The sequence below is a fragment of the Molothrus aeneus genome, chromosome 4 (assembly GCF_037042795.1).
Source record: "Molothrus aeneus isolate 106 chromosome 4, BPBGC_Maene_1.0, whole genome shotgun sequence".
NCBI classification, from domain to species: Eukaryota; Metazoa; Chordata; class Aves; order Passeriformes; family Icteridae; genus Molothrus; species Molothrus aeneus.
The window spans coordinates 5,421,387-5,543,083 of record NC_089649.1 but is presented as its reverse complement, the minus strand read 5'-3'; the positions used below and the strand labels follow the sequence as shown (position 1 = coordinate 5,543,083).

The 121,697-nt window shown below is 39.9% G+C and overlaps 1 protein-coding gene across 5 annotated transcripts; it reads right to left on the bottom strand.

Moving 5' to 3' along the window:
* Nucleotides 1–9,276: 9,276 nt before the first annotated feature.
* Nucleotides 9,277–101,487, bottom strand: GAB1 (GRB2 associated binding protein 1). Of its 5 annotated transcripts, XM_066549483.1 has the most exons (11): nt 100,890–101,485; nt 46,245–46,539; nt 37,741–37,954; nt 30,669–31,270; nt 28,755–28,840; nt 28,245–28,548; nt 16,784–16,873; nt 14,918–15,011; nt 14,454–14,577; nt 11,373–11,495; nt 9,277–11,165 (listed from the first exon to the last, which is right to left on the bottom strand). In XM_066549483.1, exons 1-11 carry the CDS (start codon nt 100,959–100,961, stop codon nt 11,007–11,009), a joined length of 2,163 nt encoding a protein of 720 aa, XP_066405580.1. In that variant the 5' UTR covers nt 100,962–101,485; the 3' UTR covers nt 9,277–11,006. The 5 variants fall into 5 exon arrangements, with proteins under 5 accessions (XP_066405580.1, XP_066405576.1, XP_066405575.1 ...); XM_066549479.1 differs by lacking the exons at nt 14,454–14,577; nt 16,784–16,873 and adding an exon at nt 12,113–12,188 and having other exon boundaries at nt 100,890–101,486; XM_066549478.1 differs by lacking the exon at nt 16,784–16,873 and having other exon boundaries at nt 100,890–101,484.
* Between the last annotated feature and the right edge of the window lie 20,210 nt (nt 101,488–121,697).

Genomic DNA, 121,697 nt, shown 5'->3' with positions numbered 1-121,697 from the left:
AATTGTTTGAAAGGAATGTTCCTAGTTTGAAAGGAATGTTTGCATCATGTATGAGATATAGGAATATGCAACAGGCTCTTGCTTTTAAGGATTAATCCTTTGTTAGCAGACACGGGTTTTTTAGGAAAGCATCTGAATGTTCATAATTTTTTGCTTTTTTATTGTCCTTTATTGTTCTAACTCTGATTGTCCGAATTCTTATTGCTGTAATTTGCATTATTTTTATAACCATTTTATTACTATCAAACTTTTAAAAATTTTAAACCAAGTGATTGGCGTTTTTCCCAAACCTAAACTTCCCCAACACAGCTTGAGGCCGTTCCCTCGGGATCCTGCCACTGTCACCACAGAGAGGAGCCCAGTGCCTGCCCCTCCTCTTCCCCTCAATCTATGCCTGCAATGGGGTCTCCCCTCAGTCTCCTACAGGCTGAACAGACCAAGCGAACCTCGGTCCTCCTCTCAAGGCCCTTCACCATCTTCACAGCCCTCCAGGAAAGGCTCAGCAAGCACCTGAGGAGGTTGATGGAGCCAGACCAACGTTGTAGGTACAGAAGTACAGTTTTACAACCACCTGAATACAACAACAGCGTCTGCTCCCATCTTGAAGCATTGTGGGCTGCAGCCCCCTGCTTTAGGATGTGATTGAGCAGATCTACATCTGCTCTGTCTCTTGCTCATGGGAGGAGTGCACCTCCTCACTGGTCACCTGCCAGGTGCCACCTACCAAAGCGTGCATCCCAGAACCCCGGAGTGCATGGAACAGGATGAAACTGAACAGGAAAATCTGCCTAAGAGCACTACTATTGCACGCCAGGTGCTAACAGAGGCTGTCCAAAGGGCTAGAGCTGACCTAGTCAGAAGCAAAAGTCCCCTGACCGGTTCACAGCGTGGACAGCCACGTTCTCCACATCATCTGAATTGCTCTATACACCTTCTCCTGCAGATTTGTCACACCTGTAGGCATTCCAGCAATATTCACAAGTGTTTCCAGTGCAGATGCAGCCACTGAGTGCACTCCACAGATTTGTGAAGCTGCATCTTCCACATCCTGAGAAACCACTGTAACCTGGAATGTAGCAGCCAAACAGACCATCTTCATGACAATTATTACAACCTTCATTCCATCGTCTTCGATTACAGACATTCTTTAATATTTTTTTAAAGTTAAAATTATTAACTTTAACATTTCCAAAAGATGGTGTCACCTTGTTTCTGCCAGAACTACTCAGAAGAATAAATTCCCAGAAAATCTCAATTTTCCTAGAATAGGATTTCTCAGCTAATCACCAATTCACTGACATATTTTCCCACTCCTCGTTGTCATCTCTCATCACAGATGAAAACTTAATCCCTGAGCTTTGCTAAATGCTTTTCTCTCCATTCAGGGACACATCTTGAACTTTGTAAATACACGCGGCAGCAAATTACAAATTAAAATAACTGTGTCATTTTAGCCAGCTCTACTCTTCCAGCATAGCCTTGTGTCCACCTGCTGTGCCTCAGCTCCTGCCCCCTCTCCCAGAGCTGCTCCAGATAATGCAGTGCTCTCTATGTGGTGAGGAGTGTAGGTCATGGTGGGAACTCCCCCTTTGCCATTTTTCATTCTTTTGCCTCCCCTGCAAAGCACACAAAACCAAACCACACTACTGGAGAATCAGTGGTGAGGGAAAATGGGGTAGAAGGCCCTTGGGAAGAAGTGAGGTGTTTGGGAAGAGCAGTGAGGATATTTCAGCACCCATGACACCATCTCTTAGACTAAAACTGACAGGTAGGACCTGGTTTGATGGGGAAGAGAGAAAAGCACAACCTCCATCCAAATCTCATTGATCCTTGGCCATCCAGCAAAATAAAACAGCACCATGCCAGGGTGTGGGGGTGTTGAGATATTTGTGTGCTTGGTATCAGAAAAGGTGAACATTCACCTCTACTTCAACAGGCAAAATAATTGAAAAAAAAGGAAATCTTCCCAAAAGTTAAAAGATAAAAGGTTCTAAATTTCTTTTTGAATTTTCTGAAGTCCTGAAAGCAGAGCAGAAGACTATGCAAAAAAAACCCCCATAAAACCAAAACTGAAACAAAACCCCACCCAACAACAAGAACCAAACCAGACCAAACCACTCCCCTCCAAAGAAACACCCCAAACAAAGCAGGAAAAAGGACTTTGCAAGTTAACATGAAAATCTTCATGAACCATACAGAGCCCAAATATGAAGACCTTAAATTGAAAACAACCAATGGCATAAAGAAGTTCATGACAGAGGGTTACTGATGTGTTGAACACCTACATTATGGTCAAATACACAATAAAGCAAGAAATCCTCCCTCAGCCAGTACCCAACAGTAGAGACAACTAATTACTAACATGCTTATGAAGTTAGTAAAGAGCTGTTTAATTACAGATTTTTGTCAAATCTCTCAGGCAACACATCTTGCAATTTTGTTGCTTAGTTGAGCAATCATAACTTTAATTAATGTTCTTTAGATGACTTCTTGTAAAACAAGAAATTGAAACACCACAAGTAAAACCAACTCTGATACTATTAGCTGTGTAGCAATTATGCTAATAGGCATTGCTGAACATGTATCAAAAATTTAAATTTTCCCAAAATTTGGGAAACAAAAGGAGTGAAATAGAGTTGTTTGTGGTTGCTCCATGAGACATTCATTTGGGTTCAAGAAGGTAAGAGAGGGGTGAGAACCTGGTTTCTGTTCAGATCTAATTTTTTTTAGTTTACAATGCCAAAGCAAGTTACTACCCATGTGAGATGAGATACTGCCAGTTTTTCTACTTCCTCACAAGGCTGATGTTGAGCTGGACTATCCCACCAAGAGTAAATACAATCAGACTTATTTCAAAGCCATCACTTCTGTCACTGTCACTTTTCTTCTAGCCTCAGATTAACAGTCCTGCAGGCAAGAGGTGGTGCACACACACACACACACATTCAACAGTCAAAGAAGCCATTAAACTCATGCTACATCTGTCAAACAAACAGACAGACAAACCCCTCAAAACAAAACAAAAACCCCAAACCCTGTGCCCATCAGCAAAGGTCACTGGCATCAGCTTCATCATAACTGTCAACACACTGATTTCCAGTATTAAAAAAACCCCAACACATGCAAACGATACCATCTATTAATTTCAGTAGATTCCTTAATGCAATGGAAACTTTTTAGAGTTTAACATATGAAGGTGTATAAATTTCATCCATGTGGCTCTTTAAATTTTGAATACCATGAAGATGACATTGAGATTGTTTAAATTACAGTGTAGCCATCCTGGTAAAATTAAACTTCCACAGAAAATAAACAGCCCAGACTTTATCTGGTGTGCTTAAACAAACTGTAAGCCTGCTCTGTGTGTATCTTCAAAAAGAAGACTACAAAAATAGTGACATGTGAAGACCAAAAGTCTTTCAAATTGTGCCCAACCACAAACCAGTGAATATTTGGTAACAGCAACATGGCATGCAGGTAGCATATCAGTCTCTGCTTGTGTCCAGTTTAAAACAAGCCCTTTGATCAATAAAATTTACCCATGCCAAAAAAAAAATGACCCCAGATGGAGTCAACTGCTGATACTCATTACAGAAATCCTCGAAGAATGGAGATTCTGTAACAAGCAGCACTTTCACAGAAAAAACCCCAGAATTAATAAAATGCTTTTAGATTTTATTTCTTGGCTGCTATGACTGAAAAGGCTCCACCAAAAGGCAAACATATACATATTTTCAGTATGCAAAATACATTTTAGTATAAAAAGTAATGCACAAACACTTTATTACACACACAGATTCTTCCCTCTTCAAAACTCCGGGTTCTCCTCCCTCTCAGCAACCAGGTTCTGCCCTGGCCCTGTTTCCTTTCATGAACCTCACTCCTCACCTCACAGTGCTGCAACCAGAGTGAGACAGGGCAAGCAAAGACTCTTTGGAAAACTTACCTCCATGTATTGGCACAGCAGTTAAGCCTTCTGACTTACAGAATCACAGAATTAACTAGGTTGGAGAAGACCTTTGAGATCATCAAGATTTCCTCCTGCAGCTGTTATTCTTAGAGCAAAAAGGGACTTGAGGAAGTTGGATACAGACCTTCAGTGAAAGATGGGGATAAATCTGAAGAAGAGGTTTTTTAAGCAGGACATAATACTTTAATTTTTCTATTTTAACTACATGGGCTTTTTCGATTTTAACTACATTATCCCTTCAGTAATAGTTCTAGTTGGATTCCACATATACACAAGTATCTATCTGCCTCTACACCCAAATTTCATACATTGATGCCTCTGCCATCATAAGATGCCTCTGGCATCTTAATCTGATTTTCATGGTTATCTTGCTTTTCTTATGCTGCTGTGTTTCTCCTCAGTTGTCATCTGGGCCAGTTTTCCCCACAGTGTTTAGATACTTAAATAGTCATGAAAGACTTTGAAAAATACTTTGACACTTAACATTGATAAATATCTACTTACCTGTAACTATAGTATCAGATTAGATAGGACATACAGGGGCTTCCAACACAGCTTTTATTGGAAAAACGATGGACCCTCACGTGTGCTGTGGATTATGGTTCTTTTCTGCCACATTTATTTCCTGAGCCTTTGGTTTTAGACATGAATATGCTTTTTGTAGTAGCCTATAATCAATGCTTTGGAGTTACTGCTTTGTATACATCATCTGAATTCCTTTCTGCAGCAGTGACTATTCTGAATCATAACAGATATTTGCTACATTAAAAAAACCTTCTGCTCTCTCACAAAAAACAGAGCAGCTTTTATAAAAGGAATTGGTTTTCAACCCTCCTTTAATTAAAGAGAATAGTTGGGGAGAAATTCATGTCAGAAATACACAGGAAATCAAAGTACGACTTCACCAAAGAACTACACGTCCTGGAGAAAATGTAACAGCATTTTTTCAGATCATTATGATGCAGGGGAGGTAAAAACTACTAAGAGAAAAGTCTGACACTGTGTGTGCAGAACGGATAATTTTAAATAATTTTTTTTTTTAAATGTTTTGTTTGGGTTTTTTAAAAAGCAGAATAACATCCTAATTACAGAATAATAACTGCTTGCCTAATTTCAAGTTTCCATCCTTATACACAATGCACCTAACTAAAGGAAAATCTCAAGATCTTAGAACTATCCATTGGAAATTTATCCTTAAACATAAAACATTGTTGGGAAGCCAGTGTTTCATGATTCTTGATCCCAGACTTTAAAGACAGCCCTTCTCCTGGTATACCAAATGCTGTGCAAAAAATACAGACCACAGATACCCAAAAAATGGGGTGAACAATAGTATTCATATTGAGATACAGCATAGCTCCCAAAGCATGCTTGCATCACAATTCTAAATATTATCCTACTCATTTTACACAGAGGAAACAAACCCACCAGGTCCTCTCCAAAACTAAATTTTTGCTTGAACTCTTGATACTGTTTTTAAGCAAACCACTTTTTCAGAGCCTGTTGGTGCTTCCCTGATACTGGCCACAGGATCTGTGTCCCAACTTCTCAACTGAGCACTGGAATTGGGGGCACCTGCACCATATGGTGTACGAGGAGATCAGAGGCTAAATCCTGGTCCTGGGTGGCTCCTTCACTTTTTTCCTTCTTTTTAAGAAGTTCAAGGGCCAAGTCTATTTTGTGCTTCCTCATATTGGGCTGTCAGTGAGTAGAACTAAAGGCAAAAATATCTTAGGAATCATCACTTCTTTCATTTATGGAGGAAAAAACCCATAGTTATAACACAAGGTGTGTTTTTCAAATTCAATTCCTAAACTTACATTTAAATAATTGAGTAGAAATTAGATTTTGGAAAAGTTCTTGGAACTTTCGCTTACTTAAAGAGGACAGCGGTGCCTTGAATATGAAATTCTGCTCCTCAAAAGATCCTAAATGGATTTGTGTGCCTGGGGAATTTGAACCTTGTTACACATAATGCCTTTTCAAATGCTGCTCTATGCCTAACTGGAGATTAGGGACCTTAACTCTGAACATTATTTGTTGCCAACATTTAGGTTTTGATTATGATTAATTAAAAAAAAATTAAATATACACACCATGAATAGGTATGACTATGGAGATCACATCAGCAGAGGGTTGAATCACTGTTTTGATGCAATTAACTCCAGACTTTGAGGTACACCAGCAGGGCAGTCTGAGGCATCCCCAAACTCACAGGTCTGCATCCTTCACCTCTAACACAAAATAGAAAGAAAAAACCCTTAAACCTTCAGCTAGTCTGCATAGTTTATAATTGCACAAAACCCAGCACAAGTGCACGGAAGCAAGTAGTGATTCCTTCCTCTGAAGTATATTCCCTAAAAAGCACATAAAAATATGAAAACTTTGAAAACTTACGTATTTTCAAGTCTGGTAGGAATTCAGGGAAAATAAGGCATATTTGTATTTTCCTCCTCTTCTGGCCTTCTGATTAAAACAATCAAACTGTCTGGGTACCTTGTGCAAGCCCCCCCACTCCCCCCCACATTAAACCCAGGACCTCAAAGAGCATTTATTAAAATCTTATTAAGATTGGCCTTTCTGAAAATATGACACACATTTTTATTTCACTGCAGATACAACTCACTAGGAAAAGGCTTGGCAATGATGAGAGATCCTAGGAGAATTTTCAAGAGCTAATCATGATGATTACTACAAGTGCTGGCTTTACAATTGCAGGAAAACTTGGAGAGTCTCCATTTTTCCAACTTGGTGCTTTATGTTCTAAACTGCACAGGATTTTATTCTATTCCATTTTAGCATATTATAGCTAAACATTTTGTGTGTGTGCACAGCAGATTACACAACTGTACACTTCAGCTACCCTGCTTATAAAAAAGCTGAAGCAAACAGATAATCCCTTCCTAATGAAACATGGAAATCTTCTTTTCTAGACCATCTAGAAAGAAAACCACTGGCACCAGAACAGTCTAGTTCTGTTTACTTAAGGATATGGCAAAAACCTTTCAACTGGTCATGCATCCAATACCTGTTCTCCTCCCGTTTTTGCTACTGAAAATTAACATCAGGGCTGTGGAACCATAAACATATTCTGGAAAACTTAAAATGTCAAAGATATTGTTCATAACCCTCTCAACATCTTTTCTTGCATCCTACTCTGCACCTTGTCAGGCTGAGAGCTGAACTCAAAATGTTTGTTCAGTGAAGGCAAAATCCAGAAACCTCATTGCTTGGGATTTGGTTCATCTACACCCAATCAACACAATGTTTTTGTGGAACATCTATTACACTAATTGCTAGACAAGCACCTTTTTTTGTGGTCACGGCCATATTAGTATTCCCAAGAAATAAAACAACAAGAAATTAACATTTAAGAAGCAGTTTGGTGCAATACACAGAGATCAAGAGCAGATCTAGGAAATATGGAGAATAATCTCGAAATATAGGTTCACCTGTGGATAGTGCTGAGCTTCTTAAGAACTACAGGTACAAAATATTTCAACAGATGAAGTGGCACTACTGCTGTCCAAATTGCACACTGATATTGTATGGCAGTGCTTTCTCCTTGAGCAAATAAATATCCATTCACTTTTCATGACACAAACCTCTATAGGCTAAGGAGGGAATGGAACTTCTCTCCGGGGCTGCCAAGTTTCTAAAGTACTTTTGCAAGAGTACTACATATATATATATATATATATTTATAAATATATATATATATATGTGTGTGTGTGTGTATACACACGCACACACACACACACTGCTGCAGTAATAGCTAAACTTAAATTTCACTGTGATAAAAATTTTGCTCGGCTCATAGTGCACTGTAAAAGCTAGAGAGGTGCCGGTCACTCCCTAATTAGTTACAAGAAGCAATAAATTCTAAATTACTTAATCAAAACTGCCATATTGTAATTTGTCTGTACTCCCTAGGTGTGGCACTACGTCTCAACTGTCATACATGAATGGTTTGTTATTATTTTTTTACATAAATAAAAATATCAGTAAAGAAAAAAAAGACTAATGACCACATTTTCACCTTTTCCCATGTCACATTATGAAGTTCTAGTGCAACAGAACAGCTGTGTTTGCACCTGCACTTCGTGAGGTAATAGTGATTATATCACAGTGTGTAAAAGTGTGGCTATTGGTACTTAGCAGATAAAGAAATGTTCAGATCACACCATGGAATGATACCAAATCACCTCTCAAGTCAATCTCAGTGTACCAAGTTTTCTTTCTATTTTTGTACCAAGGCACCAAGTTTTTTTTTTTTTTGCTTTTTTGTACCAAGGCACCAAGTTTTCTTTCTATTTTTAAGAGCAAGATCTTGTATACTTGTAAAAGACATATTGCATATATATGTATTTGCAATTTATAATGACACATACAGCAATTAAAACTGCATCTGCAACTGGTAACACGGGGTTTGAGTGAAACAAGAGAAAACTTACCTGTTTGACAAGAGAACACTTGACAAGCAACATTGACAAGCTACTTCTGCACCAGTATCTACTTGAGTTTCCACCAACTTGCCTCCAACTGAAGGGTCCTCACAAAGCTAGTAACTGAAAGTGACACAGGGCTGATATCAGTTTCACTTGCTTTCTATCATCTACAACTTTAGGAGTCACATTTCCCATTTTATATTCATATCCTTAGACCATCCAAGAGCTCAGACAGATCTGCACTGTGAAGCCCCTGTAGCTTCACTGGTGAAAATGAGATATATCATCAAAAGTTAATATCACACCTCTGATTCTGAACATACCATGGACAGTAGGTAAGTATGGAAGATGTAACACTGGAATGTGGGGGGAAAACTGCTTAGAAATCTAATTAAAGAGAAATTGTAGACTGATACTTAGAAAATGTTACACTGTCTGTACAGTGTGGAAGCTCCTGTTTTCCTTAACGAAAGAAAGGGGAAAAGCCTAGAAATTAAGAGTGGATTCTCAATCATAATAACAAATAATGCTGTGAATCCTGCCAAATTTTAAATGAAGAAAGAGTAAGTGTAATCTGTAAATCAAGGACTGATATCAGCAAACTTAGAGCAAACCCATCTCCTATCACTGGCTCAGCAAGAGAGGCTGGCTTAGGAGACTGATTTTTTCCTGGCTCCCAGAGGAGTGGGAATTGACATTATTTGGCTTCTTGGCGCAGGGTTTTAAATCAGAGATCCAAGTTAAAAATTGTTCCAGCTGCACATCTACAATTCTGAAAAAATGTGCTTGGTATCCAGGCACCTTCCCAGACACACTGACATGAGTTTGCTGCTTTGCAAGACAGAGTTTACACACCAAAACAGAACAACTTGATTTATTTAAAATTCACCTCAAAATGCATTGTGTTCAGTTTCTTTTTTCTAAATGAACATTCAAAGCATCAAAATATTGCTAATTTAAAAAGAACATTTGTTAGGAAGAAGATAATTTACATACTGTAAATTGTGGCTGTGAGGGAGAGAAACAACTGATGGTAGATTAGGCACAGTACGAAGGCCAACACGCCAGAAAACAATGCAGCTTTAAGCTCAACTTTTAAATGATCTGGCCAAAAAACCCCAACTGGGCAGGAAAATTAAACCAACCACTTAAGTGAGGGTATTTGTATAAAACAAAAGTGTTAGTAAGTTCTCTATCTAGACCTAACTCATTCATGTATTTAAAGAATTCTATCTTCTTCCAAATAACAAAAAATGTTTCTAAACCAAGGCAGATTATTATTTGGAACTGGCATAGTAAAATAAAGGATCACAGTATACAGAGTTTAAAATCCTGTACCAGGAAAGAGCAACAAGTGGTGTACAAGGGGATAATTTAGGTACATTATCTAATTTTTAAAAACAGAGATATAAAATATCAATTGCATAGGGATTTAAATATAAGGCCAAGCAGGAGATTAAAGTAAAATAGAGCTCATAAGAAGGGCACTATGGTGTTAAAACATAGTATTTCCATTTGAGTTAATGTCTAATTCAAAATCACAGTATTTTGCTAGTACTACAAAAAGTGAATGTCAAACTGTCCCATTAATCTTGAACTGAAAACTGACATTAGAACTTCTAAACAGTACAAAACTAAAGCTCATTGTCTAAACCTGATCAGTGTATTAGCACAACAGTGCTTGGTACGTACCTGATTTATATACTCTACCTTCTGTAAATAATATAAAGGTTATTTCTTGTTAATAAGTGTGAGATCACAATATTACTGCATGCCATCAGTGGTTTGCAGGCTTACTTGACATTTAATTATTCAGTCTTTGAAAGTGTAAGATCCCACCCTGCAGAATCTTCACTGATTGAACACAGAACACTGTCATTAATAAAATACAATAGAAGTTCCACCACTAACAACTAACATATAAGCCAGGATTTTAGGTCTAAACCCAGTACAGTTCATTATTATTAACTCACAGCTATTTTTTGTTAGGAAGGTAAACCTGTAGACTTCCAAATAATCTCGTATGTATTAAATATAAACAAATATGTAACTAACGGTCGTCTCTTGGCATTTCAAGTAGATTATTCAATTGTGAAAGTGTTTCTGCAAAATCAATTTTGAGTTGTTAAAATGAAGTTCAAATATTAATTTCCGTTTCTACATGTAGCTTAATTAACCTAAAATTGTGAGGAATAGTAGTGTAAGGAAAAAAGAATTCTCCAGATTAATTAGACATTAAGGTACACTAACTGTGAATACCTGAACCAACATTGTAACTGAAAAAGTGCATAAACACAGTAATACTACAAATGTGTTAACTACAGAACAAAAGGTTTTCTGAAACCTAAGTAATATTATTTTACAGGTTATTTACAGGCTGTGATTTTTCCAGACACCACAGAGCCAATTCATGATCTTAAAGTTCCTTTGATATATTCAAAGCGTCTTTTGGCTTCCAACCTATTTGGTGAGGAACTGATTCCCACCCCAGGGAATCGGGTACTGTGCAGCTGAACAACACTGCCATTGTGGTTCTGTGATTCTTCAAAATTCACTTCTTTCCATTCTTCAAAGACCAAGCAGTGTTTTCACTTCACGCTTTTCGTGGGTGTCTCAGACTCCGTAGACTGTCTGCCATCAGTCCATGCCTCCCGCGTGCTCTTCAGGGCCAGCGTTTTCTGCTGGTCCACCACAACATAATCGACTCTCTCGTCTGCCACGCTGCTGCCTGAGCCACTGTTCTTCTTCTGGGAACAGTCAGAAACAAGTTCAAGTAAATTAACAACAAAAAGCAAGTAGGTGTCCCAAACAGACAGAGAACAAGCACTGGGTTCTCTGAAAGGTTCAACACTGTCTCTCCACTAAATCATTGGAGAAATTACCATTAAGAGATCTCACTGAAGGCAATTTTGAACTCCTGATGGCAGAAAAGCAAGAGCTGAACATCTGCTTACCTTACGAGGTGGGGTAGACTTTCCCGAATCTAGGTCCAGATCTAAATATTCCACTTGTTTATCTCCTTTAGGTTTTACCATAGGGCTGCTTCCTCCATCAAGGCTGTTGCTTCCAAACAAATTCTGAAATCATAATATAAACAACCTCAGCTACAAATGTACAAACCTCATGTGGTCCACATAATCAAATATGCTTACTATAAACTGCCAAAATGTAAAAGCTTAAGGAAACAATTGCAATCATTTCAATCATGGAAATTTCATTGACCCTGTATGGCAAGGGCATACATTCTATTTCAAAAATGGGACAGAGTCAAAACCCAATGGGAGGAAAGAACCCAAAAACCACCCCCCCAAATTTAAGGTTGCCACCAAACCCCTCTGTGCTTTCCACTTAATGTCCCCTTCAAATAATGAAATAAGAACAGATCATGCTTTGTTCTTTTTAAATGTAGCTATTATATCTCAAATTTAACATTACTTAAGCACAAACTTTTCTATTTCCCTCCATTTTTGTTCAATACCTACAATAATTTCTGCTCGACAATAGTGGCAAATCTAAAAATGAAACTTTTACATCTCATTCAAAAGTTATCACGATTAAGGTGAAAATCAAAGAGTATTGTTCAATTGACAAGATTAAAATATTAAAACTTTGGAAAACATGTGTAGGGCTGCCTGAACTGAAGTTGCATTGTATATACCTAAATTTCAATTAGCCCAGACTTTTACAACCTCACCTCCTCTGTCCTCTCCCAGCCTGATCCCTCCCTCTTAACAGGTGTTATAGGAACAGTACAATAGAAGGACTCTTCTCTAAAAGATAAAGAAAAAACAGGAAGACAGAGGGCAGCAGTCAGCAAAAAATGAAGAAGGCAGAAGGAAAGACAGAAGGGTAAGGCTGAGAGCAACTTGAAAGAAAAAGCAGAATATTGCTGAATTTATTAACTAAAACATAAGCATGACATCAAAGAAGATGCTTCAAAGCTGATGGCAGAAAAAGTTTAAGAAATACAGATTGCTTGCTAAGATAGAGTTGGAACAAGTAAAAATTCTCAAAAAGTCAAATTTTAAAACAAAGGCCATGAGATATGCAGAAATCTTCTGGTTCTTTAGGAAGTAAAATATTTTATGGGCTAAAGCCAAATGGGCTGGGCTTTTTAAATGGAAGTAATCCATTATATCTCTACTGTCCAGCTCATTTAACATTAAGTGGCAACAAGGACAAACACAAACAACTAATGTGAAGTTCATTTTCCTTGCTCAAATTCTCAGAACAAATTTCTGTGTATTAAAGATACAAAAATCAGATTCTGTATCAATGTTTCCAGGATAAATTTAAAAAGCTGTTACTCATTAAACAAAAAATAATCTGTTATTTCAAACAAACTAAGCAGGTAGAACATACGCATTAGGAAACAGAAATTTTAAATACACGCAAATGAAACAATGAAACAGAAAGGAAATCTGTTGAATAACCTTTAAACAGGACTGGTGCAAGCAAACAGAAGATATTAATGAGCTGGAGCATTAATTGTACCATCTTAGTATGGAAGTTAAGCCCCTGGAACAGCCTTCAGAATCAACAGGAACACGCGGGTTGAACTGTGATTCTGAGCAGGGAGAACTGCGGGCACGGGTGGGGCCAATCTCTGGTGTAATTATGGGATGTTTCTTGCACGTGTCAAACAGGACATCACCCATTACTTACCAAGGGCCCTGGCAAGAGAGGAGCTAAGAATTAACACCAGCAGGTCGCCCGAGCTTGGTGCTTTTCCCCTGGGAAGCACAAGGCCCAGCTTGGGGCGCTCCACGGGCTCTGGAGCCTGCGCCCCAGCAGCTCCCACAGGGAACAGCACGAGGGGAACCTGGGATGCAGCACCCAGAGGTGGCAGTGGTCAGCGGGGGGCAGGGACACTGGAGGAGGCTGGGAGGGACCCAGAGCAGCAGGGGACAGCAAAGTGAACAGCATTGCAAGAGGAGAGCCCAGGGGCAGTGAGATGGGCCAGCACATGCCATATAAGAAGGCAGACACACAAACAGAACAAAAAAGGTGCTAGACAGGCCCTCCCCAAAGAAGGTCATACATAAATGATTTCAAGATGAAAAATACTGCTGTATCCCCGACTAAGAACCCAAACATATGAGTACACTGAACTGACTGGATCGGACTTGGAACAGCCTGGTCTAATAGACTGTCCCCGACCATGGCATGGGAGGTTGGAACAAGATGATCTTTAATGAACCTTTCAATCCATGATTTAAGGTCCCTATCAAACCATTCCATGATTCTAGACTAGACAAAAAGCTGAGCTCAAGATACAGGTTTCCTCCAGTGTTTTATGCATATTCTAAACTATATTTTAGTTTAGGCCTAGGTCTACTGCTATTGTCTCTTCCTTAAAACTACTGCTATTGAGTCTTTTTCTCTCTCTCCTTTCCCTCACCAAAGAAAACCCACAGTGTGCATCATGAACTTTTCCTAACTAGCTGCACTCCATGCTGAGGATCTGAAGCTTCATTATCTGAGAAAATTCCCCCCAAAGGGGAAAAAAATGCAGACATTTAATACACAAAGACTCCTTCTATCTTCTTCTTTGAAAGACGCCTAATAAAATACACATGGTTCAATTTTCATAGAATGTATACCACAAGTATCAAGTGGTTTTTTCCCCTGTTCCTTCTACATTTCCTGGAAGATGTCCTTTTAATGCAGCTTTTTTAAGCATGTCTCAGAGGTCCTAGGACAGTTTATTTCCCTTCATGTCATAATACTGGACTCACGCATAGCCCAAGGATAAACAATTGCAAAGAGGGGACAAATTCTAGAAAAGAGGTAGAAAAAAAGTCATGTTGTATACTGCTTTATATAATAGACATGTATATCAACCATTTTCTTTATGCTCTTAACTTCTGCAGTGAAATCCTACCAAAATTACAGCTTTGCTATGGAGATTTTTTTATCATTCTGTTGGTCTAGAAGCATAAAGGGAGTGATGTTGAATGAAGGATCTGTGTTTGCATGATTTAAAAGTAAGGACTGCACAGGAAGAGAGTAGTTAAGATGTAGATGTTACATACTGGGTCTTCAGAGGACTGATTTGGGTTCATGGATACATAATTCTCTTCACTGTCGTGCGAGTCACTGCTGGAAGTTGTGCTATGAACTGAATCCGGTCTGGGAGACACGGGAAACCTGGAGGAGCTAATTACCAGGAATTATTTTACAAACAATACATCTGCAATACCTTAAACCTCCTGGTAAACAACAAAAAGAAGCATATTAGAGCTGAAATTTTCATTCAAGCTTACTAGAGTGTCACATTTTTTCGTTATACACAGTCCCTTATGTTTAGTATCACAAAACAAAATTTCACACAGACACACTTTATTTCAATGCACAGACACACACGCAGACTCACACTCTTCCAAGGGAAACTTCAAGCTACAAACAAGCTAAAAATATGATACAGATGTACACACATTTATTAGCACTCCAGTCACCAAAATGATTACTCTGAATGAGGAAAAGCCAAGGAACTTACTCTCGTGCAAAGCTTCTGGTGATGGGAGATCTAACTGGAGCTTGTAATTCTTCCCATTCAGGCAGAGGTTTTATTTCTAGTGGAGCTGGTTTTGCTATGTAAGAAACAGACAACTGTAAAGCACAGAACTTTCCTAAACAAACTTAAATTTAATAGCTTTGCACAGACTAAATACAGAAAAAACCTTTATCTTTCAAATAGTAAATACTAGTAAGGAAAGGGAGACACTTCCATTTTCAGAAAGACACGATATATTAACTTACATTTTTCATCTTTTCAGGTAACGAGAGGAAACATCAATTAAAAAATTAAAATATAAAATTAAAAAAAACCCACTGCAACGTCAGAATTTTGCAGCATATACTTGTAGGCAGTAATTCTGTTTTGAAAAGAGATTTTGAAAGTGGCAGCATCGTGTTCTGCGCTCATTGTGTCTTGATGACTTGTGGAGCTGGCAAGCCCAGGGCAGGGCTGATGGGCTGTTTCAGCAGAACCAACTCTGGGGACTTGTCTTGGCTCAGAGCCAGCTGTTAATATGCAAGCTCTGCCCTCACTGTGCACATGTGCCCTTACTGGTGAGGTTTCATAGCTCCATGAGTGGGCAGAACCCGCAGCTAAGACTAAGTCTGCAAAAGTGAGAAATGAAGCAACAGCAGGAGGAGCCTGGCTCACTTCAGAGATCATCCACAGTCGAGCAATGTGCCACTCATGACAGCTTGTGCCACTCATGACAGATAACATTGTTCTCAAAAAAATCGCCATTTTAAAATTTCATTTTCAGAACAGAACCATGAGTAGGCTATTAGCAAGAAGCACATTATCCCTCCCTGCAGCTTGTATGTCTCACACGTCCTAAACATTAGCAAAAAAGAAAAGTATAAAAAGGCTTGTGGAAAAAAAAAATATCACAGAGTCAAACTGCTGTCAACTTTATCCTCCCTAAAACTGTTCTTAGAAAACAAAATGCAGTGTCATCATAAAAACTGCCCTTTCTGTCCTTGTGCCCCCTCCCACCATGAGTTTTCTGCCTCTTGGCAGGTTCACTGAGATCAAGTGTCAGGCATGTAGTAACAGAACTGAACATGACATAGGCAACATGATACTAAAGCACAACTGACACAAAAAATGATCAGCTTGGCTCAAGTTTTCTGTAAAGGTTTTCTGTAAAGTTTTCTGAGACTACCTGGCAGGAATAAACAGTGGGCAAGGTGCTGCTGCTGCAGCAGACAGAGACAGGATTTCGTCCAAAGCCCACCAAGAACAGCAGAAGTATTTCATCCTGTTGCAATGGACTTCAAAACCCAAAGGTAATCAGTGATACTTCTCTGAGATTTTTAATGTTGTTCATTATTTTCTCTACTTCTTGTGACTGTGTTAGGCACCAACTCAGCATCTTCAATAAAGCCTATCATATTAATTACAATCCTCCTTAAGGTGCATAAATAGATGTCTGTACTAGTGTGTGATCAGAGGATCAATATTGTGCTTCATTTCAAGACTTAAAGTGAACTGTGACTTCAGGTTATTGCCTAACAAAAGTTTCAAGTAACTTACAAGTTACTGTGTACAATTTACAAGTTGTTATATATTTGCTTCTAAATGAACAGACAAAATATAAGCAGCCACAACTTAAGAGATCAGAACATTCATGTTAATATCAAAGAAAAATTTCCATGCACTGTTCAAGCCAGCAAATCTTTAATTCCTTATACAGGAAACTGGTTGCTTGGCATGGAAAATGCATCCATAACCGTAGCCTATAGCAGAATAGAATATGCCAGAGTTATTCTAGAATAACAATTTTTTAAATTTTTGCTTCACTTATTTTTATAAAGCTCCATATACATACAGTGCTAAAGTACATACCCTTTCTTCTTGTAGTAAAGTCACCTATGGTTTGTGAATCAGTTCGCTCTAAACCATGTGGTTTAGGTCTTAAAATTTTAGGACTTTGACCTAATTGGCAAAAAGAAGACTCTCTTAATAATATTCTATTTGCAAGTGGAAAACTGGAATTTTATAAATAAACATCACAACCCCCTGCAGAAAAGTTAATCCCACAAGCATAAGCAAGCTGCTGAAGGAGATTTTACACTCTAGCTGGGAATCACACTAAGGGTTTAAACACCAAACCAGAAACAAAGTAAAGACTGCATGCAAGTAACAAATATATTGGAGGCAAATGTAAAAGCTGTACAAAAAGGCTAAAAAGTGCATCAACAAATATTGCAAGTGACCATTACTACTAACTGGTTTGATTAAAAAAACCTAAAAGTACATATTTGAGGTATATTTAGTATCAAAAGAGAACAGTCATGTTTCAGATACAAGCTGAAGTACCCTCAGAGAAATTAAATCCTCCTTAGTCACAAAATTTCTTTGGAAATAATGACTCCTGGGAGTCTCCATTCCTGTGGAACTCTTGGGTGGTGTTCTACCCGATGTGTACCTCCCACTTGAGATGCCCCAAGGATCTTTTTTTACCAGTGTATTTCTTAAACTTGTTCCCCAGGGGTCTCCATCTGTCTGTACCAAACCCCACCACCCCGACCCTGCAGACACAGTGGGATTTTCTTCCCAAGTTTCCAGCCTGCATATGGCCCCTCCACCAAGGCACAGCCCAACCTCCACCAGAAATGACCCTGGCATGAAAATACTAATCATCTCCCTGCAGAGATCAATGCAAATCACCTCCCAAAACAAGGATTTTCTTTAGCCAACTTGACCAACTCTGCAAGTGTTCCAGGTCATGCCATCTATTTTAAATAAACATGATCAAGAATGTGTAATAGCCCTAAGCTTTCATTAAAGTCTATCTGACAAAGTATAATATTAATATTTATAAATAATACTAATAATATAATACTAATGATATAATATAATATAATATAATATAATATAATATAATATAATATAATATAATATAATATAATATAATATAATTAATATAATTAATATAATATAATATAACATAACATAATATAATATAATATAATATTATATTATATTTATATATTTAATATTAAAAAAGGCAAGTGCCTTCAAGTGGTACACCAAGAAGCCATATGAATAAACCAAATGAAAAGTTTAAGTCTGGTTATGTCAGAAAGCTGCCCTAAAGCACAAAATGGAGAAGGACTGGTACAGACTAAGGTGTGGTACTCCCAGCAATGGGTGAGAATGCTTCACAAAGAATCAACTTGGCAACAAACACCACAAGTTTGCAAATCACTACCCCAAGGGTTTTGCATATGAAGTGCTCTATTAGTGTTATCACTGAAGTATTGGGAATAATCAAGTAACAACAAGAAAGGTAAATACGGGTTTTGTACTGTATCTTAACTTCTACACAGTGCTTCTGAGAGAGCATGCAGCTAAGATAAAATTTATTTATTCATTAGTAGTGCTGCATAGCAACTTCCTTAAAAAGAAAAGGACATGAAGGCATTTTTACACAGACAGTTCTTTTCCAATTTCAAAATCAGATGCTCCCTTAAATGGCTCAATGTGCTGATGAAACGGGTGAGCAGTTGGGCAATGCTGACCAAAGACACAGACTGTGAAGCAGAACATGAAGTATTCCTGACTAGAGCCAAGTCAAAAGCATGAGCCAACATGCTGATGTACTCAATTCTGAGCTGATCCAATATTCTTAAGTCCTTGCCTATAACTCTCTGATAAAAGCCTGCCTATTTAAAAAGACCAGGATCTTCAAACTGATGGAACAATTTAAGAAGTTGAAATCCAAACACTTTTTGATGTGATCATAATAATTTTGCATTTCAGTTTTATAATCTGCTGATCATAATGATTTTGTATTTCACAGTTTTATAATCTGATTGAAAAGAAATCTGGCCCAATACAACTCAAGTTAATCTGCACTGACATAGAAGCACAGATTGTAAGCACAGTGAGAAAACTAGCAGAGGTAACAGAGTTAATTAAATTATTTAAGCAGTGTGCATTTAATAACCTCTGCTCTTATAACCAAACAGACTAAAGTGCCTGAAACCCATAATACAGAGAATAAGCTCAAGGAACTCAAGGCTGTAACTCATTATTTCTCCTTCTGTTAATGATGCTGCATGGTCTAGCATAGCCAACCTTTCTGAACTGGGATTAGTCCCTTTCCTAAAATGTGGCTATTTTGTAACTGCCTGATTCCCACTTCATTTAGCACTTAGACCAACCACTCAGATTTCCAGAAGAGCTATATAAATAAGTACAGGTCCCTGTAATACTTCTACATCAGAAAAGAACATACAAAACTCACTGAGCTTTCATCTCTTGCTGCTGGAAGACTGTTTAATCTCAATAAATTTGGTGGCAAACCAGCTTGCTGCTTCCAACCAGCCAAGATAATGCAATTCTTCACATTCAATGTGTGATAGAGAATTAAAATATTTGTGCAGAGTGTTTTCTTTTTCCTCCCTACAAAACAAAAAACCCAAAGGCCTAAACTCTGTTAAGGAGCTTATACTGTGCAACAGGAAAGACCTGACACCAGGGAAAGGAAAAGAGGAAAGGGGGATCAAAATCACAAATCTGAGGTTACCTATTTGTGTAACTGCAGAATTCTTTCACCCTGGTTTTGCCCATTTAAGACGATAAAGTGACATGAGCCAGGGCACTGAAAGCCCTTCATAGCATCCCTTACTGCTTTCAAATGACAATTTTCCCCAGGAGCACATCCCTGTATCTCTGAAAAGCAACAAACTGATTAAAATATGGAGGGGAAACTGCTTCCCCCCTATACAGGAGGCTGGTCTCCCACATCTGTTCTATCCACAAATCCTCACTCAAGTGTCACAGGGCTGCTCCTCAAATCAGTGTAGTGACAGTAGGGCTCTATGGAGAGCCTGGCTCCATTAGGCATTCCAACACCAGCAATATTGAGGAACACATTTCCTGTGGTTCCCACAGGCCCAGATTTACCTCATCTCAGGAAAGATAATACTTTTAACTTACACACCTATTCTGGGAAAGATAAATCTGGGTAAAGGAAAGAAAAGTTTCATTTATGCAATTTAATTTTTTTTCAAACTGGATGCAAACCTACACGGGGGAAAAAACCCAAAAAACAAATAAATTATGACAAGTGAAACCAACCAAACAAGAAGTGAAAATTAGATGTTTTTACTGTTCTATCAAGTCACCACCTGTGAAATGCAAAATGCTACAGCCAGGAGAGAGAAGCTCAGCTTCTGCATGTTCAGGCTGTAGAAGGGCACTCTGAGCTGAAAAATCATTAATGAAGTCTATTTTTTGCAACAAATGGCTGCTTGTACCAAGTGCCAGGCACAGCAGACGATTATGGCTGTGGCACTGGAGCACACTCAGATGCATGAATTCTGCTCCTGGTATTTGGGGCATGTCAATGCTGCCTTTGTCTGTCAAGTCACCAGGAGAAGAGTCCATTTGACATGTTGGAGTTAATTTCAAAAAATGGTTTAAACTGGAAACTCCTTTTTGGTTTTTGCATTGGCTCTTGTTGTTTTCCATAGAACACTTGGAATATAATATTGAGGCAGGTTAGGAAGTTGTCCCACTGCAGTAAGTTCCTGCATCAGTGTAGGTGGTCCTAATGGTTTTGTTTTTGAGGACATAATGCTGAAGAGATGAATTTGTTCTCAGACTATTGCCTTGAAACACCAGAACGAAACATGATTTCTGTTAAGGACACTTCTTTCCTGACTGGATGCGTGCTCCATGGCTTGCTGGCAAGGGATTTCATGTCAGGAAATTGCAAACATCCTCACAAAAGAGGCCAACACTTCTATTTAAATACTAGCTATTTAGGGCTTGAAATTTTTAGGTAAATATACTAATGTAACATAAAATTTGAGAAATGCATTATCTGTTTCTTGGACAACAGGAGATGAGACTAGGAGATCCCATGTAGGAATGCTAGAGCAGTGCTGTGCTTGGGATAGGAGGGGGAGAGAAAATGGAGAAATCAGCCACATAATCAGCACTGCATCCACACAAAAGTACCTTCAGAGAGAAAGAACTAACCACAGTTCCTTGTTTCCATCAACAAAACACATAGCTTGACCCCTTTCCTTTGTAATTAGATTAAACTGAAATTTGCACTGAGCTCCAAGAATTCCCATACTTAGAATCACTGTAGATTTTTCCTCAAAAAACAAGGCTGAAATTCACTGTCTTGTTCCCAAAGAATTTATTATTTGGTTTTCAATTCTGCAGAGTAAACTCCTGCTTTTCTTCTCTTCCTCACCCAAGTGAACCCTGATTCCCAAGTACATGGTCTTCCACACAGAGCTCTACAAATATCCTGAATTTGCTTTTTCATCTCTGTTTTTGTAAGACTGTCTCCTGCCAAGGTACTTGTAATTAGAAACATGTATTTAGTTATGTAACATTCCAATACATTTCCATACTAGTATCCACCAACAAATAGGAGCATCAATAATGTGCTTTGTGCTGGTTGGGGATAAGATATGGATGCTGATAACTGTGGTCTCTTTAGGACAATAAAAACAAATTGAAATCAACTTATTCTTCAATGTTATGAAATACAAAAAGCAGTCACATAAAGAGTTGTTCTTCAGTCTTCTCAGACATCTTTATCCCTTCAAAACAACTTTTTACAGTGAACTGGTAATTTGAATGCTACAGAAATTGAGAATGAATTGGAAAAAATAAATCCAACTGGATCTGACAGCTAACGTTCACTGTTATTTCTAAAATATTTGGCAAATGCTATAAAACTACTCAAAGAATGGCAAATGCCATAAAATTACTCAGTGAATACCAAAGCTATTAATCACCAAGATACTATTTGACTATTCTAATTTGTGAGTAACTCTACATGTCTGGATTTTATAAGCCCCCAAAGCACAATGAACTAAGAACATTCAATAACAAAGACTGTTTTAAAACCTAAGTACAGTGTTCTGGAGCATTTATTGATTAGCTGTTTAATGGTGCACTAAGATTTGCAAAGTCCAAAAGACTTCAAAAACAAAACAGAAAAAAAATCCCAAATTTAAATTATTCAGTGGAAAACTAAAGATTAACATTAAGCCTATTACAAACAAAGTAATGGAATAGCATGAAAATATGTGCATTAAAAACTATGTTTTCTTGAAAAAAGTGATAAGGGCACAGCAAGGAAGAGAAAAAATTTATGAAGATAATTAAAAATAGCACATTATTACTCATGTTCTCTTGTTCCTGCTCTACCTCATATCTTTGGAGTTTAAAATTACCTGCAAAAAAAACCCCTAGCCCTAATCCCAAGCACTAGTATCAGAGTAAGTACTGCAGTTTATCTTTAGAAAACTGGCATGTTTCATTTTTTTACAACCATTATGTCCAGCAAATCGCAATCCTCTGCAGCTGTGATGCAGCCATCCAAATGAAATCATTATTGAAATCATTTGCTTTTTCGAAGTTTTAAAAGACAAATCACAGCTGCAAGTTAAGGACTGGTACATCACAGCAAGGAGTTATTTAAAGCCATTAAGTGAAAAACTAGACTTGTACAAGTAATTCAAGTACAGGCATGGAGGAAGTATAATTTTCAGCTAAATGGGAACTTGTGGAAGACGAAAGAAGAAAAAAAAATCAATAAATTTGTACTCCACTTGCTTTACGAACTCTGAGGAAGCACCAAAACATCCCCCAAGTGCTTCATTTTTTTAAATTCATAACTGGAATGAACAAGGGGTGTATTCTCTCTCCAAGAGAGAAGAGAAGATAAAATGCATGGATTTCTCAAAAGCAAAATGAACAATACTTCTGTTCAGAAAAGTCATCACAAAAGTTACAGTTTCTTTTTCAACAGATCTTTAGTTCAGTTCTTGCTGCAGACAGCAATCACCATTCTCATATTTTCAATGCCTACTTGTTCTAAACCCTCAGAACATAACTGAACCTTTATTAAAGAACATGCAAGACAATGATGATAGTGTAGAACACTGAAATGTTGCCAGTTCCTAATTATTATTATTATTTTTAAAGAGTTGTCAGTTCTCATCGTCACAAATGCTGTCAGTGTTGCTCTGAAGTTTTATTTAAGGATGGTGTGGTACTCCTGCTGTATCAGGACATGGAATATGTTCACAGTGTCCAACTTAAATATTTACATGTTTGAATGTCTAACAAGGAAGCTGTTCATCAGGCTATTTATAGCTACCTTCATGATTAATGAGGGTTCTTAATTTCCTTAATAATTACCTCCTTTGCCTGGGATTTGTAGAGCACCATGCTACATTGAAACAATGGATCATTATTCCAGTCATCCAGAAGCATCACAGTGGATCCTATGGGGACCAGAACGTGGCAGGTGCTTCCTGCCACAGGAACGCTCTGTACACAATTACCTTTTCAAAGGGGGCCTCAGCTCCTTTATAAAGAAAACTGGAATTCTCTGTGAAGTTATTCCATCTGGGAGATGCTTAGGAGGAGTGGTGGCAAAGATACAGCCACATTTTTAGAAGCAATCCATGCATATTTGTGGTTTAACCACACAGATTATGTTTTTTAAGATTTTACATGAGAAAAAAAACTATGACAGAAGCAACCAGATAATTTTTTAAACATTCTCAAAAACGATTAAACAATTAAACATTTTTAATCATGATTTCCAATTCCATGAGAATTTTCCAGCTCTCTCTTGGTTTCTTTTGTTTGTTTTCTTGTTTTCAAGCTGCAACTGGGTATTTTCTTGGCATAAAAATAAATGTGTGCATCATTTACTGTCTCTAAATCCAAGTTTACCACATGATGGGCTGAAAATTACCAGGGCCAAGCAGCAGTCTCTTTTAAAGGCAATCATGCAGACTTAAGTTGTAGGATGCCTCTCAGATTAAATGCTGATATATTTTTGTTGAAATATAAGTCATCAAAAAAAACAACAGAAACAAACAAACAAATAAAAAACCCCACAAAAAACCCAAACCCCAACCCCCCCCCCAAAACAACCGAAGCACCACATTAACTCTTGGTTATTTTTGCTATCAGCGAAATCATCTGTGCCACTCAATCCAAAACTAGGACTGAAAATATTGCTCAAAACAATCTTGAATGCAATTAAACCCTAACAATATTTTGACAAACAAGGTATCTATTCAGGACAAATGAAAGAAAGCCCAGTACCATGTCATAAGGTGGGAATCCTAAATTCTGTACTGTCTCTGTCGGCAATTTGCTGAGTGATCCTGAGGGCATTGTTCTATCTCAGCTCCCCATGACCTGGAATTAGGACCTGAGCTAAATGAAGCTCCCTCAGAAAGTGCTTTTAAGTATTATTGATCAAAAACTTTTAAAAAATGACATTTATATTAATTCATGCATGCATTACAATCATATACTATATTCAAATGAATAAGATTTAACTTTTGACTTTCATTTTATCATGGCCATTATTAGTTCAGCCATATGCTCACTGTTCAAATATTTTTTTTTTCAGAATCTTAAAAAGCCCACTTTGGTATAAATGTGCATTAACACAGAAAACAGAAGCTCACAATTAAATGTAAGCTGGGTATCAAGCTGAGATTTTGAGGAGGTAAACTCCACCATCTCCAATTCCATTGTTGCCTTTCACTTGGATTCAGATATTGAAAAACTGCATTTTATCAGTCAAGATGTCAAGCACATATTTCTTATGAGATTTCAACCTTTCAGATAGGACAATATTACATAGCTATAAGGAATTTCTCTGGACAGCTCCTAAACTGTTAATTAAAAAAAAAAAAAGTCTGTTTTTGTAGTTGTTTGCTGTTAAAGTCTTGTTTTAAGATCAGATACACCTCTGCCCAAGCCATGGAAACAAATCCCACGGCAGGAGAGGGTCACTGTCACGCCCAGAGACCGCCATCTCTCAAATGCTGCACCACTCAAATGCTTCCTCCTGACCCATAAAAAACAACTAACATCTTTTCACTTTTATTTTTGACCACAAAGTTTTCACTTGAAAAGAGAACCTGGTTGTTCTTTGCTGCCTGATCGGTCTAGGGAGTCCTCCTCCATCTCACAGTATTTGGGCACCTTTAATTCTACTGCTCCTTCTTGGACAAACAATATTTTGAAGAAGGCATGTCACCATCACAACAAATGTCACTTTTGCTCTGTGGCAGAACCAGTCACTGTCTTTGAATAATTCAGAGAGCAAGACCCATTTGCATGGGTGGATGCAGTGTTTTTTCTGCTTGACATCTTTTACCAGCAAACACACTTCCAATTTAGCATCAGGACTACATGCAATTGTGGAAAGCTAAAGCAGCCAAAAAGCAGAAATACAAAAATAAATATAGCAAATGGTCCTCCATAACTAAAGAGACAGCACTCTGAAAAAAAAAAAAAAACAAACTAAAAAATAGATTATTTTTGTCATTCAGTTAGAGGTGAATGCAGAAAAGCACCTGCCAAACAGTCTCCACTTTGTCCCAAGCAATACATCACTTACCTTTTGGTATTCTTCTCTAAAGAACAAGTAAAAGTGTTTTGATTCAAGTTATTGGGGCAGAGAGACAACACCATGCTCTGAAATTCCTTTCAAGATTTCCAGAAAATACTGGAAGCTCCCCGTAATTACAGAAGCAGCTGTGAGCTAGAGAAATGAAACTACACGAATCTGTATTGTAATCTCAAGGCTATAGATGCTTTTATTCATTATTATTTTTTAGCCCACTTTCTGAAACAAAGGTCTCCTAGAGATCAGTGGAAAAAGAAACAGACTGGGGAGATCAAAGACTCTAAGGCTGTATGTAAGCAGCAAGCCTTAAAATAGAGTAAAAGAGATGCTAAACACATATATTTGACAACAAAAAGCAGTGTATCCTTCCTTTATGCGCTGGTTTCACTGCATTATCCCTTTGTCAAATGCATTTTTAGCACTGAATATAACAAACCTCCCTGGCCCACAGAAACATGACCTGAACACGACCTAAAGCTAAAGCTCATGTGAAAGGTGTTGATGGTATTTCTGATAGCTTCCAAAAAGCTCAGAGGCAGTGCAAACACTGCTTTTGCAGCAATCTGTAACCAATAAAAAAAAAGACAAGAGCACCTTCTTCTGACAGAACAGGAAATGTGCCCTCATAACACCTTACCCCCAACACACCTCATCTCTGAAGTATTTTAGGGACCATCTTTTGGAGAAGCACCAGCTGTCTTCAACAGACATTCTTGAACCAATGGCATATCAAATCCCCTCAACATTTATAGGAGCAATAGCCTGTAGGTAAATATTTTATGTTCTGTGTCCTCCCCTTCTGTGTCTGCCAAAGATTTATTGAACACACAGACCTACTTGACACTTCCTTTGCACTAATGTGTAGCAGAAGAGCACTGCAGTACATTTACATAAACAGAAACAACCTGATAACAGAAGCTGCTACAAGAACTTGAAAGCTGAAAAAGCAACACAGAAGAACATAAAGCACACGATTGTTTTAGTTAGGTAAAGGTCCATTTAAACAAGGGCTTTACATAATTTAATTCAAAGGAACCTACAGTTTTATTTTCCCAAAGGTATATCTCGAAGGAGTTATTTGTGTAGAGATCTCAATTACTGAAATGGGATTATATCACCATTCCAATGTCATCAGATCTGTTCTTCACAACAATGGAAAACTTGCAGTGGTGCATTTGATAAAATTAGAGTGAGGCAGTCTCTGTGTGTGTGCTACTAAGATAAAACCCTTAGTGGTAAATCAGAAGCATTACCATGCTTGGGCAGCTCAAGATACTCACAAAACTTTTTTCAGCCCCTAAGCACTATATCATATTTACTTTTAAGGATAGTTTTACTTTAAAATCACTTTCGTTTCTAAATTACATCAAACAATCCTATTATTTTACAGTGATAACGTTTTCCACAAGTATACAGGCAAAAATTTCATCCAGTAACTCTACATTCATTAAGAGGTATGTTAACACATCTTAAAGTCCTTCCCCTGGTGGTAGCTACATCTTTCTAGCTATAAGGCATTTGAGAATGGGAGCAAAGCAGGAGCCTTACATGCCACTCTAAATGTCAAACATTAATTCTGTTCCAAAAAGAGATATCCAAGAGCAATGATGCTGCCCCAGCAAACATCTGTGTGGCAGCTTCGTGCTGCCAACAGCAAAACTGAGATGTTTTTCAACACATACTTTTATTACTTTTGAAGGTCAAACATTTTATCAATAAAATACACAAACTGGCCAGTCTGGAAAAATATTTTAAATTGGTTCAGTTCAATTTATTCTGAGAATGTTTTCCAGTATCAACTTTCATCAATCTCTTCCTGTCCAGTATTTCTTAAGAACAAAACAAAACTGCTGTCTGTAACACAGAAACAATTAGACACAAGCAGAGGGCCCAAAGTCTTAAAAAAAAAAAAAGGTGGAATGGTGCTTTCCATTGCACATACCTCATCTATCAGAGTGACACCCTCTACTCCCTTAATTACAGACGGTTTTCACTTAGTGGTAAAAATACTAATTTAAAGGTTTAATTAGTGAATATTTTGGATCATCTGAATATTAGCCATTATACTTTCCCACAATGAAGTCAGCCATTGCCAATGTAAATACTAATATTTTCAAGTACATAAGATTAAAAATAGGATTTAGTCAAATGCAAAATAGGGCAGACATTTGACCTGATGTTCTTTAGTTCCCCCTTCTACAAGAAAGCCAGTTATCTTGTCTCAAAAACTTAGTAGGGAAACAAGTTTTTTACGTATTTGCCTGTATTTTTAGTAAGATGGTTGATAAAACATTTTAGATAAACTGGAAAATCCAAGCTATTTATTAGGGATTCTCTATATGAGTATCACTTATAGACACATTGCAACCCAATCATCTTGGTTCGTTAAGAGCTCTGGTCACCCAAATAACTCTTATTTCAAGGAAAAGTAAACATGTTATGTGCCAGATTTTAGAGATGAATGTTTTAGGATAGATTCAAAGTGGCCAGATAAAATGAATATGTGTGCTGATCCTGTACCGAGCATTGCTATGGCTATAAATTTGTGTTCTATTCAATGCCTGGTGTTCTCACTCTGCATCACAAGTGTCTTCTATAAACAAGGACACACTTCTGAATCTTAGGAATTCAGTGTTATTTTTTCATTAGTAAGTATGGCAATAAAATCTAAACCTATGCTTTTATTTGGCATTGTTATTGTGGTGCTTTAATAATGTTAAAAATAATGCCAGGGCTCCTCTGTGATTTAGTTATCTCATAGGACAAACAAGATTTCTAAAATAATTTCTAAAAACATGATCATTTTCCTCTAAGCAGAAGTTGAGAGAGCGATGTTATTTTCTTAGATGATAAAAATGAGGTTTTCTTAGAGGTTTTCCTCACCTTTTCTGTCTGGTTTGAGGTTCCGATCTACTGGCGGTGGCTCACATTCTGCAGCAGGCACCGACCGTCTGGGAGGGGTCTTTGGGCTGGACCTGAAACCCATGTGAGCAGGAGGAGGGACTTGCTTTCCAAACAATGGAAAATCAAACGTGCCAGGTATCATTGGTACATAGTTTGTTTCCTGGATGGGTTCAGTGAAGCTGCTGGAATGCTGTCGTGGAGGAGAGTTGGGATTCATTGGGACATAATTTTCATCTAGTTCTTCACTTGAAACACTTCCCACTGTCAACATGCTTCTGTTTTTCTAGAATTAACATATATTTCCTTTAACAAAATACGTTATGCAATCAGCTGTGAATCATATGAGTCTTTTAACCTAATCTACTCAGATTAATGAATTCTATTGAAAGTGAAAAATGACAAACACTGCACAGCTTGCTTTCTTACACCGGAACAAAGAGCATTCAAACACTGTCACTGTTGCCTCTCATCAGATCAAGTCATACTTACAAAGTGGTTATGGAAGCCCTCCAATGAATTAGATCTGTCATTCAGAAACGTTCGTGGAATATCATAACAGTCTTGAGAACTAATTTCTAAGGAAACAAGAAGAGAAAGTAGCTATTTATCACCCCTGTTCCTGTCACTTGGCACAGGCATCCAGAGTCTATTGTTATTTACTGTCTGCTTCTGAGAGTACACAAACACACTCTTGAAGCTGTGGCCCCTAGATACATCTATGTTTGAAAAGACTGTGTTCACAAACAATCTTAGCACTCATCAGTTACAACTTGAAGCACTCACAGTGGCATTTTTCCATGGAAAGAAAAGAGAAATGAATTTTTGCTTTTAAAGAAGCAGCAGAGTCTATCTTTTAATTGAGCATGTGTAGGAACTTAGTGCAACGAGTGAGAATCTGGGCCCTCATGAAAAACCTAATCTAAAATAAACAAACAACAGATGTAGTTTAACATCTGGAAAAAGGTTTTCTGACTGATGCCCTTTGCTTGGAAAGTGCTGATTCAACAGGATCCCATCTGTTACATGAACAGGTGAATGAATCCCTTCTCTCAGCTCCCCAGTGTGGTCTCTAGGGGCTTTCAGCTGGAGTGGACTGCTGCAAAACCAAAGATTTCTCCCTTTTTGGAGTCCTGGCTCTTGGCAGGCCCTCAGCTCTGTGGCTGGTTCTTTGCTGGACAGGGGTCCTTGTTAGACTCCTGGCTCCCAAGTGCTGCTCATCCATGCATGCAGCAGGCTGCTTTACCCTGTGGCACGGATGCCCCTTCTCATGATGCCAGCACAGAAACTGGGTAAACTCTGGGATTTATCCCCACCTTGCCCTGAAAAAAAAACCTTTGACCTTTTTTTTAAGATTTTCACACAGAGGAAAAATAAACAATTCTGCTCTTAAGTACCAAATTTAACCAATGTTTTCAGAAAGACTAATTTCCTTGAGGCAGACAATCTGAGATTCAGTATAGGAATACTCACCTATAAACTGAGCAAAATGAGTGTGATGGTTTTACTTGGGAGAAAATACTACATGAGAGAAAATAAGCAAAGCAAACAAGGATCTTTCATAACAACACTAACAACCACCAATATTTTATGCTCAGTCTAAAAAATGAATGACAAATAGGACAATAGTATCTGAGCATCTGTATGATCACATCCATTCTGCATATTGCCTCCTCTAAAAGCCTTGTATTCATCCCTCATTTCGAACAATTCTCCTTTAAAATCACCTGTAACATAAATATTGACTTACATAAATAAAAAAATTCATTTTAAAAACAACACTGTAATACCCACCTGCTTCAGAAATCTGAAAGAAAGTGAAACCCTTAGCCCAAAAGTGGTTAACAAGAAAATACACATGGCAGCACACCTGGAGGAGCAACATTTAGGTGGCCACAAGAAACAACTTTAATTTTACTAAAAGACTGTAGTAAGCATATCTATCACATGGACAGAAAGAAAGGCTGGTGGCAATGATCATCAAATCAGGGTTGATCTCAAAGCTCTGGGTATACACCATATCCCACTGATCTTCATGAAACAATTTCAGCTTCTGCAGATTGCACCACACTTCACTAAACTCACTTTGGTCATTCTGAAAGACTGAAAATGGTAGTATTGAATTCAGATATATGAGCTTATTTCCAAATAAATATGTCTAGATCTTCAACTATTTTTAGCCGAGGCTGAATGCCACAGTGCAATATGCATCCCTTATGGATGTTCTGTGCTTTGCTGTTTTGATAGTTTCCTTCAAAAATCTCTGAACATCAAGCACTTTGTGAGGGGCTGAACACTTGCTCCTACAGGCTAGAAACGCCCCTCACACTATTCAGCCTGTTGGTATCATTCAGATCACAGAGCTCAAGCCCAAAGGTTCTGCAGGATAACCCAGGGAATGCTGACCTTTGCGGAAGACATGGAGATCTCCGGTTGAAATGGTGTTACTGCGCGAGGGCGGCGCTCCTCCGGCGGGGACGCAGTAACTGCTGTCAGGGTCGGAGGCAGTGCGGCTGATGCCGCAGGTTTCCACGGGAGATCGATCCGCTGCCTGGTGAGGTTTGGGTGGCCGAGGTGGAGGGATGTCTGGAATAGTCTCCAGTTTTGAAGTCTGAGACAACGTTCCCTCTGGAAAAGTTCGTGGGATCTGATAAGTACCTCCGGGCGTGGGGGGAATGTCATAGCTAATGGAGATGTGCCTCATCTGCGTGTCTAACGATGCTGCTGATGGCGCATTGAAAACATGTTGCTCTCCTTCGGCATCGGTTCCAGATGGAGACGCTGCCTTGGGCAAAACATCCTGGGAGTAACTCCTAGGCAGGTTGTAGAGGCTGGAGTCTGCCAGCGTCAGCGCGGAGCGGGAAGGCGGGGAATCGTAGACACCTGGCTGCGGGAAGAAGCCGTTCACAGCATGCTTGCTCCCTGATGCAACAGGGGTTTTGTGGGAGGGCAGGTTATCATTGCAGTCTGTTTCTGAAGAGCTGGATTTTGCAGAGTCAGCCTGAGATCTACATGTGAGATTGTGAGATTAGAACGTTGATGAACACACAGAGAAAAACCAACATTGCAAATCATAAAGACAACCTTTCTCATGTGACCCCAACTGAAAAGTCTAACAGTGTCTTCCAATTTTTTTACTTTCGTTTCTTTAAAATGAGATGCAGGAACTCTATTATTAAACTAACAGGAGTACCTAAGCATCCTAAGTGACTACATTCATACAAATTCATTCATGTGAAATATAAAGCACAAATGTGGAGCTTTACCAACGGCTTCACAACAGGCTGATGTTTCATAAATCAAGTGATTTTTAGTATGCCTGTTTGAAGCCAAGTTTGGGGGCTGGAGGTTTTTTAATCAATTTTTTTAACCCATGCTGCAAACCAGCAACACTTTACTGGCACTGTTAAAGGAAAAGATAAGATGCTCAGTTCTTAGACTTACAGTACTTGCTCATTATAATCATTTAGAAAAAAATGTTAAGAGAAAAAATATGACTGCTTGCAACTCCCCTAAAGTGCCTGAAGTTATACTGACCATATAAAACCCATTTGAAATATATAAGGAAAAGAGAATTAAGAGCTAAAATCATAAATAGGAGGAAAATTGTATGTTCTCTGAGGGAAAAAAAATCCATAGGTTGCATGTGCAACAGAGACCTTTTGTCTTGAATGCAAATGAAGGTGGTATTGTTAGATGAGGAAATTCTTTTATGAGAACAGCACTCATTAGTACTAATACTAACCACTACCAGTAAACTTACATGGAAAGTAACCACATTACAATAATTTGATTTCCTTTCTAAACCTCTCCATTTACTGTGCTCCAGGCAGAGAAATTCTGTTATCAGTCTGGCTTCCTTGCTTAAATGAAAGTCCAAACAGTGGCAAAATACTAGCACTGGAGATGTTAGTGGTGTAGTTAAGGAAGTCCATACACTTTTTGATCAAACATAACATATTTCCTATTTTCATTACCTCAATAGCACACCATTGTGTTAATTTATACATGCACATGTAAATATTTCAGCATGCTGGGTATCAATGAATACCTGCAACACAACTCTTAGTAAGCTCTGTTAAGCAATTGGACCACACCAGTTCCAAAAGTTTTGAGGAATAAAATACATAAACTACACCCACTACCATAAGAATCATTTTCCCCCTTATTTAACAGGCTCTGCACCTAATTTCCATTAGAAAAAATAGAGTAATTTTGCTCTGATTACTACCTTAAACATAGATTTCAGTTCTGTCACTGGTCAGAACAGGTTTCTAGGTAACTCTGAACTTTAATCTGCATTTAGTTTAGTCGACCCCCCCCAAAAAAGAAGATACTTTTCTTATTATTTGTTCTTCGCATAACCAAGGAAGTAAAACTTCCTAAATTCCTTGTGATGCTGACCATGAATATATATTTCTCTTGTTTCTTAACAGTTGCCTCAAAGCTTCAAAAACTCATGTATGAACCACTAGAAGTTTGAAACACTTGCAAAATATAGAGCACATAGGACTGAAGGAAGCACATGAGCTTACAGAGTGCATAATAGATTGTGAACACTAAGCTCAGGCTCTGCTGCAGCCCTTACTCTTTATTCAAAGGATTGATTCAGGAGTTCCTCACTTTCTAAAGGTACTCTCCTAGTTCTATGATATCCATTTAGACCAAAATCCCAGAAAAATTCAAGCATTTTTCAAATATGGCAAGGATTAGGATCTTTAAATTTTATACTATAAAAATAAAGTGGGCAGTCTACACCTACTGAAAATCAATTGTGGAACCAAAGTTGTTAGTTTCAGTTCACTGGGATAGACTTTAAAAGGAAAAAAAATCTAAAACTACAGGAATAAAACATAAACACTACATTTATCTTACAAAAACATGCAGGAGTATATAACCAAAGCTCAAAAAGAAACAACAGCATATTTACAATGCCAGAGCCTAACGATTATCCATGAAATGCAAGAAACAAATGCTATCCTTCTAAATATAGGAGTTTTTCTGGGTCTAAGTGAATGATGCTTCTTCTTTCTGGACCACAAGCACTTGTGCAAACAGAAGGCTTTCAAAAACCATGAGACAGCTAGGTCTGTCATTTGCTTAGCTGATGGCAACAGCTTACATTTCTTATTACAAGAGAGAATTTCTGATTTAATTCACAATTTTGAAAGCGATCTTTTGGAATCAACATCTTAGTCTACTGAAACAGTTTTCAAAATACGAATGGGTTGTAAGCAATCTGATTTTGCCCAACTGAAAGCCTGAAGACACTGTGAAACAAAGAAAACAGTTTATGCCAAAATGAAGCCAGAGAATCCAGCCTTAGAATTCTAACTATCTTTAGAAGTCAGCATTAACCATTGATCATGATAAGAACACCATATATAATTCTGAAAATGTACAGTGCATAGTTGACAGGAGCAGACCATACTCCTGGTTTGTTTTTTTGGGTTTTTTTTTATGACGTCTATACTTCAGGAATTTTATATTTTCTCTTTAGTACAGCTCAATAAAAATTGTTTTAAATATTCCATTAACAAATGGTTATTATGATAAGTATTAAAGGGTTTTTACACCTCCATTTAAAATAATGGCAGGGCTGGATGTAACACAATGATAACTCCTCGCTTTATTGGCAGAGAGTGACTATGACATGAATTCAGTGTTATCACATGTGTGATATTATTATCACATGTGTGCATCACATACGTGCAAATTAGGGTGAGTGGCCAAACTACCCCTTACTCAGTGCTAGGACTGGCCATTTCCTTCCACACACCAAGAAAAGAACTGTCCAGCCAGTTGAGCTACAAGGACTGGGCATTAAGATGCACTGAGAGGAGGTGGGGCAGTGAGGAAGGGGAGCCCAGTAACAAGCCAGGACCCATGTACTAAAAACCACTTGTTGACAGAGACCCAGGAAAAAGGTTTATCAAGCGTTTTAGTCTAAGGGGTAATAATCTTATTTTTGCAAATTAAGTATTTGGGCTGGCTTGACCACTCATCCTTTTCAGCTGAGTCTTTTCCCATCCACAGGAATCAATATGACTAATTAAACAGAATATTATAAACAAAAAGGCAGCAAAACTGCTCTTGTGTGCCAGCAATGTGGGACAGCAATAGCAAGCATAGAAAAAACAGCATAGACATAAAAATAAATAACATCCAGACCTCTTTTCAGAAAATGGAAGCAAAAGTTATACAGTTTTTCTGTTAAAACTCATGGAACACCATGCAAGATGAGTCTCAGACAAACAGTATTTTCAGGCAAGTTAATGGCTCTGTGATTAATTTCTCACACATGTTCCAAGAATGGCTACTGTTCACTCACTGAGGTGGAATCTTTTTACTTTCAAAGTCTTCTAATAGCAGGTATTCCTGCCCTTCTTCTGAGAGAAAAGGTGACCCTTGGCTGGTTCATATACAATAGGAAAGATGAGGAAGACAGCATTTAGTATTTCAATACACCTACTGAATGAGCCAGAACAATAAGGGATTTGGAAGCAATGTTTGGCTGCATTTTCTTATCTAGGATCCAAATACAACCTTAAAATCTCCCTAAATGCTACAGTGAAACAATGCTCTTTCTTAAGTCAGCAGTGATCAGAGCATGAAACTATTTTAGACAAAGTACTGCACATGATAGTTACAGCTGCAATTGCTGCATACAAGAAATTCTCACAACTATGACACTTTAATGGAACATTTAATAATTATTTTCTAGGTCTGAAACACCACAATTCTCAAAAATCCCAAAGAGGTGACTCAGATCCATCTATGTTTCACAGTGACCCATCTCACCCAGAAAAGAACATCAAAGCCTTGAAATAAAATTCAGGGGTTCTCAGGTTACCTGTAAAGTAACATGCAGAATCAAAATAGAAAATGTTCCCTCTGCATATTGGTAATTTTTAAGTCTAAAGGGAAAACATTTAAGTAACAGTACCTGCCTGTTTAATTACAGCTATTAAGCCTTGCACTTTACACTAAGTCTGTATGAAATACCCAGATAAATTGTTCCAAGCCTGGAAAATAGGAAAATGATGCAGCCATTTATTTTTTATTCTTTGTCTGTAAGGATATGGATTGGGGTAAAGTGCACTCTTACTCATCATCTCAGCAATGTGCTACTGAGATACAAAAAGCTCTCACTCCATAGGAAAACGTCTATATGCTCTATACTCTGTCCCAAATCCAGCAGCTTACCTCTATTACCAGACCTAAAACCTAGGCAGTCCTTTTAGGTGGAACTGAAAGTCCAGCACAACTGTTATTCTGAATTTTCATGATCACAGCCTTTTTAATTTAAGGACACAGCTTTTTACTTACAGAAAATAAACTAAACTCATATAATCTCCAAGTGATCATAATGACAATGTCTTCAGATTTTCCTATAAAACCATCATTTATTTAAACCATCTCTACACTCCCAAATATTTTGTTCTGTTCTTTCAGTTCACTAGGTATTTTATCACCACTGGACCTTTTGCCTTCCCCAGCAGTACTTTCTGTGTCACCAGTGACTCCTTGAGAAATTTTGCAGGCTAATCATGGACTCTAGACCACATTTTGTGGCCCCTTCTATGGTCTCCTCATCCTCTACTTAACCCACACATCACATAACTGTGGAAGTCAGGTCACAAAGTCAATTACACATCCCAACCTTCATCATTCCAAAAACCACCTTCACGTTGTGGCGGTAAAACTCTGCTCTGAGCCCGTCCCTCGCAGAAGCAAATGGACCCTCAGACACATTTCTGATAGGCCAGGATTGCTGAAATCCAAGCCAATTCCTCTGCCAAGCTGTTCAGGAAGTGATACCAAACTTAAAAGCTTTTGGCAGGAACACTGACATTCCTCTTCAGCACTATCAGCTTCTAAACATCACTAAACGCTGAAATCTTCAACACTGGGTTTCCCCTTCCCCTGCAGGAGGTTCTGGGACATTCCAACCCTGCCTGTAACACGCACGTTCCATACTCTGTATGGGGGAACTGTAGGCTCCTTCCCTTGGTTTATAAGGAAGACTGTAAAGGGTGGATACTTTTCTACATAATCATCAGTAAATGGAGCAGGGAACTCGAGCACAACAGAGCAAGATAAAAATGCCAAGGGAGCGCAGAGCACATGGCACAGGTAAAACTGGCAGAGCATCAGGGTGTGGATGCAGAGGGCACTGCCACTAAAAGGTATGGCCCTAAGGAAGCATATGAAATAGTCATGAAAACACTCTCAAAGGAAGCTTTCCTCAGCCTTCCATGTACTTGTCTGTAATTACAAAAATAATATGATATTTTGTTAATTTTTCTGTAAACGTCTCAGCAGATTTTATTTGAAATTACTGCAGAAAAGAAGCTTCTCAGAGGGATTTATAAGGTTCTCCTACAGAATGTTTAAGGTTGGAAGGGACCTCTGGACATTATCTGCTCAGATTTTCCAATACCTCTTAGCAAACCCTTCAAAATCAGGAAAGGCTCCTCAGGAGCTTGTCCAGTCAAGTTCATTTTTGGTTCTTTTAAATACTTTTTCTAAAAGAGGACAGAGACTCCAGTATGTCCCTAGGCAGCCTGCTCTATGATCCATTCTGGCAAAACACAGTGATATTTCCCAGGTAGCTAATATAAATATCATATCCTCCTATGCAGGAGGTGCTGTGGATTTATTTAAGTTAGAAGTAGCAGCTGGAGAAATAAATAGAAATTTAATTCTGTAGAAGTTCTAAAATTTTCCTTCAAATTTCCTATTGCACACTTCTCTAGAGAACTGAGTGTGTAGGCACTCTTGATTCAGTAAAAAATAAAGCTTGTTTGAGTTTCCTTTTAAGTATCTGTTATTAGGAAAAAGTTGAAATTCAGGATATGGAAACTGAGCGCTTTCAGCCACTGCATTCTTCGTTATCATAAAAAAGTTGGGTTTTCTTCTTGTCTGAGAGTCTGAACCATGCTAGTAATAGTAAACAAATGCCACTTGAAGATCACTGTACTCAGTGATGTGGTAACCTGGCAGGTGATGATAAAATCAGCATGTTTTCTTAACCCCTTCCATGAAAGCTTTAACTGGCAAAACTGGGGAACCAAATGCCAGGAGGGAGAAAGGCTAAATTCCTCCAGTTTTTTCTAGTACTAAACTGGACTAAGCACACCAGATTGTGGCTGAAGAAAGCGTACTTTGTGTCATGCATCACTCCAAGTTCCAATGGAATGCTTGGATTGATGCATCACTGTGATATTTCATGTTGGCAATTGCTGTCAACACTTTTGGAGAATGCAATATAACACTGATCAAACAACTTACTATTGCAGCAAAAGGTTTATTGCATGGAACAAAAGGAAAAAAAAAAGAAAAGTTACAGGCAGCTTTCCTGTGTAGATATGTGCATCCAAATGCTCAGTATCTCAGTAGTAAAAAAATGCATTTAGCACAAACATTCTTGGCCTGTAACATAAAAAAGTGTTATTAAGAAACAAAAGCCACTTACCTCATAGGTTCAGGTTTTTTACTTTGACAGTTTATTAGCAGTAAGTAGTCTTGAGGATCTTCTTGACCAGAGGAAGACTCCAGAGGGGGGACGTTAATAAGCCGATAAGGAGAAGGAAGGGAAGACTCTGCTTGCATGGAAGGCGGTGAAGTGCTGATGGGCAAGGGTAACTCAGTAGATGGTTGTAAAGAACTAACTGGTGGCTTCACAGCATCTGCAAACACAGAAGCAAAGATTTCTGTATATAGTGAAGAAATAGTTCTTCAACAATAAGAAAATTACCAGAGGATGGAAAAAATCTCAGGTTTTAGTTCAAATCTGTTAAATTGGACATGATAACATCTGAGTGTTAACGTTTGTTTCAGGGAATTTACATTTATATATCAATCTTTTATCTTTTCAAACTGCAACCAGTTTCTTAAGTAAGCCTTGGAAACAGAGGTTCTGCCTTATTTAAAGACTTATTTAACCTGCTTTCTGGCCACAAAAAGAACAAACATGTTGACAGCTGTGGTAGTACAGCTAAAAACACAAATGTGTTGTTTTAATCAAGGGCAGGCAAAAGCCCAGAAGTTATTACTTGAACATGGCAACCTAAGTCAGCACTTGGAGGGATTCATTCTTTTTTGACCAAGGTCACTTGAGCGTTTGAGATTAGTTACCAGGCAGGACCTGGCCACCCTCCATATCTCAAAACAGACAGGAAAACTGCTGCTTTGGCAATGGAAGATTCTTTACAACTAGAAAAATAATGCAAAGGTACAACAGGTAACATGTCCCACTAAGCCCCCTGATTACATACCCTAATTTTTTATTGTTGTGCAATAAATGAAGGGGTTGGGTTTGGATTTGGTTTCCTTTCCTTGTTTTGTTTTGGCTTAGTTTGGATTTCTTTTGGGGTGGAGGGATAGAAGGTGGTTTTCTCTTTTTTTAAATAACCTTATAATTCTTATAAATAACCTCATAATTCTTATCCACTTCCTATCCATGCAACTTCTTTTTGCCTTCCAAATACATATATCCAGACTACTAAATTATCTGGGAGACTAGAAAACATCGACATCATCAAATACTAAACAATCATTTGGCTTTTTCATTGTTTTAATGACATTGACTAAGAACAACATAATTAAGCAAACTATTTCCTAATTATCAAGGCTTACTTGCAACTCATTGTACCTTCCAATTTGCACATCCCAAGAATGGATGCTCATTATTAGCATTGTTTAAATGAACATGTTATTATCCAATGCTCCTGCTCCTGTCAGCCTTGCAGGCCAGCTATGCACTACAAAGTAGCTTCATTCAGCTGATTTAATTCAGAAATTAAATCCCACCACACCCATGTGGTTGGAAGAAGTCTAGGTGTATGAAAATTCCTCAACTCAACCTACCTGAAAAGGTAGGATAGCCTAAAAAAGGTTATTATGAAGGGTCGTGGCTGTCCTATTTATCAAACTAGTGAGCAGAAGAAAGAAAAGAAACAGACTGTATCAAGGGATCACACACATAAAAATAAATTGATGCACCCAGATCAGATAAATAATAGTATAGAGATGTTTATAATTCATAAAATCTTTATACATGACATTTCTTGAAACACATATTCCTAAACCACGTCCTGTGGTTTAGGAAAATGTGGGTAAAAAAAGGTAAAATTCATTACATTAATTGTTATCTAAAAGCTGTTACTTAAAATAGCCGATGTTTACTTAAACACCCTTGTCTTTATAATTACTATGCACATCCTATTTATTTGTATTCTAGAGTCACCTCATTTTTTCCTTTCAAATACAGCAGTACTTGGATGTAAAAGCTACTAAAAAAGTAGCTTATTTTCTACATGCTTAAATATAAAATATGAACAATTTTCTATCATTTAGGAAATTGAACAGCTTGAAGGAGCCTCTTTGAGGCACCTACTAATGTACCTTGATTCCCCTAATGCAGCAGCAAGAACAGCGAAGTGCCTGAATGGACCTACCAGGAACGTACTTTTTGTACTTTCTGCAAAAGTGGCAGTGGGAGAAAGGACAAGCAGCTGTCTGCCCTGTCCCCTGCAGAACTGAAGAATAGAAGTAAATTTATGCACCAGTAAGGGAGGGGAAGAAACATTTCCTGCCAAATACATCATTTTTTGACCACACTTAAGAGATGAGATCCTTAAGAGCTTCCCTGTGCCTCAGTGCCCACCCCATTCCTGGGCCTGGTGATGCACAACCTTCATGCCATTGGAACTGCTCGGTGCCAAGTTGACGGGAGGAGAAAAAAAAGCAATCAAACAGGAAATCCTTGGGGCTTCCAGGGAAGATGGGTGCGTCATGAGTGAGCCCTCATGGAGAGTCAGGAGAGCCCAACATGTGCACAGGAAGATGCCTATGTGATCTGACACAATTAAACAGATCATGCACTAGCATTCCCAGGAAGAGCAGCAAAACTCAAGGGTCACTTTCCAGGGAAAAATAAAATCACGAAGTTTTAAAGAGGGCCCATGTATCCACAAAGTCTGACGTACTGCTCCAGCTTCTGGGGCATCCCAAGACATAGGCTGCTTCCAGAGCCTCTGCTGACCTACCCTCTGACACACTGTTCTCTGAATTCCTCCTATTTCTTTGGGTGCCTTTATATTTTTGAACTTGACTACCATCCTGTGGCAGTGAGGTCCACACCGTACTACACATGACATGAAAACCCACTTCCTTTCAAACCTGATATATTCACTTGATATATTTCAGCTCCCATCTTCAAAGAAACTGTGAACAATTACCTCCTACTCATAATTCCCATTCCCAACTTCACACAACTTTGTCATAGTTTTTACTGAGTTGGTACTGCTTAATTTTTCCTGGTGCAGAAGCCATTTCATTGTACATCTGGTTTCCCTTATCCTCACCTTTCCTAGCTCTGCTACATTTTCTTTGCTGAGAAGAGAAACTAACTATTGCACACAAAGCACACACACACAAAAAAAGGTCTAGGACACACTGGTTTATGAAGATGTAACAACGATTCATTCCATTCCTTTCCTAATGTTTCCCTTTCAATTGTTACTGAATTTTCAAGGTGATGCTGCCCAGCTGTCTGGAAGCTTTATGATCTGTTCTCTGAGCAAGGATTTGGAGCTCATTAATGTTAATGGATCATTGGGGACACTTTGCTTCTGCTGAGTTGTCTCTTTCTTTTGACACAGATAATACTTGATAAAATCCCTGATCCTCTCACAGATCTGTGTGGGGCTTGTTTGAGATAGGTGTTTGTGTGGTTTGGTTGAGGTTTGTTTGGTTTGGTTTTTCCAGCATATAGAGCATTAACTATTAAAATATCAACTTTCTGATCTGAAATCCATCCTCATAGAGGCATTTTCTATGTGTTAAATAGTGTGGGCTAATGCCAGATTGAAAGATCTACTGAATTTGGTCTAAAGCACTTCAGATTTGCTTTATGCATTGATGCTATTTCAAATTTGACTACAAGGGAAGAAGTAATGCTAAAACTTTCATCACTGAGCAAATGAAAGCTCTTTGCCTATCTGCAGCCTCTCAAATATTCTCTTCAGCCAAGTACTCCTGAAGCTGATATGAAGGAAAGTTGCTCTTCCAGCAGCCATTTATGATTTCAAAGAGTACATCATCAACTTGCTCCACTTTGGACTAGCAGATTTTTAGGGAAGGGGTCATCTGCACACCAAAGAGCATTATAAGTCATTTGGTTTGTTCCCAGAGCTCAGACACTCAGACTGCTTTGAAATAACTGGGAGCTGGAAAAACAGCCAGAAAATTTAACATGCAAATTAGTCTAACAAGAATTCTATTTTGTTTTTATAATTCCTGGATTCAGTACAGCTAGAATAATCAGCTTTCTCAAAACAGGGCAAGAGTTTTATCTTTTCTCAGTTAGTTTGTTATGAGTAGTTACAGGCTTCATTTTCACTAGAATTTATACTTTTTTCTTCATAACCATTTTGATATCTTCTAAAATTTATGATGTAAAAACAGCATTTTCTGAACAAGAATAACAAAAGGCTCCACTTTCTTCCCCCTTAAATATATAAAGCTGCTTTATCCCACAAGTTCCTACATATCTTGCTTTGTGTCCAACCTAGAAAATCTGAGTGTGGGAGTTTCTATTTAGGATTGGGTTTATATTTCGGTGTTTGTTTTTTAATGAAAGCAAAAATGAAATTGTTTTCTATACTATGATGTACAGTCTCTTACTATTCTAATTATGCAAAAACTTGAAATGTTCTCATAGTAAAAAAACCACAGAGGCCTCATTACAGCACGCATTTCTTTAAATGTCAAAATTATAATCAAAGTAAGAAAATGCATTCTTTGCACACTGTAGGTAGAAATATGAAACCAGAAATGGGATTTTTTCCATTGCAACAGTGAATCAGCAACAGATGTGCAATGGCATGATTCTTCCATTCTTCTGAGACGTTCCATTCCATCCACTTACTATAATGCATGTGTTATTAAAATAACCAGTGGCAAACAAAATATCAGAGCAATAACCTTGTCCAAAAATTCACAGATAAAATAATAAGAGCCGTAATTTTAAAAATCCCATCAAATAAAAACTTCATAACTACACCTGAAGCCTTAAAAGAACTTCTTTGTTTGAGACATCCTGGAATCCAAGGGCCACAAATGCACACACAGAGCACAAGCACATGTATGCTGGTGGGCACTTGCATTGTTCACACATTAATTCAATAGATGAGAGCCAGATCCAGCCCAAAAGAGGCATAGACACATGAGCATGGATTTGGGATTTGGCATTAAGTGATCAGCTTGGCATCAAGCTGAAATCTATGCAGTAAAGCTCCGTACCGAACCGTTCTTAGCCAGACAAAGTCCTTTAAAATGCCCTAAGAAAAACTTCTTATGCATTTCACATGTTTATTTTCTTAGTTTAATATAATCTCACAGTATCTCTCTCTCCCTGAAGATAAACATGATCCCTTTTTTAAGGAATGAAGAATTCAGCTTCACACCTTATGTCCAGGACAACCCTGCCTCCTGCATCCGAACCAGAAACACGACTGACTGCTCCAGGTTCCATCACACATGGAAGCTTCCAGCTTTCAGAGCTAACACCTAAAATTTAGTTCTTGCTATCTGCAGTTCATGTGTAATTCTAAGCTGTAGTTCTGGTTACCCATTTAAAATTTGCAAATACCAAAGCCATTTGCACTTGGAATTGACACCCCCTCTCCACCTGCAATTTTGTTTTGAAGACTATTCATTTAAAAGGAGAAATAAGGAAACATCTGTAGCCTGTTCTCCCCATCTTCAGATGGCACACAGGCTGGGCGACGCAGGAAAAATAATCAAGGAGTCGTGTTATAGACTAACTTCTGTAGGTGCTTGTGAAGAAAAAATAGTTCAGCCCCCCACACTAAAAAGCTTGGAAATTTTTCTTCACCAAAACGCCCTGTGAGCTTTCCTTGGTAGAGCATGCTGCTCTGAGCACATGGTGGCTTCTCCCAGCTGGGGCTGCAGCTCGGTGCCTGGACTGCAGGTATCGATCTCTGTGCTCCAGAGAGGCTTCCAGCATTCCACGTGCTGCCTCTCAGCACCTCACGGGAACCTGCAAAACCCTTTGCCAACCCTTCTCCCAGCGCCTCATCAGTAATGTTAACAGCACAAGGAGTGTCCAGCAGAAACAAGAGAAAATTACATTAATTACCTAGGCATAATAGATTCAGTTTATTTTTCCTCAAGGAAGAGCAGAATCACCTTCCATGTGAACTTCTGTTACATGCAGCTGTCAGCTTAAGATAATGACCTCAAACACTCAAGATTAACATCCTGATCATACCCCGATAGTAAATAATTTTTTAAATATATGTATTTTTGCCTCACATCTTGAAAGGGAAGATCTACCGCTGCAGATTTTTTACTCCATTCTTCATCATCATCATCATCTCACTTAACCACCAGTTCTTTTACTACAGTACAAGTCATCTTAATCCTGTCTGCTGTCTTCTCTTTTCCTTTGGATAACAGGCAGTGATCATCTCAGCTTGAGCCACCAGCTACCAGTTCTATCAAACCCTTGATTATTCCTATGCAATTTTGCTAGAAAGCTCTACCACCATTCTTCACAGTCTATCATCACCTTCCTCTCAGTTATTCCACTCTTAAAAAAAATCATATTTGTATGTCTCAGTGGCCATTATCCCCCCAACTTTTTTTACTCAAAGTAAGCAACCCAAAAAGCCTTCAAAAAACAGCTGCCTTTCTGCCACTATTCCTTCTAAACCTACTGCCTCACTTCTGTGACAACAGAATCATGACCCTGCTCTGGAGAGCTTCTCTCCTAATGCTTAACTCAGTCCTTTTGTTCCTTTTCACTGCACTGCAGGTCATCAATCACCCATCCTTCTGGCACGTCCCTGGACAGTTGTGAGCAACTCTTTCTCCCTCATTCGTCCCACCACCAAAACATCAACTCCCTAATTGTTTTCTAATAGCACTAGCCACTGCTGTCTTGCACATTTTTTCTTTATAAATCCAAGAGGGCAATGTTCCTGGATTTCCAAATGAACCCCAGAAGGAACAACAGGGCAGTGGTGCTCCTAGTTCTCGATTGAGCAATGGATGCCAATGACAGGACACACAACACAACCCTTAATCAGTCTGGCAAGAGACATTCTTTCCAGCTTCAAAGAAAACTATCTTCTGCTTCCACAGGTAACAGAAAGACTTGTTATGCTACACACTCCTTTTGTTTAGCTCCAGACTAAAATAATAATGTGTTTTTACTATCTGAACTTCACCTGTTCTTTAACTTCCCAAAATAAGCTGCAGGTGAACACAGATTTTTAAAGTACATTTACAACCTGTTCTTCCACTGGCAGGAAGATTCATCTTGGTAAAATAAGAACTTGGCAATAAGCACTCAGCAACTGATTTTCCCATTTTCCATTTTTTAAATTCTTGCTCAATGCATTGCAAGGCATCACTAAACCAATAAAACAGACAGTGCTGTCAACTCTCAGTTGTGTGAAGTAAAGGTGTTGGAATAATTCACTGTAGTAGCCACCTGTCTTTTCAAACAAAAACATTCAGCCAAAGAAAAAATGCCAAAAATTAAACATGCAATGAGAGTACAATGGGGAGAAGTTATTGATACAATTGACTGAAACAAAAACTCAGTTTATGAGGGCATAGTTACATCTCTCCACATCCATAGCAGGTTTCATCTTCAGTTCAATGACAGAGAGCTAAGGGCTAACAACACACCAGCTCTCAGAGGAAAGGTCTGATGGCTTTGAGGGGACCCCACCTCTCTGTTCCATGCAATGGCAAACATGTTTCCTCCTTAGATCCAAGATTTCCAGTTTGTCCCCAGAACCGAGGACTCCTGCCCACAGCTGCACTGGTGCACTGCCCCCTGCCCACGCCTCTCTGGAACACAGGGATGCTGGCAGGCTAAGCACTGAATCCCATGGCAGCTGCTCTCTGAGACGTGCTGCAGGTCCTGTGTGTGCTCAGGGTGCCACAAAAACCTAATGGAACTGTCAAAAGAAGCAACCTTCCTTGAATTTGCTATTAGACTGGCAATTCATGGATGAGGTTTTCATGACAAAGTTGTAGTTCAAAACTGTAATAAGGAGAAAGAAAAGGGCCCCTTCTTCATAACACAACAGTATTTTCCAGTCACTTTTAAAGATTTGGCTGGAGCAAAGTGATGCAAGCCCCTTTTTCTCCTTCACCTCCCTCAATCCACAATCCTACAAAAAGCAGGGATTTAATTCTAGCCCCTTCAGTCATGCCTTATGGATAACCCTCTTATGCCTTATGCATAACCCTCTTACCACTCCTATTTAATGTTTTCTTGGAACTTGTGCACAGAACTACAGCCAGTCCTGTAACCCACTAATCTCCAAAAGGAATGCAGGAATAATAAGTAAATAAAAAAGAACGGATTCAGGACAAGCAATGGCCACGAGGCATTTGCAAGGAATTAAACACACCATCGTGTTTCCTACAAGCTGCCTTCACACAGAATCTATTTTGGTAGGATTTGAGTTGGACAGTGCAAAACTACAGGTTATTTTTTGTTTGTTTTAGCTAATGGGGGTGGATTTCTTTTCCCCCAAGTTTCAAAGCAGATGGGGAAATGATAATATTAGAAACCTGACATTTTGCACTCGTTCCTGCTTGTATAACCATATGTTTTTATACCAAATGGGACTCTTTTGATGATTATGAAGATCTACTGCCACACATGATTTTACTTGAGATTTTTCCTGTACTTCCAAGAACTAACATCACACAGAAGAGCGTCATCCAAGTTCTATGGCATACTTAATTTGTAACAAATTCTGAGCGTCTCCCTCTGTTCTGCATACTTTTTTTGAGGATAACAAGGAAGTTTCAATGCCAACACACACAAGTTTTAAAACATACGCCAGCTAAAGACAGTCATCTGATCTCTGGAATATTCTTCACACATAGGCACTGCACTTTCTCAGGAAAAGCAACAGAACTTACCCTCATCTGTAGGGTTGAACCCACAGATATCACAGATACATCGAACCCACTTATTCATCTCCTCCTCGCTGTCTGCTACCAAGTAGAAAACTCGATCTATAGTGTTGATATCAAAAATATAGCTGTTCTCAAACTCCTTTTTGTTGAATGTTAATCCAGCATCCACTTGTTGACACAAATTAAGGTCAATAATACGGATAGGCTTCTTGGCGTGGTCATTTTTGTAGTATTCCAATACATCTGGATCCCCCGTTAAGCGGCCGCTCCGAAGCACAAACCACCTTCTCTTCCATGCCTGAAAATTGGGGAGAGAGAAAAGGAAGAAAAATTAGAAGGAAGAATCACACTTTAAGACCTTGTATGTGGGGTTCCAACCTGGGTTGAACCAAGTACTAATAAGTAGTTCAATTAGTATACTAAGAGATTACACATCAAATACCCACATTTAACACTATTTAGGTATTGTTACAGCAGTGGACTTAAGGATTAGTGAATTTGTATTTTAAATTTTATATCTTGACTTTGTTTGTAACAAGTGGACATATAAATTAAATCACTGTTTACAAAATGAGAAAGCATGAATACACTTAAGAAAAAAGTGGGGTGGGGATCAGGAGAGGGGCAAAGAAACACACAAAAAGGGCTTCTGAAGGAAGCTGTCACAGGCATGAGAAAGACAAAATAAAATACATCTTTAAGTGTTCCATGGTGTTTTGTTTCCAATATATGTTGTTTCAGGCTGATGCATTTTAACTGAATTTTTCACTGATAATCAACGATATGACCTGCATTTAAGGAACAGACAATACTCACACTGTACATGCACCTCAATTCCAGGGGAACTCTGCATTTAGAACCCCATAATATTTCTACAATAGTACTTCTTACGGAGAAAGAGCAACATTATTATTTTTTGAAACTGTTAGAGAGAGATGGGGATGGAGAGAATGACCAAATGTTGCAGTTTTACCAGATAAATGCAGTTTTTCTGGAAAGATACAGAATAAATTAATTTGATAGTCTGACACTATGCCTATTATACGAGCCCTCCTGATGCTGCAGAAAGAAGCTGGTCTAAGAGAGGAGCAAAAGCAAAATGTTGTATTCTCTAACAAATCCTTAGCTGCCTTTCATCCCATGGGCCTCCATCACCTGCCATAATCCTCATCAAAGACCTTAACTGAAACCACACAACCAAGCTCAGCATACAGCTGTCCTGCTGCTTCCAACAGCATCTTTATTGCCCCACTTGGCTGCACTTTTGTTCCTCAGCTCTACCAGCAATACTATGACAGCAGCTTCTTTTTATATACCCCAGTGCCAGGATAACGGGCACAGCAGAAGAAACCAGACACACTGCCATTGCTCACGAGGAGAGCTGCACGTCTTTCACACTGAGAAACTTGAAAGCAGAGCCCAGACACAGTGGGGAGCCACCCCTGTGTCATCCACTTTCTCTTATACTTTTCAGCAAAGCTGGAGACCAAGGTAAATCAGTGCAGTAGCCAAGACACTGTGCATTACACCACAGACTCACATCATGCCCCAAGTCACCCTACTTTAAACTTCCTTAGGATATTCAAACAAGGCTGTCAGCAAGTCCTTTGAAAGATTAAAAAACAAAACAAAACAAAACAAAAAAAACAGCAGAAGAAATGCATAAATAAGATGGGTGAGGGTGAGGGAATTTTCCTTTTGGCCATCCCTGGCTGTATGGTAACCAAGGAAAGGAACAGAATCAGCAAGGACGGTCCGGGAAGGGGTCAAGTTGTGTGATGTCCTTTAAACACTGGGACAGCAGCTCTGAAAACAAGAGTTTGTTGCTGTGTATTAGGGAAAGATTCAGAGCCATTTCTGTGAGGCACAAGAGTGCATTAATTTAATTCTTGTGGGTGCTACCTGCAAACAAACTAGTGGAAGGGGGACATAATGGCCAAGGAGCAAATGCTGCACTGCTGTCTCCCCACTCTGAACAAGTGCTGTCAGTTTTGCCCCAGTGTTGCAATAGGACACAAAATGAACGACATGCATGCTGAAACTTCCAAGGTAAAAAGAAGAACGTTTATTTCTTGATTTTGATATATTTGGAATTTTGAAAATGACTCTGGATCGGAGGATGAAATTGCCACTTCTCCAATGACACTGGTCAAACCAACAGTTTATCAAATTTCTCCTCCTCCAGAAAGGAATGCAAAAACAATCATTATTTACATAAAACTGCGTGAGAAACTCCATTACAAAAATGTAAACATCAGAAGGCTTAGAAGAACTCAGAAGAACAGGGCTACACCCCAGAGACTCATAAAACCCCCAGTGTGCATGTCTGGTTGGGGTATCAAGCTACAGAAGCTATTATGAAAAGATAATACAGAAAACAGGAGAAAGGGAAAAAGGACAGACAGCATAATTAAGGCTTGTGATCCATTCTCCAACTAGCAAAGCTCTACAAGTTTTTTAAGATAATGTCTATACTTTACAAAACAATTGTATTCACTGCAGTTCTGAATAACAGCATCTGTTTTTAAATGATGAATGGTGTGAATCAAGTCAAAGTCTCAAGCAACTATTTCCATAGTAGCAGTAAATTTAACTGGTGAACAGTTAAAATGTAGAAGATGTAATAGATTAAACCCCTCCAATTTAGATTTCAAATGTGAGTAGATCCTAGCAGCACAGCTAGATAAACAGCATTTAACATCGCCCCAAAAACATTAGCAGAGTTTTGTTTCCTGCTTCCAAACCAAGTGACAACTTAGATGCTGGGATAACACAAAACTTCAGTAGATGAGCCTCTCTGCAGGCAAGGCTGATCACAGATAACTGCTACAAACTGCTTCAGAAACAAGCTTTATCTTGAACTTCAGCCTTCAGTCACTCAGATGAAATTTTCAAAGCAGAAATCAAGAGGAAAGAGATTAGAGATAGGAGAGGAACAAGAGCAATTGAGAAGCATGGTGTCTCACAGTTTGTGCAACAACAAAATGCCAGGCAAAAAAACCTCTATCATCTCTGCATCAACCAGGTGTGCCTCTTCTAAAAATTTATTTCTAGTACTGTGTCAGGGAATGAGAGGTTCTTAGCAATCCTGACAATTTCTTTTGAGTATTAATGGGTAAATAGGACTCTAAAACGGAGAAAAATCACTGAGTGAAAAAGAATTTCCTTTCAGCCCTTCAGGCTACAAAACAGCAAGTCTTCAATATTTAAAATATTGACTTTAGTCTGCTGGCACCTGCTACTATTTTTGAAGGGTTTTCACATAGTGCACATGCGAACATTTATTTCAGTCCTATAGTGAGTCACACTCTGAAACTGGCACAGATTATATTCAAAACCAAAAGCAATTCCATCAACTACACACTCATAAGGCAGATGCAAAGGTTGTCTGGACTACAGTACAAAGCACAATTTAGCAGTAGAATAAAGCTTAAAGCTAGACAAGCAAATTGACATCAGCGCCCTTGCTAATCATAGTACAAAAGCGCCTCTATACTTTGTCCAAGTGCAAAATGAGCTCACATAAATCACCCTTTGTTATTTGAAAATATCTGGGATTCTTAAAGCTTGATCTATTTTTAACATTTCAGTATTTGTCGCTGCAAAGAAAGCTGTGCACTGCCCCACTGAAGTACAGAATATTGTGCTATTTGTGTTATATGTGGAAGGAAGAGCTTTTACATTAACAGCTTTCCAAAGAGCAATCTCCAAAAGTGAGAGTGCACATGTGCAAATATGTACTTATGCAAGTTTTATCTTTTTTTTACCCATTTGGGCATTTTTGTTCGAAAATTTTTTGTTTTCCTTTACACAAGTGCATGCTACAAACTATTTCTCATAATCACTCAAAAAGATGCAACCAATTTACATCACAGGAAAACTAAAGGTACCAATTATTTATATGTCACATAACTCATGTAATTACCAGCCATACATTATCAAACACTGGTTTTCTGTGCCAGAAGTCAACTGCTTTAAATTTGACAAGTCGAAAAAATACCCAGAATATGATTTAAGTATTTTGTAGTTATTTAATTCTGGAAAGAAATTTGAGCAAATATTTTTTAAATGAAAGATTCACTCAAATATATAAAATATCTTATTAATATAAATATGGTTTAGTAATATATTTTATAAATAAAATTTAGTCACTAAATAAAACAGTCACTAAAGCAAATACCTAATTCAGAAGAAAAATGGCTCCTGTTGTAAGTGTTGTAAGGCAAAAATCATGGTTATCAAGTTCACCAAAAGGCTGCGTAGGCTTTGCAAATTATTACAAAACAGAGTTGAACAAGGTCTGCTGCTTTTCCTTCAGTCTAAGCAAGGCCCTGTGTGCCTCTCAGCTTGTTTTCCCTTCTGGGCTGCAGAGCACATCAGCTGGCCTAACACAGGACACCACCATGCCGGCCAAACATTGTCCTGCTCCTGTCATGAGACCGTGGCTTCATGGCACCATCATAACTACAGAAACCAGTTTGTTTACTTGCTTTTGAGAGAGGCTGAAATGTGACAAGCTGCTCACCCACAGAGCACCAAGTGAGCAAGGCAACAGCGGAATTCTGTATTTTTTACACAGCAATTTGAGTAGGTTACAAAGTAAAAACCAAGACATATCAACGATTAGGGTTGATTTTTCTTTCTCCTAAGGTACATGCAAACTGCTGATTTCAATGTGAATGTAGGAGCTAAGAAATGGATAGAAAGCAGCATGCAGCAGTGTTAGGGTTTAGTTGGTTTTTGGCTTTTTTTTTTTAACTACTCCATACTGCTGTGTGCAGTACACAGAATTTACAATATATTCTACTTGCAAGAGGTGTACCTGTTGAAGAAGTTGTAGCTATGCTTCCCTTAATCTTTACATTTATGGATTATTTTCCCCTCCTCTCTCCTCATACACACTCAAGATGTACTTCATTCAGCTGCTGTCTGTAGTTCAAAGATGTAGGAAATAGGAATGCATACGTAAATGGAAAGGGAAAGGGAGGAGGAAGGGGCAGGAAAGAGCAGATAATTTAGATTTTTCAAAGGACTTAACCTTCCATTTAGATCCCCTTAAGCGGTTTCTCAAGAGGCCAAAACGATTACATGACATGTTAAAATAAAAGCTTAGAGATGTTAAATCAAAGACAGCTTTTTGTGGTCCATTTTTTACAGATTTAGCTCTCACATGGCCAAGTGACTGCTTACTGATAAACTGATCAATTATCCTTCTGTAGTTTCCTACTGTTATTACCCACCATTCTAAGGCTGCTTAAAACTGATTTTCCTCTTCTAGCACATTTGCTGCCATTTTTCTTCTGGGTAGCATCCAGTCAAAAAAACCCATCAAAACTTCTGAGAACTGGCTACGTCAAAGACAGCTCCTTACACTCCACCCCAGTAACACTGCTAATAAATATTTGCCTATATATGACCAGGAAACCCAGGAATAAAATTACAAATCTCAGGCCTTCCTTCTCATCTCCCAAGTGTGTGGATGTTTGTGCTTAGGTTTTCATCTCTGTACTCACAGAGTACTTTAAAAGGGCACTATTTGGCATCCTTCTTTCTCAGAGACATCAACTAAGACCTGGCAGAAAGAAATTACTTGCCCAGGGGCACAAGGAAGGCTTCAAAAAATACCTGGTGTTTCATAAATGCACAGCAAGACATTTCCTTACTCCAAAAGAACTTATGAAGTAAACAGAAGACAGCAGGCAGAACATGAACCAGAGAGATGTCAAAAGAGCAAAAGACACAGCCTGAGGTGACTTTCTAATGGTCTTATGGACATTTTAGTCCTGTGGCTACAATTGAGCACTTTTCAATTGTCTGCTGGGATCAAGATTTAATTTTCTTTTGCTTTTTGCTCCCACCTATTTAATCTATTCCTCTCTTTCTACTTACTTCTCAGGGCAAAGGTTAAATAACAGTGAAATTGGTAACATGTCTCTGACAAACAACCAGAAAAAGGATCCCAAACAGCAGCTGAGTGTTTCTGCTCCTTTTTGCCTCCACATATCCAGTATGCAGGTATTCCAGCCATCGCAGAAGACAAATACACCTCTGGCACAGCTTCACTGACTTGTGGATTAGACCTGTGCTCTGCATCCCAGTAGAAGCTCAAATGAAACAAAAATAAAAGTGTTCTTTGACACTGTGCTTCTTTTTAAATCCTGTTTGTGGTCAGCCCAGACCAATGACAACTATAACTGATGAGTTGCATCCCACAGGGCACATACCTGGGAGGACTGCTGGGAAGTAGCACAAAGAGGTCACGTTAGGTAACAATACTTCAAGTACAGGACTTGAATTTTTCCACTTGCTGCTCTTCCAGCTTGCAGAACTAACTCCAACATGGTGAAAATGCAAAATATCAACTGTTTTCCCTAAGAAATTAACACATGCAGATTTCCATATGGATTTCTATATAGATTTCTTATTTTGGGGTGTTTTAAGGAAAGCATTTTCTGTAATTCTTTTTACATCTTTTAGGTTCGGTGGTTTTGTGGGGTTTTTTAATCTGGCTTCTTTTTGAAAGGCCATATCATGAGCATCAGGAACTGAAGAGTATGTATTTACTAGTTATTTCTGAAACCCTTGTCATAACACCAACTGGCAACAGACATCCTCTTATCTGCTTCCCTAAAAATGATGTCCTTTATCTTTTGAAATCTAAGACAGAACAATTAAACCAAGAACAAAAAAAAAAAAAAAAAAAAAAACAAAAAACAAAAAAAACACCCAAAGCATATTTAGTGTCCTAATTCTATACAGCAGAATCTACAATTCCATGATTTGACAATAGTCCAAATATTCTACTCGAAGTAGTACCAGATACTAAGAAGTGTAAACAGATTTCTGGGAAACAAACAAATGGGATATGAGGCAAATAGTGAATATGTTATGACTTTCTTTAAATACTTAAGACTTGTTTTCCAGGAAGCACCATCTTTTCTCACTGAGCAAAATAAGGAAAAAACAGTCTCAGTGGAAGTTTCCACTCTCCTGGCCATCATCCTGATCATCTGTTCCGAATACACACAAGGCCAAAATTTCCTGTTTTCAAACTATTGTCACCATTTTCTAGTCTTGTGCTGTCAATTCCAACTTTAGCTTGTTAAACAAACAAAACACTGTTCCGTACAGCAGAATAATACTTCCACACACATTTACTGTGAGCTGTTTCATAACCAATGTTTCAGCATGTGAATTAGTCTCCCAGCATTAATAAAGCTCCAAAAAAGGTACAAAATAAAATGCAGACAGTGTAGCATGAACTGCTGCTTTATTTTGTGAATCTGAAACTAACTGAATATCTTCATTTTTCTCTTGATTTTGCATAGGAATTCTTAATTTTTTCTTGCCTTTTACATCTTTTTTTTCTACATACTTATCCCTATTTCCAATGTGCAATAGTGCAGCCAGGTCTGTATAATCTAATTCACATTAAACTGATCTTTATTACAAGTGGTTTCAGTAAATACTTTTCTGCAACATGCCAGAAATTTTCCAATGGCAAGCACAAACTTACTCCTGCACACCTGGGAATTGTCACCAAAGGGGATAATCATCTCTTGACCAAAGAAGAACCTATTCACAGCTGTACAGAGCAATGAAGCAGGAGCCCTGCAGCAGAGCCAGAACCTGAGCCCCCATTTCACTGTCTCCAAGCCAGGACCAGTGACCAGATCCTCTCTCTCTATTCCTACATTCTCTAATCCAACTGAAATGCCTGTAAATAGCTCCAGTGGCTCTGATCTCCTGCAAAGCCACCTTTTCACTTCTCCTCCGCCACCCATCCTGTGTACCCAAGACATAACTCCCAGGAACTCGCTGGGAACGTGTCCCCCACCACTGATACGAGCTTTGCCATCTCCTTTCACCACTCCATCTCGCTCCTTTGTCAGCAATGCAGACACAATACTCACAACATAGGGTCTGCCTTGGCACAAGGAGAAATACAGCTCCTGCAGGTCCCTTAGTCACACATCTACATGGCCTCTAGCTTGCTGCCCTGTTTCCCAGAATATTTCTAAAATTTGGGTATTTCCTCTCTGACCATGAGCATACTCTGATCATCCCCCTCTATAGTCTTTCCCATGCTGCCAGAGGAATCTCCCTTCTCTCATTCTGATTACATCATCTTCTATTTTAAAGTTCTCCATTTATTGACTTGCCATATTGTACTCCTTTCCTATTTTGATGCTTTTTCTATTTAGTAAGGTCTGTGTTTTCTTACTTGACTCTCTCCCTCTTGCAAGTCTCCCCCTATTGCATTTTGCTTTACCACTGACACCAGATTTGGATAATTTTTCCTTCTCTCTGCCATCTCTCTTTTGAAGGCTTTCTGAACAAATAAGCAAGGACAAGACATTGCCTTCCTCCAGATTCCTCCTAAAGATCAGCCTCTTGGTCAGCGCTTGTGATCACCCAACCAAATTACAATATGGCTTTGCATCACATGGATTTATTTAAGAAATCATGGTTTTGTGTATTCACCAGACAAAGGTTTTTTTGTTGAGGGTTTTTTTTAAGTTGCTTCAGTATTTTTATCAGCTTTTAATTAGAATTCACTTCTCCCCACAGCTCTTAATTTAAGAAAGCAAATAATTTGGGGTTTGCTCTGCCCTGCTTTTAGAAGTCTCTGCACATTGCTTATCACAAGGATTGCCACTGTGCTCACAGGACCCCCCTTAACAAGACAAGGCAGAGAAGACAGCAGCCATGCCATTTGACTTGGATTCCAACTGAGCTCATGGGTGTAGGTTGCATGAATGAACACCCAGAATAAAAAACCAGCATTTATAAAGACGTGAAAAATTCGAAGCTGAGAAGTCAAGCCTACACTCTACTGATACCAACAGCTGCTTGCCTTCTAATGGCTGGGGATTAACTATTTCACCATGTGTTTTTATCCATTCATTCCTCATTTCCTAGGAGGACAGGAGTTTTGAAGCAGTGTTTGTAACATGTTAGGGAAAAATTCCCATTCCTCCAGATCACAAGCCCAGTGCTTCCTGTAATATTTTGTACAAACTGAGTTTTATCTTTTTTCCTTCTTACTCTCCTGTGTAGATATCTATCTTCATCATCTGTGAAAGACTTATACACAAGGAAAAGAAAGATGAGAGACTAGAATTTTGTAAAAACATGCCATTTCTAACATGGGTTTAGATCCTGGGACACTGCAGTTGCATTGACCATACAACACATGCTTGTGTCACTGCTTCATGCTTGGATCACTCAAGCATGCTCATTTGCAAACAATACAAGAGTTTTCTACAGATGGCAAGAGGCCGAGCATTCTGTGTATCATTTCTTCAACAAAATATTCATAAACTTAAGTCCTGCACTTTGTACACCCTACAAAAGAAAGGGGATTTGAGCTGCAGAAGCATCAGTTTCTCCAGCTACAATAGGGAATAATGAATTAAGAGGGATTTAGCAATGAATTAAGAATGATGGTACAAAGATATCCCATAATTTCTACAATTTGTCTCCCAAGTAACTAATCTGGTTTAACCTACCAGTTGCATTAAAGAAGCTCCTAGCCATCCATTAACTCAGTCTCCAATGGAAATTCAGACTATGTTTTAAACAGTGCCTACAAATTAAACTTAGGACATGTTGACACTCCATCCTTATCCATTCCTCACGAGAGCAAGGAGGTACAGCCACTAACATCTTTGCCAATCAAGTATGTGCAGACCAAAGCATCTCTTGCAAATGAGTCAGCCACTGCTACAGCAACCAAAGGACTGACACTCACTCAAGCCCTTGTCCTCAGACACAGTGAGGGGAAAGCTGAAGGAAACCTATTGTCCTGCCAAAGCTTCACAGCTTTGGCACAGTAGTTTTTATATACTGTGAGGCATTGCAAGGAATTCCCTGTCCGTATCTAAGGAACATGCAATTTTTCCCGTCTGTAAGAAATGGGAAGAATTAGGAATGGCGATTTACATTTTAACACTGAAACTATAAACTCTCCCATTGCAAATCACCAGACCTGAAATGTACATATGCAGAGATGGCAGACAGAGTTGCTAAGAAAAGTAAAAGCTAAGATAAAATAAAAATCAGTATTCTGTCTGATAAATACATTCTCACTTTACACAGCCAAAAATATTTACCAATTAGGCTCCAGCAGGTTTTTTCTGAGCAGAACTGACCTGAAGAACTTCAGAGAAAAATTAATTTCCAAGTAAACAAGCATAAAGTCCAAATTTTTTTCAAGACATTATGATATATAGATTCCGTTCACTATGCTCCTTAACCCCGAGCTCCTGTTGTAGCAAAAATATTCTTTTTCCAGCAATGCAAACAATACTTTTAGATACAAATAACTCACTGGCAGTAACAAAATAGTTAAGAAATTCAGGAACCAGCAACCTCACATACCAATAGCTAATTCAACTACATACCATTGAATATTAAGATGCTTCAATATAATTACTTGGATTAGCTTACAAAACACTCCTCTAGCTCTCATGAGCTCACATAAAATGTTTTCTACTGCTTCCTGGACTGTGACAGTACCCTCGTGCCATACATTATTAGGATGAACAGCTTTGCAGAATGTAACCACCACAAGCGATTCACAGACGTGTGGACTGACAAGGAATCACAGACAGCTCTTCAGTAACAGCACAAATATTAAGATAAACTGTATTTTTAGAGGGCTGTGTCAACACACCTAACACACACCCACCATGTACTGAAGCAATACACCAGAGCTTCTGTTTGTACTCCGTGGCACAACACCTTTCTCTTGTTTTTCTTTTTTAGAGCTAGTAGATATGAGGCAATCAGGTAGAGAGGTTCAGGCTCTTGCTTCAGCAACAGCATTCACCAAGTTAACTTGTAAATCAAAACGAAAGCTCTTTTTGAACAAAAAAAAATATCAAGCACAAAGATAACATTCTTTAAGAAAGCCCCCTCACTCCAATTCATTCTCCCCATACCTAAGTTACAAAGCAGAAAATAAACAACACCAAGAACACAGTTTTTGACTAGTTTACCTCTTTAACTCTTCAGAAAACGTAAGCAATGTCGTGGCCATTTCTGTAGTTTTGTCCACCCCAAAATAAGCAAAGCTTTCTTTTTCCTGCCAGCTTCCCACCTCACTCTACACCACCCTATCCTCATAACCTTTGACCAACAGGAAGCAGACACAATGGACTGAAAATAACAGCAATTGTAAGATTTCAAATGATTTAATACATGAGGGGTGGGCTTAAGATTTGAAAAACTTCTCTTGCTTTGGTTTTTCAACAGCTACTTAAAACACGTTACCTACACAGACTTAAAATGTTACTCAAAATCCTAGGTTGAATTGGGCTAAAAACTGTGCAACTTTTACTAGGGACTATTAAGAGCACAGAGGCACAGATGCTTGCATATGTTGAGATGTTGTGTTTAAGCCATTAGGTTGTTATATACAACAAAATTAATTTACCAGCAGTGTAAGCAAGAGTAGTAGAAGTTCCTTAGATCATTTTGTCTTTCTTTAAAAAAACTTTTATTTACCTGAGCTTTTAGATCAGAAATAGGTGTATGTCCCATAGAATTAGAAGACATTCTTGTAAGAAATGCAAGCGGCCATTTAAACACTGCAGTTAATCCATGGTGATGGAAAGTCACAGATCAGTTTGCTAAGGGACTTTTGCACTTTGCAGTGAAGAAGGAAAGATCTTTAGTCCTCACATAAAAGCCCAAGCAATGCTCCCATATATATCTTCATTAACAGTAAAAAATTCATCTACTTTAAACTGTACCAATAGCTTGACATAAACACTGGAGGGTTAGAGATTCCAAAGTCCAAACAGGCAATTAAAGCATTTCTTTTCATTAGTTTTACCTGCTGATTATTACTTTGCAAAGCCACAATCACGTCCCAGGTTCCTCCTCTGCTGTTACACCGCAACACACAGAGGCCACAGTCAGAACAACAGAAGCACCAAGTCAGAGAGGGACTCATCTCTTGTAGCACAGCTACACTGTGTTTTCTGTACCAAGGAAGGGGGGGTGGATGGCATAAAGAGTCAGTGTCATTTTCACACAGACTCCTGGTCCTGAGCACAGGAAGACCAAACCCAAGGTTCTCCGACAATCAGAGAGGTTGGTAACGTCCTCTGCCTTGCAAACACCAAGGAAAATCTCAAGCTATGAGTATTACATGGAATAGTTACAAGCATGCTGAAATGCCAGGTCATAATAATTTTCCAACATTGTAAATGCTCCAACATAATTCTGAGCATGTTTGCTACCCCATGCACACACTTCATCAAGCACTCTCTGCACCTCTATTGCACATTAGGCACCGCTCCATTTCAGAGGCATTTTAATAATGGAATTACAACAGAAACATTCTTTTCTTGGCAGGGTAAGCCCAGGCACTGCATTTCTGCAGGATAACACTTGGATGTACCTTCTCAATGAAGCATTTCATTAAGGTCTGCTAGAGCTCAAAATAACCACAGAGAAGCCCCTCACCGACCCCGGTATCCAACAACAACTTCCAAACACAGAACACTCAAACAGCACACAAGCAAGCTCCTGGGCACAGCAGCACAAGCCACCACTAGCATGGTAGAGGAGCAGCTTGAAGCACAAAGAGTCCAACAAGGAAAGCAAATACGGGGTCCTCAGCCAGCCCGCAGTTTAAGAGTCCCTTGATACCACTCTGTCTGCTAATAGGAGCCTCCTCTTCCCTTCCCCCATTTTAAGACACAACCTGATGCCATTACACCAAGGAATAACAGAGAAAGGATATCCTGCCTAGATTTTCCATTATACAGATCAAATCGTCAATCCAGAGAAGTCTTTGCTTACACATGGGATAAAAAGAAGATGCTTCCAACTGATAAACCCTGAGAGGAAGCAAGGTTGACTCCATGACTATTTTTAAGTAGTTAGCATTCACAAAATGGCCTAAAATTAATGGCCAACCCCCACGGTTCATCAAACCTTCATTAAAAATAAAATTAAAATTAAAAAATAGGGAGTTAGCATGTTTGAGAGAGGAAAAAGAAAACCAAAAGAACTGGAAGGGACAGATACAATTATGCTTCTTCCCAGACTCACCTTGAATTCAATTTGGATGCTAAGTTTAAGTAAGTGAAAAGACAGAAAGCTTTATGTAATTTTTTCTAAAAATGAAGCATTTCCTTCAACAATTGCTGGGAGAAATCTTTCTTCAACAGCTCTTGTCATTTTGACTAATACTCTTTTGCTGTAAATATCATATGACAAAAAGGAAGTAAAGAGAGAAAAATAAAAATATCTCTATGTAGCTGTATTATGAAAGGAGGAACTTGTTTCTTTGCCCTCATTTTCAAAGCCAGATACCACAGCTGTGCTGCAGCTCCAGCTGAACAGCTCCTTGCATCTAACCACCTACCAGACAAAGGGCATTTAGTTTAGCAAATGTCCAGTGTTTCACTTTTAGATCAGTTAAAAGCATCCCACATCTAAGGCTTCATCTAAGCATGAGTGAAGTCATGCTTTGTGCATCTGGACAGATGATGAATACAAACATCTTCAGTATAGTCGAAGGATAAATAATTTAAGTGGCATCATTTCAACGTTAAATTCACTAAAAATGCATTCTTCTGCCAGGCATTTCTCTGGATAAAGAACAAGATGAAGCAAAAGGCCCGATAAGATCATTCCTGTAATCTAGGAAATGCCCACAAACTCAAGACATTTTAAATATCACCATTTCTCTCCACTTTCTACTGCTAAGAAGGATTTCTTCTTTTAAGCACTTATCCTTGTGGAGGTTGTTGTTCTCATTCTTTTTAATAACAGCATCCTTCTAATGAGTAAGTAAGAGATTCATGGAAATCAAAAATTTCTGATCTCACCACAAACTCTTCTCTCCTCCTCTGTGCACTCAATAAAAAGTGAACAACTAGCCTGCTGTTTGCTCAGTACAGTGAGATTGTTAATTTCTTCATTTGTATCAGGTCACATCATGGAATAGAGAAAAACATTAAAAATACTTTAAAGAAATAAAATCTACCATTAAATTACTAACACTGCTCTGAGAATTTAAGCCCTACCAGATTATTATTTCTTTTCTGGTTTTGAGCAGATTCAAGTGTTACACTTTACCCTATCTGGTCTGCAAAGTACTACACATTTTTACATTTTGCTCTTTGACATGAAAAGCAAGCACTGCATTATCCAACTTTTTGTTGTTGTTGTTATTAGTTTCATAACTGGTTTCATTCGCTATAAAAATGTTTAATTTTTAACTTACAGGCAGGAAAGAAACTCTAAAATTGGATGCTTGTTAATTTACTTGTTGTCCTTCTTATATACCTAAATGGCACCTACTTTGTTTACTGACTGGAAGCTCTTACCACTGCCAGCACTTCAGGAACAATGCGACTGTGGAAAGGGAAAAACGTGTTTTTTTACATTTTGTTTGTCATCTAACAGAATTATAAGGTACACATGTAGAAGTTCCAAAATATTTTTAATAGCGGATAACCTCAAATGGACAAAACAACTTAGGTCAGTAGGTACTTGATCTCAACTCTTAACCCTTTTCATTTTTCTGGAGCTGCTTGTAACTCACAGTAATGTAATAGGTAGGAATGATTTGCAACAGCACTGGCTGTTTTTCAACATCTGTATCATGACATTGAAAAAGTGTAGTCTATTTCTAACAATGACCATTTTGAGTCCTTAAAATGGAGCTTCGAGACAAGAGCAAGAGGCATGAAATCAGAAGCAAGATTTAATTTTGTACAGTATCTTGTACAAAATTTTCCATCTCTTAAACCTACATATAACATTATTATTATTATGAATCCAGTTAGAGACACAACTGATTTGATGATATAAATTTGAGCATGTTGTTTTGCCTCTGATGGAAGCCTCTTCCTCCCAGAAAGCCACAGAGCTGAAGCTGCTTGTTCACAACTTGAATCATGAGAGACGAACTAAGACCAATAAAATAACAATGTCAAACCAGAATTTTGGAAACCACTGATGCAGAGTGTCTGTATCTTCACTATCACCAACTGTGCAGGCAAGACACTACTAATGTCACTTTGTACTGCTGCTGGCAGCTCCAGCCCCCAGCCAGGCAGTGGAGCTACTACATGATTTGAGAGCATTTGTTATGCTCGAGAGGCAGAGAGGCCAAAGGCTGACTGATGTGGAAACAAAGGAATTCTCACTTTTGCTAACAAGTTGATGTGCCAGAGTGGCCAGAACATCCACTCTTCCACTCCCATTTAAAAATTTCTCACAGAAAATAAGACATATTCCAGCAGATTGGGCAAGTCAACTCAGATTTTACTAAAGCAAAATTACACTACCACCTAGTAAAGATGAGAAGATTGTGAGGATGGGACAATGGGATGATATAGCCAGAGTGTTTAGGTTCAAAAACATGAACTCAACAACATGAGGCCCCATGGCATGTGAATAGTATAAATACTGCTAGAAGTGCTCACATCAGCTACTGATGGACACAGTCCAAACTGCTCCAATCCAGAGGAAAATTATTTTGCTGATGAAAGTCGCTGAAACAAAGTAACAATAAAAAGCACTTATTTTAATGTCTTGGCACCTTAACCGAAATATGCTGATGAATCAATTTTGCTCGTCACTTCATGACTAATAAATAAGCATAACCAGTATTTATTGTATGTTTTCTACCTCTTACAACTCTGCTTAAACACTGTAATAAAAGCATAGTTGAATGGTTCACAGTTCAATGGTTTGCTACACCATGAATTCCTGCCCACAGTGGCAGGCATAGATGATTTTCTGCAATACCATGTGCCTGAACTAGACATACAAATTAATCACCTTCTGCCCAGCTGCATCAGATGCAGCTTGGGGGAGAAGCTGAACTTTTCTTAGCATTTAAAAGAGGTATCACAATCATACCAACAGAACTGACAAAATTCCCACAGAACATAAGAAAAGTTTCAGTGACTTGATCACACTCAAGAGAAATGAGCTGACAGGGTAGAGAGGCATATACAAATGACTGCTTTCTCTTTGATTCACAATACTTGTATTTTTATTTCCAGCCCAGGTAAAACAAATTGGTGTTATGATACTATTATTAGGCTGCACATATTAACACAGGCTGCATGTATGAACAGGCCACTCAGCTCAGCAAACACATTACAAAAGAAACAGCAAAGAGGTACAGCATGAGGTGCTGCTCAGATTCACCCACTAGGCTGTTATGGGAGGTGGGAAGGAAGAAAAACAGCACAAAACAGTGGAGCAAATATGTTGTGAACACACTATTTTAAGAAATGTGGAAAATATCTTGGAAAAAAAAAAAAGAGACAGCTCAAGAGCTGGTTCATGCTTAGCAAAATAACTCCTGAACATTTCATACACACAGACAATCAAGTAGTTTAAATCACCTGGCTTAACCCCAGGCAAAAGAAACAAGGAAACAGTGGATATTGATTTCTAGCAGTGAAAGGAAATTAGTGGGCAAAGCACAAATTACCATCATGAAAATTTTAGCCAGTGGAAAAAACCTATTTGTTTTCTTAAAGAACAAAGAATAAGGACACAACACACGTCCTGGATAACCTCGATCTTCCACTGCATTTTGTACAGAGAAGGGCTCAGTCTAACCTTCCTCTCAGGCACCTGACCCCAGTTCTCCACTCTACCCAACATTTATCTAAGAAATGACATTAAAAATCGTTTTTTCCTCACTTCAGCCAGGAGAGGAGCTTGGAGTCAGGTTTTTTTACAGTTGTTTTCCAGGGGACTCAGTTTACAGACACAGAGTTGAAACAAGTAGATCTGAACCAAGAGAGATGATGGAATTTTCAGCCCTTTCACAACCAGCCTCTATAAGCAGAAAAAGAGTTATAAGTTTTAAATAAGAAAGACAGACTAACAAATACAATCATGGGTTTATCTCCCTAGCTTACATTCTGCCTTGGTGATCCTGAAGTCACTTATCTGTTCCAACAGCCCAACAGGGCTGAGATATCACCCCTGGAGTTCATTTTCTAAGCACATGCAGCATGCAGAAAGAAGAAAGCTGCATGAAGAAGTAAAGCCAGTAACTCAGTCCCTTTGGAAAGGGTCTTGTGAGGTCCCTCATTTGTGATTTTCTCTCCTTCGTTCACAGCAGACGCTCTGGAAAGAGTAAGCTGGGTGCACTCATACCAACAAAGGAGGTTTTCTATTCTCATAATCAAAACGCTTGCCTTGTTTCATGGAAACACTTCTTAATTTTATATTCTGTTCAGAAGAACAGGTCCTTCACTGGCAAAGTACAGGTGGCCAACATTTGTTCTTACAGTAAGAAGTACCTGCAAAGTAGTGCCATTAAGAGAGTAGCTCTAAACATTTCAGGAAGCATCATGACTTGACCAAAGCCTCCAAAAAGGAGATTTTGAGATAATTCATACTTGAGAGCAATCTAAAGTTGAAATGGAAAATATTTGCCTAACTATACATACCAGATATTATAAGAGTCAATTCACTTCAGTCTACAGCACAGAAAGATAACTACACTAAAATAACACTTTGTGAACAGTTCAAAAGTTTTCTTCAAAATGCAAAAATTAGAACACTTCTCAATTCATTTATTTTCTTAAATACTTGGTATTTGAAGAAATTCTATTTGATTTTGCATATAAATAATTGGCCTGTCTCTAATGTGCCATCACTAATAGCCAGTATAACCCTGGATTTTAAAATCAATTGCATGATGATGTCTCCTATCATCAAGCTATGCCATTTTTAGTAAGCTGATAAAATTAAACCTAAAAAATTGATGTGTAAGATTTGCTCTGCAGATCAAATCCAGACAACACTGGTGGTCTGTAACCTGTTATTAATTTGTACAAGTTTGTGATTTTATTTTTTGTCAAATATACATGAAAGAATATTTTCTTCACAGTGTGTATATTGCCCTACTTCTTCACATACTGGAATAGTCTGTAGTGGTGGCTTCTTTTATTTTTATTTTTTTTCTGACACCAGATCCCAAATAGTTCCTAGACAAAGGTCACTTCCTTACAGAATTGCTAAATAAATAAACCACATTTGATGACAGAATTCAGAAGATAACACATTGCTGCAGTTCCCTTGCCAAAAAACAGAATATGTGTGCTTTTGTCTCACTAGACGTGCTTATTAGTGTCATACTGTATTTTCTGGAAGCAAAAGAAATGGACAAACTGCTCAGGACACACAATGCAAGTTACAAATCTTTCTTCTGTTTGTACCCAAGCTCCCAACAGATTAACTGGACTATTTTTTAAGTGGTTATACAGCAAGAGTGGTCATTACCAGTCTTACAATAGCAGTCCTGACTTGCCAAAATTCTGTTCTAGTAACCCTTGCGTTACACATACTGTAACACTGGAGATCCAGAATTAGAAATTTTGTAGCTTGCTAACAAGAGCAAAGCTCAAGTATAGGAATAATCAAGCATACTACTTTTAATTTGAAATTCAGTGTTTTCAATGAGCTCCTTAAAACAAGTAGCATGAGAAGAAGTTAGGTGGGGTTTCTGTATACCACCAGCTCTGGTATGAACATGTGGTGCCTACCACACTGCTTGTAAATAGGACAGGCAAGAGGATAAGGAGCGACACACTAAACCTCATCACAAAGGCAGAGCCAACCTGCAGGAAAAACACAGACACTACAAAAACACAACAGTGATACATACACTGCAATATTCCATAGGAAGTTACACAAAGCATATCCTCCCAACAGAAACAGTACAGAATTTCACAAAAAAACCAGCAAAGTATGATAAGGCTGACAATGATTTTAAGAGAAAATGACATTATCATGCAGAATCTTACTTTTAAACACAGAAAGATGGCAAACTCTTCATCAGCTTCCAGATGCTGCAACTATTATCCTACTCCATTTCAGCATCACTCCAAGGAGAGCACTTCACTTATTCAGCATCAGTTCCCAACAGCAATACAACTGAAAGCTCTGCAATCTGGTAGACTCAACGAAGGTTTTAATCATCTAATGAGATTACCTCATCCATGTGTGGTTTCACGATGCAGTCTCAATGGTAGCCCATTATGCCAGACCCCTGACACGCAGTATCAATCACACTAATCAGCTTACTCTCCTATCACTCCTACAGACACAGACTGCCATGCACAGAAACCAAACCTGGGCACCGTTCCTACGCCACAGGTTGGAACTGTGGAGAGAAAACACTGCTAGGTCCAAGCCTAAAATTAATGTCACTTATAGCCAGCAGGTTATGAGCCATGTTCCATTGTTAAATGTTACAAACATATCCTATGCATTCTATACAGTAGCTCTCATGGAAAACATGAAATTTACATATAAGAATTTACATGTTTACAGTTAATAGATATCACAGTGGAAAAACCTTAAACCTTCACAGAACATCAGTAGCTGCCTTTTGTGAAGCAAAAGCTCCTTCCCAAGGTACCATCAAGTGAAGCTCACAAAGCACAGCCCCCTCTGTATTTTACTGTTACCAATACAAAAATGCTACAGTAATTAATACCCTTCATTCACCAAACCAGGAGCATCCAACCTCAAAGTAATATACAGCATGTACAAATAAAACTTATTCTGCTTGACAGATGAGGGTAACAAGAAAGTCCAAATATTAAACACACACAACTGACACAACTAATATGAAGCAGCTTTTACACATTTACAACCCTGATTATCAGCCCGTTTTGCTGGGCCAAGCATCCAATACTGCTCTCAATGCATCTCACTCCACTGCAGGAATACTCACTCAAAATGGAAATGCAAAATGGGAAAACCAGCAATGTCAGGGAAAGAAGGCTTTGGACCTTGTTATCCCAAATTAACTGCCTAGTTAATTTGGCCCGGATCTCACTTGGGACTCTTGCTTTGCTGAGCAGTATTTTTTTAGACACTAAGATACCAAAAAGTGACTTTGTGTAATTTGACATTCAAGACAAAACACACATCTTTAAAAATATCTAGATTTCTAGATATCCTACTTTTCAACAAGCACATGCAATTCAAGCAGTTGTATTTTTAGGATACCATCTTTGGACATCCCAAAGTGAAGGCAGACAGCTCTAGTTCAAATAATTAAAGACTTACAAATAATTTGCTACCCAAATACATACTAGCCCTTCAGAATAGAATGTAAAATTGTAATATAATTTTAAAAATGCACAAAATCAAAACTGCAGATACAAATCAACAATGCTTCTTCCACTATTTCAACAAAATAACTGAGCTGATAGAAAGCAGACAAGACAGAGGAGACGAGGGAAAATGCATGTGACTTGGCTACAAAGAGAAGGAAAAATAGCTTGCTAATAATGTTTCATTTCACCTAAAGTATCCAATATTGGTATTAAAAGGGGCATTATTATTCTGCCACTAGCATAACACTGAAACCTACCTAGAACTGGCAACTGTTAGCTGGTCTCTGCAAGCATGGGACACTCACAGTGCAAAGTGTCTGTCTTCACACTGCTGAGCTGTTAATAGACTTAAATATTGAATTCTGTCCTATCCACAAACTTGCTATTGTTTTTAACTTTGAACAATATTCCAAAAATTTCTTCCTTCTAAGACCGATATTTCCCTTCCCATCTCCCCCAAAAAAGCTCTTGTTGAAAAACACTGAAATGCCTTCCAGGTCTCTCAGCCTTGCTACTGAAACAATTTAAGAGGGGTAGAGGACAAAGAAGGACATCTTGCTTAAACCAACCAGTAGTTATCTCATTTTTACTCCTTTTCTCACACACAGCTTACAACAGATATCCAGGACCAAAAGTGGTCATGACACAAGTCATTAGCATAACCAGTTCAAACATGATTTAGCTAAGACAATACTGTAATGGGAGATGTTAGGCAACCTAAAACTTTGCAATTCATTGGATGATCAACCTGTAATAAGATCCCTGATGTTATTATGTTAGTTTTCATAGGGATCCAAAATGTTACTAAATGAAAAATCAAAAAATGTGTGAGTTGCACTCTCAAAAAAAACCCCAAACAAAACAGCAAGAGATCAACTTTATATGAAGTCTGTTTTACAATGCATCCCAAGTTTGCTTAATGCCTCTGTGTGATGCTCTATAAAATTGTCATTTAGATTAAAGTAACTATAAAGTCAGGTAGGAGAGTCATATAAAGCCCAGAAGAGATGCATTAGGATGAGACAACTCATTTCTAACATCATTTTTCTAATATAATTTCTAATAGCAGAGCAGAGAATTTACTGCCTTTCTGTCACTCATTTATCAGTGGGACCATTTTTCTCCCACAAGCATTTTTGTTATTCACAACAGGAAGGCACAACGTGGCCAGAAAGAAGCACACTGTGCTGCTGACTAGACCCAGTGTGAGCATCACAGAGATACCCAGGTACTAGCTCATTATGGTGAAAGAGCAGTCAATCACCTAATCAGAGGATTAAAAAGGAGGAAAAGAAGTTGCCCTGAAAAAAAAAAAAAATCAAACATATCAAATCACTGTTCACCTTTCTGTTAATTTTTCTGGAGGAACTGGAATGGGGAGGAGGGATAGGAGAGAGCAGAAGATAAGAATTTATGCAGGCAGGTGAACCTATCATTCAGAATAGACTGAGACCAAATTAAGAAACTGCCTTCTTTTTGATAGAAACCAAGTGACAGATTCATCCAATTGCTGCATTTGCTTATTCTTGTTGATCTCCAAGGTTCTAAAATACTTCTCCTAGTGCAGGATAAGCATCTTAAAATTGCATGAACAGGCAAGCAAACAGTGAATAGAAAAGAGTGAAAGACAGTAAGAAACTGATTTTCAGTGCAGGATAAGGGGAAAATAGGGATTTGTTTTGGAATAGAAACAGCAATTATAAAAATAATTTTTAAAAAATTCCAATTCCTGCCACATATCAAGAAATTATCATCTCAAACTTGGTATGCAAGACAAGACATTTTGGGTTATAAAAACAAGCTATTTCTGGCACATTTCTTGTTGGTCAGAACCTATAGATTGCTACACACTTCTAACCAGGGCATTGCAATAGGTGCAAATATTGAAAGAAGGCTTTAAGAAATATCTTCCCACCTGACAGTAATTTCTTTCTGACTTCATTATGATGAAGCAGAGCGTGAAGCTGCACTGGAACTTACGCCCACAGAAAACTTTAAAGATGAGAAAATGCTTCTGGAGGTGGACATTTGACCACATTCCATATAGGATTGGGGTTGTTTGGGTGTTTCTGTAATTCTGAGTATTTAAGAGTCTATCCTGGGAAAGTGCAGGTGCTCCTCAGGCCAGCATGCTTTCAAACCTCGCCTACAGGATTTGCAATGGATGCAGTTCAGAACCACAAACCTCAGCGTATTTGCTGCACGGCACCGCCAAGACCTCGGCTAGAGCAAGGCATATCTCAGCCTGCCCAGCACACGGAACAACTCCCTGAACAGCACCAGAGGAGGGACACGCACACATTTACACACAGGCTGACAAAGCCAGCGTATCCCAGCTTCTCAGAGCAGGGAGCCCTGACCCCTTCTACTGATCTTATCCTCTGGCCAGCGCTCTCAGACAGCTGGGCAAGGAACAACCACTACCAGGGGACACACCAGCTGAAGAGTAAGGAGCTCCAGGGCACTGTCTTACTAATGGGCAAAGTAAAAAGCTGGCCTAGACAAGTCTTCAGAGGCAGCAGAGCTCTAGCAGAGTGAGCTCCAGACCCAAGATGCTGCTAATGAGCAACCTGTGATATCTTCTAATCTCTGTAGTGAAGATTCAGGGATGAAAATAAAGGATAAGATCTTTTTTTTTGGAATCTGCCTCCTCTGTTGTACATTATTACACGCAGAGATATGGCATGCATACACCAGAAACAACATGATTTCACAATTATAAATTACCAACATTTGCTAAGACAGTGATTTCAACTACTGTTCCAAGAGTACCAAGTAGTCATTTGCTAACATATGAATTGAAACCACTAAAATGAGATTTTATGGTATAAATTTATGATCAAAAAGAAAAACAGATCAGTCTCATTAATTTTACTTACTAAAAGCACACTTGAAATGTTTCACAAAGTACAGTGAGTTTTATGGAAGAGGGGGAAGCACCAAAGTACACTCATGAAACCAGACACAAGACATATGTATAGGGTAAGCTGTTCCAGGTGCAAAATATCAGGGAAGAAAGACACCTGCAAGAAGAGGGAAAACTGATTAATGAGCCCCAAGACCTGAGGAGTTAAAGGAGCATTAGCTAGCAGTAATACAGCATGCCTGTTGCAGCAAAGCCCTGCCCACACAGGGCCAGCTCTGTGCCCTGTCCTGCTCTGGGGGGATGTGTGGGGTGGCACACAGCTCCCCACCCACTGAACCTCCTCCTGGGGCCACAGTCAGCCAAGGCCATCTGCAGGAGGCATCTCTGTACAGACTGCACGTGGCTGCTGCTCCGATGCTTTGGCTTCAAGATTCCAACTTAAAAGGGAAAGCTGCTTCTATTTATTTATACTTGATCAGAGGTGTCTCTTAAGATCATAAAGAAAACAACTCTTGCTCATCCCCCAACCATCTCCCTGCAGCTGTGCAAGGGTGCACACACACTTGTACACACGTGTATTGGGAGGACAGGGAGAACAACAACTGATTTCCTGCAAGTGTGACGTCCTGCTGTATTTCCAATCTAGAGAATTATCACAATCCCAGATGTTTACAGAGGGAAAGACAAACTGCAGTACCTCTGCACAGGATGAGACAAGTGACTGCCTAAGCACGTGATTTTAAGTGCAAATTCAGAGTTTTACTGCTTTTTCTATAGAGGCTCTCATTTCCGAACTCTGGACCTGCAAGGTGAGGGATAATAACAAGCATGCATGAGTTTCAAGTCACTTCAAGTGTGTCTGAGGCAATGAACTTAAACAAAGTATTTTTAGACTTCTTGCAATCAACTGTCCTCCCAGCACTGCTCAATATGACACACAGTTGTCTGAAGGATGCAGTTGTGCTACATACAGTTTCATTTTAAAGTTTCATTTCTGTCTTTTCCATAAAATAAATACTGGCAAATTTTCTCATCCAACAAGTTGAATCACAAGTGATTAAGGGTCATCTAAGCCATGCCATATTGTGTAAATGCTTGTTAAATTATACCTATAAAAAGTAACTCATTTTATCTACATAAGATAATTGTGTAAACTAAACAAAACACTAGTAATGACTGGGTGTGTGTAGCAACAAGAGATGGCTAAATCCTTTAGAATTTAGATGGCACAGGAGAGTTTTGCCATTACAGCCTCTCACAAGCCTAAGATTATTCTTGCCTGGAGATAACCTACATTATCTGGGAAGAAAAACAAAGAAGAAAATGTTGTCTCTACTTTACACATCCTGCAAGACAGAACAACTGATATCTAAGAGCTGTTCTATTTCCTGGTGTGGGGCAGAAAATAATGAACAGTTGAATTATTTTGAGGAGGAGCTAGGAAAGAGGGTGACAGCTTGTATCATCTGGGAACCTTATGTGTCCAAGAAAGAATCAAGATATATCAGTGCAACCATGGCAAGCCAGTCAGAATATCCCAATACAATATGTTCTGGCAAGAAAATAACCATGGACAGGGTAATTACTGGAACAACCTAATTATTCAGCAGCATTGAGTAATAAATCACTATTTGATGCAACTCCAGACTATCCACTATTATAATAAATACTGTCACTAACCATGATCAGGCATTATCTTTAATGAAGATGCTTCAAATCAAGGAGCTTGCTAATTAGCTGTGTCCTACATCTCAGAGCAAACAAAGCAATCTCAGAAGTCTTCTGCAACCAATTCGTAAAAATGGGTGACTAGAATTAGAACTAGACTGCCCAATAACACGTTGACAATACTTCTTCCATTATGAAAACAAAAGATGCCATCAAGAAATGGTGCTATGATTTTGAACTGTTACTGATATGTTTCTTTTAGACTGTGACTGCTCTTGGTGTACTTTAGCACTGTGACTCTCATTTAGAGAAAAAACTGACTGCTACTTTTGGCAACTGTGTCAATTCACCATCTCTTCACTGCTGCCATTACTATTTGAATACTAAGTCACAGAAATATTGATCACACTGCCAACTATTCAGAAAAAAATTATAGTAAGTTTCACAGACTAAAGCTGATGTAGAGACTTAACTGAATTGCCTTTGATTAAAGGCCCAGCTGAAATTACAATGCAAATAAAGCAGTTCATTTTGAACAGTCAGTTTTCACAGTAGTGTCCTGTTGAGAAGAAATTCAAATTCTTTCTGAAGAATGACATCAAAATGACCTCAGTTTCATGTTAATAAGGATGACTGTTTTCCTCAGACTAAATGATAACAGACAAAGAATTTAAATGAAGGAAATAGTTATGAGGCAGGGGGAATCCTCTAAAACTGGTGAAGAACTGAGCAAAACAATCAGAATTACAGTGGATGATTCAATGCTGCTGAGACTTACTACAGTATGTACAAGTGACAGTGGAGCATTGTATTCCTTTTTTCCAGTTCTCATCTTGGTCTTGATAAGAATAATTTAAGGAGTCAAAAATTTAGCCACATACAAAGCAAGGGTCCTTCTTAGTAAGCATACAAAGCATTTCTTATTATGATAAGAATGGGTTGGATTAACTGTATTGGCAAAAAGAAAAAAAAAAGGCTCTTTTGCCATTTGAGTTTTTAGAACTCCTCTCCCCTTCTGTGCAGCACGACCAGCAGCTCTACAAATGGACTATCAAAAAAGAAGGTTTATTAATTTGAACAAATTTACATTTGGTAAACTGCAGAGCGTCCTTCACTGGCCAACACATATGCAAAAGGATTCGAGCATCTGTTTTACGCAACTGTTAGCTCTCTTTTGTGTCACATGCAAGAATTTTTCTGCAATACCATCTAAATGCAAGACTATTTTTGCTATCACCTGCAGGTTCAAAAGTACCACAGCAATATCAAAGAAACCTTGCCCACACCTGCAAATTCCAAAAATTTTGGTTATATGCTACTGTTTTCGCCACAACTTCAGTTCACGTTTAGACATTTAGCAGAGCAGCACAAAAAGCAGTAGCTCCAAGAGCAAACCACATCTCAGCTTTTCAGAAGTTAAAAAGAAGAAAAAATAAAAAAAAAAACAAACACCAGGCAAAACTCCAGTTGCCCCACTGAGTTCAGGTTTACAGGTGCAAAATATCACCAGTGACAACAAAAGGCAATGCACGGGGTCCAAACCAACAGCTCCTGCATTCGACATCTCATTGACTCACGTCAATCACTAGGAAATACAAATCTCTCTTATTTACAAGGATATGTTAGGCAAGACAAAACCCATGTTGTCACTGTAATCCTGTTCATGTGGAATAAAACCGAGTTTGTACACAACCGAAAGCACCAACTCCTTCAGTCAACACATTTCTTTTGTCTTATATTATGAAAGACTAAGAAATACTTCCATGGCAATTATGTAAATGTTTTAACTGTAAAGTTTAATCTGAGAGCTACAAATAATGACTTCAATAGCTATGGGTTAGAGCAGAATCTCTGTTATATTGAGGTGAAGCAAAGAGGTTGGTATTTGTGCCATGAGTACACAAACAATTTGTAATAAAGCACAAGTGATACTCTTGATACTCTTAAGAAGTTATTACAAAAAAATACATACAGCAGGAGAAGCATGCACACACACAAAAAAATTAAAACCACAAGAGATCTCAAACTCAGTTTTATGCCTATGTCACCTAGTTTTTCAGACTGGAAAGGTGGAAAACCTTGCCATCTCCCCAGTACTCTCTGGGACACTTAAAATTCTGTTTTTTTTTTTTTTTTTAAATTAAGCATACAGAAAGTCATACTGAAATAAGTGACTGGAAACTATTTCACTTCTCTCTACAGATATTCTCATTTTGTATTACCATCAGATCTTGACACCTAAGTAAGAAATCCTGGTTGTATTTTATATGGGCTGTTATAGAGATTTGCCATTCAGAACATAGTTTGCAAATTATTCTCCAGTGCTTTTAACTGCATAGTTAAATGCAGCCAGAGCAAAGTGCTTGAGCAAGCCTTATAAAACAAAAGGCAGTTACAGCTAAAACTGCATGTATAAGACACAAGAATTTAGAAAAATCAAGACATATCTCAGATCCCAGTCTTATAAGCATCTATCCCAAAGTTTACAATTAAAGAAAAAAAAAAACCAAACAGAAAACCAAAACAAAAACACAGAATAAAGACCTTCACGTGAGTATTTACTACTGTTGGGTGAACTTGAAAACACTGTCATAGTTCCTCCCTTAAAATGAAGTCAGTACAACAACTCATAAAAGCAGAAATAGAGCAAGAGTTAAGTTTATTTTCAGTATGAGAACATCAGTACCTGCAACATAATAACAGCCAAGGTTAGTTTTACATTTTCTCACTTGGTGTGTCCAGTTATCTCTGGACAATACATTATCTCACAGAAGCTTCTTTAACACAGGTGATGCATGAGGGGGGAAAAGTCTGTTCTTCACATGGAGACAGACAAAGTGGGCAGGGCATGTCCAAAACACAGTTTCTCTTTTCTCTTTACCTTTCACAGTTTTTCTTAAAAGCATGGACTGAGGCACTTGCCAGATCTACTGCACTAAGAAGAAACACCATGTTTTGCAACAGCCTTGGTAAACTAGAAGTCACAGCTTTAAACCTAAGCACCCATCATTTCAGTCGCACAGAAGTTTGAAAAAGCTACCGGAATGGCAAAGATTGAATTTCAACAGTTTATTAGGTTTTTTCAGGCAGTTATGAGAATCTAGATAGTTAGCAAAGCCCCAGCAGGATTTTTTTTTCTCCTTCAAGCTATATGCTCTAAGGAAGCGAAACCCACTGGAGCTTTTTTGCTAGATTTCTGTGGTAGTTTTCAAACATAGTCCCTTTTATTTATTATTGCAGTTCTTGAGAAGAACTCATAAAAAGATTATGAGGAACTGCTTTCTCTAGAGTTGACAAACATTGTTTCAAGATAAAAGCACATTACACACTGTAGTAAATCCGGTTAGTGTTTCACCACACAGTCTCTTTACATCCAAGTAAAAAGGCACTGAGATTACAAGCAAAGAGAAATACCAGTCCTATGCCTGTGAAATTGCTTTATCAATTTAGGACATGAAACCCCTGTCAAGATGACTTCAGATTTCATGCCTTTTTTTTTTTCACCCAAATTTAGTAACCTCTACATTAGTTTAGGCAAAATGCTTGACTTTTTCCAAAAAAGAAGCAGCTAACACAGAAACTTTCAAGATAATAATGATGATGATATTTCTATTTGATATTTATGATGATATTTCAGTAGTTATCATGCGCAAAGAACCCCTGCTACAATTCTTAGAAGTTTGGCTTGTATAGATACACTTACAAGCACATAGCTGCCCTTTTGTTACCCAGAGATCTACTGACCTTAAAAGCCTTAAAAGTTCAACAGGCTTCTGTTGAACACAACTTTGACCAATGAAGTGTGCTTGCTTAAAGACTTAATGGAGGCAGACCATTAGCTTACGAAACAGCATCACTCTGCCTACCCAGAGAGAAAGGAGAATTATCCCAGCGGGACAGAGAGAGAGAGAGTCTAGTAAGGGGAATCCAGGAAATGACAAGTGCAGGATTTGGATATACTGAAGATGGCAGGGCAGGAAGACCAGACATACCTGCGCCCTTGCTGCTGCCCCTCTCCATGGCTAACATCCCTTCCTGTGGGTTTGAGTGGTCCTTACATCCAGCAGCATATCCAGCATATTCTTTTAACAGCAATATGCCCTTATCTCTAAGTCTTTCTAATTAGTGATATTCTTCTCTCCAGTGTTCCTTAGAAATCCTTCTTTCTTTAAAAAGAAGGGAGGGGGATTAATGACTGTCTCAGTTTTAATCCTTCCTCACACTCCCACGCAGAGGCCTTTTTTTTTTTCTTAAGGACACTTCACAAGTACTTCATTATGTTCAATTTTTTTTTTGTGCCCAGTATATATAAAACAGCTACTTGCCATTTTTAACTCATCCAAGTTGCAGCCAAGCATCTTGCCACAGAAAATAAGGCACACTGCTGTTAAAAGAAAAGTCTCTGGATACTTAGAGCTATAATGGTATGCTTAAGCAAGCAAACACATGAAAATGCCAAATGTAATTTCTTACCTATGTCACTTGCAGACTCCTTATGAGTCCACGTGAGTTTGATTTGTTTGGGGTTTTGTCAAGCTTCCTTTAAATGACGGAGAAATGAAAGCACCCATATTTTCTACAACCAGCACACTCCAATAAGAAAACTGAAAATCTTAATTACTCAAACCTGTCTAGTTCACAATTAATCAAGAATGCATAGCATGAAGAGGTTCCACATTCAACCAGCTGGTATTTTAGTGGGATTGCATTCATATTAAACATGATATGCTACAACATTCAGAGAGGGAAGGAAAAAAACCACAGCCAAATATATGCCTTATTTTCACACCTCATACTGTCAATAAAGCTTTTCAAAAGCAAAACACTCAAAAAGAAAAACCCCGTCTCCTAATGGAACCTGGCACTGTGACTTGCGGAGTAAACAGAATACATTTAAAGCTGTTACAATTTAGTAATAGTTTTGCAGTGCTCAAACCATAATAAACCATGCCCAACTAATATCCAAGAAGGAAGACTCCTAAGTAGCAGAGTTTCCAGGCTGACACTTCATCCTCCTCAGCCTCTCCTCCAGAGAAAAGCTGCAAGGTATGTACCCAGCATCACTCATACACCAGTGCAGCTGTGCCACCTGGTACTTGTGCACCAAGGCTGAACTCTGCTCAGTCCTTCCCCTTTCACTGTAAAAGCAGAGGAATACCAAGAAACCCAGCACATTTTTCACACTTTGTTTCAGCTCTCCCCTCTAAAGTCACCCTGGGGACACTGATTTGCACCTAAAAAAAAAAAAAACAAACTGTTACCACTAGGTGCTGTGATCCACCAGAAAGTAATACTGAAATTCTCCAAGAGAACAATTTCAGCCCAGCTGACAGCAACTGTAGGTTTGAATGACATATTAAAAAGCAATCAAGCTGATTACATTATGCGTCAAAACATGGTTAAGTGGTACAGTTTTGCTGCAATGTTAAAAGAACATCTGATCCTCCTCTGAAGAAATACAGTTTCACTGTCAAGACAGTGGCAGGGAAAAAAGCTGAAAAAACTCCAGTGGAAGAAACAGGGTTTTGTCAACAGTTACTGGATTATAAGTCTATGGCTTCCCACACCCAGTGAAAGTTTTATGGGAGCAAAGGGTGAATTTAATGACCTTGCCTTAAGAAGATGGAAGAGACTGTAACATTACAAAATTCTATTCCTTTTGGCTTTTCTTGTTTGTATCTTTAGGTGCAAGTGCCTTGTGTTATTCCCCCCGCTTCCTTCTCAGCAGGCGTAGGCTCACTTCTAAAGCTCCCAGTAAACCCCACCTCTCCTCGGAAGCACAGCCTGGCTGCTGCAGGCCAGCTCCTCTCCAGGTTTCTACACTCAGAGCCCAAGATAAGAACAAAAGTTGCTGTAGGAAGCAGGAACAAGCAGCTGGGAGGGGACACAGCTGGGACAGCTGACCCTGCCTGACCAAAGGGATGGATATTCCAGGCCATGTAACACCATGCTCAGCACATAAAGAGGAGGGAAGAAGGAAGGTGTGATGTTGGGTCTGTGGTTAAACCAGGACAGTCACTCAAGGAGACTGCAGAGCTCCACTGTGGATGTGCTACGTTTCCACTGCAGACAGAAATAATATACACACACATTCCCCCCTAGCAACCACAAACTCTGGGTGCTGCTCCACTTTGATCCAGAGAAGAGGGAAGTACCTTAGGAGGAAAGGACACTGTCAGAACTTCACCGGCCTTTCCAAATGCAAAGGCTGCCCTTCATCCAAACAATAAATTTTGGATCCCTAATAAGTTCACCCTAATAGGGAAGCATCTGCTGGACACACAAGCCAGACATCAAAAAGATACCTCAAGTTCCTCAGCCAACGCTATCACAACATGCTGTGATATCTGTGACCCCAGATAGCTCTTGGTTATCCAAACTGACAATATAGTGTCATGACTTTAAATGAGAGATCTCCTTCTATTTCTAATTCAAAACTTTCCACTTGAAGTTTCCTCCAAATTTTGGAAGCTTGACTAAGAGAGACAGTTCAAGTCAAAACAGCTGCAGAGAGAGATACAAGTTTGTACACACTTCTGCATACCTTTGCAATAGTACTTTTAACGTGGTATGGCTTTTTCTTTGAAGGACTAGAGAAACTTGAAAAGTAATATTGTGAATATTAAACTTATGCTTGGATTGAATGCAGGGTAAAGATAAATGAGCAGTGTAAAGGTATGCTTTGTTGCACCACCACCAAGTCTATCTGTGAACCTCACAAAGCTCCAGAACTGCATTTCTGAGGCTCTGCTGTGCAGCCCAGGGGGCACATGAATTTATTTGCCCACAGGTGGTTTGCATCCGCAGGTTAAAAAATACATCTGTCAGTTACCCACCATTTGGACCAGCAAGAATTCATCACCCCTCAGTCTGCTTTTAGAACTGCCTTTTCCCTTTTTTCTTTCCTGTTTTTAACCCAGAAGAGTTTTGCTGATTCCTCCTGTGAAGAGCAATGCCACAGAATCGCTCCCAAGTCTAAGGCACTCCTCCATTGCAATTCCAAAATGCAGACTTTCATGGGCAGCCAAGAAGATACAACATGAATGCAACTTTTAAAGCAAGACTTTTCTCCCAAAATACTGTTATCAGCCTGGGAGTCCTGTACACAGTCTTGCATCACATCTGTGGAATAAAATGCAAAAAAGTAATTTTCCAAGGAAAAAAAGAAAGATTATGTCCCACAAAGCTCTCTGCAGACAGCTGGGAAGTGGATGTCTCCTTTTTCTTTTACAGTGAGTAAGAGACTAGCAAAAGAGTATTTAAGTCAGCCAACACGTAAAGTTTCCCTTTTCAGCACTGAAAAAAACCCAACCAAACCCCTAAAAAATCCCAGCGAAAACAAACACACACCACAAAACCAGGAAATTCTGCTTCCATGCATCCGACCTGAGCAGGAATATTCACTAGTGATGGCTTCTGACTCCAGTAATAACTTCAACAGAAAAGCTGTTTCAAGTTATTTTTTTAGCTATTCAGTCAAAAGTCTTTGCGTTTTATACCACGATCCAACAAATAAATTTCCTTCCAAAACCCCACCCTCTCTCCATGCCAAAAGTTCAAAAATCTGAAATTCTAGTCCCATCCTGGACTAACAATTCATTGCTCTGTCACCAAGACATATTTTGCAATGCCTCTTCAGTCTATTTGTGGCAAGAACAATCCATAAAATCCCGAACTGCCAAAACCTGCTCTGATATTTCCACTCCACTTGCTCCCACCCTCACTCAAGACTCCAGTGTGCAGCCTGAAAACAGAGACAAGGAAAGGGTATCTCTGCCAGGAGTCCAGGTATTGTTCTCCTATGGCTACTGAGTTCTCTATCAATTCAAACTGAAAGATTCCCAACATGTCAGTAAATTTGAAATGGAATCAATAAAGCTATTTGTCTCATTTCATTCTTGCCTCATGAATGAAGGAAGAAGAACAATTATTGATCAGAGATCAGTTCACCAGGTGCTGCAGACTGTGTAACTTTAGGTGCATATACTTATAAGAATAAATGAGGAAATCCTCCAGAGCATAGCAGTCATTGTTATAAAAAAACCACAGTTTCTCTACTCCACAAATGTGCTAGTGTCTGTATGATCTTAAATACTTTAAATTTTATTCCTATAGGTGGTTCTTTCTGAGAAGGCTTGTCAATAGAAACACTGATTTCTGAACATACAGAGTGAAAGCTGTAGACAATCTGAAATTTGAAGACTGAAAAAGAGCATTTGATTTTGGGCTCCCTACGATAGCAGGAAATTGAAAATGGAAGAGTTTAAGTAGTAAAGCAATCTGGAAGTGAAGCTTTTAAGGAACAACACAACAAAGGAAGTGTATTTATAGGTTTGAAATGGGGGAGGGGGGAAAACACTGAAGCAGCTGCATGGTTTTTGCACAGTGGACAAGAAAAAACAATTCAATGGGAGGAAAAGGCAGACCGAGAAGAAAGTAAGGTAGTTAAAACCAAAGCTGCAGTACTTAACTTATTCCTGTCTCCAGTATCATGAAAGTGTTGCTGCTTTTTGTTTTTACTTTAAAACTAGTCCTTTTTTTTTCCCCCTACCTGATCCAGTTTTCCTAAGTGCCTTTCCCAGTTTTCATAATTAAACCCATTAAATAAATTATTATTCAGCTATGACGTGTGTTGCTATGGCAAGGACTGCGATAGCAAAGATTCAAGCTTTTATGACTTCACTACAAGGTCATGGAGAAGCCTGCAAGCAAGAAAAATGCGTGGTGGAAAAAGGCCATTTCCATTAACATCAACTGCAAGGAAAGACACCAGGATGAAGTACATGAAGATTGGTCTAAGGGTGAGTGTTTCATCTTTCACTCCAGCCTCTGCACCACGTCACAGGAGGAAGAGAAATTTGACTGCTGACTGCCTCATCCTTCTGGTTTTGTCTGAACGCTTCGTTAGGGCAGTGCTCCAGCAGAGCATGAGGCGCCAGGGCCACATCCATTCATCTGCCCACTAACCCAGCTGAGTGCTCTTTTGCCTTTCAAAGTACCCATAAAAACACTCCAAGACTGTCATCTTTCAAGAGGGTGCACTCCCTGCCAGATAACTTTAAAGCGGCGCTCGAGGAAGAAAAACACAAGAGCCTGGCTTCCGTTCCCACCAGCGTCCAGCCCAGGTGGGAGAAACCCCACAAGGTGCACAAGCAGAGCAGCAATGCCAGCCTAAGGTAGAGGGGCAGGAACTTCTGGGAATTCCCTGGGGACAGTCAGACACACTTTGTAGTCTCCTTGGAAAGCTGTGCATGGAGTGAGACAGAGCCCCACAGCAGTGGGGAGAGGTGCAGGGAGCAGCCTCCAGCCCTACATTCAACAAGGCTGAGGGGGGAGAAGAAAAGCTGCCCTCACATTTCTGACCAAACTTCCTCCCCAAACAGTCAGAAACCACTTTTGCTGAAGGCCATGACTCAGAAGAAAGAAGTGGCCACTCGCAGCACGGTGCCCTCCAGGTTACAAAGGCCACCACACAGACAAGCGCAAACACCAGTCTCTAATGAGAAGCATAACCAAGCTAAAGCAAGGTGCCTCTAACTTGTTGCTATTTTTACCAGTAAATCTTGTCCTAAAAATATTTGCGTGGGGGAGGAGGAAAGGAAAAAAAAAAAAAAAAAAAAGGAGGATTTAGTGAGGTGTCAACTAAAAACTTCTCATCAAATGCATGCATGTATTTGAAAGCAAATAAACCGCTTTGATGCTGCTCCGCGGTGGTGTCTACAACTCAGCAGAGAGGACAGGTAGGCAGACTCTGACATTAACAGAAGAGGAGGGAGATCCAAAACCAGAGATGAAGAAAGCACACACTTGTACTGAACTTTCCAAACAAGTTATTCCAGTTTAACATTTTCTTCCTGAACTGACATAGCATAAACAAGAAGCAATGAAGTAATGAAATGCAAAGCTAATCCCGAAGCATGAAAGTATTATAATTATGCTGTGCTTTGCTAATTTTAGAAGATGAAGAAGAATGACTCTACCATAATAAGTCAAATGTAAATATACAAGGCCATCCAATCACCCACAGTGCATGCAGCCCACATTACTCAATTCTTCTCTGCATCCTCTCAGTTTAATCCAGTAAGAGCAGTAAGGAATTCTTCCATCTCCAGTTTGCTAGATAAACCTATTATACTCCAGAGTAAGTTTAAAATTTACCAGTCACAATTTCCTTTACTTAAGCCTGAGCTTCTGTCTGTAGGTTTCTCAACACACAGGAATGTCAGACAGTGTGATACAGAATTGTAAAGTGCAAAATCTTCACAGAGCTCCTTGCCCCTTGCTGGCTCCACCAGCACCCCTGAATCCCAGGGAAAGCCAGATTTTCATCCCTATGGTACCCACACAACAGGCTAACAGCATTATAGTCTGAAAACAGCAGTTTCTTACATGGCACACAAAATAATTACACTGAAAATTCAAATCATGAAAAAAAAAAACCCAACAAAACCACTGAAAAACTGAACTACTGAGAAGTTTCAAATAAGGGAACCTCTTCCCTTCTAGCTACTATTTCCAGATAAAAATCACTATGGGTCATGGCCTCTCCAGTTGTAAAACCAGCATTTTGCACAAACCTTCTTTCTGTAACAAAGATTATGGAGGTCAGATAACTGCTCAGAAATATTGAGATGCAAGACACATGGCAAACTATGTATAAATATAGGCTCACTACCTCCACTTTAAGTTACCTTAGGAAACTAAGAACAATCTATCCCAAGCAAACTATGATCAGCACATTAGGAAAGCTCTCAAAATAGGACAAGTCAGGAAAATCAAAAATTCTGAAGCTGTATTTCCTTCCAACCTTTTGGGAGAGTGGGAAGAGCAGAAGGAAAAAAAGTCTGGAAACATAAATTGCTTCAGTGGAGCTGTATTTTTAGTTTTCTCATTAAATTTTATTATTGCTTTCATGTAAAATTAAAATATTTTATTTTTTACTGTGACAGAAATAGTAATTAAATATTTCTGTTTTATCAAAATATTTTTTTCCAAAGGACATTAAATCAATGGATTATAATTAGATACTTCAATTCATCCAGATAACTATTCTGAATAACTCTCTGGAGGGAAACATAAACTCTTTTGAGAAACTTCAGATTCTTGGAGACAAATGAGTATTACATACTAATGTTCAAAAGGGATTCAAAAAGTGATTCTAGACATCAAAGCCCCAAATTTTTACAACAGACCTGATTCTATAGTTGAAGCAGTTCTCATGAACAAAACTGGTAAAACGTACATTAACTACAGAACTTGATTCACAACGAGATTAATTTCATGTTTTTCTGTTCAGCACAATAGCAATCAACTTACAGTAGCTCTGATTAACTGTCTCACTTGAGAAATTTTTTCCTAGATTTTGCTTCATATTAACTCATGAAGCTTAGTCCAAGAGGAAAATAAAACTTTCCTTTGCATTGGAAGTGTTATGCACAATGACTACTACATTCTTATTACTCTACATCTTCTCAGTAAAAGAAGCTGTTCATAGTAGCTCTATTATATGAAATACCAAAAATATTCTTGTGATGAACTCCAAAAGGTCACCAGAAGACCAATAAGGCAGTGAGCTTAGGAAAGGGGTTTAAAAAAAAAAAAATAAGGTGCCTCACTTGATATAAACTGTCCATCAACACATTTTCACTACATTTCAGAACAATCTATAAGAAAAACTGCAGTTCCCATTTTCCTCTGTCAGGAACTCAGGTCCCTTAATTTATATTTATTTTTTTAATACAAAAGGCTGGTATTACGGTATTTTTGAGTGTGATTTCCCAATCATTCTGAGATGTCTGAAAAGCACAGAGATTTCATGTGCCATTAGTGTGTCATAGCACAGGGGCACAGTTTGTAAATGCTATGTAAGATCTTACAGTACATTCACGTAGCTCTGCAGACTTCACCACACTCACTCAACAAGACAGGCTAGTTTGGCTTATACAACACGTAAACAAGCCTTAGAGCAAACATGCAGTAGAACAAGCTGAAACATTGGTTACATTAGTTAGACCTCATTACACCTGAGTAGGCTCTTCATTTCCAGTTATTCCCATTAAGAACATTGCTGGTTAGCAAGATCAGAAAGTAACAAGCCATCACCTTTTCTCCACTCCACTCCTGGACTCCCCTTTCAGGAATACTTTGCACAGACTGATGCAGCAGAACAACTGGAGAGTGCACAAACAGGTCTGGACCACTTCCAATTTGCTTTCCCATCCATATGCAGACAGCTCTATCTTTTTCTCCCAGTCAGGGTCGTTGCAAAACTCAAACCATGCAGCCCAGTCAGTTTTAGCTCCACCAGCAGCAGCCCTCGGTGCCTTGATCTGTGCAGGATCCTGGTGAGGGGGCTCACACAACTATTTCCTCTTAGACAGCAACAGGCTTGGATTACATCATCAAATCACAAAATATTCTGAGTTGGAAGGGGTGGCACATAGAACACAGGGCTTATCTCCTGTGCATAGCACTTAATTCTGCTTTGTCACACATGACTCTTAGAGAATTTCTCAAAGACTTGGGAGAACAGAAAGCACTAGTGCCAGTGGCCATGTCACCACTATGAATGTATCTTCCAGCTCCAAATGGCTTCAGACTTGCATGACAGTTTGGGAGAAGAGTACCAATTGAGGCATCGTCCAGGGAAGGCAACACTGATGCTGTCAAAGCACCTGAAGACTCCACAACTTCCTACCTCATTCAGATGACGGAATCAACGCACGTTGTGAATTCCACTGCCTTTAGGTTTTGTTACATTAAAAATAAAATTTAAAAAACCTAATTATTTTATTATTAGAGTAGTGAGATCATCAAAGGAAAGAAAATTTGGCTTTATAGTTAAAATTGCATTCCTTTAGGGGTCAGCTTTCATATTTGTGTTTGCATTTATAGCTCAGTGGAATTTGAACCACGCACTCTATTTGGAGCTTTACTGAAGGATGATCACAAAGAAACTTTAAGCTGATATAGAGGACAGCAGCTTATCTTGGCAGCACTCCCAAAAGAGCAGAGATAACTCCCGTGCTCACCAGTCTCTAGTCCGTCAGTTCTGTCTACGCACAAATTCAATCCACTTGGGCCTTCGTGGATTTCCATATGGGCAAAGTCCAAACTACAAAGGAATCTCTAAATCTGCCCAGATCAGACTAAAAAAGAGCAATTACATGTAAAGCCTGCTACATGCTTTCCAAGCAGAGAAAGAGATGCTTGGAAACTTCCACCATGAAGTCTTCTGAAAAATTTGTATGTAGTTCCTTCCCTCAGTATAGACATAAGAACATCTCACAAAAATACACAAGTGAATAGAATAACCTCACAAATCTTTTGTACACACAACAGGAGAAATCAATCCTGATTGAGAAGAGAATGCAAAAAACACCCTCTAGTTCTAATAGTTCAGAACATAGTTTTATCACTTATCCCAAACTAAGTGCAGAGTTTAAAACCAGAGAAAAACCTGCTAGAATAGTCAGGAAAAATAATAATATATAAGTCTCTATAGAGATTTAGTACAGTTATGAATGGCTTTAAAAACCTTCAAGGAAACTGCATTTTATGAATCTATGAAGAAAAAAAGAGCTGTGGCATTTAGAGCTATATAGGCCAGCCCTGATGAATATCTTTATCAATGATCTGGATGAGGGGTTCAAGTGCACCCTGAGTAAGTTCACAGATGACACCAAACCGGTTGGGAGTGTTGATCTGCAAGAGGGCAGGAAGGCCCTGCAGAGGGATCTGGATCAATGGGACAAGGCCCATGGTGTGAGGTTCAACAAGGCCAAGCTCTGGGTGCTGCTCCCGGGCTGCAACAGCCCCAGGCAGCAACACAGGCTGGGGCAGAGGGGCTGGAAAATTGCCCAGAGAACAGGACCTGGGAGTGCTGGTCAACAGCAGCTGAACGTGAGCCAGCTGGGCCCACAGGGCCAAGAAGGGCAGGGCATCCTGGCCTGGAGCAGCTGGATCAGCCACCAGGAGCAGGGCAGGGATTGTCCCTCTCTATCAGCACTACTGAGGCTACACCTCAAATCCTGTTGTTTGGGCCCCTCAGTAAAAGGAAGACATGGAGATTCTGGAGCGTGTCCAGAGAAGGGCAATGGAGCTGGGGAAGAGTCTGGAGCACAAGTGCTGTGAGGAGCAGCTGAAAGAGCTGGAACTCTGTAGCCTGGAGAAAAGGAGGCTCAGGGAGGACTGACACAAAAAACCCCCAAAACAAGCACCCAACCAAAAACTAAAAGCAAACAAACAAAAACGAAAACAAAACCCACCAAAACAAACAAACAAACAAAACCAAACTAGCTACATTGAGCTCTGTCTGGTAAATGCCTACATGCCCAGGCAATGATGAATGTGGGCAAGGCCATCTACAAGTTCCCAGAATAGGCAATTCTAGAGCTGAGGAGTCTTAAATGTCAGGAAAACGTTTGGTTTCTGTTAAAGGAACAGAATGTCAGCTGCAAAACCAACTTGCAAGAAAACAGAAAATATACTTAATTTGGTAGCAAAACATTAGTGGCAGCACTATACAGAAGACAGTCTTGAGAAAAGGCAACATTAGAAGCAGAGAGATTGAGTGTGTGCCATTGATGCAAAGTTTACATGGAATGAGCATGAGGAGCCATCCACAGACAGATCGATGGCAATGCAGAGCAAAGATGAACGGATACAAGCTGACACAGAAGCTGCAGAACTTCAAGAGAAAGTGAGACCAAAAGGAAAAGGAAAAAAAAAATCAAATAAAAGACTACTACCTTTTAGGAAAGACAATTAAGTTACAAGGGTAGCAGGGTATTATGTCATGAGGCTAAGTAAAAAAGCTCAAGCAAGGAGTTTTAGATTGCTTCTAAAGTGAATAAAGGTGAAAAGAGAAAAAAAAATAGAATGAATAGGTATCGGCTTGGTAAAGGTCACCAGTAGGCCTCTGCAAGCATCTCCAAAAGTCTTGAGGAAAGACTGAGCCAGGCTAAAGCCAAGGCTTCCCTTTCTAGGAAGGCTCTTGGCTCCAAATTTTGCTCTTTGACCCCTCAAAGAAAACCTTCTGGACACACTGCAAGACTTACTTATTTACCTACATTTTTACCTGAACACCACAGGAATGGAGGTTTTGTAAATTCTCCTATTTCTTACTAGGAAGGCACAGAGATTTCTTTTGTTGGCACATCACTAATTCCTAAGTATATATATATATATATACACACACATATATGCATGTATGTATGTATGTATATCACGAGGTTCTGGTAATCACTGAAAAACATAAACTGAGCTTTATTAGATTTGGAATTTATCCTTATTTGCACATTGAGGTAAGTTTTACCACACTCAATTGAATTTCAATTTGTTCTTTCAAATAATTTCACTAACAACACTTAATTTTTAACCAAGTCCCATAACAAACTTGGAGGACTCTCCCATTTTTTTTTTAAGTTACAATAACACATGACTAACTAGCTACAGTTCAAGCAATATGTCCTTGTTATCACAATAATTATCCCAAACAAACCTTCTGAATTACGCCATTGAATCTTAAAAGATTTGCTGGGTTCTGTCTAATCTTTACGATACACCCTTGGGTAATTTCACCCTTGTGAAACAGACCTTGTAAATCAAAAGCTCAGTCCTGCAATCCCATCTGCATCTTGGGATCTTTTTCTCCAGGTGAATAAGAATGTCAGAATGCTACCAGAGAAAAACATAACTCTTATGAACTGCAGTTTAATAGCCTCAATGAAGTCTCTTCCAACCACTCTCCTCCTAACTGTGTAGCCTGCACTTCAGAGATCTGTTCTAAAAAAATAATTAATCAGTGCTGGATGCTGCATTTCTTCATGAAAAGCCAAGATTGACACACTGAGTCGACAAGTTCTATTTTGAAATAGTTTAATTCGCTAAGGAGATGACTCTGTCTCCAAATGATGCAGATTTGTCTGCTGTTGTCTCAGCCAATTCTGAGGCTTGTTATTCACTACTAGGTTGATTTCAAAATCAGACTACCCCTTCAGAAAGTTGCAGAGACTATGACATCACATTTATGACACTCTGTTGCACAATTACAGTGGCTACATCCCTGGATTTTATTTCATGGGAAAGCATGTTCCTACTATAGCCACAACCATTTCCTTGGCTTACACCTGTCCACAGTCACAAGTTTTGCTATAAAGCTTAGCTTGATTTTTTTCATAATACTATAGAGGTGTTTAGTAGTAACTTAAGGCTGCATAGTTCAATTGCATAGAGAAATACTTCCACTTTACAATGAGACTTACTGAAATTTCACAAGCAACTCAGAAGTGCTGCTTAACAAGTTGCTAAAAATCATACAACACCCAATCAGATTTCACTTATATCTTCTTAAAGAAATAAAAAGCCCAACATTCTTTGAGAAGGCAAGATTGTCATCAGATGAATGGCAATAATGCAATCACTCAAATCCAATGCAAGAGTATAATTTAACAAACTCAAACTCCATTGGACACCACTGTAATGTTTGACAAAAACTGATAAAATAGTACTGTGGAACATTCCAAGACAAATGACTGCAAAATTTGGTTTCATTGTACTGTAACAAGTGTTATCTTCATTTTAACCAAAACACTTTATATTACAAGCTTAAAAGACAACAGTAGACAGGCCCTATAATACTTAGATTTTTGTTCCCTTAGATTTTTGTTTCTGATTCAGCAAAAATTTCACCACATGGCACTGAAAGGACACATAAGTATTTTCTACATTATTTAACATGGCATTTATTTAAATATGTACTGTTAAGTTCCAAGATTTCCAAACTGCATGTCGCAAACAGATAAAAATATTTTCATGTAATGGTTTCCACATGGTACAGTATTATTATGAAAGAGGTTGCCATGATTTTAGACTGGAATATACTATTAAGAGGATGCTTGTCTTCTGTCACAATGCTTTCTTTCCAATTCCCTAGTAAGTATAGTGAATAGTACATTACCCAAATTGCACCCCCAAGAAAATTACTTTCATACTCCACAAACAGAAAACTCATTTCAACCTCAACCATAGGAAAAAGTAACTCCTCCCACTATTGCAAAATAAAATGTAAATTCTTTCATTACACACAGGCAAACACTGCAAGTAGGCAACGATGGCAAAAAGGGTATCCAATCCAACCACAACTAAAACAAGTTCTCAGGTTCAAAGTCTCTCAACCTTATCTCTCTGAAGAACTTCATTAATTCATTTACTGACTGGATGAGAAAAAATGACACAAGGGAAAGCCCCATGTCCCTGTGCATATGCAGCCTCAGCCAGAACAAACTGGAACATGAGACATTCCCATGGCATCTAACAGCAGGGTTCTTTGGCTTCAATTGTCTTTTCTGAAACTGGTACTAAACTAGACTAGAGTAACATTCTGTTGCTTTGTCTTATTGGCACAACCTGCAAAATGGTTTTGGTAGCTTTTTTAGATCATCTGTATAGAGAATATGCTTCCCATGCTATAAACTCCACTGTCAGAAAAGTCGGGGTAAGTTGTAGCTTAAGGAAAAGGCAATCTCTTGATCTTTTACAAGAAAGCACAATTAAGTCAGTCATATTCATATTCAGGGTGTTCTTTCCTCATCTAATCTATCCCAAACATATTTAACTTACTCTTGCATCTTGACCTTCTTGCATCTTAGTGGTAAGAGCCAGAGAGAGAAGCGAGGAGGCAGAGATGAGCAGGAAGGTACAAGTGCAAAGCTGCCAAACAAAAGCCTGGATCTTTCCCCTGCTGTCTCCATTTACCAGACAAAGTCCATTTAATAGTGTCACACACCATGCAGGAGCTGTAGTGCTCAACACACTGTGAGGCTGGTCTATGACGACTCAAGAAGAATTTTCTTCATAAAGAACAGTAACCAGTAACAAGTGTGCAAATGCAACAGGAAAGGTGGGAAGCCTCCATGGGTGTTAGCTGTGTCTTCTCTATATTGTTCTGGAGTCACAGTCAATTCCAAAATAAAATAAAGGATTTTCAAAGCTAAGAAAGAGGAGTAATAACATGAAAAATGAGGATGACACACTTCTATTTCGCAGCTTTTACAAATGAGCTCCAAGATATACAGCAGGCTGATGGAGGCTGACACATGCTCCAAAGTATCCTGTGTTACCTTCTTGCCTTGCAGCGAAAGAATCCAAAACATGAGCAAAGCCCGAGTGTTAGACCAAGCAGCGTTTCTCCCAAGTGACTCCATAGATGAGCCACACCATGTACCTCAGCACCTATATGGAAAGTGTGAGAGAGCCAAGAGGCACCACCAACAGCAGCCACACTTGAGGCAATCTACTTGCTACTGTTATTAACTGCAGAAGCTCATAGCCCACTGTTTATGCTCTGCTTTTATCTGTTGGTTTTTTTTTTTAATCTGTTGCTTTTTGTTTGTTTGGTTTTTTTTTTTTTTAATCTGTAACCATTCACCTGCTTGGCCCTGATTAGCCCAGCAACTCCATCAGTTTGGAAGATTGGAAAGACAAGGAAATCAGCTGGGCACAGAAGCATGCAGTATAAGCAGCTTACCCAACCTGTACACAACTGAATTAGCTTCCCAAGCACACTGCCAGAGGGACCCCCTCCACCTTCATAAACACAATCTCAATGTTTGGAAAGGTGCCAGGAATAAAATGTTTGTTTACTGCAGGCAGGAAGAGCTACCTATGATTCAGACATTAGGAAGTGACAGGAAGGACTAAATTATGTAATTTAAAAGTAGAAAAATAAACACAAAGTAGTTGCAATGAGAGGAACGAGGAGGAGGAGGAGGGAGAGGAGGGGGAAAGGATGAAGAGACACAAGTTTTGCATCTCCGATCCCACTTGTGCAGGGCTGAATCCATCATAGCAGCAGGAGGCCTGCACAGGATTCCTTCACCTTTTAACCCTCCCTCTAGAGTCCCTAGCCAGGGACTTTCCTCCTCAGTACTGAGTAAGAAACATCTGTCCAGCTCAGTCTCTCAGCTGGAAAGGACAGATCACAGTCTTCCTTATTCTTTATTTTATTTAAGCAGACTGAGATTTCAGAAAACATTCCAGTTGCCCTCCCTTTAAACAACAACTACCTGAGGCAAAGGATCAAAGACCTCATTCTCCAGCCAGCTAGAGGAGTTGGGAACACTCTCCAGCTGTCTGATGCTGGTTGCAGAGACTGACAGGAAAGCCTCTTCCCGTAAGCAGAAGGCAGGAGATGCACCCCGATGGGAATAGCACTGCATTCCCAGCAGCTGTTGGAAGCAATCTCAGCAGTGCTGCTTACGACATTGCACCTCCCATCCACAGTTTCTTAGATCCCAACACAAGTTTAAAGTTTCTTAAACTGCAGTAATAATCTGCATTATTAACATGCCCATTTCAAGGCTAAAACAGCAAGCAAGCAGATTTGTATCACAGTAAGTTACGGCTGTACTGCAAGAAAACCCCACCAAAGAATACTCTCAAATTTATGTAACAATAGTGCTGTCTCCACTATATTATCAGTAAAGATCTTCCAGTCATTCTTTTTCTAAATCAGACAATAAATTCCTGCTCTTTTTTTTTTTTTTTTCCTGGAGCTGCAGAGATTCACAGACCAACAGAGCCATCAGATCAAGGAAAAACTCCAAGGACTTTGAATTAACTTAGCACTGAAGTATACACCATAGCAGAAAACTCTGTAGTTACTTGTCCTAGGACAAATCTACCCCGGGATGAAACCTGGGTTAAGTTTCCCAGTTTACACTAATGAATCACTTGTATACCACTCTTCAGTTTACATCTTCCCCCTGCCCCATTTACTCCCTTCCCCACACCAAAACTCCAGAAAAGAAAAAACAGGTTTTATTTTAGTAATGGCTGACTCCTAAATGCATACAAGCATGTCCTCTCTGCTGGTAGTGAAGAGTCATTTTAGTTATCTCTGACAGTGCTGAGAAGCTGATGCAATTTTCCTTCATTTGCGCACACAGACGACTGCATTTATAGACGTCATAACGAGGAGCGTGACACGACCTCAGCTTTGAGGGCATTATTTCACACTGAGTAACCAGCCTGCAAAACTTGCTCACACAGCATGATGCTCATAATTTTAGCAATAACTGCATACAAACAGTGAAGGCAAAGGCACTAAGACACGCAGGATTCAGGAAGATACACTTATTGACATCCCTACTCCTGCACTTACTACAGTTATCTCCCTTAGCAACAGGGAAGGATTTCGTAAACAAGAAGTTGGTCTAATGCTACCATGAGAGCATCACCCAGTATAACATACAATTGAAAGAGAAAACGCTTCTTTAATGAAGAGCAGCAAAAGAAAAAATAGAATTATGTAACAAGTAATAGATTCAAAAAGATTGTTTTTGTCAGTTTGTGGTTTAAATCTCAAATTAAGTTCATAAAGATCACTATTTTCTAGGAAAGCAGAACTGCCAGATGGCATCACGCTCACAGCCTACCTCTGACTCGTCCTGCACATCAGCAGAACTACAAAAAGACTGGATCTCACAAGTGAACCAAAGGAACCAGTTACAACATGACATTTGAGGAGTTTGCTCTTATCACAGCCTAGACCTCCAAGTGTTCATGTTTTACAGACTGGGGATTCTCTCCAAGCCTCCCCAGAACCTCCTGCATTCCCAGTGTGGGTACCACGTGGCAGAGCATTCCACAGCCTCCTTGGCCCTGGAAAACACCAGCCTCTTCTGTTTCTAACTACACTCCAAACACTCCTCTCTTTCTCCCTGCCCTCTCTTTTTTTTTTTTTTTTTAAATTAAACAATACAAGGACAAATTGTCAATTCACATCAAGTTCATCCATTACTCTGACATCCTCTTTCTTGGCTGTTTATTGATGAAACAAACACATACCAATCCTTATAACAACCATTAGTAGCATCAAATAAACTATCCTCACCAGCTTTTTACTAATAAATTCCTTACTTTTCAGTGTTTGCTGCAAAGGGGCACACTTGCTGTCAGTATTTTACCCTATTTTTAAGGATCACAGATATGCACATGTATTTTTATGAATCATAAATGTCTGTTAAAATCTGTATAAGGACTTACAACTGGTTTCAAAACGTTTCCTTATAAAGCAGCAATTTTCCCTGCACCATCCCAAAACCAGGTGCAGCTTTTCCACTACATCTGATCCTGTTTAAGAATCTACATGGAAACACAAGCATCAGAAAACTGTAGCAGAAACACGCATTAAGTGTGAATGGGAACATTAGTCTAACACAGTACGTGACTCAGGGCAGTTATTCCTCATACAGAGGGAAAGTGACAAACTGACACATAACATTCAGAACTGCTTTTTTTTTCAGAAATGGGTAGCATTCCATTTTGAAACTCAAAATTTATTTTTCATCCGATATAATTTGTGTGTTAACCCTTTTAATAACCTTCCCAAAAGTACTGTAATTCTTCAGTGTTGATTGCATCGAAGATGTATTTGAACTGTGTTTGAAGAGCTTCCTGTATTCTTATTCCATACCCCAGAGTGAACTCCTACTGTCAGAAATAAACACCTACAGAGGGTTTATTTTGCTTTTAAATCCCAAACCCCAGACAGCATAGAAAAATAAACCGAAGCCTAATTTTGTGTTGTTTTTCTTTTTCCCCCATTTTCCTTGGAGGCAGAAATACTGTGGAGCTTGGTGATGGCTGCAGCACCAGAGAGAGGAGCCTGCTGGCCTGCTCCACTGAAACCCATGGCATTGCTCCCTGGGTGGAGACACGCTCACCCAGGAGGAAGGAGAGAGCACATGTGCCATCACCCTGCCCCAAGGCTGGCTGTGCTGGGAAGCGGGTGGGGAAAGCAGATTTACTTTGCGACAGCCACTACCTCCCCTGCCACCAAGGGTTTATCTGGTGTTGTTTTCACTCAGGAAGCAGCAGAACAACCCACGTGTCACCAGCAAGATGGCTGGAAAACTTGTGTGGGGAACAGGCAAAGGGACGAGGCTGCTTTTCTCCTGCTAGCAAGGTTATCCCAATGCCCGGTCACCATCCTCAGCCACTGGCCTGCACAGCACTCCCCCATCCAGGTTTATCATCCGAGCTAGCCAGCCTGTGGCAGACAGCAAAAACTACCTCCCTTTAAAAAACACAGAGAGGGAAAAGCTTTCTTCTGACTTCCTAGAAATTCTCAGACAAAAGAACAAGCACAGCTCCGGAAAAAGCGCAGTTGTTCTTGAATCAGTCTGCCAAGAAATTGCTGTACAAAATAAAAAGGAGCAAAAGCTTTTCATTTAATTCACTTCTCGATTTGGGGCCTAAACCTGGCTGTCTGAAGAGAGAGGCTGGATCTGGGCACAGCTTCCTAGCTAAAGTATCACCTCCTTCTCCAGGTGTATTTTTAAACAGAATTATTTGTATTATGCACAGATATTATATTTAATAATGCACAAGCCTTATAAAGCTATGGACATAGCTCCCTGACCTTTTTAGTTACATGCTGCTGTGTCACCAAGAGACAATTCCAAACACCCCCTTTGCCATTTACCCTGAAAAACTGCCATTTTCCAAGGAAAAAAAAGGAAGAAAAATGTGTCACCATAACCTCAGAGAGTTTAATCATAAAGTTGTTATTTTGGGCATAAAAAGCAATTAGATATATTCCTTCTCCTCAGATGAAAAACAAAAACACATCAAGAAAAAGATGGTTAGAGAGTTCAACAGCTAATTCAGTCTCATCTCACACAAAGTTACTTCCTAAACATTTCCTCACTGGATACTGCTACAGAGACAGTCAGATACTACATAAGATAAGAGTACTTTTTACAACCAAAAGCACTGTGGCACGTTTGAAAGAGCTTCAAAAGCTCTTCATGAGAAACAAAACCTTTGTCAACAGCAAACAGTAGCAAACACCACAAGTACAATACACATACTACATAACCTTTTATTGGAAGCTGGGGTGGGGGCCGGGAGGGGGCTTTTCTTTAAAAAACAGAAACAGCTTCACAAATACAACTAGAATACTGCACTGAACAATACTTACAAAGCTAACATTATTTGTGTAACTATGAACACTATTTCTAAAGCAAACAAACAAGAGAATTCATAAAAGAACCAATGTAAAAGCCTAATCAAGAACTGATAAAGAGGGAATTAAAAATAAATAGTATATTGTTGCAGTGGGAGATGGCAGAATTCTCCGTCCATCCTTCCAAAAAAAAAAAAAAAAAGAAAGGAAAAAAGAAAGAAATACAAAGTACTCCTTTAGAGCTAGTTGTTTGTATGTTTGTACATATAAGGAGCTGAATTCACATTAGAGTCCCTAAAACAGTAGCAAATTACACTGTACTACAATATTCACCTGTATACAACACTTACCTCCCTTGACAAGATTATCCCTTTCTGTGTGATCCTTCTGCCTGCCTTGCTCAAGTAATTTGCAAGACAAAGTCTGTCCCTCCTAATGAAACGCCGCAATGAAATTGCAACAGTTGAACTTGCTTCTATTGGCAATAAAATGATCACTCACTGGAGCACAGAAAACATAAAGGTAATTTTGAAAGGGTCTCAAGAAGTCTGTCACTGCAACACTGCAAAAGTGGGAATGAAAAAATAAGGAGGTGAATCTCTGCTCTATGTCAAAACAAAACTTGCATCTCATCAGTTGTACTCCCCTTCCTGATTTAGGAAAATATTTCAACCAACAGTGAAATATAGTTCAGTGGCATCTACTTTTAGACTAGGAAAAGATGAAAGAAGGACTAAAGAAGTGTAAGATGCCCAAGCCAGAGTCATCTACAACCCACAGGTTTATCCTCTTCCCTAAATTTACTAGGTTTTGAATAACAGATGTTCCTTGCACTTTTTTGCCAACACTTCTATCAAAGGCATCAGTAAAATTTAATGGGGAGTAAATGTTTTCTACATGACTATAGAAGAGTGCATTTGATTCTAATAAAGTGATACAAAAGTTATGTCAAAAAAGACAAAAATAAAACACGCCTCAGAAGTGACTATTATTCCAACATTTTTAAAACTTAGAGAGGGAGAGAAAAGAACCCTAGAAACAGTTCTGTTTGTCTCTTTCTTCTCCCTGTTGGACTGTTGAATACCAAGAATTACCTCTCAGTTCAAAGAGTTACCTGCTCTACCAAAGATCTCCAGAACTCATGATGCTCATTTTGACAGTCAAGGTCTATACTTTTCAAAGCTAAACAGCCCAATAAAACATTCTTTTCTCAATTTATCCAACTGACATGTCACACAGCTGCTCTGGGCTGATGATGGACTAAAAGGCATGCAAATCAAGATCATCTGTGTATAACTGGAAATTAGAATCCTATTATTTCATTATTTCCTCTGCTTAGTACATATGGTACTTATACTTAATGTCAATGATGCAAGACTCTGTGCACACAGGGAGGAGCAGCCGCTACACAGCACCAAGAAAGTAGCAGACACTGATTTGTTTTCCCACTTCCTCTCCCTGATAGTTTCTAATTGAACTGTAATCTCCTGTGATTAGCTGCACCAAATCTCATTAACAGACTTATCAAAACACAGAAGCAATACTGAAAAGGTATCCATAAGTTGCTATACATCCAATTGAAAGCCACCTCCAATATCATGAAAAGTCAGAATTTGATTTTTCCTTCATTTCTCAGCTGCTGTGTTCTCAAATTTTGGAGTTATTATTTCACAGATGTTAGGAAAATTTTTTCACATCATTTAACGTATTTAGAATATCTGGCTTATTTCATATATCCAGAAGTTGACCTGCACGTCAAGAGGAACAGGACAATTTCTGTTAATTAGGTCACCAGTTTTCCTATCTACACCAAGGAAAAAAAGCATTCAAGTGGTTCAGGTACCGTCTCACCCCCAAGCTCAGAAATGCTTAAATTAATAGTATAGTAAACTACATAAAAATTAAAATAACTAGCAGAAGATAATCTTATTATGAACACATTAGACTTCTTAATCTGTTTTATATGCTGCTCCCTACTCTTACCCTCTGCAACCATCCTCTGAGAGTTAATTCAGAGCATGCACCACAGGTCAGTCACTAAGAGTACTGCAGCTTTGGCAGCAAAGCCAAAACCAGGTGCTGATGTCCTGTCAAAGATGAGAAATACTTGCACGATGAGTTCCATGCTCCTCAAGTGAGCCTTACACCCTGACAGCTCGCTCAGGACGCAGCTACAGCCCTAAAGTCATACCCAAGATCGTATCAGCATTTTCAGTTGGCACACAAAACAAGGCAACTTCCTCCTGCAATCCACAAAAACACTGTGTTTAGTCATGCCTTCAACTTCATTGTTTAGGCTTTACTAACCCATGTTTGAAAGGATCAAAAGTGAAACTGCTGTTTTCTGACCAGCGCACAGCAGAAGGGGAGGGTCAGATTGCCTTCCAGAAGGAAGGTTTCCTGCCTGAACACCAATCCCTGCGAGGTCTTCAACAACTTCTTGAGTAGCAAAAGCACAATCAAGTTCAGAATACAAAAGATGTCACATAAAGTTTCTTGATGATACTCATCTGTCTCGAGTTAACTTAACTTGACCCTGTTCCATGGGGACCGCACTGAATGATGTCAGGCAAGCTCATCTTAGTTTGCCTTGGTTTTTCTCCTGTAAACCAACCAGCTTCTTAAATTTGCTCACTATGCTGATGAAAGATCATAAAAAAACCCCTTAACACAAACAGGTGTCTTCCAGAAGAAGGGATTTGGTCAGGCACTGCAGCTTTTACCAAATTACAACTATTCTGACAAATATAACATCTCTTAAAACCCTTACATATCACAGCACAGTTAAGTATTACTAAAGACAGAAGCTGCACCTACTATGTGACTAGTGCCAAAGAGCAACTGCCAAACAAAAAACCCATCAAATATTCCACTCCTGTACCTACACTGTCTGAGCCTCTAGTTGAAACATCAATAACTAGCTTAATAATCTGGCACTTTTTTAGTCACTGTCTACAACTGAAAACATTAGAAAGTAAGAGGATGCTATCTGTAGCCTTGTCTGAATCATATCAGTGCCCCTTACATCCTAGGGAGATCAAGCCCATTTCTCATCTTTAAACTCCTTGCTTTAAAATAACTAAATGAACTATCAATAGGAATAGTCAAATAATCACAGGATTTTTAGCCATACTTACATCAAAATTAAGGTTTCTTAATTTACTTTCAAAAATCATATGAACTGTAAGAAGAAAGGGGAAGTCCCTTAGATACAGAAAAATCTGAACCAATTTATCCCAAAGTGTTTAGTCTACACAGAGTATTTTTGACCGAGTTTTACCTTTTATCCAATAAAATGTATTTCTAAGTAGGACATAGTAGAATGACAAAAGTCAGGATTGGAAGGGTCCTTTGGAAATCATCCAGTCCAAACCCCTGCCAAGGGAGGGTCACCTGGAGCAGGTAACACAGAACATGCCCAGGTGGGTCTGGAATGTCTCAAGAGAGGGAGAGCCCATGACCTCCATGGGCAGCCTGATCCAGGGCTCTGCCACCCTCAATGTAAAGTTATTCTTCCTCATCTTAAGGTGAAACTTCTTGTGTTTTTAGTTTATGGCCATTGCTTCTCACCCTGTCACTGAGAATCGCTGAAAAGAGTCTGGCATCAACCTCTTGGCACCAGACTTGGAAATATTTATATGCACTGGAGAGATTCCCTCAGAATACTGGGAATTATTATACTACATCAGTACACTTTCTACAAACTGGTTCCATAAACCAACCATCAATGCTAAGATTCTGTTTTAAAGCACATCCAGGTGCTTTAAAGCACATCCAGGTGGATCCTATTGAGCACTAGCCTACCCCAGACCAAAGCATAGTCGTTCTAGGAGAGAACTTAAGACTTATTCCTATTCCCTCAAGCTTTTTTTTCCTTGCTTTACCAAGGACAGCTGTGTTTAAATATCTGGTGGTTTCCTAGCATAATGGCAGTAAAAAACCGCTGTGCTGCCACCACAAAGCATCAGCAATTTTAACTGGCACGTGCACAGCAGGACTGCAATGCAGCAGAAAACCATGAAGCCAAGTTTACTATCACATTTTAAAGGACAGATGGAGAGAAAGGGGCTTTCCAACTACATTTTTTAAAAACAAGAGAACAGAAAAATCACAGCAAGTTGAAGTGAGCACATAAACGTTTGCAAATTTTAAGGCAATGGAACAAGGGAAGAAAGAAAAACATACAAGAAAATAGCAGAAGCTGTGAAATTCAACAGCTCTCCATCTCTCTGCACAAACAAGTTCTTTCATGTACTCATGAAACCAGAGCACAGTCTGTGGAGAACTGTGCAGGATTTAGCCCCAACTCCCTTTTCCTTCTCCTCTGCTAAATCCACATCGTGACCTCCCCACCAGCACCAAAAGTTACCTGTACTTTCTTCAGAGATCTGCTGCTGGAATCAACCAGTCTATTCCCTCAGACAGACTGTTCTGAACAGCAGCTCCAGGGAACTGACAGCAGGTACCAGTAGCTGTCAGAACATTAATTCCATACCAAAACCACATAAAGAAGGCATGAGAACAGAACTCCTAAGATGGGGAAACAGACATTGGTGGCATTAAGGCATACACTCAATCTGACTATTCCACCTGCAGGACAGGGCTGGTTGGAGGGTTTTTACTTTTTTTAGCCTCAAAATGACTACAAGCTAGCTTTAATACCGACAGTTAATGTCCAACAGTTCCAAACTAAAAATTCAAGTCCCTGCGAAACATATGTCTGTGTACTACCTTCAAAGTCCTTTTCACCCTTCCTAAGAACTAAACCATATTTGACAGCAATATCAGACTTTTTATCTTCATTCCCAGATGATAACTTGGGTTTGCCCCAACACTCGCATGCAAAACCCAATAGAGCACGAAGTTACAATTTTTCATACATACCTGTGAAAAGTATGCATTGCAGAAAAGCAGTTTCCTATTAATATCACTTCTTTTCATACGGTGCAGCCCCTTGAAACACCACTACCATAAAATATGGCTTTGGAAAAGGCAGTTCTCTGCTGTGCCTTGGCTTAAGCATAGAATTACAGGGAGCACAAGCCAACTTTCCAGCCAGTGCACTCAGCTAAAGTTCATTGTCTTAAGTACATCAACTTTTTGTTTGCTTGAAGACGGCAACCAGAATGTAAAGGTCACTTTTAGTCTTTGAAGGGAGTGTCAGCCTTCAGCCTGCTACAGATCAGACACTACATACAAACAGGAGGAATTTTACTTTAAGGCCTTCTTTAAATGGTACCTTTCTTTTATACAAGCAGAGAAGAGTCAAAAATAACGTGTAGGATTTAAACTCACGACCTTAAGGCCTACAGTGCATGGCTATGTTAAACCAAATCATGCTAAGATAAGCTTGCCATATTATCACCCTGATACTCTGCCTACTGAAAAAGCAGATTGCCCTTTCAAGTGAAAATTGAGGCATTACCTCTTTAGGACAGGGAACTCCCTGACCAGAGCTGTAGTCAGGGTTTTCCCCTCAAAGGTTCTTGTGTAATTCCACTATGGAAATGAAGCTATAAATACACTGAAGTGGCAGCTATATGGAAAAAAGTCGGCATATTAAGAGACTGATTAATGAGATTGATTAATGAGGGCAAACCCCTTCCATTTACAGGCAGCACCCTTCCTTCACAGGATTTAGAGTTTGAGCAGAAAATTTATTAAAAATCTTTAAAAACATGAATACTGCTCTTAATTCCTCCACACTGGTAAAGATACCCTGTGAATACACACACAGACATAGAGAATATTCATAAAGAATACAGTCCATGTCCAATTCAGCAGAGAAGCAGAACCCTGCTATGACCCATCAGGACGTTCTCTTTCTTTCGCACAGAGAGGATTTTTGACATTGGGAACCAGAGACCAAAAAACCCAAATATTGGTTTTTAATTTAATCAGAGACTAATTTCAGAAGTTCCCTGGCATTAAAATAAAGCCCAGAACAGTTCTTCAAGAAGAGACTGCTAATCCCTAACAGACAAAAATAAGGTGGTCACGTTAAGATCTCTATTCACAGATTCACAAATAAATCTGAAGTTTAGCTGCTTAAAAAGGAAAACACCGGGGGAAAAAAAATGAAGGAGAAGAAAGAAAAGAGAAAAAAAAAAAAAAAGCCCAACATTTTGTCCCAATTACACAGATGCCGCGAAACAAGCCGGCTGCCAATGGGAAAGGGCTCAGCCAGCAGCATGACTCCTGGCATCACCCATCCCTCCTACGTGACCTGACAGCCTCCCCAGCGGCCCCGCAGCTCCGCTGTGCCCTGTCATGGAATCTGCCCGCTCAGCAAACGCGCTCCATTTTCTCGCCAGCAGCGCGGTGTCCGCTCTGCCGCAGCCCCTGCGAGCGCAGCCACTACCGAGCAACAGCGGGAACAACTTGGGGAAAGACACAGGCGCTTCCCTCACAACTCCCTCCCCTTTTTTTCCTGGAGCGGAGAGCAAGGGCAGAGCTCCCCCCGCCCCACCGGGAGCGCTCCCGGGGCATCCCCGGCTCCCGCCGTCTCCGGGCCGCCAGGCTCGGGTGTAATCCCGCCGGGAGCGGCGCGGAGCCGGGGCAGCGCCCGCCCGCCATGGGATCGGGCACCAGGCACGGGACAGCAACTGTTTACGTTTAAAAATACTTATATACCGAGCCCGGACCCAGAGGGAAGAGGGGAAAACTCCGCCCCCTCCCTTGGAAAGGCAATAAAAGCTGGGCTGAAACATCCGACCGCTCAGCGCCCCTTTTTTAAGGAAGAAAAGAAAAGGAAAAAGAAAAGGAAAAAGAAAAAGAAAACGAAAAAGAGAAAAAGAAGTAAACGCTAGGGAAGCGGCAGGGACGTGGCGTGCAGTAGTCCCGGCTGGAACGGGGAGGCGGCCGGGAGGGCGGCTCGCCCGGGCCCGGCCGGGAAGGATCGCGCGGGGAGGCCGGGCCGGGCCGGGCCGGGCCGGCGGGAGAGAAGCGGGGCAGGGAGGAAGGGAGGGAGTAAGGGGGAGCGCGGCCCGCAAGTGGGAGAGGGCACTCACGTAGCGTTTCAACTTCTTCTCCGGCGGGGACTTTCGGAGCCAGCCCGAGCAGACCACTTCCCCGCCGCTCATGGCTGCGCCGCTGCCCGCCGGGGCGCTCCCTCCGTCTCCTGCTCCTTCTCTTCCTCAGGCAGCGGACACGGGGAGCCGCGATCTGCGGCGGCGACAGCACCGCGCCCGGCCCGGCCTCCCGGGGCTGCGGGGCGAGGGGCGGGACGGGGCGCAGGGTGTGTGTGTGTGTCTCTCTCGCACAACAGCCCGCCGGAGCGGAGCGGGGCGGCGAGCGGGGCTGAGGGCTGAGGCGGGAGGGTCCCCCCTGCCTCCTCCTCCTGCTCCTCCTCGCCGCCGCCGAGTTACACGGACATCGAGAGGGACGACAGGGGCGGCCGCCTCGCCGCCACAACTTGGGCGTCCCGGGGCAGGATCCAGGATCCAGCCACCGCCCCGCGCCGGTGGCGCCTCCTCCGCGCCGCCGGGACCCTCCTGCTGGGCAGGGCCGCGGGGGGCTTACTCTTGCCCGTCCCTCCGAACTCAGCGTCGGCCGCCGTGGCTTCCCGGTCGCTCCTTCCCCTTCTTCCTCCTCCCCCTGCGCCGGGAGGAGGGGATCGGCAGCGCTCCTGTCTTCCCTTCCTCGCCTTCCTTTCCGCGGGGAGTGGCGGGGCGGGGGGCTGGCCTCGAGGCTGGGGCCGTGGCCCGGGGCTGGCTCCGCTCCCTGCCGGCCAGTGAGGGACGGCTTTTCCCTGGAATTCACGGCGCCGCGTCCTCCCCAAGCCCTCCTTTCCCCGGCGCCGAGCGGTGCTGCCGGCCCCGCCTGCCCCCGCCCAGTGCCGCTGCGAGTGCCGCGGCTCCCCCCGAAACTCTGCCGGAGCCTTTTCAAACAACAAGGGCTTGGAAGCAGGGTGGGAGGGACGGCCGGCCGGCGCTTCCAGAGGGATCCTGGGAGCTGTAGGCGGCGGCCGGGAGAACTGCGGCGGCGCGGCCGGGAGCGGAGGGGAAGAGGGCGAGGGACGGACTCGGTCCTGACGGGGAAAACAAATAAACAAACAAAACCCCAAGCAATCAAACAAAGAAACAAAACCCAACCTAAGGGTCCCTATTAAAAGTGCATTAAAAATAGCGCGGCCTAAGTAAATTCCTCTTAGCAAGTCTGAAACTGCCGTAGCAAAAAAAGGGGAAAAAAAATTCATTATCCAAGTCGTTCACCATCTCTGCTGTGAGTGCTGTCTCTTCCACTCTCTCAGAAAAGGGTTAAATAAGTAATAACAAATAAATTAATATCAATAAATAATATATTCTTAAATAAAGAAAAAGAGTAGTACACTTTTAACAAAAATAGTTATATTTTTTTTAACAATTTTTTTTTCAGATTACTAAATGGCAGGTTCTGGAATGGGATCACTGCTGTGTTATCTAGCCCCAGTGATCTTTCACTGCAGAGAAATAGTCCCCCTAGTATGCCTTGGCTGAAGGGAGCCCAAAAAAAGCCCTATTAAAAAGTTACAAAGCACTGGTTGTAACATATAGGGGCATTTGAAGAAATAGCAGGAAAAAAGAAAGGAGAAAGGCTGAGGTGTTAAAATCTGTGCATCAATTTCAACATAAATCTTTTCAAGATAATTATGATATTATGAAGCATTATTAAGCACTACAAGAAAGAGCATCAAAAAGATATGTTGCCAAAAGCATTTGAAATAAGAAAAGAGGTGAACGTTGGCCTTTAGCAATACTCAAAGCATGTGAATCTGAGCATTCAAACCGCGACCACATGTGACCACAGAAATCCTTGCATGAATTTCTGCACCCCATTTCAGCTTCCTCAGCAGGGCTTGGTGGAAACCATAAAAAAGTGATTTGGTTGGTAAACGTGAACTCAAATTGTATTCTTAGGTTTAGATTTCAATCTGGGTTTCAGTGCAACTCTTTCGTTTAAACCATTAATGCCATTGTTTAATAATCTCAACATTTGAGATTATCCAAGTGCCAGATAAGACCACAAAATTTTCCAGTTTTCTTTAGAACCCTGGAGACAAGTTAGTATTTAGAACATGTGGAGTCAGTGTGAACTAACTAAAAATGCCATTGGCACTAGGGCATTGTGACATGATCCAGTGGTTCATTTGAATCCCATTAATTAACCCATGCCTTGAGAGCCAATCAAAGAAAGCAGTTTTGGCTTAAGCAGTCTCCATGGAGGCACCAACTAAACAAGTTATCTGGTCCAGAGACACAAGATTGTCCCTGAGGTCAAATTTCAAAACATTACATTTGTGTTCTAAAACATGCTGAAACCAGTGTCAGCCTGGACTCCAGCTTAAGTTTTCATCTATTTGTTTATCAGTTTTGTGAGGGGGTTTCATCCCTGTCATGTAACAATAAAACATGCTCTAGGGAAAAAGAGTTAATGTCATAGCTGAATAACAAACAATAAACCTTGCCTTTTTGGCTGTACTTAGTTGTTGAGCTTAGTCACAAGCCCCAAGACTGGACATAAAATGTTTTTATGGCATTGTGGATCTGAAGAAAACATAATGCAGCAAAGAACAATTTCCAAATGTTAAGATGTTCTCTCACAGACTGCTCCTTTCCTAGTCATGGCAGTGGATTTCCTTTTCTGCTCTCATTTGAGCTACCCATCCACGGTCCCACTGGTGCCTTCACTTACCATCTCAGGAGAGGGCTGCACAGAGCTGTACCTCTCTTTCAAAGTTAGTGAACAGCTAGAAAATCCAAGAATATTAATTCTGTGGATTTCTGTGCATATCCAGCAGTGTTCCACAGTTCATAATATAGATGCCCTGTATTAGGGTAAACTGAAAAAATTAAGGGTAATGAAATGCATAAAGAGCATAATATTTCGATCTGACTCGTAACAACTGCATATTTATAACTGTAAAACTCTCTATGAAGAGAGTGGTGAAATAATTACACTAGTCAGTTCCTCCATGTAGAAAAATTTTTACACTCAGACAGCTTAGGCTAGGGCATAATTTCCTGAACTTAAGGATAAAAGACACAAAGACCTCTGTTGAGAATAACTGTTTGAGCTATACTTCTGTCTTGAAAGTTTAAACAACATTAAGCATGCCCCATTTTGAAATGCTTCTGCAATACAGCTTGTGCTTGGAAGAACCAAACTCCCTTCAGGGCTTGAAGGACTGTAACCCTGTGTCAGAACATGACCACCTTCTCCCCTCACTTTGTTCCCTCAGGTTATTTCTGTGTCGTTCCTTGGAAAGCCTGGAAGATAAAGGCGCTTCAAGTTCAATTATTTGCACTACACAGGTCTTTGGTATTTGAGCACAGGGCCTTTGAGGAAGAAGAGAGAAAGGAAGAGAATTTTTTTTTCTTGAAGGAAAAGTTATTTTGCCTGTTTTTAACAAGGATGTTGCAATGACAGCTGTTGGTTTTGAAGAAGAAGCTGTGGCCAGCAGAGCAGCTCAAGAAGGGAGCTCTGAAGGGATCCATCCTCTGCCTACAGTGCTAAATCCCGCAACAGGATTGGGAATGTTTGGAGTGTTGCCATTCCTGGGTCCCACATAGCCATTGCCATCTGAAACAGTCCCTGTGCTGTGACTGGACACTGTGACCAACCTGCAGCGCACACAATGCTCAGTAAAGTGCACTTTAATCGGCGAGGTGATGCCACGGTCACATGGAATGTGATGACTACACACATGTGGTCACGATGCTGGTGCTGCCCCCCGGCTCAGGAAGCACGTGCAAGATGCCTTGATTCCTCCAGTGACCTTGTGTTCTTCCACAACTCCATTCCAAAGTGTTTAAATGGGTTCTCCAAAATTCTGGACTAGACTATTTATAGATCTTGCCAGATAAGTAGGTCATGTGGAAATCCATTTGTCTCTGGTTTGCTTGCCAAGTCGCCTTGACGAAGGAATCAGGAGCTGATAGAAGAGGAGAAGACACATGGGCTTGCTTTCAAAAATATAAATGGTGCTAATTTCTCATGCAAACAGCTTAAGAATTCTGGACTTGCATAATAAGATGGTGCTCACTACAGCACCATCTTTGTGTTATACTTCTAGTATGAAAACCTATGCATTCCCCTCTGGTTTCACCTTGCAGTCACAGACAGCTGCAGCTCCTGATAGTGATCCCTAAACTCCTCTATGCCCCTTGCTTATATTTGAACACAAAATTTGACTAAAAAAAAAAGAACCAAAGGTCTAATTAAAAAGTATAAATTAGTTTAACAAAATTAAAAAATTTTTGCATGTCAGTCTATATCCCAAAACATCTTTGGGTGTTTATGTAACAATGAATCAGTGAAAAAAAAAGAAAGATTCTTTAAGTTTGCAAAAATTTGCATTTATATATTTCTTTTCATCTCAAATACTTCCATTTTGATTTCAAAATTAATCCCAGATAAATTTAATCAATGTAGTTATTTTGGTCAGTTTGTGGATGACATTATTTACTGTTTCTTTCAGACTGTAGTTATTTAGATTATGTGGCATACAGATTGAGGAAAGTAATACAAAACAGACATTATTAAAAGAGATGACTGTATGTCCACACACTTTAGAGTTGTTTACTGGTTGTTAAGCTACCTCATCTCTTTTCTGTGATTACTTTTAATATTGATGTAGGCAAATAAAGGCAAGAGTATACTGCAGAACTCATACAAAAACAGGAGCAGTTTTCAGTTCTCCGTAGCTGTAATACATTGAGATTTCCTTTGTGCATTCTGTGGAAAACACTCATTCCTGAGTCTGGAGTGGAAATTCACTGGTAAATGTTTGTCCTCTGTTTTTTTTTGCCAGAGGATCAGTTGACTACCCTATTTCATGCGAGGGAATTTCCCCTTTTTTCCTAGGCTAGTCAAGGAAGAAGGAGCAGGCTGGCTGATTGGCCAGCCATGCAGAAACTTCGTCAGGTCTATGCTGTTAAAAAATTAATCAGAAGCTTTTCCCTCCATAAGGACAGTAACTTTGCATCTATATACTGAAAATGTGTGGACTTTTTCTATCATAGGAAGCACTTTGCAAGCTCAGCACAATGGAAACTTAATTGTTCAGCCACCTTAGGCTTGGTCTTGTAACAGAAATAAGAATTATTGTAGACACAATCATGTTTCCAGGAAAGAAAGTAATGTATGGTCCTATGAGAGACAAGTACTCCAGAGCTGTACATAGTCAAAGGACACACCAGCCAGGCTCTCTGCTTGAGCATGGTTTGTCCTCAAAAAGCACAAGGTGGAATTTGTACTGAACACCTCCCAAAAGAAAAATTTATTGCAATGTAGAATCCTGGGGAACAAATCAAGTCTAAGAGACAGCAAATATGGTAACACTGCAGGCTGGTGGTTTCTGTTACTGCTTTAAAAATAGTAGGCTTATATCAGAGAATGTTTTGGCTAGAGAGCCATTTTGTACAAGTCAACAATTTCAATAATTCTGCTTACAATGCAAGTGTAATAGTAAGTTATGTCAACTAGATGTAATGCTTTTTCTCATTTTTCTCTGTCTGAATCTCCATGCTTAAACAGTTCATTACAACTGGCATTTTGAAAGTAAAGTAGGGAAACCAAAAGATTACCTAGAAATATCTGAAGGGAGAGGGAAAAGTGTCTGAATGCCAGACAGGGTTAAGGGGTGTTTAGCCAGAACTCCTCTCTTCCACTAAGAGATTAATCCCAGAACAATGCACAGTGCTCCCAAATTTCAATCATTAAAAAAATTTAAACCAAAATTGAGTTGGATGTCTTGGAATACTTTCATACCTAGTGGGAACATATATTCAAAACTGAGATAATTAGGCAGTAAAGACAAAAAAATATGGTGTTGCTGGAGGCTCACCTAATGAAAACACAAATGGCTCTAAACACTGCCAAAAAAGGACCTACCATGACAAGATGGGGACAGTGGCAAGGACGTGCCTTTCCAACATGTTCTCAGGCTACACGGGGACACATTAGGGCCAAAACTCACATTTTGGTATCCGGTACTTGGCAGGGAAATTAGCACCACTACAAATTACCTTCTCTGGCAGACTTGAGGATGCCTTCATCAAAAATGCTTCAGCCTCATTTTGTGCTGCTACTTTTCAGACAGACATATTTCCTTATCTTATATCTTTTTGAAAGAATAAGAAGTGCAAGGTAGTAACACTTCCTGCTGGAGTGAGGGCACTTTCAGGGGTAGTGCTGACACTTGCCTGCAGCCTCAGACACAGGAATTCTTATCACAGCATTCCAACTAGCAGTGCCAGTCAGCTAGGCTGGGGTTCCTCTACCTGTATCACCTACAGCTCAGGGGTTTGCATATGCACCACTCACTTACACCTCCTTTATAGTCAGTGAGAGATACGGGGAGCTGGCAGCTGGAACACATCTCTTCCAAAGGCAGATGGCTAAACTGAATGATGTTCTTGAAGCTCTTGTTTATCTCCATTGTCTATAAAACTGTCCAGACACCTTGCTCAGAGGAAAGTAGCCATGCTTGTGACTTGTAAAGTCAGGGAAGATGAAAATCATAGCGTGTAAGTGAGAAAAACAACCATATTCTCAGTCCTGGATGTGGATTTATCTATCTATCTATCTATCTATCTATCTATCTATCTATCTATCTATCTATCTATCTAATCTATCTATCTATCTATCTATCTAATTTTCATCAATAGCAGAGATGGAAGGCGTAATAAATTTACAGATTGGATGAAAATATCTGAGAGGCAGGGCCAAACACTTTGCCTGAAGACAGGACACATCACAGAGGTGAGATGCTGTTTTTCTGTAGGTATTTATAAAATCTTTCCTGCTTTGGCCTGAGATTTCCAGAGCCTGAAGCTAAAGAGATTTAAATGTGTTTCTACCATTATCATTGTTTCATCAATGTCAGATATGTAAGATCACTATAGCATTTTAAATCCCCAACATACAAAACAGGAGGGTGTACTTCTTTTCTGCTTTTCTAAATAGGGAGGAAAAGCTTTTTTTGCTTTGCAAAATTTTGTTAATTTTGTTTCACTTTAGGAGGTCTCACACTGGACTCTGGTCCCATCAGAAAAATCCTTTTTGTAGACCTGAACTCTTTCGGGCTAAATCTGCGTTTTCCTGCAGGAATTATCGTCTCCTCAGGAATGCACCATAGTGGATCAAAGCAGACTGTCTCAGCTAAGTGAGTGGAACATCCTATATTGCCTGAGTTTCAATTACATCCTCCAAACATTTCTGTATTCCTCAAAGCCCAAAGGAAAAATCAGACTGGATCTTTGTGGTGCCGCTCTCAGGGAAGGAGAAACTCCTGGCCTCGGGGTCACGCAGTGTGGAATCACAGCTGTTTCCTCAGGATGTCTCAGGCCAAGCCCAGAAAAAAGGGGAGGAAGGGATAACCACAAATAACTTGACAAGTGACATCAGTGGTCAGGTTCAAAATTTAGGGATGGGGTTCATTTTCTCCGGCATTATTTCCAGTAATTCTGGATGACAGTCAGAGTTGTCAGTAATACAGGATGAGATGAATCTGAGAAATAGTGGGAAGAAAAATTTAAGGCAGGTATGAAACTCATTCTTTCCAACACTGCAAAATTCAGATGAACCCTCAGGAGTTAATTAAAATGCACTATGATAATAATTCTTTCTTTTTTCTTCTTGCCACAAAATGATGCCTCTTTGACAGTTCTGAGTGAAGCTGAAGTGTTAGGAGGCTTTGTCCCTTCTGCAGCTCCTCAGCCATGAAACAAATGCCACACACCTTGCTTCTTTCCAGGCACAAACAAGTATTTTTATTTTAACATAAAGAATGGGGGGAGAATGCTTATAAATTACAGACGAATAAATAGAATGTTCTACTTGTACTGAAAAACAAAATCTTTAATTTCTTAAAAATTATCTCCCATTTCTATCCCTCCATCCAGCAGTGTTTCCTGAAGACTAACAATATCCCAGTTCACTAATCAGGCCATCACCTTGTCCACAAAGTCATCCAAGGTGAGAAGAAATAAAAATATTGCTTACTTGATCAGCCACACAACTCCAATATTGATAAGTGAAGAGTCAACATGAACAGTTCATAGCAAAATTGCCACAATTAGTAAAAAAAAAGAATGAAACTGCTCACAGGAAACTTCTGATTTAGTGTAAGAGCTACATTTGACCCCCAAATAAATGTTTTTTCTACTTATTGATTCATTGATTCATCTACCTCTAATAAAGACTATTACATTATATTTTAAAGGATTTTAGCATCACCATTTTGTTTAGAATATAAATCTTGTAAGCTATCCATATTTGCTGCAGACTTTGACAGACAGCTCTTTGTGGGTTTTGAGATATAAGACTTCAGCAAAGGATTTGGTGTTTTAGGGATGAAATATTTATTCTTCTGGACTTTTAAAGCATAGCTGTAGCTTGAATCAGTTGCTATGAGCTGGAACCAGTTCCAGAACAGTGGAACTGGTTCTTGCAGGCAGACAGGAACAGGCATTCCTGCCACCCAGTGTCTTATTACACAGGTGCTGTAGGAAAAAGGCACTCAGTTCTGAGGTTCATCCTAGGGCTCTTGGTATAGGCCTCAGGGATCATTAAGGTTTTTTCATTGCATTCACTGAATGCTTCACAACATGTTCCTCTGGTGTGTTTTGGTTGTTTTTGTTGGTTTGTTTGGGGTTTTGTTTTTGGTTTTTGTTGTTGTTGTTTTTTCCCCTGAGGAAAAAAACCAATTTAGAGTTAGCATGTGAAAAAAGCAATTAAAATAACAATTTTGCTAAGTAGTGATAAACACTGCTTTTAAAGGGTAGCACCTACTAGAATTCTCTATAAATGTTATTGTAAGTTTTTGTAATGCTCCTTCTTCCTGGTGTCTTTAGATTGCTTAAATTTTCCTCTGGGTATTCCTGTTCCTCTAGAAGCTGGATGTGTTGCCAGTGTCTTTCTAAATCAGTGGTGCAAACAAAATCCTCACGCAAAACAGAGAGAAAGGTGCAACCAGAAGGTGAGTTGTGGTTAATTCACCTCCCCAGAAAATGGGAAAACTCATTTATACTTTATTGCTTCTTAACATTTCTAATCTGTTAATTGCCTAATTTCTATCTTAATATTTCCAAGGTGTGATTTTCCTACATAGAGGCAGCAGAAGGCTTTTCAGTGATGTAGACTAACTCACGGACTAACTGCCTTCCCACATCTAAGGACAAGAATGACTTAAGACAGTTTTTATCCTCAGGAGCAGCATCCTCCAGTTCAGCAGGAGATGCAGACTGCGTGCCCAGAATGCAGGAGACTCAGTGGAAATTTCAGGAATCAGGGAAACAGCCTGGGGGAGAGAGAAAGAACCTTGGGACAGAAACAGTCTTCAAGAGACTAAACATTTTTCTTTTTTTTTCTTTCCTTCATTTTTGCTGGTGAGTGCACAACTTTTGTTCCACCAAGACTCTAGGAAAGGAGCAGCTTTGGTGTGCCTTTCCTAGCTCCTGTAGCATCCTCCCATGTGCTGTGGGATGGAGGTGCCTTGTCACACACAGTGGTGCCCTTTCTCTCTTCCTGGCCCAGGTCTTGGTGCATTTACAGCTGTAAAAAAGGAGGTGCTTAATTCCATTTGAGAAGTGCCCAACACACCTAAAGGAGCAAAGGCAGATAGAGTAATGGTGATAATAAGCTAGAGTCTAATTTGTTTCACACATGTGCAGCCTTGATAAAGACCTATTTATGACGTGAGAAAAGGTTAAAAGTGACTTGAAATCACTTAGTTTAGTGTGATAAGGTGAAAATTATTATAACCTCACTTGCATCTTATGATATTGATTACCTTTATGTGTGTCCATGATTATACATCTCCATCTCCATGGAGGAATCAGGCTCTTTACTGCCAAACACTGAAATCTGCACCACCACGTTTTGCTCAACAATGGTTTTGTTTGCAAGGATGTGTTCTGTTCTGCGTAAACAACTAAATTCTTCCATACTCTGGTCCATTATAGCACATACTTCCCTTTGAAAATGATCAGCATCTACGCTAAAATTTTCTGGCTGAAAATTGAAGATCATACAAACTCTTTGCAGTTCATATTTTCTTATGAATGTATAATTAGAGGTTCCCATAAAACAGGTTTATGAAATGTGAACTGTTCCTGATTAGTAATGTCAAAGTTGTTCCAATGGCTTATTTTCATTAGTTGCAACATCCTGTAAGCTTAATAAGAACACAGTGCCTTAAATATCTAATAAAAATAGAGCATGAAACCATGAAAGAAAATTATTTAAGAGTCTGCTGATATTAATGGTTGGCAGTGATTTTGTTTTAACTTTATTCTGTAACAACCTAGATGCAGCATTCCCAAAGCCACGTTGCATGCAAGTAAGGAACATGGGTTTTTTTAGGGCAGGTGGATGCTGTTATTAGTCAAGCAAAGAGAAAGACAAGGCAAAAATCAGAAATAAGGATGGGAGAAAGTAAATAGAGCTGTAAGCTGAAGGGGAGAGCAGTACTTGTATTGTGCATGAGATTCTTTTGTCTTAGTAAGTTTTTTGAGGTGGGGAATATCTTTCTGCCCTGCATTTGCATAAGCAACCAGAAGAGATACACTTGCAAATACACATATTTATTCTACTTAACACACTGAAAAGCCCAAATGCAAGAGGAATGTAAAGGTAAACCACTAAAAGGTTCATGCACAACTATGAATCTGCTCTTACATGACCATATGTCTGCACTGCTGTTTCCACACAGCCCCTGCCAGAATAGCAGCATATAAGAATAAATGCCCTGGTTGTTGAAGCTAGTGGGAACTGAAGTTATTTTGCATTATACTAAACCTAGGGGGAAAAGCACATGGCATGTTTCTCAAAACTGCATGAAGAGAAAGTGTAAATTGAAATAAGAGGCCATATCATGGTGCAAAGTTTGGTCTTTTGGTCTAAATAAGCCGTAACTCACCTTCTAACAATTGCAATTTCCTAAGCTTCTCTGAGGGAAAACAGCAAAATGAGAAAGAAAGATGCTGTGTTTGCTGTTTCCTGGTTGAAGTGCCTAGACAGCACCAAAAAAGGTGAAGTGAAATTGCTTGGGATAGGTGGATCACACATGAAAAATATTTCAGAATGTGGTTGAAATGCCTTGGATCACAGTCTTCCAGTTAGATACCCAGCTATTGTTTGGTGTACCTGAGTCTATTTGCAGACACAAACACAGGCTTGTACCATGTTGTGATCAAACTTTTTTTGCAATTTGTGACCTTCAGCTCCAAAAATGTGGCTTGGTAAGGTAAGAAGCTCCTCCAGCTTGCCTGTAGAGAGGGAACCAATAAACACCACGTAGTTTGGGATAGACACTTCCCGCAGAGTGCAGGGCTCTGCATCCATGTGACATAATTACAGTGCAACTTCTTACACCATCACTGAGTAAGGCAGACCTCCCACATCAGGAAAGCCCATATGTCATGGGAATCAGCAACACAACTTGGGAAAATCAACGTGGCACATGTAGAACACCAGCAGCTTTGTAAGAGATCTACTAGAGCGAGCATCACTTTGATTTATGAATCATTGCAGCTGTGTTGCAGTGTGATGTAACAGCCTGTCCATCCCGGTTCTTTGGTTCTTTCCCCAGGTGTGCCAATCACCTCTCCCTTCCCCTCCCCTTGCCCCCTGCTGAGTGCTGTCCGTCAGTCTTGGCATTCCAGAAAGGGCACAGTGTGATTGGCAAGGTTCAAAAGCTGCCTCTCAGCCCTGGGGACACTGGGCCATCCAGGTGTCACTTGTCCCCTGAGACTTCCCCCCCTTACCTGGCTGGTGGGACCCCTACCCCTTCCCTCCCCCTCTCCCTGGGGTTAAAAGATGCAGCAACCACGCGTCTTTTAACCCCAGGTTTTCCCTGTTCTGTTGGAGCTGAGCTGGACTCAGAGGCCTGTGCGCCAGGAATAAAGCTCTGGATTGAAACCCTCCAGCAGAACCCGACTCCTTTTCCTTCACCTCACCTTAAAGCCTCTCCACCAGAGGTAAACCTGAGTTTCTGCATGCCTGGCCTTGTCCCAAGCGCCCAGCTGCAGCATCCAGCCAGCCAAAGGTGTCTGTGAGGGGAAACCACCACACATCCAGCCAGCCAAAGGTGTCTGTGAGGGGAAACCACCACACATCCAGCCAGCCAAAGGTGTCACTGAGGGGAAACCACCACACACCCAGCTTAGCCAAAGGTGTCTGTGGGGTGAAACCACCACACATCCAGCTTAGCCAAAGGTGTCTGTGAGGGGAAACCACCACACACCCAGCCAGCCAAAGGTGTCACTGAGGGGAAACCACCACACACCCAGCTTAGCCAAAGGTGTCACTGAGGTGAAACCACCACACATCCAGCTTAGCCAAAGGTGTCTGTGGGGTGAAACCACCACACATCCAGCTTAGCCAAAGGTGTCTGTGAGGGGAAACCACCACAGATCCAGCTTAGCCAAAGGTGTCTCTGAGGTGAAACCACCACACATCCAGCTTAGCCAAAGGTGTCACTGAGGTGAAACCACCACAGATCCAGCTTAGCCAAAGGTGTCTCTGAGGTGAAACCACCACACATCCAGCTTAGCCAAAGGTGTCACTGAGGTGAAACCACCACAGATCCAGCTTAGCCAAAGGTGTCACTGAGGTGAAACCACCACAGATCCAGCCAGCCAAAGGTGTCACTGAGGGGAAACCACCACACACCCACCTTAGCCAAAGGTGTCTCTGAGGGGAAACCACCACAGATCCAGCTTAGCTAAAGGTGTCTCTGAGGGGAAACCACCACACATCCAGCTTAGCTAAAGGTGTCACTGAGGGGAAACCACCACACATCCAGCCAGCCAAAGGTGTCTGTGGGGTGAAACCACCACACATCCACCTAGCCAAAGGTGTCTCTGAGGGGAAACCACCACACATCCAGCTGGCTAAAGGTGTCACTGAGGGGAAACCACCACAGATCCAGCTTAGCCAAAGGTGTCTGTGAGGTGAAACCACCACACATCCAGCCAGCCAAAGGTGTCTGTGGGGTGAAACCACCACACATCCACCTAGCCAAAGGTGTCTGTGGGGTGAAACCACCACACATCCAGCTGGCCAAAGGTGTCTCTGAGGGGAAACCACCACACATCCACCTAGCCAAAGGTGTCACTGAGGGGAAACCACCACACATCCAGCTGGCCAAAGGTGTCACTGAGGTGAAACCACCACAGATCCAGCTTAGCCAAAGGTGTCTCTGAGGGGAAACCACCACACATCCAGCCAGCCAAAGGTGTCTCTGAGGGGAAACCACCACAGCTGCCGCCCTTGGTCGAGCAGCAAAGGCCAGATGAGCCCAGGCACGTTCCATCCGGCAATATTGGGATTTAATCCCAATACAATTGCATGGAACACCACTAAGGTACATGTGTGAGTATGTCTATAACTATATTCCTGTAATCTTCTGAAGCATTACAGAAGGAACTTTGCCCTGTATAATCTCCTGGGCCTAAATGCCTTTTCAGTATCCACAGGTATAATGAGCTTAGAAGACTGAAATAATCAATACTATTTATTTATGGCATTTTCCTATGCTCAAACAATTAATGAAGGTTTGCAAAACCTTTGTGGTTGTATTGTTATGGACATGGAGACCTGCTAGTGCTGATGCAGGTATGTATCCATGTAATGATACATAATCCACATTTCCTTGGTGGTAGGGAATATCCTGTGGAATAATCAAAATTGTAACTGCACATGGTGCCAAATGATACCCAAACAATTATGTGCTATTGCAGCACGTCCGTACTAAGAGTAGTAGATTTATGTGATGTTGTACATTGCTTTTTACCATCTCTGGATCTTTCCACACGAAGTAAGGCAGTGGAAAGATCCAGAGATGGTAAAAAGCAATGTACAACATCACATAAACATAGTGCAAAAAGCAATATACAACATCATTTTTCCTCATTCAGGGCAAAGAGAAATTGTGCTGCCTTTGCATCCAGATTTTCAGGACTCCACCTTCTGTCCCACTGAATTCCCTGTACCCCAAGGTCTGCTGTGGCATATAGGGCCTAGGAGGGGAACTGATTTAAGAAGACAGAGAGGTGACTTCTGAAGAGGCTGTCAGAGCTGGAGGAGCTCCAGCACAGCTTTGTGCAACAGCTTTCCCCAGCAGGTGAAATGTAGGTCCCAGGAGGGATTGACCCAACCCAAAGAGAACAGGAAGCAAAGGCAGACAATCCCTCACAGACAATCCCTCATAGGACCTTTGAACCCCAGTGAGGCCCTGTCACAGTGGTACCATGTGTGTTAACAATGCCATAATAGCTTTTGATTTAGTATCAGCTCAGAGACTGGCACAGGTTGCCCAGGGAAGTTGTGGGTGCCCCCTCTCTGGAAGTATTCAAGGCCTGGTTGAATGGGGCTCTGAGCAGCCTGGTTAAGGGGAAGGTCTGATGGGGGGGATTAGAACCAGGTGACCTTTAAGGTTCCTTCCCATTCAAATGATTCTGTGACTTCACAATTCTCTCCATACAAGAATTACCACTGTACCAGACACAGTTTCACCCACAGAAGGCTTAAAAATTAGTACTCCTATTACCACCATTTATATGGTACGGCTTTGGGGTGCACACTGGCAGTGCATTCACACACACTGCAAACACCTGGAGGGTTTTACAAGTGAAGGCTCCAATCTGGGGAAAATGCCAGAGGAGGAACATCTTTTTGAAGAAGGAGACAGCTCCAGGAAGCAGCAGATCTCTCCTCTGAGCTTTGAAGTGGGTAAAACATGCCAGAAACCTGTGAATATCCAGGGGCCAAGATTGCACCTGACTTGAACAGGGATAAAGCACTAAGTGCTGTACCCACAAAATGGATGCATTGCTCCCTGCTAGGATGGATTTGCTCTTTATTTTCTCATTCAAGTTATTGCAGCTTGAATTGCTCCTAGTAAAGTCCAGGGTAAAGAAGCCAAAAAGGCTTTTGCATAATATCCATAGATGTTTAATTCAGCCATGCAGTGAGATGTTCTCCTCTCCGACACAAACTCCCCCCCAGGTCCTGCTCTCTCCCCCAGGGGCCTCCTGGCTGACCTTGGTTTCCAGGCAGTATCAGGGTGAGGCCCAACCAGGGAAAAGGGAGGGAGAGCCTCAGGAGCACCTGTGTTCAGGCATAGGAACAGGGGAAGGAGCCAATGGGGTGTAACTTAGGAGGTGCCCCTCTAGGGCCTCCACACAAGTCATCTGTTCTTTTAGGTGAAAGAAGTCAGCACTGGGCTTTTTGGAATTGACTCACAATAGCAAAAATCTGACATAATACGGATTTTCCAATGATAATCACATCAATAATGAATAAGCACTTCTATACCATTTTGGAGAACTGCCGTCATTAGGAAGTCTGTTTGCTTCAGAAGAAAGACTATTCACTGGGAAAGGAAATGTCAAAGACAATTATTTTGCCTAAAGGATCATCACAGTTTCTTTTGACAAGCACTATAGCAATTTCTGGCGTGGTCCTTGAACAGAGTGAAAACTGGCCTGGAATGTCACTGAATGTTTGGAGTATAATTTTCTATCCTGAGTTTTTATTTTAGACCACTGTTGGAATTGAAAAAATAATGCTGTCTTGTTTCTTCCTTAAATGTACTAGCCAGGATCTCAGAGCTTCCCAGTGCCTTTCTTCTCCTATTACCACCTGCAGAAAACTTTGGAGGAGTTTATTTACTGTGAGGGAGAGACTAATTTTCAGGCCCTTTTGACATGGAAATTTCTGCTTAGCACAGCCATGCAAAGTAATTAGCAAATATTTCTGATGGAAGAGCATTTCAGACTATCTCACACTATATGCAGGAGAGACTTCATTAGCAGCAGCACATTTAGGACACACATTAACTATGTGTATTTAAAACACACAACTGAAGAAGCAGGGACACCTTTTAAAGCCCTACCTGACATTTCTCTGTGAGGAGCCCCCTCCTCTCGCTTTAAAAATTGCACAAGACTTTTATCAGCTTTTTAGGTAAATTCTTTTAATGTAAATTCACTGAAACACAATGAATCATGTTCCCTTTTTACCTGAGGAACAGGAGCAGATCAATCTATCATCTACATCCAAGTGAACTTGAAGCCTGGCTGCATTTATGTTGAGCAGCCTTGGGCCTGCCTGGGAATCCCTGCACTTCTGGATGTCCCCAGGAAGAAAAAAGGGCACAGGAGAGCACAGAGAAATGGGCCCTTGAGACTTCTGTGCACAAGAACAAGTGACGGCAGTGACAAGCAATGAAGCAATGTTGTTGCAAAGAAAATCTCAGCAGAAAATACTGTAATAATAAAAATAATAATAGGTTTCTACAGTCAAACAACCTAAGATTCTGCAGGGACCACAAAAACTGTGTCTGCTGCAGTTTTCTTCTCTCAATGTTTTTTTCTGTTTGTCCCATCAGCTGTTAGATGAATGCTTTGCTGCAAGAAGGCAAGGGAGGAAGGGAACCTTCAGTGACTTGTGCATTAGGTGAGAGCCAGAGCAGTCATGTGCAACAGTGCATCTCAGCAGACATCTTCTTTGGGGCATGATAAACTTTTTGAATCCTATTTCTTGACTAGAAGTGGGAAGAGGCAGGCCAGATTCTGCTGTAGGAAGATTTGCAAAGCAACCAACTACTTTGTCATTTGCTTCCCACCCTCTTCCTTCTGCTCAGCATCCCCAGTCCCTGTGAAAGTGTACCTAACCACAACAGTAATGACAAAACCAACAATAAATAGAAACTCCTTCACACACAACCCTGTGAAATTATATAAAGCAAGCCAAAGCTGTAGAGGACAGAAAAGAACAAGGCAAGAATAAAAAGCAGATGGGAATGCAGTTAATGGATTCATATGTTTCTGATATGGAAAGGCAGCCTTGCTAAATTTTTGATCAGACATATCTGCACTTTCAATAGAAGCCAGATTTAGGCTGTGAACTGTGAGGCAATGTGTCATATAAAAAACCATATTTGGCTCAGGTGGTTCCCAAAAGTTATTTACCTTGAACGATCAGTGCTGATCACTGATCACTCTCTGCAGTTGCTTCTGCACCTCTAATATGATTGCCTGAAAGAAACATTTGTAACAACATATCTGAGTTTTAATTTCCATTAAGGAAACAATAAATCATCTCATAGGTTTCTGAATTCATGTGCATAGGAAAGGAATGACTTTTCTGGGACAGGATGATTTTCTATTTCTTTCCCTACATATGCAAGTCTATCCAGTTCCAGTAATGAGTGTGGAGCTGAAAAACAGTGCTCATTGCCTAATCTTATACTTACTTCAATGTTCTTCCAGAGGCATGTCAGCATGAGGACATTTGATTGCCCCAACTTCCACTCTTCTCCAAAAACATCTGATATTTTTGGTTGTGGACAAAATTTTAGAAAGATGACTCCTTGTGGGAAGATAGAATGTAAAAGAATAGAGATAGTGCAAAAGGCAGTCTCACCCCTGAGGAGTTGCAGCTGTACTGATTACCAAAGATAGGAACAGGCTTGCCCTTGATAGGCCACAGCTGTGTCCAATAAGAAGATGAGTGCTAGGAAAGAGTGGGTTAGCTGCTTGAGAAGAGCTGGAGTTGGTTGGCTGTGCAGGGCTGCCTGTGAGACATCACTGAGAAGGTACGGAAGATTTGCAATAAGATGACAACAACTCCCAAGCTCCATATGGATATATAATTTATTATTCAATCGGCCTTTCAAAATACTTTAGGTTAGCAAAGTTATTTTCCCACACACTTCTTTGCCTCCTCTTTCATAGTTAGGATGGGAAGGAGAAAAGGGAGGAAGGCACAGAGTGACACTTCATTTCACTTCTGTGTGAGCCATGCAAATGGAAAGGCTGGTAATGGAGACTCCTTCCTAATTGCCTTCACAAGTATAAGGGCCAGGTTTGGCACCCAAGGCAGAATCAATCATGGTAACAATTTACTGAAAAATACGATGAAATGAGATCCTTAGATCTGATAGGCCCTGATGCCTGCAATTAATTAAAATATATTTTAGTTTGTGAAATAGCTGGCACTAGATTTCTCTGCCTCCTAAAAAAAACCAAAAAAAACCCCAAAAACTAGGAGGCAGCTCCCCATCACCCAGAGCAAAAGATGCTTTTTATCTTTAGACCTCGGTTCCAGGCACCAGCACATTCCAATTTCTACTGGCTTTTTGGCCCGTGGTATATGGACTCTGTACTGCTTTGAGTTAATCTACTGATTGATTTAAAAGCCTGTTTTTAAATCTGGGAGCAAAATGGACAAAGGGAAATCCAAGAAGAAATTGAGCAAAACATGACATGGAGGTGAAATCTTGTTTTCCATATATAGGGCCAAATGTGAAGTCAGTGGAGAAGATTTGAACATCCAGAGGTGGAGCTGAAGGCAGGATTTGGCCCTTGAAGCTGTGGATTACTAGGTTTGGAAGAGAATTCTGGTCACTCCATTGCAGCTTGGCTCTGACAAAATATGACTTCTGGACCTCATCCCAACAAGACAGGCACTATTTCAAACAATAATTGTTCTGTTTGCATAGCTTAGGATTTCAGTCAGTTATAAATACATCTTTTAAATTAAATTTCCCTTGGAAAACAATGATTAAAGAAATGAATTATTTGTTAAACTTGGGGTATTCTTGGTGAAATCTAGAACTTAGGGTGGTGTCTATTGGGCCCAAACCACTGCTTAGTTTTTGCCATGACCGCAACAATAGAATGCTCCATCTCAAGCAGAGAATGAGTTGGCCTCGCGGTTTCCTTTGCCTTTCCTGTAACAAGGCCAAAAATTCACAGGCAGCAATGGCACAAAGTCTGTTGTTTTTCTCTCTCTCCCTGCTCAGTGAGGACAGACAAACCATGGCTTTCAAAACACTTCACCAGTGGACCACACACAGACTGAGGTTAAAGCTATTATTGTTGCTTTGTCAGGCCTTGCTTGTCCGCTCTGCCAAATGAATTGCTTGTTCCTCTATTAAATAGGATTCTTTTCCAGTAGCCATCTCCCTTAACCTCAAAATTATCTCCTTCCCTAGTGAAGAAAGATCAGCTGTGTACTCTTGTCCCTTGGCGAAATGGCAGAGACAACATTTCACCAATGGATGTTATAGAATGTTCCCTGAACCCCTTACAGAAAAGGCAAACAACAAAAAAAGGCAAAATCTCATATTTTTCCTCCCTTTGGGGCTGGAGAGTAAGTGTATGGTACTCAGGTTTCCCCCAACCTCTTTAACTGACCCTTCAGAAAGTAAAGCCTGACTTTTTTCTTACAAAATATTAACTTTTCTCTTAGATTTATACCTATCTATGAGATATAAGAAATGTCTAGAAAGCCTTTCTGCTTTCTGTGATTTTTCAAGGGATGAGCAAGATGATTTTCTAAAAGAAAGGCTTCTCACTCTGTGTGCAGAGTGCCTGTCACTTAACGTATCTTTGGTCGTTGTCAGCATTTCAAGGACTTCAGAAGATTGCCTAAAATATCTACAGGACTATCATTATCTTCCCTTGTTCAGTTTCCAGTTCACTGCTCCTATGTTCATACTGCCTCTCCTCATTTTCCTAGGACTGTGAGAAGTAGTCCCAGAGTCCAACTTTCACTTTTTATTCCCTTGTCCAAGTTTAGGGCAAATTTGGGAGAAAACCTCCAAAGGGGCTCCTCTAGAAAGCAGATTCAAGCAGCCCCTCCCCCAACTGATTTGGGAAAAGATTTCCTTGGAGAAATGTGGAAAAAAACCCCTGTTTATTTAACAGGCAAAGCATTCACCACCACAAAAAAATGAGCAATATGAAACAATAAAACTTGTTGCCACTCTGAAGAGATGAGGAACTCAGGAGGTGCCCTTGGTGGGCTGTAGCTCAGCTCACTCTGTTATCAGTTTGTTATCAGTCCCTCAGGGCTGGAAATGCCGTGATGGCCACAGGTGCAGCTGCCCGTGCTCTGCTGGGTGTTCAGTCCAGAGCAGGGTTAAACAGCTCCAAGGAAAAGGAAAACTGCAGTCCAGGGAACCTCTCTGTCTCAGCTAGCTAAAAACTAACTAAAAGCAAAAGAGAGATCCGTCCTGCTGTCTGTCCATCCACAGACAGCATAGCCCAGTAGAGGGACTGTGGAGGAGCGAGTGCAGCTTCTGAAAACAAACTGCGCACTTCTCCTCTCCCACGCTTCGTTCTCAGAACCAGTCTTGAAGGTGCAAAACTTATTTTTGGGCTAAACAGACAAATGGGGATACAATTCAGCATCATAAAGTCACCCCAGGACAGTACAGTAAATTTTCTTCTGGTGCAGCCTTTTTTATTTTACCCTTCCCTTTGACTTCCTCTTTTCTGTCACCAGTTTTGTTTTCCTAACTGTTTATCAAGGCCTCACTTGGTAGCTCGGCACAGAAGGTCTGTGTTAACAAATGTACAACCATGGTCTAATCAGATTTAGATGTGATTTCTTCCTTTTGTTGACTGGCAGGTGACAGTTAAATCTTTCAGGCTCTCTCAAGGAGGTGGAAAATATTTTGATTTTTTTCATCTGGGATTTTCCTTATATGAAAAAGATAATGCCCCAAAGGGTTTGCCATCTGAAAGCATGGCATATACCCAAGCAAGGTTATTTTTGCTGTGTTTTTCCCCCCAGAAAGCACAACCAACATGGCAAAACTGGTTGGAAATGCTCAGATCACAGCCAAACTAAGTGGATTAATCTGTTTATTCTGGTTAATGATGCTGTAGTCTGAAGCCTGCTCTGTTCTGGGAAGAGGGGAAGCAAGGGCAGCTGTGGAGTGAATCTGCTGACTCCATAGCAAGGGCCACGCCCCAGTCCACCCTCTTCTTACTCCTGTACCACCTCCTGCACTGTCTGTTCCTTGCAGAGCATGAGCA

Bases quoted from the DNA above. Each gene is read 5' to 3' on its own strand.
- GAB1 (XM_066549483.1), bottom strand. From the start codon at position 100,961: ATGAGCGGCGGGGAAGTGGTCTGCTCGGGCTGGCTCCGAAAGTCCCCG. The intron at 37,955-46,244 runs GTAAGTTCTGTT...CTGTGTTTGCAG, and splicing joins GTTCAACCCTACAGATGAGG to ATGCTGTGAAGCCACCAGTT. The intron at 11,166-11,372 runs GTAAGCAGATGT...GACTGTTCCCAG, and splicing joins AGTCTACCCCACCTCGTAAG to AAGAAGAACAGTGGCTCAGG.